The sequence below is a fragment of the Ictidomys tridecemlineatus genome, unplaced genomic scaffold (assembly GCF_052094955.1).
Source record: "Ictidomys tridecemlineatus isolate mIctTri1 unplaced genomic scaffold, mIctTri1.hap1 Scaffold_307, whole genome shotgun sequence".
NCBI classification, from domain to species: domain Eukaryota; kingdom Metazoa; phylum Chordata; class Mammalia; order Rodentia; family Sciuridae; genus Ictidomys; species Ictidomys tridecemlineatus.
In genome coordinates, this window is record NW_027522381.1 from 152,079 (window position 1) to 296,257 (window position 144,179).

Sequence of the window (144,179 nt, forward strand, 5' to 3'; positions counted from 1 at the left end):
GAATAGAATGTAGGATCAATAAAGATAAATCCATACATAAGCACATCTTAGTGAAAATGGAGATCATCAAAGAGAAAGAATAATCTTAAAAATTACCACATGGTAGAAACAGATTATGTGCAAAGGAAAGACAGAGGTGAACAGCTTCTTATCAACAACAACACAGGTTAGAAAACAATGGAATCATATTTTCAAAGTATAAGAGATAGAAGTATTGATCTAAATTTTATATTTAACCAAACTGTCACTCCAATGTGAGACAAAGCAAATACTATGATGGTTTTCCAACCATCATCACTCATGGAAAGTATTATTAGAGAATTATTTCATCAAGATTAAAAGTTAACTCAAATGGGAGATGTGAGATACAGAATACTCGATACAGATTTGAGATACAATTACTGTTGAATACAGTAATTGATTACATATATCAGAAAGTAAGTACAAGTAACTACTGACTACCTAATTAATCACGAATTTTTGTTAACTTAAAATTAAAATTCTTAAAATAATAACAAAATCAGGGAGGTGGAGAGCAATTTTTAGCGAGTCATTAAACTGTATTAAAATTTTTGTTGTGGTAAGAAAGAGGAGATAAATACTCATTGATTATAAAATTTGTTAAAAAATATCACACTAAAGATTGAGTTGGCTATCATCTGTATGCACTTTAGATACATATTTCACTTTGGGCTTCAAGATGATACCCGTGGAGCCCACATTAGAAGGCAAGAGCCCTCATTAGAAGATCAGTGGTAGACACAGCTCCTCTATCTCAGACCTGTCCCAGTTCTGGGACTCATATTCCAATCTCCCTGCAGATCTTGAGGGAGTGACACCTCTGCTGTTGCTTCTGCTGGGGTTAACATTGTCCTAATAGCTTATCTACAAGCTGCTGCCTACATCTTTGTAAATAATATTTTTAATGAATACAATACCTTTATTTCATTTATTTTTTTGTATGTGGTGCTGTGGATCTAACCCAGTGCTTTGCATGTGTGAGGCAAGCCCTCTACTGCTGAGCCAAAGCTCCAGCCCCTGTATATATTTGTATTACTAAAATATCTTCAAATTCAGATGTCTAATTTGAGTGTGCTATCTGGTATCTGACATATATAAATTTAAATTTCAAACTATAAAAATAACAAAAGAAATGCAACCTATGGCGATGAAGCCGAGAGAGAGAGAGAGAGAGAGAGAGAGAGAGAGAGAGAGATTCAGCATAGTGCTGGAAAGTTCTAGCCAGAACCACTGGGCAAAAGAAGGAGATACAAGTCACCTAGTCTGGAAAAAGAAGGAGATGAACATTCTCTATTTACAGAGAACATAATTTTATTTTTATAAAATTCTAAAGAATCCACAAAAATATATTAAAAATCAATCAGTAAAGTTGCTGAATATAAAGTCAACACAAAGAAGTCTGGAGAATTTCTATATACTAATAGGAAACTGAAAGAGTTAACAACAAAGAAATCACATTTATAGTGGCCACAAAAGAAAATAGTTAGAAATAAATTTAAGAAGGCAAATGTCATCACACTGAAAATCATAAAACATCGGTGAAAGAAGCTGAGGAATATAAATAAATTGAAACATATTCTATATTTATGGATTAGAAAAATTACTAGTGTTAAAATATTTATACTGACCAAAGTAATTTGCAGATTTAAAGAAAACCCTATCAAAATCCTGATGACATTTTCACGGAAATATTTTTTAAAATTCTAAAATTAGTGCAGATTCATAAAAGACCAAGCATAGTGAAAATAATCTTGAAAAAAAAATGAACAAAGCTGGAGGCATTAAACTACCTGACTTCAAAACATACTATAAAGCTTTAGTCACCCAAATAGCATGGTACTGGCACAAAAATAGATGATGAATGAACCAATAGAACAGAACAGAGAGCTCAGAAATAAACCCAGGGACTTAGAGCCAACTTTTTTTGACAAAGGTGGTAAGAACACTTAATGGAACCAGGACAATTTCTGTACTAAGAGGTGTTGGTACACCAGATATCACATGAAGAAGAATGTAATTGTATTTGCATTCTTATCTCACAAAAAGATCCATTCAAAATAGGTTAAGACTTTAAACATAATACCTAAAACTATAAAACCAATAGCAGAAAATGCAGTGGAAAATCTCCATGAAAATAGTTCAAGCAATGTTTTTTTAATACTTTTTTATTTTTATATAATCCCCAAGGCAAAGGTAATAAAATTTAAAAAGTGGAAAAATAGAATTACAACAAACTAAAACTCTCTACAGGTGAGGAAACAATCAACAAAATGAACAGACAACCTATGGAATGAGGGAAGTTTGTCATTCTCACATCTGTTAATATAAAAATATAACCACATAACTTAATAGCAAGGATCTGAATTGATATTTCTCAAAAGAAGAGACATAAGTGGCCAAGAGGCATATGAAAAAATGCTCAACATGAGTCATTAGAGAAAAATGCATTTTTAAACCACAATGAGATATCACTTTTATTCTTGATAGTATACCCCTTATGGAGCAGATAACAAATGTTATAGAAGATGTGGGGAAAAATATTTTGCACACCTTTGGTGTATAATGTAAATTAATATAGCCATTATGCAATCTGATCAAAATCCCAATGGCAATCCTCATAGAAATAGACAAAGCAATCATGAAATTTATCTGGAAGGATAAGAGATCCAAAATTTAGCTAAAGCAATCCTTAGCATGAAGACTGAAGCAGGTGGCATCACTATACCAGACATTAAACTATATTACAGAGCAATAGTAACAAAAACAGTATGGTATTGGCACCATAAAAGACCAGTAGAATAATGGTACAGAATAGAGGGCACAGAGACTAACCCACAAAATTACAATTATTTTATATTAGATAAAGGTGCCAAAAACATTCACTGGAGAAAAGATAGTATCTTCAATAAATGGTGCTGAGAAAACTGGAAATCCATATGCAACAAAACAAAATTAAATACCTATCTCTCACTATGCACAAAACTTAAAATGGATCAAGGACATAGGAATTATACCAGAGACTCTGTGTCTAACAAAGAAAAAGTAGGCCCTAATCTTCATCATGTGGGATTAGGCCCCAACTTCCTTAATAAGACTTCTATAGCACAAGAATTAAAACCAAGAATCAAAAAATGGGATGGAATCAAACTAAGAAGTATTTTCTCAGCAAAAGAAACAATCTGTGAAGTTAATAGAGAGCCCACATTCTGGGAGCAAATTTTTAATCCTCACACATCGGATAGAGCACTAATCTCTAAGGTATATAAAGAACTCAAAATGCTAACCACTGAAAAAACAAATAACACAATCACCAAATGGGCCAAGGACCTGAACAGACACTTCTTGGAAGAGGATATACAATCAACCAACAAATATATGTAAAAATTATCATCATATCTAGCAATCAGAGAAATGCAAATCAAAACTCCAGTCAGAATGGCATCTACTATTAAGACAAACAAGACAAATAACAATAAGTGTTGGTGAGGATATGGGGGAAAAGGTACATTCATACATTGCTGTTGGGACTGCAAATTGGTACATCCAATATGAAAAGCAGTATGGAGATTTCTTGGAAATCTGGGAATGGAGCCACCATTTAACCCAGGTATCCCTTTCCCTGGACTATACCCAAAGGACTTTAAAACAGTATACTATAGGGACACAGCCACATCAATATTCATAGAAGCACAATTCACAATAGCTAAACTGTGGAGCAAAACTAGATGCTCTTTAGTGGATGAATGGATAACAAAAATGTGGCATATATACACAATGGAATTTTACTCAGCATTAAAATAGAATAAAATCATGTCACTTGCATGTAAATGGATGCAGTTGGAGAAGAAAATTCTAACCAAAGTTAGCCAATCCCCCCAAAACAAATGCTGAAAGTTTTATCTAATATAAGGAGGCTGACTCAGAGCAGGGTAGGGATGAGGAGCATGGGAGGATTAGATGAATTCTAGGTAGGGAATTGGGTGGGAGGGAAAGGGAGGGGGCAGAAGATTAGCAAGGGTAGTGAAATGTGATGGACATCATTATCCAAAGTATATGTATGAAGACTCAAATTGGGTGTCAACATACTTTATATATAGATATAAAAAATTGTGGTATATATGTGTAAAAAGAATTGTAATGCCAAAAAATACAACCAACGAAGTACATGCATAAAGGCATGAATAGGTGTGAACATATTCTATATACAAAGATATGAAAAATTGTACTCTATATGTGCAATAAGAATTGTAATGCATTCCACTGTCATTTATTTAAAAAGATAAAATCAACAAAACTAAAAAAATATAGAATGAAAAATTTTCCACCAATTACAAAATAAGACTATCAAACGACCCAACAATCTGTTTCTTGGTTATATATCCAGAGAAAATCAAATCAGGATGTCTAAGCATCTGCATTCTTATGTCACAAAGCCAAGATATGTAATCAATTTATTCTTTATCAAAGGATAAATGAATAAAGAAGATGTGGTATATGTAGACTATAGAAAACTATTAAGCTTTTAAAAAGAAGGCAATCAGGGGTCTGGTTGTGCCTTTGTGATAGAATGCTTACCTAATATGTGAGGCACTGGGTTTGATCCTCAGCACCATATAAAAAATAAGTAAATAAAATAAAGGTATTGTGTCCATCTGCACTATTTTTTAAAAAAGAAATAAATTTATCCCTTATGCCAACATATATGAGGCTGGAAGGCACTATACTAAGTTTAATAAGCTAGGCACAAAACAGTTATTTCCTGATGTCTCTTATACATGGGATGTAAAAAATCTGGACTCAGAAGCAGAAAATACAATGACTGTTACCAGGAACTGGAAGGTAAGTGTTGGGGGATATTAGTCATGGGGTAGACAGTTTTCATAAGAGATAGGGAGAAGGAATAGGTTCAAGAACTCTATTGTACAACATGGTGACTATAGTTAATAACAATATATTGCATTATTGACAATTGGCAACAGTACATTTTAAATGATCTCAACACAAAAAATAAGAATGTGAATTATATACAATGATTATTTTGATTTAGTCATTCCATGATGTATACATTCCTGATAAATATGTATGTCTTTTGTCACTTAAAAATAAATAGTTGCAATAAAAGAGAACACAAACATTTTATGAATCCAAAGGTAGGCAGGAAAAACATCATACATAATAGGATAATAAAGACAAACAACCTGATAGAAATATTTCTAAATACATTAGTATTTCAATATATGTGCATATAAGAAATTACATAATCAAAACACCAAATCTGATAAACTAAGTTAATCATAATAAAGAGCTAATTATATGCAATAAAATACCATCCTATTACATACAGGATCGATGGACCTGAAATAAAACCATGGAGGGAGGCTAAAAATAAGAGAAATACAGTAAAAAATATGAAGTATAAAAGTATCAACAAATACACCACTGTAGCCATTTTAATATGGAGAAAAAAAAACTTCAGGCAAAAGCCTTCATAAGGTAAACTGAGAAGCTCAACAGTTATAAAAGAACAAGTTTCCAGGAAACTGTAAGTCATAAATAAACCTGTGTGTATCTAATTATAGATTGTTCTAGTACATGTTGCAGATTCATCTAAAGTATGTATACTAAGAGGGTAACATAAAATTTTCTCAAATACACATAGACATTTACAAAACAGAAACTTAGTGCTGTTTCTGATGCATAGTAGGAATTAGTTATCATCATCACCATTCCTGTTAAACACAAAAACCCTGGCCTACTTGTATATTCTCCCCTTTGAGCAAGATGTTTAAATATGCTCATGTTTAAATACAAATAAAAATCCGAGACCAAAATACTTCTTAAAAAAGATCCATTCACATGAAGGTGTCTTTTCCACTAGAATTACTTTGCTTTATTGGTTTGATGAAATTTATCTTGCTATGTCAAGCATGATCATCTCCATTCTCCCTCCAATGTGAACTCTCTGAGCAGGTATCAGATATTTACCAGGTAATTGTATTCAGCAAAAATTTCTTGGAACTCTCTGAGCAGGTATCAGATATTTACCAGGTAATTGTATTCAGCAAAAATTTCTTGGAAGGATAATCTATCCTGGACCATGGCTCTTCCTCAGGCTCTGTTTGCTCCTGTTTGTACATCCAAAGCTGATTCCCATGGCCAGCTGTGTTTCAAGAACCAACTATGCCAAGAATGGTTCTTTCTGTCTGAAGGCTCAGTTTATTGCATTGGCTTCAGAATACAGATTCCAATATAGGTGCAAGATGCAGGAAAAAGGGGCATTTATTGCTGAATGGACATTAAGACACCCAAGGCTTGGGAGGGCTTTTCTTATTGTTTGTTTTTATTGTAGTTTTTTTTTAAATTGAAATGTAACAAAATGTAGAGAATGCTTACATCACAATTCTTCAATATATTCAAAACATGCATATACCTGTGTAAGCAACATGCAAAGTTAGGAAACTGAACATTCCAGCACCCTCAGATTCCTTCTCATTGCTTCCCCCAAATAAAATACAATTATGGTTTGGATGTGAGTTATCCCCCAAAAGCACATGTGTGAGACAATGCAAGAAGTTCAGAGGAGAAATGATTGGGTCATGAAAGTTTTAACCCAATCAGTGAATTAATCTGCTGATATGGATTAACTGAGTGGTGACTGAAGGCAGGTAGGTAGGGTGTGTCTGTAGGAGGTGGGCATTTGGGGTATATATTTGTATCTGGAAAGTGGAGACCTCTTCTGATTTATGATCATCACATTAGCTTTTTCCCTCTGCTAGCATGATATCCTGTCTTATTCTGAGCCCTAAGGAAGGGAGCCTGGTGTCTATGGGCTGAGACTTCCCAAACTGGGAACCCTCAAATAAACTTTTTCTCCCCTAAAATTGTTCTGGTCAGATTTTTTAGTTGCAGCAGTAAAAGAGCTGACTAAAACAAATTACCTTCTCTTCTAACAGAGTGGATTAGTTCTGCTAGTTTTTGATGTTAGTATAAATGGAATCATATGGTGTGTGCTATTTGTGATTATTTAGTATTCCTTTGAACATTAGTACATTTGTGAATTTCAACTAAATGTTTACATGAACATACTTGTAGTTTTCCATTATCATTGCTACATACTATTCCAGTGTGTGAACATAGTAAAAATGTGTTCATTTTTATCTTAATGGCCATCTGGAGAGCTTCTTGTTTTATGCTATCACAAACAGTACTATTATAAATGTTCTTTCACATCTCTTTTGGAGAACACATAAATACATTTCTTTTCAGACTGTGTGTCTATATGGAACATTTGGGTCACAGGTGTACCTTGTGGCACTCTAGCTGATACCAACAGACAGTCTCTAAAGCTGCTACAATCACACTCCCACTTAGCGTACGGATGCTCCAGTTGCTATTTTTCTTGATTTTTTGTAGTTTTATTTTGACATTAATACACAATCATTTAAATGTTTTGGGGATGTGTATATCTCAAAGTCTTTAAGTGCTAATAATGATTGTGAGCACTTTTTCAGTAGTTATTTGTATATCCTCTGTGTGGGATGCCCCTATCCACCTTTAATTCAGAGACCTTACTAAAGTCATATTTGAATATTTTTAGATATTCTACTAAATATTTCGGGGCCTTGCTCATCCTCCCGCCAGCACAGCCAGAACGTGAGCGCCAGGGGTTTGGGAACGGGGGTGGGGCCGCCGGGGGAAGCCCGGGGTGGGGGGCGGAGGCACAGGGTGGGGGGAGGAGGCGGCGACAGGGCAGCGCCTCAGGCCCCAGGCCCTGTGCTCCCTGCACTTTCAGTTTGCTCTGCCTGGCGAGCCGCTGGCGCAAGGCGGCTGTGCCAGCGGGCCCTGCTGAAGCAGTGTGCGTAGCAACCCGGGCTGGGACGCGGATTCTTTAGAGCCTCAGCAGTACTGGGGGCGTTGCACCCTTGCAGGCCGCCCGCAGCCCTGCCCGCTCCTGGCCAGGTGGGGGTGGATTTGTGATTTGGAAGACAAGTCTGAAGAAAATTTCCATACTGACACACAGAAAGAAGAAAGGATGCAACATACACACACACACACACACACACACACACACACGCACACGCACACGCGCACACACACGCACACGCACACACACACAATTAAAATGAATGTGGGAGGTTGCAAAAAAAATTCTAATCAGAATTTCAGATTAAAAGGAGAAGAAAATTGATGAACCAGAAGAATTATTAAAAAGAACTTGTGGAGAATTTTCTAAATATGTTGATACATCAACATGGGCTCATGATAGCCAAAGCAAAATAAACAAATACAAACTCACTTTTAGTCACATTCTATTAAAACTGCAGAAAACAAAACAATATGGAAAAAAATATATAAAATCCGTCCCAGTAAATAAGACACAAGACCATTAGGGGAACAGCAATAAGAATAATGCTGACTTGACTAAGAGACTATGGAAGATAAGACAATAGTAGTGATATATTTAAAGTAATGAAAGAAAGAAAAACTCAACCTAGAATTCTATATCTTATCAAAATATCCTTAAAAAATGAATGTAAACATTTTAGACCAACAAAATAAAAGCAAAACAAAAAAGCCAAATCTTAGAGAATGCTGCAGAAAAGAAAAAAGAGCAGTCCAAAAGACCAATCTAAATAAATATTAATTATAGTACAGTGCATAGGTTAAAATGTATGTAAAGATAAACTGTGTTAAGATTATTGCAAAGAACAACTAAAATAGATTTGAACTATTATAAATTTCTTGCATTATAAGGGAAGTGTCTAATCACTTAAAATCAAAATTAAATATCTAAAACATTTAAAAATGTGTTTTAACAGGATCTGTGATTATAACATTGATCAGCTATAAAGAAGTTTAAACTTTTGCAAACACACAGAGACAGAATTATGTTTCATGAAGTGGCAAAAGAAATTATTTTTTTCATTTTATACATTTTGTCAAAAGAATTATGAGGCAGACACTCAAGGAGATATTTCACAAAACAAATTAGTATCTCAAATTAAGCCACCAAAGGATTGCTGGGAATGTACAAGATGCCCTTAACAATGGCAAAGATCAATTGATTCACAATTGAACAATTTCAAGTTTTTGAAGTTTCAGATAAATGTGCATGATATAAAACATTGTACAATTAACATTTTGTAAGACAAAACCACCTTAATACTTTAAAAAACGAATTGACATAATGTGATTTAAAATGTTCTTTTAAAATAAATAAAATATCCTTTTATGGTATGTCTCACAAGTTTTATCTTTTTAAAAAGTCATTTTTTCCAGTGGTTTATAAATTATATTTATCTCTATTTTTAAAAATTAACTTTGGTTTTGTTGACTGTATCTGTTATTGGTGTTTTTTTTTTAATTTCCATTGATTATTCTCTTATCTCCATTAATCTTTCTTTGACTTTGATCTATGTTGTTCTTTTGATTTCCTGAGAAAGAATAAATTACTGATTTTCAACCTTTTGATTTTCCCAGTATATGTGTTATGGAACAAATCTCCCTTTAAAGACTACTTTGGCTATATCTCACAAGTTTTGATGTAATGTTTTTTATTTGGTTAAAACTATGTTCTAATTTATTTTGTGCTTCACTCTTTGACCCATTGGTCTTTGATGTGTATAACAGTTAACAGTCAAACATGTGGGGATTCCCCATTTATCTTCCAGTGTTGATTTCTAGCTTAATTCCAGTGTTGTCAGTGTGAAAGTAACCCTTATATCATTGAGTATGTGGATATACATTGAGAGTGAATTTTTGGCCCAGAATATATTTTATTTTGGTACACATTACATGAACACTGGAGGAAATAGTATATTATTCAATGGCTGGGTGAAGATATCTCTGCAAATCAATTAGTTTCAGTCCTTTAATACTGTCACAAAACATATTATATCAACACTGTGCAACAGAATTATAATATAAGCTACATGTGGAATTTTAAAGTATCAGTGGCAATATTTAAAAAGATAAGAATGAAAAATGAATTGATTTAATAATATATTTTATTTGAAACAATTTACATAAAATGTTATTATTACTGCACTTATTCAACTTTATATATGAACTATTCTGAATTATTTTCATACAGTCTTCAAAGTCCAGAATGAATTTTATACTTTTAGTATACTTCAATACAATGCTAAATTTTCATCTGAGTTATTTGATCTAAATTGATTTCATAAAATGTCACTTGAAAAAAATATATTTGCATACCTAAGATGCTCAAAATATACCCACTCTATCATAGATGGACTGGAGGTTAGTTTCCATATCAAGATTATAAATATCATTGTTAATGTCTAGGTGGATGTAATGACCTTTTTCTATGGGCAGACATTTGGTTTTGGGTTAGTCATATGTTGAGCTTTAGTATATGACCAGCTTTTTCAAAGATGATTGAAAATTTAGGCTCCCCAAAACAGTATGCAACAGTTATACTTTCTCTACATTCTTACCAATACTAGCATTTTCTCTTTTGTTTGAGTGGTACTTTGTATTTTTAATTTGAATTTTCCTGATAAGTAATCACATTTGTCACTTTTTCATATGCTTTTTTTCCCATTTTCATATATTTTGTGAGGTGTCTTTTCAAGTTCTCTCATTTTTTTAAAATTAGGTTTTCTTTCTTTTTAATGGATATATTAGAGGACTTAATGTTTTGGATGTGCATGTTTTGTTGTTTGTATTGCAAATACTTCTTTCCAGTCTGTGACTTGCCTTTTCAATTTCAAAGAGTATATTTTGATTATCAAAGGCTTTCAAATTTTAATAATTATCATCTTTCAATCATTAATTCTGTTGAATTAGGTTAAATGATTTAAAGCTATCTGAACTGGTACTATTCTTTGTGTAAAAGCTTATTTTTAAATTTAATTATTTATCAAATGTGTTTAATACATTAAAAATGTACATATTTATGGAGTACCATGTGGTGAATAGTTAAATGTATATGTTGTGTAAATACAGATTAAATTTATTTAACATTTATAAGTGCTTCAGATTTCTTTTTCTTCTTTTGTAAGTTTTGTTGTGCTTTTCAAGGGGTGTTTCCATGTTTCCAAAGTTGTAGGCTGGTTCATAATCTTCATCTGTTTCCTATACTCAGAGAACTAGTGGCTTAAAGACTCAGAGCATGAGTGAAACCATTTGTGTCAGAACAACTTCCTAGCTGGACTTTTGTGGCTTCATCATTCAATCTCCTTAAAACTCAATTTCTTAAATATAAAATTGCCTTTCATTTCATAGATTTATTGAGAAGTAGCATAACTTATACTCTGCACAGTGCCCAACATGTGCCCAATGCCCAGTGAATATTAACTATTGCCACCTAACATGACAGTATGTACTTGGAGGATAGGGGGATGAAGGTGAGGATATTCACTAAGTGAAGCCAAGATTTCAGTTCAGGGGCCTCACATGTTGGCTTAGGGGTACCTTTCATGGATTTTCACACATGGCACAGACCATGACCCTCTGTTAAAAATAAGGTCACAATCAGAGCTTAACTCTAATAAAGACTAGAATTTCTCAGTTGAAAATGCTTGTTAGCAAAGCCTTTTTGGGGCTAACTTTGTAATTTCTTTTGAAACCATTTTATTGGAGAAGGGGTATACTATTAGGGATCAAACCCTAAAACTTCTGCATGCTAGGCAAGCAGTCTACCACTGAGCTACATCTCCAGCCTTTTTAATTTCATTTTGAGACAAGGTCCCACTAGTTTTATGTTATACTATGTAACATGTGTCTCAGAGCAGTACTTACTAGCTGTGTACCACAAAAAGTGTACTTACTGGCTGTGTACCATGGAAGACAAGTAACTTAGTTTCTTTTTGCCTTAATTTCCCCATTTGTATAACAGGGATTATAAGAGAACTGACTTCATAAAGTTGAGGTGAAATCCTTAGCATAGATTAAGGCTCACTAAATCTACCTGTCCCCAACATCATGGTTGTCCTCGTTGTCATTTGCATCTTGTGGTAGTAATGTCTCACCTTGCAATTGCTCTCCTCTGTGCCCCAGTAGTCTGATACTCAAGATTGTGTTTCCTGAGCTCCCCTGTCCTGTCTTCTTTTGGGGTTTGGCAAGGAAACAGAGGAACAGAGGGCAAAAGGAGAAAAATCAGGGCATTTTTTTCTCCTTGTCCTCTATGGCACTTCACTTTGGGTATGATTCATTCAGTTCATGATGTCAGCCTCTTCCTACTGCTCTGACTCTTTCTGGTCCTCTTCAACAGAATAGTGGTAATGTTTTCACTGGTGCTAGTGTCTGGGGAATCTTATCATTTGTTACTTTCTTGAATGTTGCCCATGTTACAATAAGTGATTTCTTAAATCAATTCTCATTGATTAAACATTTCTAAATGGAACTTACCTCTTACAGAGAGTTTTATGAAAATAAAGGTACCTCTGCAGATTCAGCTGAATCCGTGGAAAATGGGCACAATTCATCAGTTTCCATCTTCATACCGTATTCAATTACATGCCTTCTAACCTGAGTCTGTCGGCTTTGATCCAGTTTGTGTGTGTATCACTTACCTGAAGATGGGTCTCCTTGGTCTCACAGTGCTCCTAGTCCAATGGGTAGAGAGGCAGGATGGCCAAGCATCCAATGCTCTGTGCAAAATAGAAAAAGCATACACTCTGGACTGTCCAATTAGGAAAATGCATTATCTCTGGAGGATAGATGAGAAAAAGGCACCTGCTGGGGTGAACAAATTAGAAAAAAACATACCCTTCATAGTCTAGCCTAGCCAGAGGCCTGGCTTGGAAAACGGGAAGTGGGCATTTCAGTCCTCAATAGGGCCCCTTGGGTCAGCTGCTGCCTTTGAAATTTCATGTTCAGGAATCAAAAGGCAATTTTTTGCTGCAAATAGTGGTCTTATTTTCCATATTGAAGAAAATAAAATGGAAACCTTATGGATTTTTAAATTTCAATTTTACATTTTTCTCCCCAATTCTACTTGACATTTTGGCTCATGCTGCTGCTAATTTGATAAAAAATATATAAATTCAGTCACAAAAGTATGTTAAGTAACTTTAAATCCAACACAATATCTTGCTCTGCATTGAGCACCATGACTTCCCATCATCCACAACCTGGATGTATTTTAAAATACTGGCTTAATTGAATAATGTCAGACTCAATTTACTAATGGAGTTTTAAAAGATACATCCAAACACTTGAGAATACCTATATACATCATTGCTTATTTTAAATGGTAAAGAACAGCACAAATATGCCAATTTGTTTCACAGTTTTACAAATATTATGTATTGATTAAAGAAAATGGTTATATTAAGGTTAAAGTATATATTTTTAGTGAATTTTTCTTCCAGGTTTTTACACACAATACATTTGTTAAATATTATCAAAAATATTATGATGGGTATGCCCAAATAGTTATTTAAGCACTTCTATTTTCACATTTATTTAGAATTTTAAAACTAAGCTAATACTCAGTAGCTGTTATGCTGAGACATTATACATATGTGTATATTCTTTTATTTATTTAATTCAGACAAGTAATAAAGTAAAAGCATATTATTTTCTGGATACCAATAATGTATTAACCCAAATCAATGTTTTAATTACAACATTTTAAATATTTTTGCATCTTCATAGGCAGCAATTTAATTATGTACACTTAAATCTAAAGTATTATATATGTTCATGAGGATATCTATTGACATGAAGTAGGACTTCTTTTCTCATAATCTTCAAAGTGTAAATTTAGATGGAAATTAAAGAATCAGGACATGAGTAATCCCATATGTTTATATTAAGGTGTTATATTGAGCAAATTAAATCACCATAATTTGTGAACTCTGGAAACATATAATACAAAAACTTGTGCTATTTATTCTTTGTTATAAACTCTTTTTGAGTTGTTTTTTTTTGCATTTTTTTGTAACCTGTTAGAATACATGACACAGTTTTTAGACTGAAACTTGCACATTAATTTTGATAAATTTCTTTAAAATTCCATTTTAGGACAGAAAATTTCAATTTACAAGTCAAGAAATTATATAAGAGTTGAATTTAGTTTTACAAACCTCTTTTCTTGAGGAAATATAATAAATAAAACTAAATCATTTTTAGTCAATTCAAAATGCATTGTGCCACAGATTCATCTTAATTTTCTCCAAAAAGTAGCTTTCTGGAAGCCCAGGCTAGGGTACTATAGGAATGGTTAAATGTGAGGTAAAATGTGTCTACTGGGTGGATGTTCTCATTAGCATTTCAGATTTTTAGGTATCAAGGAAACCATCACCAACTCAAAGCAAATTCTTTATCAGCAATGTGTCAGGCACCTGTAATTGCATAGAACTGCAGCAGAGAAAACACTGCATGTATTAGTTTAGTTTTCCCAACTAATTCCACATTACTTTTTCCAACTAATGTGGAATTAGTTGGGAAAACTGAATCCACTTTATGTTTTCTGGTGTGAGTATTTTAACATTGGAATTAGGTATTTATATCTGTTATAAAAGTTTGGAAGTCAAAGTCAAGGGAACTATCACCTGTTATCTCAGAATGAAGCCCTAAAAAAGTGATGCTGTCAAAAAGTTGGTTGGGGAGCAGCTAGGATTCTTAGGAATTTCAGGCTACATCAACAAAATGAAGGCTATCAAGGAATACAGTGTAAATCCGATGAATGACCTGCAGCCATCCTCAGAGAATGGTAGCCTCTTCTCTTCTGCCATCCAAGTCCTATTTGAGGGCATTTTAGAGCTAATCTTCAACCACACAGATAAATATTGTGGGGATTTTTTTTTTTTTGCTTTTTCAGGTGAGTATAGAACAGGGTGTTGGTGGTGTTGAGCTGAGAAATTTCATCATACAGAGGAATGTTTCTCTTCTATTTAAGTGCACATTCAATAATCTTGTGCTTACAACACAGATATACAAATTTTACAAAACAGTATCCAGAGAAAATAATACTTTGTATTCTGGAATATATGAATCTTTCCTTAAATTGAAGAATTCAGTGGACAAATTTCTCCAATAACATAAAATGATAGATTTAAAGTTGTCCTATTTCAATAGTCACAGAAATGAAGGAACCAGACTCTATGCACAGAAAAGAGTCTCATCTTAGAACATTTCAAATCACAGACAGTAATGACTTCCAACTGGGGGCAATTTTCTCTAGGATAAACTATTACAAAAATTTGGACTAGTGGAGAAAAAGAGTGTATTTTGAGGTACTCCGTGCCAAGATGTTTGTTTCACATTGAAATTTCAATCATTTTAAAGAAGTTGTTACACATTTATTAATAAGCGACACAGGATATAAAGGTGAGGAAATATTGATACAATGAGTTATGCTGCTTAACACCTCAAATTGCTTAGGACCAGACCTACTTGTGAATGGTTAACTCCCATCTGCCCTAGAAGATGCTAAGAAGGCTCCCCTGGATTCTTGCTTGTCAGGCAGGGAATTGGGGGCTTTACTGTCAGTTGCTACAGAATGAGTACAATAACATTCATTTCAGTGAGAAATGAAGCCTTGTGGTGTGGTGCCAAGAGAAGCATTTTGGAGGACTCAAGGGACTTCATCTGCTTTTGCCTGTGTCTCTTGGCAGGTTCACTTTTCTAGCCTCATACTCTCTGAACATAGTATGGACAAAGAGTGGGATTTTTCTTACATTATTTTGAGTATTGAGGGGGTCAAAAAAGGTGCTAATTAATGTATAGGTATCAAGCAAACCATCACCAACTCAGAGCAAATTCTTATCAGCAATGTGTTAGGTACCTATAATGGCTTAGAGCTGCAGCAGAGAAAACACTGCATGTATATCTGGAATTATTTGGAAAACCTGAATTCTTCAACAATAGAGAAGGAATAATTGTGCAAACAAAGCTTTCTTCTTTTAAAAAGAGGTTTGCAGAATGAATAGGTCTGGGGTCTTTGTGTATATATTGGTCTTTTTCTTTGTTGGGTCCTTTCAGGACCAACTCTCTCAATCACTTTCCTCTGTTATCTCCTTCTAGTAATCAAAGCTTTATCACCAAGGTCATAAAGTCTAAACAGTCATGGGTTACATTCTGATGGGCAGGGAACAGGTCAGAGGAGGAAACAGGGGAAGAAGGATCTTGTATCAGATGTTTGCCTGGTGGTAAGCATAAGCATGTACTTGCTAAAGGCAGCAAAAATATAAGTAGATGTCCCAGTGGATGGAAAGGAGAATGGTAGACAGGATAAAGCCATGGGTAATAGGTTATGGACTTGTGCTCTTTACCATTTAAACATAAATAACTCCAGTATGTGTGATTTTATTAATTAAAGTCTGGTCTATAAATGAGCAAAGAAGATAAACTGCTGTGACAAAGTCACACAAAAACACAAGGATCTGCTCTGGTTTGAATCCTTGTGTTCCCCCAAAATTCTTATATTGAAACAGAATGCTCAATTTGATAGTAGTGAGAGGCAGCTCCTTTAGGAGGGTGGTTGAATCATAAGAGTAGAACCCTCATGGATGGCATTAGTGCCTTTATAAGGAGGCTTCTTGTTCTTTTTATCATGTTAGGGCTCAGCAAGAAGGCAGTGCTATGAGGAAACAGGCCCTCACTAGACAACAGGCCTTATGACACATGGACCTTGGACTACTTGGCCTCTACAACTGTGAGAAATAAATTTCTGTAGTTTTTGAGTTGCCCTGTTTACAGTATTTTGTTACAGCAGTAAAGAGGAACCAAGATAGGTTCATACAAGATTAAAGTTTATTACTTTTCATCTAACACTGTAGAGGCAGGTAGGGAGTTCAGGATGGTGGAGGTGGCTCTATCCAGGGTTCCAGGTTTCTTCTATCTTGCACTTCACTGTTCTTGGTGTGTGATCCTGTCCTTGCTGTCAAAGCTGCTCACACCATTATTTTGCTGTTTACAGGAGAAGAGAAGAAAGAAATAGAAGGCTAACAACTTCCTTTGAAGAATGTGATAAGAAAGTTGAACATATCACTTCTTCTCACATATCTCTGGTCAGAATCTAGTCATATAACCAGATTTAATTATAATGGGGACTGGAAACTATGTTCTCCATCTAGATACGCACATGTACTTTCAAAACTGTGGTGGGCTAAGGTTTTATTATTAAAATAAGAGAAACAGTGAAATGGAAGGGTAAAAATTGGAAACAAATTTTAAAAACATGGTAAAATAGTTTTATAGATTTTGTTGAACTAATCTTATGAATGTTCCATATTCTATATTAAAATATAATGTATGTGATATGATGGGGGCAGTGGCATGCCTGGTAATGCCAGATATTTGTGAAGCTGAAGCAGGAGGATTTCAATTTCAAAGCCAATCTCTGCAACTTAGTGAGATCCTGTCTCAAAATAAAAATGGCTGGGAGTGTGGCTCAGTGGTAAAGTGTACCTGGGTGCAATCCCTTATATAAAAGATTACCATATTATGAACTTCTGTGCATTTTACTTACTTTTAGGTTTGTATATAATGTTATACTAAATACAGGATAAACTAAAGGGAAGCTAAAGTTTTAAATGAATTTGATTATTAGCATTGGGTTTATTTTACTTTAGCCTTATAAAAATAGTCAATGTTTTTAACCAATGCTCTACAGATTCTACTGTAAATTCTTAAAAGCTTTCCTTATTTTTATTAACATGTGTTTTAAAAGTTGCCTTTGTCTTTTATTAGTTTTTATTTTGTTATCTAGTATTGATTTCAATGTAGCACAGCTAAGGACAAGCAAACCTTTTAATATCTTGCAAAATGAAACTTAAATAATGGTCTGAAACTCCTGTAAACATAATATTTTTGGATCATATTCTCCCACTAATAAGTAGTGAAAGGATTCATGGCTTTCTGGAAGTCATTCTTCATTTTTATAGGGAACAAATTCACTCTTATAGTATAAAGAAGAGTGGGGGATTTGGAGTTCAACAAGAGATGGCTAGAGAAGTACTCTTTATATAGACTTAGTATATAAAAATATTAAATAATCATGGAACATCTCCCCAAATATTACTGCACTTTTAAAATATTATGGGGAACACAGCAAGCTTATAGAGTCTAGTGAGTTTTAAAAACATTGATAGAGAGTTTTGTTTATGAAAATGATGATGAAGAGTATTTTTTATTCAACAGTTTCTTTTGCATTTATCCAGTGATGATATATTTGGAAATTCTGGAAACCCCTAAAGAACACCAGAGTGTTGCAGAAGCAATACATGGAATCTGTCCATGATTTACATAAATAAAATAATTTCCTATTATTTGGCAATGCTATCTCACTTATTTTCTTTCAAAAAAGAAATCTACTCTTCATGTTAATTTCAAGTATGCTTCTTCCTATTAAAACATTTGACATTAAATTAATTTAATTTTAATTAAATTCCCTCCTTTTATTCCCAAGCTTTTTAGACTGCAATTAATCTTAGTAATTTATTCAATAAATTTAATATGATTCTTTTAACATCTAGAGGCCATCACTATTTAGCTTTCTCACTTTTAACTTTAATAAAACTTGTTTTAAATTATTGTATTTTAACCAAAAATTAACTGGTTTTCCCCCAAAGTTCAGGGTATTTGATGCAAATTATAATGTCTGGAAATATCTTTTATTTATTGGAAAACTCAGAGAGTTGGAAAATTGTTTATTACATTTTTATTTTCTGGCGACTTGTAATTGAAAAGTTTATTTTAAAAGCCAGTCTCTTCCATCATTGCATAAGTTGATTATACATATATAATCTGCATAAATTTAAATATTCTTTTCTAGCTTATAAATAGTTTGATTATACCATGCAGTTAAGACAGTAGATTTAATTTTTTAAACATTAACCTGGAGCTTCTAATCTATGTTTTATAATTAGAGTTTAAATTATTGTGTCAATTTTCCTATTAAAATAGAATTAAGCTAGTGCAACTTTAACTCATTCACCTAAATGAGTGAGAGTGATCAATTTTACTTCTCCAAAATCCTCTGCTGATTTTTACTAACTTTAAGCAGTAGAAACACTGAAGTTTGTTATTGTATATTGATTTTTCCCCTAAATAAAATAAACCAACAGCTCTGTTCCAAATACTTTGGTTTTCTGAGTAAGTGGAAGCTGGGTAATATAGTGATGAAAGTAGCAAATGTGTCCATTTTGTTGGACTGGACTGTGGTGTGGGTGATATGTGCAGATGAGGAGTAAACAAAGGTGAGCTTAATGTTCAATCAAAGGGTGCAGAAATAAACAGCTTAATAGGATGTGATTGAATCAGGTTTTTTTTTTTTTTTTTACAAAACATATTTCAAGAATTTGGGTTGTCTTTACAAAAGGTGTAAACTTTCTTATGTGCATATACATGACCCTCCCTACAAAAAAGTAGTTTGTATCTAGATTTTAGTGACTGTACTTTTGATTGGCTGTTTCTAGAAATGCATATTTGTCATATTTTTCAAACAGCACCTTAAGTAGGATTCACATAACAAAAGAGTTCAAGGAACTTGGGTTTTCCTTAATGTTTGAGTTGTTTTACACACTCCTTTTGAAAATGAAAAAGTGGAGGTAATTTTGGCAATGTGGAAAGTTATAAAACTGTCTTCCCCACCCCATGCATTTTCTAAGGTTTACTCATTATAATTGTTGATCTTCTTTTTCTGAATCCACCTTTAACAGAAAGCTGTTAGACTGGCTTGAATAATGAAGCTCTGTAATAGTATTGCCGCCCTGAGAATTGCCCAGAGGAAAAGCACTGTTCACCTCTCCATGTGCATTGCTATTTCAGCTAGGAGGTGTCCCCCAACCTCCAGCACTCTAGGGACACTTGCTGATGCTTGGTTCCAGCAAAACCAACCCACATCTGCAACACTGTTTCACAGGACTTCCCAAAGTGGGGCAGGCCCAGGGCTGCAGTTGGGAGGGGAGGGGCTCCTGCTTCACACCTTAAGGATCCAGGTTTCTGAAGCTTTCTCATATTTTTCTGTGAAAAGATTTAGCTGCCTTCCCAGAAAGTACTTCCTTTGTAAAAGCATTATTGTATAGATTTGGTCACTTGTCTAAGGACCTTGAAGTTAGTCCTTCCATAGTACCTGAGAGTGGGAAATAATTCCCTAAGAGCAGTGTTTCTTTGTAGGCCTTTCTGTTTCTTTTGTACATGATTTTATGAAAACACTAATTTCCCCCTACATACTTTTTTATTACACTCCCCCCACCACACCCACTTCCATCTCTCTGCAATAAACCCCCTCCCCTTCCTTCTCAGGCATTTTGGGAAGTGTTAAACAAATGATAGCTTTTTTTTAGAGCAATTTAATTTGCAGCTTATGAATACTAATGCACTTTTATATGAAGTGATGGGTTAACTCAGCTGTGCCTTACAACATCACCAATCTGGTAGTTTAGTATTAGATTGCCAGTGATTTGAGGTCCAACATGGGGGTTGGTAGGATTTTGTGCATGAGTCAGTGGCAAGGAGGATAGGCATGAAAATGATGTCCTAGACCTAGTTCTGCTAAGTACTTGAAAACATACCACAAACTTGTGGCTCTGAGTTTTTCTTTTTTGAGCTCAGTCTTTTTTTCTGCCATGTAACTGCAATGGAACCGGCAGTTCTTGGTAGTACCAATCTGCATTTTCTCTTTCATGTTTGTTTTTGTACACTTCAGCTCTGCTTTTGTCTTTCACTAAGCTGTTTCAGGCACCAAAGTTACTCAAGGCATCTGGTATACCACTGTTAGTCACTTAGACATGCATTGTTTTTTTTTAATGCTACTTACTTTATACTATTGCTGCCATGGAATTTTAAAGTAAAAAAAATGTGGAGATAGGGAAATAGAATGAGTAATCACATTTTACTCAGCTTGCTTTCTCATTCTGGGTTCTGTAGAATAGGGTGAACCACAAATGGACTAAAGCTTCAGCATTTCTATACACTAAATATGTGGCAAATGAAGACAAAAAATTCAGACTGGATGCTATAAGACCAAACAGGTGTAAGGTTCTTCTTCTAACATGTTTGGCTTTGGGAGTGGGGATCACTTAAATAGCAATTGGGAAGGAAAGGGAGAGCTCCTTTGTGAGTGGTTTGCACTATTTGGTTTAGGAGTAGGGTTGACTGAAACAAAAATTGTTTTTATCTACAAAACATACAGCAGATCAGAACTGAATATAGGACAAATTTTCTACATTTTTAGGTGATCTTTCAAAATCAGTTCTCTTTTCTAATTTATTCATTAATTACTGGGGATTCAAGCTAACCCCTTTGTCATTAAAATATTTATTCATAAAACATTTTACAGTTGTGCTGTTCTAGTTACAAATAGCTTCTACTTTTCTAGGACATAATTTCATCTTGGTTAAGCAAGAATTCACTAAAGAAGCTATAACTAACCCTTAAATATTTAGCCATGAATAGAAGGTGAACTGGCATTGATGGCTTGTTTTATTACTAATGCAAAATGCTTTTTAAAAGCTACATTTTAGCATACATCAAGCTAATTATTAACACTTGCAGTGTAATTTTCAATGTTAGACTAAATTTTTCTTTAAGAAATTTTACTAGAAAATAACAAAGTAACTATATTATCTGGGTATTTAGTAGTCATAAAGAAGTCCTAAAGAATGAAAATGTTGGAAAGATTAAAACCTAAGAAAAATTTTATTTGAAAAACTAATTCATTCATTTTTTAAAAACATCTAGACAAACTTTTCTTATCTCCCAAAGGTAATCCCAGTGAAAATTATACAGAAGAGGGAGAAATAGTTCCTATGGAATTGTAAGAATTCAAGAATCTGTTGTGTGGTATATACACATATGAATCAAAGACATTTCCATATTCAGTTCTAAATTATAAAGTTTGCAACATTTTACAGACAAAGTTTCATAAAAATTTTAATTGAAAAGAAATGCTTTACAAAATACCATTCTTCCAGTCAAAGAAACTTTCCCAACAGGTAAGTGTAGCTTTCTGTCTGAAAGATTACAGTATGACATTCAAAGGAAAGGGGTTTTTGTGTATTTGTTTGTTTGTTTTTCTTTCTTTCTTTTAAAATGCCACGTAGCTTAGGAAACCTATGAGGAAAGAAGATTTTTTTAAAAGTGCCTTTAAAATGCAAAAGCAAGTAATATAATTGTTGAATCATTTGATATCTTAAAAGATTCTTTTAAATGGTCCATATGGTACACACAATATCACAGCTGGTGCAAAACTGCTTGTATTTAGTTTAAAACACAAAAGCAATGTGTACAAACTGTGTTCTTTGAAAAATAATTCAAAATTGTAAGGGCAACTTAGTAGTAAGAGAATTAACAAAACAAGTTGAATATTACTGTATTCCAACATTTACTTTGATTTTTGTAATATCACTGATAAGAATAAGAGAGCTTGTACCAAACTAATTCAAAACACCTTATTTCAAAGTACACGTAACGTATTTTGCTTATACATTCTAAAAATTTACAACTAGGCTTTAGGATGTAAACTCCCATTTCCTAGTTTTTCTGTTGAAATATGGCAGCTTTGAACTTTGAAACCCTTTTGGCAGTTTCTTCTGATACTTCTGATGGAAATTCTTTTTGTTCCAGAATGGTGAGTAGTACAGGATGAGCAATGACTGGGTGTGGTGTTAAAGGGGATAAAAATTCTTTTTCTATTACAGTTCCAGAAAAAGCCTCAGGTGCTCCTGATAATGGCAAAAGTTTATTGCCACAGCCTGGCTGGGCACAAATCACGAGCCACTCAAGCAGGAAAAAACTTTATTTTCAAACTCTCCAGAACACCACGCATGCGGCCTTCCCCAGGGACACACCACCCACCAACTGGAAATCCCTCCTCCATCACTTCCCCAACCAACACCAACTCACCAGGAATCCCCAGGAGAACTCAAAAGCGCCTTAGGCTGACAGCAGGGTTCTAATATACAATTGAATACACAGATTAACATAACCATCATCATCTCAATGGCTTGCTGGCATCACCTCTCAACCACTCCATTCTGGCAAAAATGCCATGCATCATTCCGACTAGGCTATGGCTCTCAGCAGTTTATTTTTATGATTTTCTTGTTGTGGTTCTTCTTCTAAAATGCTTTCACTGGTGTCACTGCAATTGACTTCTTCACAGCTAATACTCCTCAAAACTCCCTCCTATCATCAAATTCAGCATCACTACTTTCACTGATATCACTACAAACACTAATTTCTCTGCTTTGAGACTTCAGAATAGATTTACAAGGAACATATTCTCCATTCACAACATCAATAAAGACTCTGTAAATGTCAGCAGGAGTCCTGATTGTAGCAGCTTTAAGGTGCTAATCTTGTTCCAGTAGTGTCACATATTTTACCGGCCCTTGATGATCACTGTTTAGTGTAGTCATACCTTAAAAAACTGTTTGCTAACAGCACAAATTTTGGAAATGAACTTTGTTTTTTTCTTACTCTCTTCTAATTTGATGTGTGTTTTAGGGGGTTAGTAACTGTGCTCTGGATATTTTAATGCCATAAAATTTATAAAACAATATTTTAAGGAAGATATCTTTTATTAAAACAAGAAAAATTGACTTATTAAAGACCAGTAGAGGAAGGGAATCAGGGGGAGGCAGGAAAGGAGGAAGTACTAATGATTGAAATGAAGAAAACTGTTGTGTGCATTTGTGAATATGTCAAAATGAAGCTCATTATTATGTGTCAATAATTTATACAAAACATTAAAAAATTATTAATGGCTATTCAAAGTTTACAATAATGTAACTAGCAATATCTTATAATCATTATTTGAAAATTCTTTGATTTAGAGCTGGATTTCTTATTAGAGATATAGTTTCTAGAATCAATATTTATAGGACCCCAAGTACAATTCACACAAAAGGGGGAAGGGGTCCATTTAGGTGGTGGTTGCAGTAGGTAGAAGCACATTGACAGCTTAAACCTGAATTCTGTCATTTCAGTGGGTGAGTAGTGACTTAGTCAAACTTTTTGCAACTTAAGGTAAACAGTAGACAGTTGCACTATACTGAAAGACTGAATGCTGTAGTATTAAAGGATCTGAAAGTTGTGTATTAACATGTTTTTGAATAAAAACGTGAAATGTATACTACTTGCACAGAAAGATTCCACTTTGTAATCCTGTGCGCTCTGTCATTTGGATACATACTTACTTTCTCACTGTCTCTGATGCTTACTAACTTGGATTTCTGAGAGCCTCAGGAAAGGAAGTCAGGGTCATTTAGTTCTAGCCTATGTACAACCTTATTCTTTTCCTTTTTTCTAGCTTTATTTATTTATATGTGGTGCTGAGGATTGAACCCAGGGCATCATACATGCTAGGTTAGCGCTCTACCAGTGAGCCACAACCTCAGCCCATTATTCTTTTACTTTTATTACTCAAAGTAGAAGGACACATTATCTATCTCTGTGCAACTTAATAACAGCTTTTGCATAAAAATTCTTTCATTTATCTATTACAGTTTTAATGTAAGACAAATGTTTGACTATTAATTTCTTGCACTATTTAAAATTTAAAATTGGTAGAAATACTTTTGAAGGGGTTGGGGATATAGTTCAGTTGGTAGAGTCCTTGCATTACATGCACAAGGCCCTGGGTTCAAACCCCAGCCCCCCCCCCCCCCACACACACACAAATACTTTTGGATATTTTGTTAGGAACTATTCTTACCTCTTTCCATTGTATAATTTTAATAAAATTAAGGAAAATGATAGAATTGGGTACTGTTTATAGATACATCAGTACAGGCTCAGAAAAATTCAAAAAATTGCAGAAAAGTGGAAACATATATTTTAATTATTTCTTGATTATTGCAAATTATTCATATTTTGAGCTGCTAAATAGTGAAATACTACTTTAACATAATATCTCAGAGGTTAAAATATAGTTTGAGCTTTTGAAATCTTAAGGACAAATACTAAGCAAGTTGAGCAAATTAATGGGCATGGATATATGCTAGATATTTATCTCATGGCTAAATCTTGGACATTTGTATCCTTTTCCTATCTGTTACCTGTTATAATCTTTTATCCAAGAGAGTTATTGAGTAAGGGTTCGTATTTGTTTGTGTGTGTGTGTGTGTGTGTGTGTGTGTGAGAGAGAGAGAGATTTTCTGTATTTTTATTTTATGGAAAATAAAATTTAAAAATAAATGATCATGCCAAATATTTGTTTTAAACCCCCACAGTATTTTTTTTATTTCAATTTTTAAAAATTTATTGAGACTTTTTTGTAGCCTATCATGTGATCATCCTGGAAAATGTTCCTCACACTATTGAGACAATTGTGTATCCGGCAGTTGTTGGATGGAATGTTCTATAGATGTCTGTTAGGTCCATTTGTTCTAGAGTGCTGGACTTCAGGCCAGTAACAGCTGGGGACTTCAACACCCTGCTTTTGTTCATGTACAGATCATTCACACAGAAAATCAATAGGTACAGAAGAGTTAACCTGCACCCACACAGTATTTTTAAGGAAAAATCCAAAGAAACTTTTTGAAGATATATGCATCTTTGTCTTTAAAATCTATAACTGAGCCGGAGCAATGCACACCTGTAACCTTAGCAATTGGGGAGGATGAGGCAGGAGAATCCCTAGTTCAAAGCCAGCCTCAGCAGATTATCAAGGCACTTAGAAACTCAGTGAGACTCTGTGCCTAAATGAAATATAAAAATAGGCTGGGGATGTGGCTCAGTGATTAAGTGTCCTGGATTCAATCCCTGGTACCAAAAAAAAAAAAGCTGTAACTGAGCCAAGAGTGGTGATACACACCTATAATCCCAGCACTTAGCAGGCTGAGAGAAGAACATCACAAGTTTAAGGTCAATTTTAGCCACTCACCAATACCTCTCAAAATGAAAAAATAAAAAGGTCTGGGGGGGGAATATCTCAGTGGTAGAGCATGCCTGGGTTAAATCCCAAGTGCCCACCACACATACACATGCACAAAATTGCCATTGCGGAGCATGTGTGGGGTCCTGGGTTCTATCCCCAGCCCTGCACACACACACACATATTTGAAAGAGTTGAGGCCATTCTTCCATAGCCATGGTCTCCTGTATACACAGCACCAGGCACCTGAAGTTCTTCCTGTGAGCCACATGCTCAGAGTGGCTACAAGGGCAGGTGACTCCACCTTGAAAATCAGAAGGTCAAACGAACTCTTCCACAATTCTTCTTGAGTGTAGAAAATTCCTAGCCCATAGAAGCCCAGCCACGCAGTGCGACCAGAGCTACTAGGCCTGCCAGAGGAAGCAGGCCTTGCATTGCTCAGGTCCATGCCCACAGTCACATCGCTCTCCAGGCTCCGCCACACCCCACAATCTCAGGAAGGGTTCATATTAATGATTATGTGAAAGCAGAAATGAAAAGCTCAGAAGTATGTCTGCACAAAAATAATTAATATTTTGTGTCTTAAGTTTATGATTTTGAAATAAAAACAATATTTAATATTTATACCAGTCAATATCTTGTTTTTTCATGCAACTTTTGTTGAAATTATTATTATTTAAAATTCAGAAGTAGAGCTCTGCAACATGGGATGTAATAACTGAACAAGACACTTTTAAGTATTTCTATTCCTATACTGTTCACTAGTTAGCATTTTGTAAGGGTATTTAGAGGTTAATACAATAAAAGCAACACTTTAAACTTCTTATAAATAAACAGGTTACAGAAATAACTCAGAAGTAAGAGTTAGACTCTCTAGGCCTGTGGCATATTTACATCACACTGTAGTTTCTACTATATTTTTAGTATTGTCTGTTGCTGTGATTTTTCTTAGATACTAGCAGGTAGTATTAATGAAAATCTGAAAATAAGACATGAAATAAAAATAAGTGGTCAATAGTGCTTAAGTAATTTAAAACTGACTGGAAGAAATGAAAAGCATTATGAAAAACTTCTGTTGGCTCTTGTCTCTGGACAGTCATTGCAGGGCTTTTAAGATATCTTGTGTCATTGATTCTCAATTCCTGATTATTTGACAATAGTTGCTATTTTCTTGTACATTATTATCTCTTAAGGATTGCTATGGCTATTTCAAATTTCTTTATTAACCAGTTTTATGGAACAAAGGATGAAAAACCCTGCTTTTATGTTGTGCTCATTTTTTTGTATATTTTGTTTGTTTTTAGTTTTTTTGTTTTGTTTTGTTTGGGACCTCATTTATCAGGAAGGAGAAGATAAGAGACACTCCTAAAATTCATCACCTTGTGATCACTTTGGAGGCTGATCTCCAATTTGATTAGAAGTGATGCTTTAATAACACAAAAGGGATGATGTGTTTCTGTGATGGTATCATTTAACTATTTTTCCTGTAATTTTGTAGGATGTAAAGATATCATAGAGTGATCTTTCATTTTTGTTATTCTAGTAATGAAGGGCCCATAGTTGTGTAACCATCACCATCATTTAATTTTAGAACATTTTTATTTGTTAACTTAATAAGAAACCCTACACATATCAGCTGTCACTTCCCATTTTCCCCTTCCCCTTACCCTAGCAACAATTAATTTAGTTTCTGTCTATATGGATTTGTTTCTTCTGAATACATCATATAAATTAAATCATACAATATGTGGGTTCTTTTACTTAGCATAATGTTTTCAAGGTTCATACATGTTGAAGTATGATTGAAGTTTTACTTTGTTTTAATATAAAACAGTATTACACTATATAGGTATATCATATTGTATTTATCCATTTTTCGGTTGATAGACACTTGAATTGTTTCCATTAGTTCCATTATAGATGATGCTACCATAAACATTTGTATATAAACTTTTGTGTGTTGATATATATTTTAGTTTTTTGGGTATACAACTGGAATTGCTGGATCATATTTTATTTCAATTTTTAACAATTTGAGGTATCACCAAGCTGTTTCCCAAAGAATTGAACCATATTACATATCTTCTAGAAATGCATGAAGGTTCTAATTTCTCCATATTCTTTCCCAGCACTTGCTATTGCCTATCTTTTTGAATAATCACTATAGTGGATATGAACTAGTGTGGTACCATTGTGGTTTTGATTTGTATTTCTCTCATGACTGATGATATGGAGTACCTTTTCAAGTTTGAATTGATCTTTTTTGGTATGTTCTTTGGAAAAATATCTATTCAAATTCTTTGCACATTTTTAATTGAGATATTTGTCCTTTTATTTTTCAATTAGAAGATTCTTTATATATTTTGTATACAAGTCTCACCAAATTTATGACTTTTAAACTATTTGCTTCTATTCTGTTTATTAACTTTTCATTTTATTAGTGGTATAATTTAAAGCACAAAGTTTTAAATTTATTGAAGTCCAATTTATACTTTTTTCTTAACTTATTTAAGTTAAGTATTTATACTTATTATATCTAAGAAACCATTTTTTAAGTTCAAAAAGATTTCATACTAAGTTTTCTTCTGAGTGTTTTGGCCCTTACACTTAGTCTATGATCCATGATGTGTTAATTTTTTGTATATGGTGTGAAGCATGGATTGAATCAATTTATCTTTTGCAAGTAGACACTCTTTCAAGGAACATTATAAAATTTTAAGACACATAGAAATCTTCTGAATGAATATTAATCAAAAGACCTTTTTGCCATTTTAATGTGTTTTATGGAACAATGATTTAACAATATTTTTGTATTTCAAACAAATTAATTTATATTACGTAAAACTAAACTAGGTATACTATGAAATTTTTTGGTACTAATGCATGCCTACTTTTACTGTAGCTTAGTTTATAAGACCATATTAAAATTTAACATTCTTGTGCAGTGCATAATAACTTTCAAGAAATTAAGATAGAACATGGGTAAGTTCATTCAGGGTGATATAAAAAGCACCTTAGGCTAGGTATTTATAAACAATAGAAATTTATTTCTCATGATTCTTGAGGCTGAAAAGTTCCAGATCAAAATGCCCCAGGATTCATTGTTCTCTGATTGAGAGATGGTGCCTTCTTGTTGTTTCTCACATGGTGGAAGGGAAGAAAACAAGCCTCCTTTAGGAAGGCACTAATCCCATTCTTGTGGGCAGAGTCCTTATGGCCTGATTATTTCTTAAACTTCTTAGTATATTTCAGTGGGCATGAGGTGTAAAATGAATTTTGAGAGAACATAAACTCTGAGACCACAGTGATCACTTAGACTATTTGTAGATCATTAACTCAGAATGAATAATTTTTATATCTATAGCTTTGGTTCAAAATTATTTTGACTCTTCTATGTTTATTTTCCATACTTGGCCATTTCATTAGAATAATGACAATATAACACTATATTTATATTTAATTTGTCTGCTTAGTTTTAAAAATAATGGGATGAAGGTCAGGATTCATTGTGTAGATTATACTTCTTTTATTTAAATTTATTCTAATTCACTTATTAAATATCTCATGTAAAATTCAGACATTCCTTGATATGAATGTCATCTTAAGTTTTAGTAAAACAAATACTTCTGCTGCAGTTTGCTGTGTTTTGTTAAAAGAAAAAATGACTCTGTTTTCCAGGAGATTCTAGTTCTGAGTTTAAAATAGGTAGAACCTCTCCTAACGTAGGAGGACATACTTAGGGCTTTTCATCTGAGAAATGATGCAGACCTTGACTTGAGCCCTGAAAGTAGGAGTTAACTTCATACCTCTCTAATACTTCCCTTGGGTTTGGATATTCAACTTGCTAAATATAATTGGGCATTTTATGCAAGTTAGGAGCTGAATGGAGAGACATCTATGTGCTGAACTTTAAGTTGAAAGCAAAGAAACTATATGCTAGATTATACAGTTTCATTCCATTCTATGTTGATTTCCTTTGTTTATATGCAAATATTTTGTTGCCTTTTATTTAAATATTGTGGCCTTGCCTTGGCTGTGCTCTGGTGAATTAAAAAAAGAGAAATTTACCTGTGCTTGAGCCAAAGTATTAAATTCAGATAGTTCTACTGTTTTCCTTCTGAAATCATCAATATGGAGGTACTAAAACAGAGGATGAATCTCAGGTGTGAATAAGGCTGATCGAGGCCTACCTGATTTTCTAGTGAAAACTTGGGAAGATCTTTGTTTTATTTTTTTATGGAATACAATAGTTTTTCGATCTGAGATTGAATTTTTTCTTTTATGACATTAAAATGTTTTTCAATTAATTGTCACAGCTGTGTATCATTATGCTAGATGACTTTTGTTTTGATGTTCTGTCTTGTTTACTTTTTAGACAAGTACACAAACTAGCTTCCAAACCTTATACCTGGATAGCATTGTGAACAAGTGGGAGCTTAATAAGGAGACATCTATGTGCTGAACATGTTGTTTTTCTTTTTGCCTTAATCCATACACACACTTAACATCTGGAAGCACTGCAGATGCTTGATCATATAATTCTGTGTGTATGTATATAAAGGTGTGTGTGTGTGTATGTGTGTTTGTGTGTGTGTATGAATCCATATTAGGTAGGTATATAGGTCAATCAAATCAAGCAGAGATATCTCTATGCTATTTATTCAGGCTTACTTCTTGACATTTAATTGACTGTTGAATGTTAAAATTTGATTCTATGAAAATAATGATGACATTTTTATTAATTCAGATGTCTCTAATCTAAACTTAAGGGTTTAGCTCTTAGTACAACTCACTATTTTGATAGAGATTTTGATAATATTGAAAAAATATTGATTTAAAAATATGAGTTTAAATTTGCTTAAATATTTCTCTTTCACAGAAAATGTCCTCCAGAACAAGTAAAAAATCTCAATATTTTATGTCCTCTTCTATATTACAGAGGGTCTTTTGGTTCAAATTTTTTCCAGATGCTTGCATCTATTTTTTATCTTTGACTGACCCAAACAACTCCACTCTTGTTGATCTAGATGGGTCAGTCTTGAGTAATTCTGCCTGAAGGTTACTAAATGCCTCTGTCTTTTTTGTCTTCCTTTGGTATTTACTGTTAAATACTTCTATATTTTTAAATCAATTTTTATTCTTTTTTCTTAAACTGATTAAGACAGCAGTATATGTACAAAATTTAGAGTTAAAGATTAACATCCTAGTTGTAATTTGTCTATACTTCCAGGTTGTTTTCATTTGTTTTGTTTTTGGTGCCAAGAGAGGATATACCTTTTGATTTGTTTGTATTAAAGATGTTGACATATACATAGCATACCTAAGGTCATACCTTGCAGACAGTTATTAATTAGTTCTTTCTACCCTGTTTCCTTGTCAGAAACAATGTTAGTTTCTTCTCTTATGAGTGACACATGCTAAAATTCATAGCTTTTATAATATTAAAATAATATTTTTAATTAATTTTTATTCCTTTAAAAAAACTGATAAAGACAGCAGAAAAAGACACCTGAAGCCAAATTGAGAGGATAGTGAAGATATTTCCCCAACACATGCACAGTCTCCCCATTATCAAGAACCCCACCAGAGTGGTCCATTTGTCACAACTGGTGAACCTCCATCAACACTTCATTATCATCCAAGGTCCATAATTTACACTGGGGTTCATTCTTGGTGCTATGTGTACTATGGGTCTATACTATGGGTCTTTAATGATAATATAAGCACTATGAAAATATCAGCAGAGTGCTTTCATAGCCCTAAAAATTCTTGTGTTTTTAAAGGAATTGTCCAAGTAAAGGTTGCAGGCAGACATATGTAGAGACCTAGAAAAGGCCTTGTTCTCTCGCTGAACTTCATTTTGTACTTTATAGGTCTAAACATTTTTCTTTTTTAACTTTTGATAACCGTTAGAACCTAATATTTGTTTTAGAAGATTTTTTAAAATTTTACTTGGTCCCAGTGGGACAGATTGTAAGCAGTTTTCCTTATATTGCTCTTGACTTTCTAAAGAACATTGTCAAATACCTGGGCAAGAACATTAGTATGTGTGCTTTTTGTACACATATTGTAGAGCTGAGTATTACTCATGAATACATTCCTAAATGTATATTTAAAAGCATTTTCTAGGTTTTTATACTATGTGTATTTTACTTTATTTTTATTATTTTCATTAATTGCTTACACTTAGCAATGATTACCTGAGGAGCTTTGAGGTAAACTCCATCGATCTTTCTCTGATGTTTTTACCCTAGTTATAAATGAAGGAAGCACACTTTAAAGCACCCTTTTTATATCATTGTTCTGCTAAGAGATTTCCCACTCCTTTACTTTTTCAGATTTAAAAGGATCTCATTTACTGCTTTGAACTCTTCAGTTTGCAGTTGGAGTTTTTATTTCCTTTCACAACTCTCTCCCTGCCTACTTCTGTCTTTGTGGTGCTATTGGTGATTCTCTCATATCTGAATACTTTCTGCCAATTTTTTAGTACTCATGCAAATTGTAACCCTTTTTTTTCTATGAGTGCTTTAGGCTCTATCATTCATTTTTTTATTTAGGGAAAAAATAGTAACCTAGGTATTTTAAGCCTACCTTGAACTTGCCTCTTTCAAAGTCTTCATGGGAAGTAGGCTGTTTCATAAATGAGCATTCTGAAATGAGGGGAGATTATACCCAATGAGCACACTTCCCTCTCCAGGCCTCAGGTATCTGGGGCTGTTTCTCACAGCTGGCACCACTTGGCTTGTAATGGGTACTTATTGCTCAGGAGTGACAATGGATGATGATGATTATATAATAATAATAATAACATAATATAATTTAATAATAATAATAATAATTTTCCTTTTTTCTTGGAAATACCATCAGAAAACTTGCAATCCCAAAGTATTCAGAAAATACAGTTCAGAGAAGCTTGAAAGTAAATATGGTTGGATTCAAATTGTCAGTCATCTAATTAAATAATTGATTTCTTATTGAATATTTAACAATAAGTGTTTTAACTAGAGATATAAGACTTTAGATTACATTAAATTTCATCTGAAGTTACGTTGTACTTTTTGAATATCAGTTACTCATTTAGAATTTTATAGTATTTTTGCCCCCCTCCCAGAGTGGCTGTGGGTGGGAGAAATAGCTCCTAAAAGAGAGTTATAGACTAGGCAGTAGTACACACTGCTGGGCAGAGGGCCTTGGGCTGCCCAGTGGCATAGTGGTACATCCAGCATATGGCTGGAAACTGAATCCTTAGGAAAAAACAGGAGAATAGATGGGGATGAGCTAGAGGGAAAAAAAATTCCAAACAGTTATGGAACTATTTAATGTATTAATATGACCAGGCAGGCATTTTTACTGATAGTAGAATCAGCTGATTTATGTCTTAATATAGGGATAGCAGTGTAAGAAATAGACTTCAGATACTGAAGATTCTGAATTAATACATTCTCTTCTTTTTTTTTCCTATTTTGACCAGCTTGAATTTAAAAATAAATAAATAAATAAAAGATATATAAGCACATCCTTTTCTTTTGGTTATGATTTTTTGCTTTATCTGTATAGATTTTAATCTGCTGTTGATCTTTTTAAGTAGGATTTTGAACAAAGGCAGAATGACATTGTATTGCTATATGAGGGTGGCTTCCCTTAAAGTTTGAGAATTGTATAGCTTGTATGGAAGGAACTCAGGTGAATTTTTCTCATTACTGAAATTATTAGAAGAGAAGATAGCCAATCCCTCCAAACCAAATTTCGAATGTTTTCTTTAACATATGGAGGCCGATTCATACTGGGATATGGAGAGGGAACATGGTATGAATAAACTCTAGATATAAACTCTAGATAAACTCTAGATAGGGCAGAGGGTTGGGAGAGAAGGGGAGGGACCATGGGGTTATAAGTGACGGTGGAATGTGATGATCATTATTATCCAAAGTACGTGTATGAAGATTCAAATTGGTGTGAATATACTTTGTATACAACTAGAGATATGAAAATTGTGCTCTATATGTGTAAAAAGAATTGTAATTTATTCTGCTGTCATATATAAATAAAAAAAGAAACTAAGGTTAATATTTAAACATTAATCCTCCCATATATGTAGTCTTATTGTCTGAACATAAAGTATTTGCTTTACTTCAATTAGAAGGTAGGTATTATATATATAATTAATTTGATTTTCCTTTAAAAAGTCTTGCCTACTCTTTTGCATAATTATCACTAAAATAATTATAAATTGAGTCAAACAGTTAACTTTCTAGATATTAACATGTCTGAAGTCTCATACCTTCAGCTAACATATTTTATTATTTGTGTTACACTCTAGGCTGGCTCTATTTGATCACAGCTCTGATTTGTACACTGTGCTAGAACTAGGGAACAAGGAACACAAATTTAATACTGGCTCTGATTTATCACTTGACCCTAGATCAATCCCGCTTCTAGTAGTGATGATTAACCAAGTCACCACAAACATAGATTTCATTTGTGGGGCATAGCTGTAGCAGCAGGCACATTACTCTTTTACCAGCATGAATGACCTTTTCTGTCACTCAGCATTTCCAGCTCCATTTTGGGTATCAGCAGCAGAAATAACTGGTCAGATGTTTTGGCTCATTTAGCCAACATCTTCTTTTAACTCGGGTTCTGCTACATTACTCAGCCTCTCTAAGTGTTGCTTAAATTAACCAAAAAAATTTTAGTTGTCTGAAATAGAATTTAGCAAATGTATGTTAATTAGTCAACATTCTTTAATATTTTAAATATTATTGAACTATGGAATTAGTGTAATTCATTATCAGCATGTATTTTGGGGGATGCTTCAAGTTATTGTAATATTCAAAAATTGCATAAATTTCCAGTATATCTTGACTGAATTAAGAACCTTTCAGTTTAGTCCTTGATGGAAAAATATCTAGAAGGGATTGATTTGGTTTTACGTAGCAAAATTTATTTCAATAAGTATTGAATGAAGCTAGATAACCTGAAACACCTGCTATTGTCACACACACACACACACACACACACACACACACACACACACAGATGATCTTTTACAACTTACAATCTTAGTCTATACATACTGTATGTACTTTTATACTGATAAAAAGACTACTTCCTCCTGCATTCTTCTTCACTACCACTGGACAAATATTTTGAATGAAACATCTTTCACTTGGACTTCAAACATAATTCCTCTACTTTAGTTTTACACCCCATGTGTCTATTACACTGAAAGGTCCAAAAAAATCTGAGGCTCTGGCTAAATCCTCAGAAAGGGAGGAGTATTTTGAGAGTACTACATGGCTCAGTAGACATTTACTAATTTCATTGATTGAATTATTCTATTTTAATTTCTTCAGTATGTAATCAGATCCAGGAGAAGAACAAGTTTAAATAATAGCAGTATTCTCTTTGTTCTTTTAAACTACATGTAGTAAAATAATGTTTCATTCTCATCTCTTCTCATTGTGCAACCTTCTCCTGAATTTTAATTTATATAAATCTCAGTCTCTGTATTTGTAAAGTGAGGATAATGACATTTATCTTTTAAGGGTGTTATGAGGATTGGTAGCAATAATGCTTATACAATCTCGCAATAGCTCCTGGATTTCAGGAAGTGCTCAGAAACTTAAATTCTTCATTAGCATAGGACTAACATTACTGGACATATTTATGATAATTGTACATGAAGACACTTTTAAAGAGTAGCAAGACAAATTTCTGAGGTTACTGCTGTTGAGAACATCATCTTTTATCTCCTTTACAAAAAAAATTTCTCAGATATGACCTCAGATTGTACTTTTCCCAATTGAGAATTTGAACTCACATGAGCAGGAAAGGGTCTTTTAAGGCTATGGAGCATCTAGGATAGTTAGGCCCCTGGATTTCCTCTGGGGTACCAGGAAAACTAGCCCTAAAAAGTAACTTAGGTCAGCTAAGTCCTTCCTGTCTTTATTGCTATTCATCTTGTATGCTACATGTGAAGTAGCCAGATAAAATAGAAAACCATTTAAAATGGAATTTCAGATAAATAGCTATTTGGGGGCATGAGTATGGCCCCAATATTGCATGTGATGTAGTTATACCAAAAGTTATTCATAATTTACCTAAAATTTGAATTTAACTGAAAATTCTACTGATTTCTTATTTTATCTTTTCTAAGTCTGACAATCTTACCTCCATTCTAACATTTGGGTTACATTTTAGGCAGATTTTATCCTAAACTAATACTGCTTTTGAATAAAATACTGCTTAAATATGATAAAATCTTAGATTATACCACTAAAATGGCTTTATTTGTTGAAATATTTAACTGCTGCAAATTAATACTAATAAACACAATTAGACAGTAAATCTCCTGATAAAACATGTCTTCCTTTTTCTCTGCTCTCGATAATTTCAGTGAATCCTGAACATAATGGTCTTCTCTACATTCTTAGAGTATGTTAAAGAGAATATAGGAAAACATAAGTGTATTCTATTTTAAGAAAGTCTGCAGTTAAAAAAGAGTTGAAGTGTGATTATTCCTGACTTCATTATTACAATTAAACATGCTATGTGCAAACATTTGATTTACATATATTTTACACATATATTAATGTAGCAGTTTCTGAACATTGCATAACACATTGAATTCTTCTAACTCTGAATACACTTCTTTGTTATTCATTTATTAACACTAACTAAGTATCCTCCATGTGCCAAAAATTGTTCTTGATGCTTTTAATATAAAAATAATGATCCAGAATTTCTTTCCATGTGGAGCTTATATTCTACACTGGAGGAAGAATATAATATAATGCACTATAATGCAATGTGACAAAAATTATAACAATAAAATTAATTGTTTCTAAATAGAGAAAAAGTAGCCTGAAGAAAGATCCACTGAAGAGGTAGAATTCAAACTGTGTTTTGTAGGATGAATAGAAATGATGCCATTCAATAGATGAATGGATTAAAAAACTGTGGCATTTATACACAATGGAGTATTACGCAGCACTAAAAAATGACAAAATCATGGATTTTGCAGGGAAATTGATGGCATTAGAGAAGATAATGCTAAGTGAAGCTAGCCAATCCTTAAAAAACAAATGCCAAATATCTTCTTTGATATAAAGAGAGCAACTAAGATCAGAACAGGGAAGAAGAGCATGAGGAAAAGACTAACATTAAACAGAGACTAGTGGGGTGGGAGAAAGGGAGAGAGAAGGGAAACTGATGGAAATGGAAGGAGACCCTCATTGTTACACAAAATTACATATAAGAGTTTGTGATGGGAAAGGAAAAAAAAGGGAGAGAATTAAACAACAGCAGATGGGGTAGAGAGGGAAAATGAGAGGGAAGGGGAGGGGGGATAGTAGGGGATAGGAAAGGTAGCAGAATACAACAGTCACTAATATGGTATTATGTAAAAATGTGCATGTGTAACCGATGTGATTCTGCAACTTGTATTTGGGGTAAAAAATGGGAGTTCATAACCCACTTGAATCAAATGTAAGGAAGATGATATGTCATGAGCTTTGTAATGTTTTGAACAACCAATAAAAAAACAAAGAAAAAAAAAGAAATTTGCTGGACAAGAAGAGAGTTCAGGCCTTTTCAGGAGGAGAGAGAGAATGAAAACCAAATGAAAGCAAATCCCAAACACTTTCACCCCAGCAGTGCATCCTGTGAAGGAAACTGGTTTGACTTGGAAATAGTTAAGCAGATGACAGATGGATGGGCACTCTGGAAATAATATAGTGTTTGAAGTCAGTGATTATATTAAAATACAGATAAGAGGAACCCCTAAAGAAGATTTTGTATCAGGTTATAAGTTCTAATTTTATTGTATCATCAACTCAATTGGGTTTTATGTAAGACTGAAGTTTTAAGTCAGTAAGCCCTAGGAATATACCTAGTTTTAGGAATATACTTAAAATATGGACAGGCAGTTGACTGGACATTGTTGGAGACCTTTATAGAGTACATGATGATAAGAGGATTAGACTAGCTGACTAGCAGAAGAGTGATCTTGTGTGGGAGATATTTGCAAGTTAGAAGTAATAGAATTTAAATGCATTTCCTTTTCTTTTTCCTTCTCATATGAAGCAGAAAGTTTGAATATAAAAAATAGAGATTGTTTTTTTTCTCTCTCTCTCTCTGTGTGTGTGTGTGTGTGTGTGTGTGTGTGTGTGTTCATGTGTATTATTTCCCCAAGACTTTACATTCACTAGAGGTAGGGACCCTCTCTTGACAAACAATGGTCATGAGTTAGCTTGCATTGCTGTGACAAAATACCTCAGATAAACAACATAAAATAAGGAAAGGTTGAATTTGGTTCACAGTTTCAGAGGTTTTAGGCCATGGTGAGTTGACCCCATTGCTTTTGGGCTAGTAAGGAGGCAGAACATCATGGCAGGGAACACCTGATGGAGCAAAGTTATAAACCTCATAGCCATTGGGAGGAGAGATAGGAAGCAGCTAGATTCCCAATATACCCTTCAAGGGCATAGCCCCAAGACTTAAATTTATTCCAATAGGTCTCATCTGCTAATATTTCCACCACCTCACAATAACACTAGCAGTCAGGGACCATGACTTCAACCCATGAGTGTTTGGGGACATTTATGATTCAAGTCATCACAATTTGTATATCTGTACTTTATTGTTTTGATAAATCTAATAGCTATTGTAGGAATAGTACAGGACACAGAGTGACAAATCTATTTTTCATCCTAATGAGTTAAGTAAAATCACCCAGGGTTTTGATGTATAATGGTATTAACAAATCAAACTTTGTTTTAAATAAATTCTGCCTTGTGATTGTTATCATTTACTTTAAAATATAATTACCTAAAGTTTTTTTTATTATTATTGTTATGTCAACAGAACTGTTCTTTTAGTTTACAGTTAAAGAATTCAATATTTGGGAAGTCTAAGACAGATATAATTGTGGACCTTGAATCCATGATTGTAGTTTTGTAGCTCAATGCTTGAATCATAAAAACAGGCAAAGAATTAACAATAAGGGATGTTAACAGAAGGATTTTTATGTACCAAGGAGGGTGTTACTTTATATATACGACAATTAATGTACTATTTGTTACTACATGAATTATGTATTTACACTTCATTTTTTTCTGCATGGCTTCTCTTTCTTTTATGACATTTAATGCTGACTAAAATACTGTTCGGTTGTGAGCACAGTTTTGTATGGGTGTGTTAATGTAGGCACACCAGTTGATGAGTTCCTGAGTGAGGTCTTCAAACACATCAAGACTTTAAGGCAGAAATGCTTAACCTTGAACAAGTAAAGAGCCACATGGCCACAGAGTAGGGAGAGAGTGTGATATTGCAATATGTCATTGGATAAGGTCTGCAGCAGGAGACTTTGTCACCATGACTTAGTACCATTCACACATTGATTCCACTGCACAGCCAACATATTGAGAGCAGAGCCGGTCTGTCAGATGGTGATTAGTTGGAGATGCTGCATCTATACTGTTGGCAGTGCATGCCTCTCATTCCTCTTTATCTGGGGATACAGTGAGGGGAAAGCAGAATGGATCTGGGCTATTTATTTTCTCACTAATCTTGAAGATAGAGTGCAGGAAAATGCATGCTGTTCTACTTTTTCTATGCTGCAATGGCCTTGTTGGCCATTGCTGGGAGCCTTCTAATGAAAGACATCAACAGAAGAACTCCTTATCAGGAGCCTTCTGTGGCTGAAAGGCTGTATCCCCTTGACACCAGCATGCTAGAATAGGCTGTGTGACCTGGGCAATGGCTGGCTTTAAAAGACACACATGACTAGTTCTTCAGTGAGTGAACAGACATGTTGTCTGTTCATTGAAAGCTCATAATGCATTGGTGATGAAGTCTCTCTGGAGCGTGTCCCATGAAACTGTGATGACTGCTGGTGCTCAAACAGCTGGATTCCCTTAATGAATAAAATTCTCCTTATTGTCTCTTTCATATTCTTTTAGAGGATCCAATTATTGTTGAGATTTTCATATTATTGTATTTAGAGAGGAGGTGGGCCTTCACACCTTTCATAGCTCTGTTTGTGGGATGAAATACCTGGTGAGATAAGGTGGCATTTAAGGGCCTTCATTAGAAAGATGTGCTGCCTTTTCTTTACATGTAAGAAAATAATGACTAATTTAGAGTAATCCTGAAATGAAGTCATTGAATTATTGTCAGAACTGGTAATATTTTAATGAAACTATTATCATACTTGACATGCACTTGTGTGTTAAGTCTTAAGTAGAAAAAGTGTTTGTTTTTTTTTTCCTGAATGATACTTAGTTCACAGAATTGCTTTCAAGAATAAAGGAAATAAGGAAATAAAATACAGGAAAAACTTTTAGCACATAGTAAAGATAAATATATTTTTTCTTTCTCTCTCCCATATTGTTAGTATGAGTGGTTCAGAGGGTTTTTTCCCATTTTTGAATTCTGCTTCCTTTCCACTCAAAGCTCAGTGTCTATCACAAAGCCCTGTTAGCTTTCCAGTGACACTGAGCTTTGAGTGGAAAGGAAGCAGAGTTCAAAAGGAGGAAAAAAAAACCGTCTGAACCACTCATTCTAACAATATGGGAGAGAGAAAGAAAAAAATATATTTATCTTTACTATGTGCTAAAAGTTTTCCTGTATTTTATTTCCTTTATTCTTGAAAGCCATTCTGTGAACTAAGTATCATTCTAATTTTTCTTGCTAATTAGGAAATGAGCTTAGAGTGGACATCATCAGAAACTTATAACTGCCCGTCATGATTTATCAAGTGTTAGGACCTGTGTTAGTAATGTTACATAGACTTTTCATTTTAATTCTCAAAACAAATATATATTTTTTTTCATATGAGAGTTAGACTAAGTGAGGGCATACTGTATTAACAAACAGACCCTCAAGTTTCCATGGCCTAATAACATAAAAGTTTATTTCTTGCTCATACCAAGTTTATTCAGTGCCCACTAATTTTCCAAGGCAATTCCTCCCTGTGGTTACTTGGTGGTGGAGGTCAAGGGAAGTCCTATAACACTCTGGTAACAATGCTGAAAATGCAAACTCCTTGTTTGTGGTTCAGGGAAATGTGATAGGAGAATGTTGCATGGGTTTGTATGGTCTCAGCCTGGAAATCACACATATCACACTCCCTCAGCCTATGGGCCAGACCTCTAGCCATGTGGACACACCTTATTGTAAGTAAAACAAGAACTGTGGGACAAGTTGATAGTGGTAAACACAGCTGGCACAGTAATATTGTCATCCTTGTTTTAAAATTGAGAGTACTGAAGTTAAGAGAGTTTAATTGTGTTGCCTATTAATTAATAGACCATTATCTTGAATGTAGGTCTCTCTGAGTCTAAGAAAATTCTTCTATCCTCCATACCCCAACAAACACACACACACACTGAGCATCTTTGTGGTTTCAAGTTGTGTTGTATTTCTGCTAGCCAGCTTCCAAGATGGCTTACATTATCATGACCTCCAGGTAGTCAAATCCTGTGCAGTTGTCCCCTCCCTCAGGCAAGTGAGGGGACTCTGTAATTGATACCTTATTGCAGAAATGTCAGGGTAGCTTCTGAGCCTAGGTCATGAAAGATCATGGTTTCTGCCTTTCTCTCTTGGTTCATTAGTTCTGGCAAAACTGGAGCTGACATTGTGAGGATACTGAAGCAGTCCTGTGGAGCTCTCCCACAGCAAGGATCTAAGACCTCCTGCTAACAGCCCAGACAATATGGCATTTGTGAGAGTGAGTCATCTTGCAAATAGAAATATCAACGAAATCGGCCTACAGGTGAATGAGCCCAGACCCATACCTAACAGCTAACTTTGAAAGAGCTTGCCACAGCCACACACCTAAGCTGCTCCTAAATAATTCTTGTGAGATAAGAAATTTTCTGACACTCTAAGTTGATGAATTTGGGGGTAATTTATTATGTGGTGCTCTAGGTTGGATATTAAGAGGCCCCAAAGCCCATGAGTTAAATGTGTGGTTGCCAGGGAAGTGCTATTAAGGGGCAGTGAAATCTTCAAGAAGTGGAGTCTAGTAGGAGGAAGAATTCCACTGAAGGGGATAATAGGACCCTAGCACCTTCTTTTTCCTTCCTTCCTTCCTTCCTTCCTTTCTTCCTTTCTTCTCTTATGAGAAAATATTGTTTACATTGTATACACTCCTAATGTTCTGTCTTGGCTAAATATTTACAGGGGGCCAATGATATAACATCCTTTAAATCAACAATACCTTATTGTTAGGAACATCATTTTGTCATAGAAACAAATTCAGGGACAATAATTAACATATCATAGTCACATATGCAAATTTTGTGCATTTACATATACAAAAATATAGACATAGGTGTATTTCTATTTGTGAAAATATATATTTATGACAGTTTGGAGGTAGGGGTTTCTAAGGAAGACTGAAATTCAGACTGAAGGAGCCTAGCCAGATGGGAAGAACTTTAGAACAGATGAATGCATTAAAGGAATATTTAACAGGTTTTAGATAAAAAAAGAAATAAAATCACAAAGTTTCTAATGAAAACACATACTTTAACATACCTAAGAAAAATATATTTACAAAATTTTGATATACATAACATTATTTATTGATAGAATTCAGAAAGGTGTCTACCATAGAAATTATGATTGCCATATTATAAGTGAGAACACTGGTTCAAAGAATTTTAATTGATTTGCAGAAAGTTTCACAGTAAAGGACAAAACTGTAATTTGAAACTGAGAGGTCTGATTTCAGATATACTTAGGGATTTTCCCACTTCCAGGGATTTCTCTGCTGGGCTATCCATACATGGCCTTCTGGGATCCATGAAGGGTTAAAATATCATAGACAATTGTGCATATATGTGAGTTTTCCTGAATATGGGACCCAGACTGGGATTTCCTAAGAAGTCATGACTAACGAAGCTTAGGAACTGACCTTCCTGACTAAGGATGATAAGATGGAAGAGATGGCCCTGCTTAATAATTAGATCACACAAAAGTACCTTTCTTTCCCTAGTGGAGGGCCTGGTGGAATGAAGAATTCTGATTGTAGAACAAAGAGAAGATGGGTCAGAGGTTGAAATTTAGGTGATTTTTTTGCTTAAGATTGGCCTGGCTCAGTGTTTCAGTCAGTAACATAGGCAGACTTAAAAGAGCTTAGGCAACACAAATATTACACCTAAGCAGAGGACATACAACTCACCATGGGCATAGATTATGGGTATTCTAGATTATTCAGATATTTATGCCATAGATAGTTAATTTTCTTTCCTACTGCATGCTGATGGCCAACTGTGGAGAAACTGAACGGAGAAGTTTGGAGGATGGTTCCCCTGGGATAGTTGCAGTGAAGGGCTGGCACCTTACATTGAAAATGAAACTTTTAGACTTTGTTAGAGTAACTGAATAGGTTGTGACTTTCTTATGTTGAATTGAGTCCACCATGAAGTTCTTTGTGGCCTGTTAGGACAATTTTGAAACCAGAAATACAATTCCCCATGAGAGTAGTGTGGTAAAGAATCCAGAATTACTCTTTAACTTCCAGCATCCTGCCGCTCATTTTTTTTAAATGAGAGAGTGAGAGAGAGAGAGAGAGAGAGAGAGAGAGAGAGAGAGAGAGAGAGAGAGAGAGAAAATTTTTTTAATATTTATTTTTTAAGTTTTTGGCGGGCACAACATCTTTGTTGGTATGTGGTGCTGAGGATCAAACCCGGTCCGCATGCATGCCAGGCGAGTGCACTACCGCTTGAGCCACATCCCCAGCCCCCCAATTTTTTTTTATAGCACAACTGTGTTTGAGTAGTTACTAAGGGACTCGGAGCCATCAGATCATTACAGATATGCACACGGATGTTGTTGCCAAATAATTTAAAAAGTTGAGAGCAAAATCCATGGCACTCGTGTGTTCCTCCTATTATGGATTCATATCCCTCCCTGGGCCACCTTCCCTATTACAACAACGTAGCAATAAAACAATTTCCTTTAGATCTTCTGCCATAAACTTGGGTACCTAAATAATCTGAAATTATTTACTCAGCTGTGCCTCCATCTCAGTGGCAAAGAATATGAATGAGATATGCACACAGACTCAACTGCAGTCAAGACCTTTCTTGAAGAAAGACACACCGAGAGGCTCTTGTCAGGTTCCTGTAGGGCACTGAGTTCCATTGCCCTGAAAATGGAAATATCTTTCTTTTAATGCTAAGTACCAAGGTAAGGAATTTTGCCTATAAATTTGGGGGGTGAATAGAGGGGAAATCAACCAAACTGTTCAAAATGGCAGCAGGAAAATAAAGAAATCCCTAAAGCGGTTATAAGCAGATGGTAGAGACATCATATTTGTAAAAAGTATAATATATTTTCCTCAATTCAACTCTTGTTTGTCTTTTTGTAATAATAATAAACATCAGTCTTAATGGCAGTGCCATGCTATGGTAAAAGAAGTCATTTGTAGTAGGATTTAGTGGAGACGTATTTGAGTGCTCAGTGTTCTAATTAGGCATGTACAGAACCTACCCTTTTATAGCTTCATGAGTTCACAAATATCTTTTAACATTTGTTATCTCCTCCAAACAGGCTGAAGTCCTATTTTTGATTCCCCCATTGACCACATGAAATGTAGAAAATAGCTAAGCCTTCCAAGAATCACTTTCTTTTTTTTGTGAAATGAGAAAATTATCACTAAATGAGTGTTGTTTCCAAATGAGTAAATAAGATCACATTTTTATGAAGAAACTAGATACTAACAGTTGACAACTAAAGTCACAATCAGCTGATATAAATATTAAGCCAGTTAACCTTTTGGCTTGAATTTGAGTGTATCAATTTTACCTATGATTAAAAGAACTCTGACTTCTAAATATTTTTCTTTCATCTATCTATCTATCTCTTAAGACAATCATATTTATTGTATTTCATGTTATCACAATGAGCATTAATAAAGTCAAATCAGTTTGTGGATTTTAAAACATTATACCCTAATACCTTAATTTTCTTAACATACCCATTATTTCTAATTACTTTTTTTTTTCTGGTGGAAAGTAAATAATTTTCTTTCCTTTATCACTTCCAAAAGGTAATCTTTCTGCATACATTTTACTAACATGTAAGTTTTTCTTTATTTTGTACTGTAATTAAATAAACATTTGAGTATTAATAATTTTTTGCACTGAAATATATTCAATTAATATTTGATGTTTTTCTCCCTATACTCATGTCAGCTTTAGAAGTGAGTGTCAAAATTACATTTATTTTCTTTCCTCTTTTGTCATTGAATGAAATAGTGGTGTCAGGTTTACCTTCTGAACAAACTCATAATTTGATGCAGAATAGTGACATAAATGTGTTTATTGAACTTCTAAGTGTTGTGGTCACAAAACACTATTATGCACAGAGACAGAGCAGTTGATTTTTCTTGCAAGCAAGGCTAAGTGAACCCAGATCTTTCCATTCATGTTGTAATCTTCCCCTTACATGGCTGTAATCTAATGAGCAGAGCCTCCACCTCATCTGTTAGATATTTATCACTTTAGGGCAGCATAACTCTACTTTATCTCAATATTAATGTTATCCAGCTTTCCATCACTGTAACAAAATACCTAATAAAACCAACTTAAGGGAGGAAAGGTTCAATATGACTCAGAGTTTCAGACCATGGTAGGTGTGATTCATTGCCAGCTGTAATTAAAGAGAAAATAATTCTATATTGTTTATGCTGATGCTGATTTCTTTGTTATATGATAAAATGATACCTTAACTAATAACAAGGAAGAAACTCATAGGATCAGTTTAGGAAATATGAACTCTACAGTTGTTTTAAGAATCTGGTATTCAAAACTGTGATCAAAGACAATATTTTAGAATTAAATTCTATTTTAATTGTGGTGGAAGCCATTAGAGTAAGAAGAAGGAAAAAAAGCTTCAAGCTAGAAGGGCAGAAAACTAAATTATACAGGCATATCAGCATTTAAAGGAGAGGCAAAAAAAGAAGGAGCAAAAAGGGGAGAGGTAAGGAATAGTCAGGGAAAGGCGACTGTGTTTCAAGAAAGGGTGGCTTGTAGTGTCAGTTGATGAAGAATATTCAAAAGGAATGTTGGTGAAGAGGCCATTGGATTTGGGTTCTTACAGAACACAATCTCAGAGGCAGTAGTTTTGATGGCCTGTGATGGGGAGAAGTTGGTTCATCATGAGTGGCTGCAGAGTAAATATGAAGTAAGGGGTCTGGTTGCAAAGAGAAAGTGTGTTGTCATTTATGGTTTTTAGACTACAGGAAAATTCTAGGCCATAGTAACCACATGAAGTGTGAGGTCTTAGATTGGTTTCTGGTATGAACAAGACAGTAATGAGACATTTTAGGGAAAATTTACAGAAATTAAAATAGGAATTGGCCATTTGAGGATAATAAGAAAATTAGTTATTTCTACTTATGATAATGCAAATTTGAATATGTAGGAAAACCTTAATAAACATGAATATCAAAAAGTTTAGAGGTAGAATGTCCTGAAGTCTATCATTTATTTTTAAAATGCTTCATCACACAAAAAGTAAAGTGATTTTAGAGAAGATGAAACATGCCATGATTCCCACTCAGAGCTCTAAATAAGCAACGGAAACCTGAGCTAAACTGTTTAATATTTACAAGTCTGGTCTAACAAGCTGAATACCATTGTTCCCTGAATGCCTCAAGTTACTCTCTCTACAACTAAGTAATAGTCAGTGAAAGATGCCCAGTCCCATCAGTTGATTGTCTTAAAGTTTCCTTTAATTTCTAGGATTCATCTGACTCATTGGAGATGTGTACAAAGGGTTTACAGAGCATAGAAACAAATCATGACCTCAATGAACTGAATATCTCTATTTACTTAACTAGTTTATTTTTCTTTATCTCTGGAGATGAGGGCACTGAAGCTCAAATAAGTGATGTCACTTCAAGTCTTGGAGCAGAGTTCAAAATCAAATTGAAGTCAATCTGATTCCAGAATCTTTTCCGCTATCTGCAATGGAGCTTTAGCATTTAGTTGAGAAATGAGTTGGATTAATAAAAAGCATGGACAACACTCAAAGGTTTTCCCCTTTTCACTTATTCTTGCCTCAGTTTCTCTACCTGTATCTTCCATGGCTGCTCCAGCCAAACATGATGATGTATCTTACTTGTTGAGCTCAGGTCCTTCAGCCTCCCCTCCTAGTTGTTTTTGCTTATTGGAGGCAGTTAATTTATGAAATGTACTATTGTTATGATCCTTGCTTCTGTCATCTTTTGTCTATTTGGGATGATCAGATTACCTATAGAGATTCTGATTCTTGCCCTTGGACATTTAAATTACATATTTTAGTTCATAACTTAACATCTATCACTGATCTGGTGAATTTTGTTAGCACCTTCAAAAAAGTTGATTCTCTGTATTTTCCATCCTAATTGCATCTTCGACATTCTTTGGTGTGAATAGTCTTAATGGGACATCACAGAAATAGCCAATTTGTGTTATTGTCTTTAGGTCAGCCTCTTCTGCTCATCTAGGAAAAGAAAGTTGACCTTTATCTTCCTCATCCCTAGGATCTCTAGCAAGTTCTATTTAAATTTGCCAGTTACTTTTAAGAAGTCTAAATGTTGCTCCATATTAGAGAGGAATTGTCCACAGTTTTTCTTATTTTGTACCAGTTGAATCATATTTTGCAGTAGTCTTTTTAGTTTTTTTTGTGAGGTCATTAGCACTTCCTAATATTTCAATTTTATCTTGTTTTTACAATTTTATCTTATGTTCAATTATTTCACTAATTTTTATAAGTGACAATGTACAAAACAAACAAATATTTTTTTTCTTATATTTTTTCTATAAATCTCCATTGGTATGTTTAAAAACAGAGTATTTGTCTTGGTGTGAAAATATTTGTATTGGTCGATAAATACTTTTCACTTTTTTCAGTGTTTTTAATTCTTAGGGACAAGTATATTTATGTTGAATATATTCTGGATTCCAATTTGGAATTCTTCACTTAGTAGCTGTGTTTTTTTCTATGAAATCATTTAATTTTTTTCAGTGTTAAAGAAATAGCAATTTCTACTTACTTCACAGGGGTATTTTGTGAAAATTAAACAGAAAGAAATCTGAGAAAGCTTAGAATGCTACCAGTCCCAAAGCACGTGTCAGGTACAGTCAATATTTACATTTCATATATGAAAAAGCAATCCTACTCTGGTTTATAGAAGACCATTTGCTTTTTGCTTGAGCTATTTTCAGATTTTTTTCTATTTTCTTACTAAGTATGAGAGAAATAAACAAGAGTATAAGTCAACGGTTTTCGTAGAAAACACCTTTCTGATATTTGCTCAGATAATGAAACTACCAGTTGTTTCTGAGCACTTGCAGGACAGCAGAAGTGCAGTGGGCAAGAACTGTAGTGGAACTGGCTGAGATGGGGGGGTCCAGAATTAGCTACTGTGTACTTATAAGGAAAAATAATGGCCAACTTAAGGGTGGTGAGAACTTCATTTCAGAGGGTGTTTTCGAGGAAGGAATGAGAAAGACAGAGATGCTCAGGTCAAATAAATACAATTTAAAATGTATGTTTTTTTGTTATTAATTGGATTTCCTTAATGCTTTTAAAAGATATAAGTAAGCATTAGAACTATTTTAATGGCTTCAGGTGAAGAACCATGCTCTTTGTGATACTCTGGAACACTAGGCTTAGGGAGAATGTGTTCACGTCTCCTCCTGTCTACTCTCAGTTCTCAGCTATGGCTGTTCTGTTCCCTGGGAAGCTGACCCTCACATCGGAGCAATGGGGAGCTTCATCAATCAAGGATCAGGAAAGAGGAGAGTGAGGGTGGGGACTTACTGTTCTTTCTTCCTAAAGGTCACTGTGGACAAGTTGTGTCACAGTTCTTGTGAAGGGGCCTCCTGAGTCTCCAGGTTTGAGTTGCCTGTTCCTTTTCTGCCCTTCTTGCCACAGACAGCCTGTGTCCTGCCTTACCTGCATATTGGCCTCCAGGATACTGTTGCTATCTCCATAGACTCCTGATAATCATTTCTTTATGAACTACTTTTCAACTTACCCACATTAAATATGTTGTCTTACCTGGAACCCTTGTTTCAGGACCACAGAAGTTCTTTGGACTTATTTGGTTTACAGAATCATTTTTAATGGCATTTGGAAAGTCCCTGCAAGACATGCAGGTGGCCTAGTGGCTAGAAAGATCCATCAGCTGAAATGGGCAGAACATTTATTTTGGCATTTCTTTATGCTGGAGGTGGGAGCCTAGCAAGTCAGAGAGCTGAAGCTGCACTTTGGTGTTAGTGTGAGGGCCAGTCTTTGGGAGTAAGAAAAAAAGGAGGCAGACTTTCCTGAATACCAACTTCATATTGGTATCAGCGTTCAACACTTCATATCCTACATCATCCTAAAAAGAAAAGTACCTTCTCCTTCAACTTATGCATGTGTGTCATGAAGGTGACACTTGTTTTTCCAGTATCTCTGAACCATAAATGGCAGTTATGATCAAACATTTTTGGTCTCCAGCCATGAAAAGTTGATTTCCCAATTTGTAGTACCTCAAAGTATGTAGAAGCTCTTAAAAATACAGATTGCCAGGATCATCTCTGGTCTACAGAAGAAACCTCTGGTTGCAGCATTTGGGTAGATTTTATAAACTGCCCAGAGGGAATTTTGATGTATAGTCAGTTGGGAAGGACTCAGTTAAAATTATTTCACTAAGAGTATTTATTCTGATTTTTCTCTCCAGGTTGCTTTTTAAAAAGATCATATATTTTAGTAATTGGTCATGAATTAAAGACAACATGGATTATTTCCTGAAATACCTTACTAGAAATAGTTTTATCTCTGTTTTTGTCATTTATTATTATATTATTATCTGTTATTAACTAAAATCAGAATATGATTTCAGATTCCATGAAAATACATTCAGACTAAATTAACAATAATGATAAACAGAGAAATAAACTCAGGCATTATTTTTTAAATGATATGGGAAATGAGAATATTGTGCAATTGACATTTACAATATGATTTTAATATATTCATAATCCCTTTGTCATTTGTGAACCATAGATAATATCTCTATTGTGAGTGCTTTCCATATTTTATGGGTGAAGAAGAAAATATTACACAAACCCTTAGTGCCTATACTGAAATTTATCTATGTCACTCAATAATAAACCACATAAATTTTCACTAGTTATTTTTGATTTACCCATTTTAAAGTAAGATAAATCCATCTTGCTTGATTTCAAAGTAATATCTATCAAATATTATATTTGAAATGTCTATAAGTCACTGAAATGTAAGATGATACAAAATTAAAGCATCAATAAAATACAGATAAAAGTGAACCACTTTTATAGGGGATCATAAAATGTGTAGATACCAATGAAAATGTGTAATTTCATCAACTATTGGGAATCCAGTGTCTGATCATGCTTACCTATGAGTAGGTACTAAATTCTGACTTTAGGTGGCTTGTTGCATCATTATTACATGATATAACAAATGACTGCATGGAGATGTCTTAGAAGTATATTTAAATTTAAAAATCTATCAAAAATTGTTATCCCAGGAGGAATTTGTGAAGACTTCCCAAAGTCAGCAACTATCACAGAAATTGCAAGCTGGAAGGGTATGGGTAATAGAAATTACAGATCTTTTTCCTGTCCTTGGAGAAGATGGAATAAGAAGTGAGCTAGTTATAAGAAGTAAAACTTTTCCTGAGTTTCATGGCTTGGAAGGGAGATCCAAACAAAAGGAGGTACAAAATAATGACTGATTTTTTTCCATCAACCACAATCAATGATTGCTTTTGTAAAGCTTTAGAATATTTATCCTAAATATTTTATCTTAAACATTTATGTTTACTTTAAGTGTACAAACATGAAAATATCTGACCTTTGGCCTTTATAGTACAAAAAACCCAGTATAAATATTTCTAGCATGACCATCAAGGAAAGTTTTTCCCACAACATGAAATTGAAGGTTAGCATTGACTTTGGCTTGTCCACATCTGTTTGTCTTATGGAACGTGTCCAGGCCTCTGGCATGGCTGATATTAAATGAACGCCTGAGGTCATTGCTCCTTGGAGAATCTCCTAGCTACAAACCAGGGAGATAAAATGGACATCATCTCTCTGACTCCTGATTTAGTATCTAATGAAGCCATTCATCTCCTCTGTGAATCATTCTGGATCTCCACATCAGAGAGGCTGTTGGCAAGACTCCTACATTTCACCAGCTCAATAAAACCTGCTAGTTATCAGCTATTTATAATGATAATCTCTCTTTATTTGAAATTCAAAAGGAAAAAAAAAACATTTTGCATCTAAATCATTAGGAAATTGAAAGTAGACCAAAGCTAATTTCAGTTCTAAGAATATGCAAAGCTGATAGCTACCCTTGTTAAGAAGAAACCATTTACTTATTATTTTTGAGTCCAGCTGTCATCTTTCTTTCCCCAATTTGGGAAAAAGAGGGTAGTATAAGAGGTTATTTTGGAATATGCAAGACGTGCTGATGAGCTAGAAATACATAGTGACAACTTGGAAACTTCTAATTGGATATTGCTTCTAGCTAATTTATAATTCCTTAAAGATGCTACATTTGCATTGTTTTTCTTTGCTTTCATTCCCCAAGGCCCCCCATTTCTTTAAAACTGCTTTAAGTACATCAAAGTTTTTTTCTCTACAAAATTCAACCAGTTGAATTAAACATTGCAACAGCCAAGAAGCTAAAGGTAAATCTCCTTAAATATATTCCAAAATTCTCTAATTACCTCTTGCAAAACATTTGCTTTGTTTTTGGTGCTTAGATGTGTTCTATTGTAACACAGAATGAATCTTAGAAGCCTTTGACTTTTTGCCCTTTGCTAAGGGCAGATGTCATTTTCCCCAGGATTTGATGTAAAATAAAATAACATGAATTTGTTCAGATAAAACAAGTTGAATTATTTATTGTCCACTATCTGAGTATCTCTAAGTAGCCCCTAAGTAGCAATCAGTTTGGGGGCAGAGACAAGAAAAGAGCAATCAAAAAGTGGGCATGATTTTAGGTGCTAAGGGGCTGATCACTCTCTTGAGGAGTTAGGAGATGCTCCCTGGCGAAGTCACTTCTTTGCTGAGACACCTGGAATAATAGGTGTTACCCAGAGAAGGGATGGAGCCAGGAAATGCACTGTAAGCAGAGGGAACAGGGTTCCAAAAATAAGAAAGTGGGAGGACAGGATATATTGGTGCTTCTCCAAAGTGGTGAGTAGGGTGAAGTTTCTGGAGGTGAATTAACCCTTTTCCAGAATGTCTTAATATGTGGCCAAGTGTGTTCCTCTCAGTTTCAGTGTCTAATTTGCTTTCTGCCATCTTATAGCCCAGTAAACACAACTCAATCAGTTGGAGGGAGAAGCACTATCTTTATCATCCCATTAGTGTGTTGCAGTGAATTGGAGAAGAGAGGCAGCTGAAGATTTGCAGAGGAAATCAAAACACAGTGGTCACTGATACTCCCTTGGGAACAGTCCTGAAAGCTAGGTGCAGAGAAGCTCTGAGAGACAAACAGATGGGTCACAGGTATGCAAGCATCTTTAAATGTCACTTGCTGGATCCTCACCTGATACAGAATCAAGCTTTCTGTTTTCGAGAAACGTAGTGGCATTTCCAAATTCAATGGTGAATTGAACTATTTTTTTTTATGTGAGATAAGTTGAGATTCGGTTTTTACTTGAGATATAAATAACATGGTTCTCAGTGTCAGTTATTCATTCCAAAGACTGATTTCAGCGATCTTAAAGAAAACATATAAAATTATTCTCTTCTCCTATCTACTCCTTTAATTGTCCCCTTCCTCCTCCTCTTGGTATTTTCTTCTTTTTTCATCTCCCATTCTCCCTACTCCCTCTCCTGAGTATTAAGTGATTCTCCTGTAATGTGCTCACTCTTAGCCAATATGCAATTCATGGACCTTCAGAAACTTATGTCCTCCAACCATGCCTCAACTGCCTACCATTTTCACCTCCTCCCAATAGTCCATTCAAATTATTAATCCATCACATGGATTAATCTACTGGTGAGGTCAGAGCTTTCAGGATTTAATCATTTCTCCAAACATCTACTTCTGAACATTGCTGCATGGAGGATAAAGTCTACAACAGATGAGCTTTTGGGGGACATTCTATATTCATATCATAACATTTTCTGACATTACAGCACAAAATAGGTGGAATAAGTAATTTAGTTAGACAGCTATCACTATAGAGAACTCAGGCTTAGGGCACATGTGGGGCCATCAATTTGCTGCCACCTGCTCTTATGCCACTAGGAACATATTCTTCCTGGCTTCTACAGAAGGGGTTTGGAGACCAGTACTCAAGCTGGCAGGCAAGTGCCCAGAGATATCTTACAAGGGAGCTAGGGCAGGATAGCTGAGCTGAAAGGGACATGGGTAAAGGAAGAGAAGAAGCCAAGCAGCATCCACTGCACATGTGCTCACCTCACCTTGGGGGTACAGGAGAAAGGGGTAAGCCCCCTTGTCTCGGCTGGGTCTTCAGCTGTATCCCCAGATAGAAGTGTAACTAACTGAAAAGCTGTGGCAGGGAAGGACATAAGTTAACTCAGTTTGAAGATGAAAAAATGAAATAAGAAATTGTTTCTTTGAAATGATAGTGAACCTTCTGAGAAACACTGCAATTGCAGCCTTATAAAAATTTTCAAGTTCTTACATGAAACTCTACCTCTTCCAGTGGCTCAATGGAATCAAATGGGATAAAATGCACATTTTCAGAAAGCAGATGGTTGGGGACTGTATTGGCTGGAAATGCACAAAAAAAGGGAAAAAATAAAGAAAACATGGAACATAAAAATTATATGTAAGACAGAGAATTCATTTCCAGAAAATGTTGCTATTATGAAAAATTATTCTTGGATGAAATGATGGCAATTTTTTAAAAGATAGATATCTGCCATCATTTACTCTAGTTTCCTATGTTGTTTCTAAACAACAGCTTCATTGCTCAGATGTGAGGGGGGAAAGAAATGCAAAAATCAAGTAAAAGCCCTGGAAAAAGCACTAGTAATCTGTTTCTTCTTAAGTCTTAGGGTCACTCAATTGCCCCATGCCGGCATTCATATGATAAAACAAGACATATTTACATTTTTCCTGTTGCTTACTGGGCAGTTGAATAAAAATATTTCTGTTCACCCAATTACAATTAACTCTTAGTAGCAATAGGACAAAACACATGCCATCTTAAACAGTTAGTACTAAGTATAAAGAAAATACATTTAATTTTAAATTAATGGGATGTTCACAGTTTTCTTCAAAACACTGAGAAAAGAAATGAAGTTCCTGATGCCTGAACTCCTAGTGACACGTGCAGAATCTTATGGGGTAAAGAAACTCCTAGTGGACAATAATAGCCAGTTTAACATTTTTATCTTTGATGCAATTCTTTGCTTAGATATGGATTGATTTGGAAGACTTTAATTGTATTTTGTTTTGTATTTTGTTTTTCTATAACATCCTTTTGTTTTTCTTTTTATGGCTGGATTAGTTACCTAAAAATATTTTCCTTACTCTGTAAGCACAAGGTACCATGTGAATTGCCTCAGTACTGATCAGAATTTTTATTTTCCTTTCACAGATGAACAGGATTTTTACATGCTTTGAAAAAAGAATTAATATATTTAAAGTCTTAATAGGGAAATTGATCATTACAAACATAATTGGATCCCTTGCCTTCCTCATTTTTTTACTCTACATGCATCTGCAGTAGTCTATTCACCTGCTGACCCACAGAGGAAAACAAAAATCTTTCTGATTATAACTGGAAACATTTTTTAAAATTCTATATTTGCAAATATATAATATTTTTTTATTTATATATATTATATTTATAATATAATAAATCAAAATAACCAAAAGTGATAGCACTGGGAATGTCAAATTAATTTCTCTGTATGCTATAACCAGAAGATATCAGTGCAGACACAGTAAATTGAGCTGAACTTACAAAAAATCTTTTATACACCTGAATTAGCCTCATGGGAAAGAAGAGAAGCAGAAAATATATGGATGCTAAATAGATCATTAGGAAATTAAAGATGAGCAGAATAGACAATAAAGAAGAAAAAACAAAAAGCAGAAGTACAGCTATTCAATTAACACTGATGTATAACTGCAGATATAATATAGATAGAAATTCATATTCTAAGAATCTTCTAAAAAGAAATACTGCTGTGATAAGAGAAAAGGGAACATTAACACTGACCAGCTTTTGAACAGTTATATTTTTCCCTTTGAATTTCTGTAAAAATTTCACTGTACCAGTAATATTTAATTGTAGCATAAAAAATAAATACCATTTACTTGATATAAAATAGGGATAGAATGTAAATTAGGTAAGTTTCAATTCATGTCTTTTTACTCATATCTGTTGGCAGTTTAAATATTTTTAGTGTCATTAATTGTTATAAAAGTGTAAGAGTTGCTGTATGCTTGCCACTTAGGAACAAAGGCACAAAAGTCTAATTGAACTAAGTAATTAGTAATTTGTAATTTCTTATTGTCAGCAATTACTTTGCATTAGAAATCCTCACTGAAAATTCTAATTTGAAGTGAGGTTTGCATTTTATTGCTGTCCATCCAAATCAGTTTAAAATTGACCGCTACATTTTCATTTAAAAATGTAAAGATATTAAATATGCATGAAGAAAGTGGAGCATATTCAGCTCCACAGAAAGGCACATGCACATGTATGAGCATGTGCGCATGCACACACACACACACACACACACACATGCACACACACACTGAGCCAACACCAAAAAAGGTGCTTTTATGTCCCCAAAAGGTAGCTGAAGTGGAAATATCACATCATTGTTCATTGTTGCTTCTGTAACACTCCAGGCTTTTGGTTTTTAAATTTACACACTGACCCCTGCTGTGGCACTCTCACCTGCACACAGATGGACAAGGAAACAGCACACTATTAGACTTCTTTCTGGAGTTTCAGCTCCCCTGGAATATATGGATGTTGGACGGTTTTCCATTTGTTCTTTTTTCTTGCTTCACTAGCCATTCAACACTCCCTTTCCTAAATTCTAAGCACCATATAAAGCAAAGGGGAAACTTTTATCAGCCCTCAAAAATAATACTAAGGAGGCAACTTATAATTAGCATGTGTCCACTGATGTACTTTAAATTAAGGGCAATTCAGTGATTCAATGTTATGCTTAGTTTCTTTCCTAAATGTTGCAGACATGTATATTTTCACTAGATATTCTTCCTCTATTAAAGCATAACACGTGTTTCCTTTAGAGTGCAGCCAGATTTCTTAAACAAAGACTAGCTTTTCAATAGTCAAAATTTGAAATTTAGAAATGAATTTCGCATATTTCTCTCTGCCCCATAGTTAAAATCCCAAAGTGTACAGCATATCTTTAACTAAAAGCCTTGAGTTAATATGTACATACACAAAGGCCCAGTATCTTAGGTGAGACAAACAAAAATTATTTGGGTAAAAGTATTTTAATATACTTATTATGTTAAAGCTGTCAATGTTCATAAAGAACAGATTTGATTTATTAACCTAGAGTTACAATTGCATTAGAGGGCAAAAGACAATGAAATTTTACAATTATGTCTCTAATAATTTGATAACTAATAAGACTGGTATTGAATGCATCTCGGTATTAATTTAAATGATAAGGTTACTAATTTCTTTTTCCCTAAAATATGTACATGTTAAAATTGACTTGCAACACTGGAAATGATAATGAATTTCTCTTATTTTTAAAAATGACACTTTAATCATTAATCTTAATTCATATAATTTCACAGAACAAATTTTCTACAGTTACTCATTTGGTAACTAACTTGATATATCACACATCTGTAACACTTAAGTGAATATTAATTAGTGCTAATTTACAATCAAATTCCAATGGAGAAGCAAATTATTAAGCTTTCTGGAACATCAAAAGTCTTCATGACTATTATTATGAAGAATGCCAGAACAAATTAATTATTTATGCTTATAAATAATGTTTTCCACAAATCTTCAAAATGCATAGAATACTCTAGAATGAAAAGGATGCTAGTCTCATTGTAATTTGGTTTTATGTAGTAATAATCCAGTTTACTTCATTAACTGTCTTTTTTTTTCTTTCTTTCATTGCAGTAGAGAAAAAATTACCTGAAAATCCAACGTAGAATTTTTACATTGGGCTTATTATTAGAGATGTTTTGAAATAGATTTAAGAAATTTTACTATACTTCTGTAAGATTTCACTACATGAATCTGATATTGTGCATAATATTCCACTATATATGAACCAAATATTAAATTATACATTTTCTTCCTCCCATGATTCATATTTCACATATTTCTAAAACAGTATGCTTATATAAGCCACAGACACAAACTCCTATTCAGTTCATTCTAAAATTGTCTATAATTGCCAATATGGCACTGAAGAGGAGAGAGAATTAACTTAAAATTTCAATAAACACTGATCAATATGCTTGTAAATACCAAGTCCATAAAATGATTTTCCCTTTAAGTGTAGTTATGCCACAGGTACATGTTCTGTATTTTGGAAGTTGACTGATCATTTTTAAATTTAGTTAAATCTGTCTCTAATAGAAACACACAAGAAATCTAGGAAGTCTGCCAGAGAGGATTTATTAAAAAAAGAAGAAGAAAAAAAGCAACATCAGTCTGGATTTTCAAACTGTCACTGTCTCCTGGTTTAGCATTAGCTCACAATCAGCTGAATAAAGAGGTCATCTCTGTCTAAGATGTAAAAAAAATCACAAGCCTCAGTTACTTTACCACTAGCTGTTTGTAATTCAGGAAAATAATGGTTAATCAATGTCTAACAATGAAGATGTGTAACATATTAGTTTGCAGTCCTTTATCATCCTATTTTCTTGAATTGACTGGGGGTTTGTGTTCAGTACTTACATAATCTATTACAATTGAGAGTGATCATTCTGCTCATATTGAGAGCTGTCAGCTGTGCTTTTCATGAGGCCACATTACTCTTGTTTCATATAAGATGCTAATATTTAGCTTCATCTGACAAACTAGGTTCTACAGTGGGACATTTTATGAGAAGTGCTTAAGTAAATAATCGTATCACTACATGTCACTTGATGAAACTAAAATTTTCCTGACTTCACAATAATCATAAGCATTACTGGCTTGCTGTGGAAAATTAAAGGAAAATAGCTACCTGCTTGAATCTGATCATGCCTGCAGGGAAGATCTAAGAAAGGCAACTACCACTGATGCCTTTATAAATAACCACAGGAGGTCAGGGGAAGGGAGAGGATTCTTCAATTTTCATATAAAACAATATTTTTCAACGTAATCATGGTGTATACTCATGTGCAAGCATACAAGCATGCTCACAGTGTCTCACAAACACTAGGGAAAAGGTGAACCACAGTCTCTAGACACATTTGTTTTAAGAAACAACATTTTGTGGCTGTTTGCCTTTAAATTGCATTGAAAACGTTAATTGCCTGACAAGCTCCTTTTCCTTACCATTAACAACAATGTATCACCAATCTATATCTCCAGAAGAAAGAGAGGGAAAGTACTGAAAAGGGTAGAGGAGGAGGAGAATCTTGATTTCAATAACAAATAATAGTTCAGTGTGGAGCTCTCAGCTTGAATTACTGTTTTTGTGATTTATTTTGGAAGTTATACAAAAGACAATCATGGAGTCCAATGTCAAAAACTAATAACAATATAGTATTTCATTCTAAACACATTTGGATCTTGATAGTATTGATTTAAAGAACAAGTTTAGTTTTCTCCTAGTTAGTATCAGTTCCAAGAGCACCCTCTAGTGCCCATAGATTTGAAGTATCCTGTAGAAAGTGGGAAAAAGTCATTTGCACGCAGTTCAAGCTCATTGACACTTGCTTTATGGCCAATATTAAGAAACTTTAAAAAGCTTATCTATCATCACAAGTGACCTAAAAGGTGCTCTTAAACTTTAAAATGTTTTAATATAATTCTGTGATCAAGCATACTGGAGAAATTTAAAATGATTCAAGGTTTTTTTTTAGTTCTAATAGTGCATTAACACTATTAGGGTATTGCTTTAGTTTTACATTGTCAAATTTTATGGATATTTTGGGATATATTTTAATTGTCTAAATTTCTTGAATAACTGAGCAAAGTTTAACTAATGACAACACCTTAAAGATAAAGGTTATTTCACACTTGATGCCAAAATGTACAATAAAATATTGAATTTACATTGTTTCCAGTAACAGGGGAAAAGAACTTTATCTTTGAATCACAACTTTTAATGAATCTGATTTGTTATAATAAGAAAAGTTATAAAGATGAGTAAAAAAGGAGACCATCAAATTATTAAATCAATAAGTTTTTCTTGTTTTAACCACCTCCATTTCACAAATAAATTCCATTACAGTCTTGAGTATATCAGACTAAAATGGTCCCCCTAGAGAAAAATTAAAGGAAATGTGCAAAACACTGGGTATGGAGGCATTTTAAAATAGGATTTCATTGTCCAAAAGAACAGATGCAAGGAATATATATATTCAATATTAAAGGATGTTTATGTATTTTTGAATTGATGGGCTAATTGTATAAAAAATGAAGGAATAAGAGAGCATGAATTTATAATAATATTTTGATGCACGAGCATACTGTATTCAGATAAAAAAGTGATTTAACTAACCTGATCTAAAAAAAAAATAGAAATCTCAGCTTTTAACTGAGTCAAAAGTGTCAAACCAAAATAGTTTTGTGCTTGGAGAGAAAATAAGGAAAGACTGAGGATAAAATTGCTGGAGGTACCCAATTCCACAGAGATTTCCAATCCACAAAAATGCTAGAAATTCATCAAAATATACTTGATGGTGTTTTTCTCCTTTATACCCCAATTTCTTAAAGAGAAATAGTTCATACATTTATATCCTGAGGAGTTTCAGCAAATTTCACTAGATTATTTCTAATACATATTTCTAGTAACATTTAGAGTATTTCAAATGATAAGAAAACATTATGCATTTATAAAGGATCAGTCTCCAGGAGAGGCATAAATGCAAGTGCTAGCTCATGTAGAATAAGATCATGATCAAGAAAATACTTGGTCAACATTTTCTAGAAGTTTCTTTTTTGCTTTTTAATTTCCATCACTCACTTTACTCAGACTGTGGAAAAGGCTGTTAGCTGGATGTCTTATAAGTTGGGCTCACCTATCTGTGCGCAAATATTTATAGTCTTCATAAATGACACTTTTACCATCTGTGGTATCAAAATCAAGCACATACTATAAAAAAGACAAACAAACAAAGAGGTATGTAAAAGATCTTCATCTACCTCTGCACAGGACCAGGGCAGGTGAGCTCGCCCCACAAACATTTTTACTTTGATATGACAGCTGTGATAATGATGAAAATTTAATGGATTTTTATCAACATCAACTTGATGATCATAGACGTTGTTATTTTTATTACTTTTAAGGAGATTGGTGCTGCATAAACATGAAGGCATATATTCACAGAATTTCTTAGATTTATAGGTTACGGGTGCTACAAAGACTTCTCTCCTTTCTGAGGTAGATAAATTGAGTTCCAGGCTGGGGATGTGGCTCAAGCGGTAGCGCACTCGCCTGGCATGCGTGCGGCCTGGGTTCGATCCTCAGCACCACATACCAACAAAGATGTTGTGTCCGCTGAGAACTAAAAAATAAATATTAAAAATTCTCTCTCTCTCTCTCTCTCTCTCTCTCTCTCTCTCTCTTTAAAAAAATTTAAATTGAGTTCTATGCAGTTTACTATGTAGGGGTCTTTCAAATGAGACCACAAAATTGCACATCCTTCCTCTCCTGTGTGGACATTACAGATCCCATAGCAGTTTTCATAAGAGTAGGGGCTTGTCACCATGCCACTGTGCAAATTCCTAGGAACTACCTTAAATTTCAACAGCTAGCTTTTCTCCACAGGATATTAGTGTATTAGATACCCTGAAATGTTCAGTATATTTACTCAATTTATTAAGAATGTTCTCCTAATGGTTCTGAAATATCTTTTTCCAAAGCAAAAAAAGAACCAAAGGTCTCCTTAGGTAAAGTGACAGTAATGTTTGTTACATGAAATCAAACTTCCTTCCAAAATATTTGATTAGTCTCCTTGAACACAAATGCCTATGGTATTAATTTAATTAAAAAATAAAAACTATCAGTATGTAATAAAAAAAATCTTATAATGCATAATCCATGCTTTCTGATAGAGGTAATGTAAAATAAATCATATAATCTACAAAACAATGACAAATGAAAGACTTGGAAAAGGTTATGGTTTGACAAGGTAACATTTTTGAAATCTGGACACCAATCAAATTGATGTAGGTATTGGTGATGCAACACTTTCTGACACTAAAGTCTTTACCACTGTCCAAAACATATAGAAGAGCCCATTGTGATTGCTTAATGTCAGCTTTTGTTCATAAGCTCTTTCATAAAACTGAAACCAGGAAAATGATTTAAAGCAGTTCAATTTGTCTATTTACCTTAATCTTTAACTATTCCCATACGTCTGGCTACATGATGTATGACTCTTCAAAAATCAATTTTTCAAAGATATACACAACAGAAAAAAGTCAGGCTCCTAACCTTTTATGTGTTGAACTTTTATAGAGCTCTGAAAAACAAAATGCTTTTAGGTTTCATAAAAGGGAAACAAAAACAAAGAAAGGGTATTTTCTTTTCCATTCTTTTTAGTAAATATTTGCATCAGTGAAGATAGAGCAAGCACTAATTTCTAGTCCTTTCACAGGTTCCTCCCAAATACTGTGCAAGAGGCAGAGCAAAGAAGTGGAAAGATCTTGGGCCTTGAACAATACTATTAACCTCAAGACTGGACCCTCCTTATGGCCCATCTGATCTGTGGACCTTTTATTGTACAAAAGGATATATTACCTTACGTAAATCAGACTGAGGCAAGTTAGGTTTTACATTCTTGAAGCTAATAGCATTATAAGAGAGTTAATTATAAAAACAATCAAGTACTTTCTCCTATTAATTAATACAACTAAATTAGGATGTATTATGAATAGCAATAGTAGAAAACCATGTGCAAAAATAATGAAACTTCCATTCCTTTAAAAACAATCAAAAATTTCAAATATGAGCTTATACTTAAATATAATTTTATATTTTATATAAAATTTTATATTTATAAAAATATTAACTGTAATTTGGTGTTATCAACTAGTGCTCATATACTGTGAAAAAAATAGGAATTAGGAATGCTTTAGGAATTAAAGGTCTGAATGCTTTAATGACAATGTGGAATTAAATTAAAACATAGATGGGTGATTTTAGAACACACTGCTGAACAAAATTCATTTACATTAAAGATATACAAATGTTAACTAATATAGGAAGTATTCAAATACATTTAACTAGAATTTTATAAGACTACTTGATGTAAGCATTGTTATATACAGTTTCTGATTTACTTGCCTTCCCCAGTTAGCTTTTTGAAACTGAAGACTGAGTCCTATTTGCCTTTTGTATGTACAATTTCTAACACAGTAACTAGTCAAAAGATATATCTGAAAAACTATTGATAGAATAAGAGGATACAAAGTAGGTTTTTACATGTATGTTTACCAGTATGTTGGTAAACACATATAAGATATTGAAGATCATCTAAGTATTAAAGCAGGAAAAGGAGGAATAAAAGTAGAAAAAGAAACATGATAAGAATCAAGAAAGGACATTCTAGGGAAGAACTCCGTGTAAAATGCTATCTAATCAGAGAAGAAAAATAACTGAAAAATCTGCTGGTTATGGCAACTGGTCAATCAGATATTAGAGATCCTTGAGGAAGTGGTCTCAGCAGAAAAGAAACTGGTGACAAGAAAGAAAATGTAGAATACCTTCTATACAAGTCTAATGTTTAAGAAAAGGAGAGAACAGTATTTTGAGAGACATCATGATTTAAAAATGAATTTTTGGTAAGCAAAAATGAGAGTCAATAGAGAGGGCAAAAATAAATGGCAAAGTTCTCATGGATTTGAAACCACTAAAATAGTGCCCAGTGATGCAATGTTAAGTTCCCTAGGCTCTCTGAGGAAAGATGTAGGGAGGTGTAGTAAAATCTGAGGTACAGACATTTTAGTTTAATATAGATATTTTCCACTTCTACCTGATCATTCCATGTGAAATCAGGGTAGATGCGGACAGTCTGTGTGATAGACTAAATGGATGCTTCCATCATAACAGAAGGAATCTGATGAACACATTGTTTGACCTTTTGTCCAATATTCATGATGCAAAATGTGACCTGAAAGAAAAATATCACATAGAAGTAATGTGTCCAGACAGAAAAAAAAAAGCAATATAATTTGACTTGTAAGTGGGATTTCAGAGTAGGTGATTTTATTGTTTTTTTTTATGATTTGCTATGTAGAATAGATGACATTCTTGACCTGGCATTGTTGAGAGCCACAGCCCAGTCAGAATGATGCCTGGCATTTGCCAGAGGGAATGTTTGAAAGGTGACGGCCATCGAACCATTGAGATGATGATTTGACTTAAGCTGTATATAATTGCTGTGGATTGATTGAGTTGTATATTTGACCTTTACTGTCGGGCAATAGGGTGGCTCTTGCTGCCTTGGGCAGCAATTCATAGCTCTGGAAATCAGTATCAAGTTTCCTTTAGATATTAATAGGGTTCTGAGCCTTGATATTGTGCTTAAACTACTATAAAGGGAACTACTTCTTTTTGAGTTAGTTTAGAACACATACAGAAATATTTAACATTTTATGTACATAGCCACTGGTTTATTCACGGTCTACTCTAGAACTCTAAAATCATGAGAAATGCTTCAGGAATTAAATACAACTTAATTGAATTAAATACAACTCATCCACCCAGGCCCACTTCTAGAAAACATAAAATAATCAGGTTCTGGAATGCAGACATGTATGGGAATACCAAGGGTAGAGGCTGTTAAAAAACAAATGTGACTAACTGATTTGAGCAATTAAGTAAGCTAAACTGCCTAACCAGGACATGCTAATCAAAGCTGGAATTTGAACCAAGAATGTCCAACTTCAATTCCAAAGCACATGGACTAAATGATGCTACTTTTCCTCGATCTAGGAGAATAAGAAAACAGCATTCTGACATTGTATTGCAAATTCTGGCTGTTATAAGCAGGTGCCTCTGGAATCGCTCTGTCGTAGCACCAAGTATTAGGCAAGTCAGGATCAAATTGAGCATATCTTAGAAGTCTATGGGGGTAAACTGCTGTTAAATGATAGCATTGATAGAAGAAAGCTTGGGTTCAAGGCTGAATCTTCAGAAACAATTTGAGCCCCATGGCAGAGTGTAGGTGTACTCAGGCATCAGAGACCCTGCATGCAGGTCTAAGCTTTGCTGCTGCTATGCTTAGACCACAGGTAAATTAATAAAACTCTAAGTGTCTCTGATTTTTCATCTGAAAAACAGTAGCAGGTACTTGCCTGCTTTGGAAATGTTGGGTATTGTATGCAACATAGCAATACAGTGATACCGAATTCTTAAAGATGATAAGAAGAAAAACTCTAATTGATATATTTATATATGGATATATAGCATGTTAAATTTTATACATTGATAAAACATTTTTATCTTCACATTAACCTTGAAAATAATAATATAATCATCCTAATTTTGTAGCTTTGATCAGAAAAACTTGTAGGTTTGCCTTAGGGTATAGCAGGACTGGACACAAAGCAAGATTTTCTAATAAAGTGTTCCTTATGCTGCACCCCTCTGTTAGACAGCTTTTGGTTGTAGTGACATGGTACTTGAGATAATCAACTTAAAAGGAGGAAAGATTTATTTGGGCTCATGGTTTTAGAGGTTTCCATCCATGGTCACTTGGCCCCATCACTTTGGGACTGTGGCAAGGTTGAAGGTCCCAATATTTCCTGCAAATGCCCACCCCCAGTGAACTACTTCCTCCAGCCAGGCTGCACTTCTAAGTTTCCATCACCTTCCAATAACAGCAGCAGCTCAGGGCCAAGCCTTAAATCCAGGATCCTGGAATGTTTGGACATTCCAGATGCAAACTATAACAATCATACTCCACCTTACAGCAAAATTAGGCTTTTTATTATTCCCAAAGAGTTCTTGATGAAAGGTGAAGACAGGGCTTATGCTTAATAATGGGAGTACACCACGAAATGCACAGAGAGGGTGCCAAGAGTTGGGAAGACAAGGATAACATTGTAAATTCAGTGTAATTACAAATCAAGTATCCCTTATCTGAAATGCCTGGGACCAAAGTATTTCAGATTTTAATTTTTTTTCAGACTTGGTATTGTTTTCAGATTCCTAAGATATATAATGGTGTATCTTTGAGACAGGATCCAGATCTAAATGCAAAAATTTATTTATTTTTATATATACTTTATACAGATGGCCTGAAGATATTTTGACACAATACGTTAGCGTGCCTGTCTTTTGACTGTGACCTGGCACCTGAAGTCAGCTGTGGCAATTTCTACCCGTGGTGTCATATCAACACTGAAAAAGTTTCAGGTTTTGGAGGACTTTGGGCTTTCAGATTAGGGATTCTCAGCTTGTACCACTGCAGTAGTGGATTTCACAGAAAGTAATGGGAAAATAGAATAGGGATTTTAATGCATTGTAAAAGTAGACTTAAAGAGGAGAAGGTGAAGGAAGAGTTCCTGGAGATGCCATCTGAGCTCAGTCTTAAAAGATGACAAGAAATTGGCCAGACAGAGAGGTATAAGGGCCCCAATGATTTCTGTCTCCCCAGGTGTATTTTCTATAGCTTTCCACAGGGCGACAGGTTTGGGTGTGCTTTAGGAGTCGCTAAATCCAGAGGTTTGCCTCTGCTTCAAATTCTTTCTAATGCCCAAACATCACGTTAAGTAGTTTCCTTCCAACTCCCTCCCAGGCCTTGCCACAAAGAGTTGGGTTTCATGCACAGTCACAGAGGGAACTCAGAGACATCACGGGAACAGGGAGTAGAGGCCACACAGAAAGGCAGTGGCAAGATATTGGAGGTGCCAGCAGTGTGTGCTGGTGAGAAGTCTTGGACTGGGTCAGTGTTAGATGTGTCCTCCTTTTTCTAAAGGCCTCTGTGCAGTGAGGAGTCCAGGAGGGATTCTTGAAAGAAATGGTCTCATTTCCCAAATTTTAATTTGAAAGATTTGGGGTAATTTCTGTTTTTTGTTTTTACTTTCCTCAGAAATCTTTGGAGGGAAAGAATTTCATCCTTTCTAATTTAACCAAGTACCAATCTTTTTTTTTTATTAAATGAAATTAAGGTATCCAAGAAAGGGTGTTTAAATATTAGCTATCTCAGTGCACAGACCCTCCACCCATATTACTGTGAGAAGAAGATATGGATATAGCATACTCTTCTTTTTTCCCCTCTCCAAGCTCTCTTCTATAGCCCGCCCCACCCGGAGGTTACAAAGTAGAGAACTAGACCAGAAAATTATTACAGGGAGTTTGCTTCTGAAAAGCAATAAAATGAAACCAAAGGCAAACATTCATTTCTTTTTCCAATTACACTGTCATGTGGATATTCCTGACCAAATGCTTACACTAGCATTGGAAATGTTGTAACTAATTTTACAACATGACATGCATTTTGGAATTGGGACTTAGTCCAGATGGGATATTTCAACCACTTTTGTCTTCTGTTTTTTTTTTTTTTCCCAATTGAATGGCATGTTCTGTTCAATGGGAACATTTTGCATTAAGGATTGGGAAGACAGAGATTTCAATAATATAAACATTATCTTTTCTAAGGGTGCTTAGATGGCACCAAAGTTTTAAAGGCAGTGCATAAAATAAAACTAAATACTAGACTTACAAGACAGAAAAAGTAGCTCTGGAAAAGGAAGAAGATAGAATTTCTTTGCCAACAATGAGCTCACAAACACTACTTCATGGAAGTAGTGAAGGCTACTTCTATGGAACAGCTTCATGTGGCATTTATTGCATAGTAAACTATTGGGGGGGGACTGCATTTCTAGAAGAGTAAAAAGAAATCATGTATAAATTCATCTTTTCACAATAAGATTTAAGGACTGGCCAGTTGGCCACTTTATTAATAGAAATGGAGTTTTTATTATATGAATCTGTTTGTAGTAAAGTATTTTTATGTCAAAATATTTAAAGTCAAAATAAAACTTTTCGTCATCCTGAATAAACTTTTCCTGGGACCTCTGATTCCTCAGAATAAGCCCCTGCCACCAGGCTACTACTGTAAGTATAGCAGTCCCTCATCAAACTTTGTCTCTTGAGCTCCCAATAACACCTGCCTTTGACGCTGCCCTGATACTAGGGGATTAGTCACAGCATTGTGGCAGGAAAGAAAGTCTGGTCACCCTTCCGGGTTGATTTGCATCTGTGTTTGCCTCCCAAACTTGGAGACAGGGTGTATGTCAAACCATCCCTCTACTCAGGCAAAAAACAAAACACAAAATCATACCTTCTCAGCTGGGCTTGATGGCTCATGCCTGTAATCCCAATGGCTTGAGAGCCTGAGGCAGAAGAATCAGAAGTTCACAGCCAGCCTTAGCAATTTAGCAAAGCCCTAAGCAATTTAGAGAGACCCTGTCTCAAAATAAAAAGGGCTGGGAATGTGGCTCAATGGTTAAGCACCCCTGGGTTCAGTTCTCGATTCCAAAAAGAAGAAAGAAAAATTGTACCTCTCAATGCAAAGAAAGTTTTAGACTTGTGAAATAGTTTCCACAATTGGTTTCTTGCACTCAATTCAGTCAATAACCACTTATTTGTATCCATTACTCTAAACCAAGCAGAATATAATACCATATAAAGAAGGTGGGAGAGAGAGTGGGATGGATAAATGGATGAAAAGATACTTATGGATATATATAGACATAGAACAGGGTGTGGTATTTGGAATCCAGTGTACTTCTTCTGGATTCCTGGAACTGACAAAGTTCAGAGGTGACTAGGGGAAAAAACCCAAATACCCCAACATTTAGATGTCAGGAATTTTCCAGCTGTAATGCTAAAATCAATTCCCCACCTCCTTGAAGAACCTACAAAGAAGTATTTTATCCTAATGCAACCATGCTCCCACCCACTCACTCTCATACCCTCTCACACTCTATTGATGTAAGAGTGGGACTCCAAGAGAAAGAGAAGTTACATTTTGGAGGAATGCAAGTACCAAAAATGGCTGTTCCCTGCCCTTTCCAAAGCCCAAAACCAAGAGCCCCAAGATAAACACTCATAAAATTGGGGTCACCTGCAGGAAGTGGACACTGATACCTGGTTTTCTCATTGTTATCATTGCATTGACTCTGCTTCCCTGTGTGACCAGGGAACAGAGGAAAACAAAACTGAGAGGGCAGGGCAGGGCGTGGTGGCAAAACCTAGGAGAGCAAGGGCAAAGAACACTTCCATAATTTCCGAGTCTCCACATTCTAAAGAGGTAGAGAAGATAAACCCTGGCCATGGGTTATGGGCCAGGGTGAAAATGAAAACCACAGACTTGTCAGGGCCACTTCAGTGTAAGTCAGAATGCTGCAAGTTACGGCTACTGCCAGCAGAGAGCCACTTGACAAGTGTAACTGAAGTGCACAAGGAGCTCCTTACTATTGGCAGTCTAGTCAACTGCACTCACCCAAAGGTCATTGAGACTTTTTCCAGTCACCACCCATCTGTACTGAGCCCATTAAAGATTGTCTTATTGTTAAAAAATCTTTGAAATCACCCAAGAAAAAGATGGCCACCTTGCCACAGGCATTTAAGTAAGGAGAAGATACGTTTTCTCTTTCCTTCCTTCCTACGCAGTGCCACAGACCAGCTCAAGGAAGGAATGCATGGGAAACCGGCAACCCCTCCCCCTTCTGCTGACCAAGCCTCCAGAGTTTCATGCGCACACGTGCCTGAATGTCCTGCAAACATGTCCGTGGGGATTAGGGAGGAGGGGTGGGATTCTAAATCAGATGAAAAAGTTTTAACACTAACAAAAATTTGGTCTTAAAAACCAAATAAACTATTATAATAATAGATGCAACTAAAAGGTTATAGAAGCAAAATGAAATGGCTTCAAGGGACCCTGCTTTAGCGGGTGGCTCTTCCACACCCAATTGTTAGAGAAAAGTAGGAAAACTAAACTCATCTACTACCATAATAGATTAAGCCAAATAGGCAAACCCATTTACTTAAATTAACAGCAGAATTGCAGAGTGATGTGTATGATGACAGATGCACAAATATTATAACCAGGAATGAAGGAATGAACCCTGTCTAAAGGCTCAGAGAATGTCAGTTGACCTATAAACTAAAAGAGCATAAAGGACATGCAGTTGAGGGGAGTAGGATGTGCAAAGAGCCAGAGGTATAAATAGTCTTGTGTATTTTGAAAACTAAGCAAAAGTAAAACAAAATATGCAAGGAAAAATTACAAAGAGGCTAACACATAAGGTCTATGTTAGGCAGCATCACTTGTTATCTAAGAGAGACCAACACTAATGGGTAAAGATTGACAGGTGAAGATTTGATGGGTAAAGATTGACGAGACTGGACATTTGGGAGACTTAGTCATATTCACCCTTTAGAGATTATCTTTGGCTTCATCGCTACTGCCTGAATTCAGTCCTTCAGGATACAAGCACCCTCCTTGAGAGCACAGCAAAAATATGTCTCGTTTTGTTTAGCACAATTATTAATGGTATTCCTTTCCTGCCTCAAAAGTGTGTCGATCTGGACAATAAATTATAGTCTCTCTACTTGTGAGAGTCCTTGTCTCTAGTCTTGAATGTCTTAAACCCCATCCTCTAATCCTCTCATTGCTATCACTGGGGATTTTGGAGAGAGACTTGGGGGAGAAAGTTGGCAGGATCTGTGTGTTAACGTGGGGTGAAGGAGATGAAGGAGTTGAACATAATGTGCAGAAATCTGACTTGGGAACTGATGATTAATTAGCAGAAAGAGATTTGCCAGCTGAAGGTCACTTGAGGGTTTGTGATGATAGTTACCCTGGGAGCAACTTTGGATTTCCTTTCAGGGATCAAATATAGCACTTTGACCTACAAGAAAAAGGATAGGGAACAAATGAAAAGTAAAATGGATTTTTTTTTAAAGAGTAAGTAAATAAAAGGGGAAAACAATAGTGATAATCAAGAATCAAAAAGACAACCGCTGAATCAAAATCCTGCATCCAGATTCTGGGCAGAGGTGTGACAGCTGCTCTACTTACCTGTCAAAGGGCATGATGTGGAGTATGCTTGCACACTCCACTCAAGGTGAAATCTCTGCCTTAGCAGAGAAGGATCTACCAACTGCATCTATGAACTGGTAACATATGTCACTTGTCAGCAACTCAATGCCAACGTAAGCATTGGCTTTGCAAGGAGAAATTTGAAAACTATGGGAAATACAATGACAGGGTAGAATGAGAAGAGCACAGGAATCCAGAAGGCTTGGGCTCTGGTGGCTCTACCAGCAGCCTGGATGACCTTGTGCAAATGTTCTTTTTCTCCAGTCCTCAGCTTTTAGCATCTATAAATTTTATATATTATTAACTGTTTCTGGATTTGAGTCAGGTCAATATAATAACTTCATATCTGAGAAGTCCAGTGCAAACTGTTAAGTGCATGTATTTATTGATTTATTTTATTTATTTTTATTTTTGCAGTTCTGGGGATGGAACCCAGGGCATTATGCACACTAGGCAAGCACTTTGCCATTGAGTTACACCCCCAGTCCCTAAAGTGCTACTTAAATGTTACATTTTGGTATTTTATTCATTCTTCATTTTTTTATCTTTTAAATTTTATTTATTTATTTATTTATTTTGGTACCAGGGATTGAACCCAGAGACATTTAACCACTGAGCCACATCCCCAGCCCTTTTTCATATTTTAGTTAGAGACAGGGTATCACTGAGTTGCTTAGGGCCTTGATAAGTTGCTGAGGCTGGCTTTGAACTTGTGATCCTCATGCCTCAGGCTCCTAAGCTGCTAGAATTATGCACCACCACACTTGGCATATTTTTGTTTGTTTGTTTTTTAATTCCATAGGTAATGGAAATTTACTTTAGTTCTGTTCCAATGACACAGGATTCTTCCCTTTTTAGTGTTACCACATTCCAGATTCAGGAAAGATGCATTCAATTACAGCAAACATGTTTGCAGTTCATTATAAATCAGGACCTCTGTAAAGATACAGAGAACTCCCTCTAATACCATTAACTCTGCCTCTGATTTTCATAGTACACTGGCCTATGACTTATACTTCAAAGGTCTACTGTGTGAGTCCCACAGTGGACTCTGAGTAGGCGGGTCCTTTCATCAGTAGATGAGTAACCACCTGAGCTGGGCAGGTGACTTATGCCTTCTGGAACAGCTTTGTCCTGTCCCCTTTGCCTGGATTTCCTTGCAAGTTAGGTCGTAACAGATGGAAATGAATGGATTGTCCTTGTCACCATTTCTGCTCAGTAGTCATTCCTGGGTCCAAATCCTATTTGTTGTTCAAATGAGTTTTGGAAAGTTTTATTGGACACACAAAATTGATGGTATAGACCTACCCTTTCCAAGATATTGGCACTAATTACCTCTATAACAGGTATGAGAGCTAATGAAGAAAGGTACTTCCTATGTAACAAAGCAAAAAAGAATCATTCTGCTAGTGCCAGGGAGTAAATTGCTGCCATTTGAGACTTACATTAATTCTTTCAGGCTACTGCTATGCAGTGTAATAAAAGGGGCAATTTATCAAATGGTATCTTAATGACCTAGAAGAATTAATGCACCTTTAGTGGAAGATTATACTCTTTTTCCACAGTAAAATCATGGTGATTTCTTCACAGTCATTTAGGTTAGAATATAATGCCATTGTCCCCAAAAAGTAAGAGAAAAAGATTAGTGGAAAAAACAAGGAAAGGGAAAAAACAGAAATAGAATTCTTATATTGTCATTTTAATATCTGCTTCATGGGGGGAAAAATTTCCCCCAAATCATACTCTTTGCTTTCCCTTCTACCTCCTACCCCCTCAGTCCAAAAACCCACCTAAATAAAAATTGCCAGAATTTTAAATCAAAGCACATTTGGGACCCAGGTGAGCTTACAATGGGAAGTGATTGGAGTGGTCAGGAAGAGTCTTTAATTAAAGATTACATTGACAAGATCACAATGGCTCTGAGTGTTGCTAATAGATCAGAACGGAAGGTCCACCTTAATTCAATAAGAGAAAGTCACTGGTCCATGGGTTTGATTACACATTGTAAACGGACACCACATACTGTAATTATTTTTATTTGTATGCACCCTCTCTTTTATTGCCCATGCTGGAACTAGAAATAACCTGTCCTATTAAGATATTTAATATACATCATCCTTTCCACTTCACATAGTTATAGCCTAATAAAAATGTCAGGAGAAGAAGATACCAGCCCACATTGAGGCTGCTGCCATACTTTCTATAACAATCCTACACCGCCCTTTGCAAAATTGCACCATGAACTTCCTGTTTATCCTGTGTTATAATCTTTAAATGAAACCATAACAACTTCCCAGGACTCCATAAACTTACATTCAGATCTGGAGCCCTGCTATCAGTGATAGAGGAATTGCCTAGCTGTGTGAGTCCTGCGATTCATCCCTAGCACCATTAAAAAAAAAAATCAGAATGGAGAATACAGAATAGGGGCTCAAGATGCTGAAACACTGAAGATAATCCAACGCCAAACAGATACCTTGACCAGGTTGCTAAGTGTCTGGGAGACTACGGTGGACGGAGGCTGGGGGAATGCAGCAGAGGGTCTCAAGACAAGAGAAGCTTGGTGATAAGCAAAGAATGGCTCCCAAAGTATGTCCACATCCCTCTCCCTGGAACCTGTTGATATTTTATCACTTTACCTGTTTTAGAAAAAAAAGAACTTGATAAATTTAAAGACCTTGAGAAACAGAGATTATTGTTGATCATCAAGGGGGAACCCCATGCAAGGTTCCTTCTTAGAGGAACAGAGGAGTATCAGAGTCAGAGATCTGAAGATGTTATGTTGCTAGCTTGAAGAGGGAAGAAGCACCTTGAGCCAAGAACCTCCAGGAGGGGCGAAGACCTGCCAACCCCTCTATTTTTGCTTTTAGCTCAGGGAGACCTCTGAGCTACAGAACCATGAGATAAATTCGTCCTGATCCAATAAATCTCTGGTGCAGCCATAATATAAAACAGAAGCAAGTCTCTATCTTTTCCATGTTATCTACCACAAGGCCCCCAAGGCATTGTCTGCTCTCTATGACTGTAGTCACAACAAATCTCATGCCAGTATTTTCCCTTAAGGTTCCAGGTTCAGGGCTGTGGGTCTAACTCAGTGATAGAGGAAATGCTTCGCTTGTGTGAGTCCTGGGATTCATCCCTAGCACCATCAAAAAAAAAAAAAATCCAGTGTTGAGAATATGCCCCAGGGAACATATTCCTTTTCATTCCATTTTCCACCCGCATCCCTTCCCAGATTTACCTCAGAGTTGCCGTGTGACCTTAGGTAGGGCATTCCACCCCATGCAGTTCTCCTAAACAATGAAGGTGTTGGTCCTGATTACTCCTAGGTCCTTCCCCAGCCTAAAATGAAATGATTCTATGAAATTGGATTCAGAGTTTTTCCAGAGTAGTTTGTTTTCCCCACTCAGAATATAAATGAATAAACAACATAGCAGACATTAAAACACGTCACGGTGGCAGGATGCATAAATCCAGTCTTCTCCTTCCCCCATCTCTCTCACAGGGAGCCATCATTTCACTTTTAAAACAAGCTCAACACAAGCCCAACACTGCATGAAAGATGAGGCTCAAATTGTATCTAGGAGCTGGTGATTTGCACATGATTTGTGATTCCCTTAGTATATTAATTGGTAAACACCCGATGAATGTGTGTGTAAACGAAAGCCATTTAACATATGCAAACAGTTTAATCTCTCAGTACGTTGTTGCTCAGATTTCACAAATTCAGATACTTATTCCACTGTGTATGTCGTTTCCCTCCCACCTCACCCCGCCACGTGCCGTTCCCTTCCTGTGATCCTATTTTAGATAATACCATGCGGGTGACCCACATCTTTAAACCCTTTAATAGTAGAGGCATATGCTTCTGTCCTCAGAGAATTCCACACGTTGCTGGTTGTAATCCCTGTTCTAACTGCTCCCTTCCCTGCCCCAACTAATGGAACATAATGGCTTGATGAGCTATGTCATTATTCCCAGTTACTGCTAATCAACCTGACATCCTTGCTTATGAATATACACAGAACTTAGAAAAGAGGGAGACAGAGAATTGTCCTGGGCAGTCAAATTTTCTGTCACATTAACATCAGACCAGGCTTCAATAATGAGCCTTTCTACTTGACCAGCATCCAGATTCCATTTTGAAAACCTACCTTTGCTTGTCAAAACACCAGGCCCTCACTGCATGAGCTGTTGCCTTCCACATTTCCTCAAGAGTCCCACAATGCTTAAATGTTAGTGATAGGACCTCTTTGCATGTAGGGAATGCAAGTAAAGAAGTATGGGTTCCATGCCCCTGTTGTAAAACTACTGAATCCAGATCTTTTTGGGTAGAGTCCAGAAATAGAATATTAGGTAAGCCCCCAAGGAATTCTGAATCATATTTCAGTTTTAGAACCACTTAAAGATGAAAAGCAAGCAGTCTGTTATGATAAAGGGAAGATTTTACTCCACTCCTTATCCTCTATTCGGCTCCTGACCTCCTATTCTCCCTTTCCAGATGTCTGTTTTCTTGAATAATGCATAGAAGTTACCAGAATTAAAGTCCTCGGGATATGTAGTCATGGTGTTAAGCTGGGCCGATGAGAAAAGGCTGAATTTCAAGGGCTCAGCTATTCCTGAGGTCCTATGATATCATTTTCCTGAAGCTGGTCAGAAATCCCTGGTCAGAACAGATGAGTAGAAAAGGAATCTGACTTCAAGAAAACCAAAGAAACCCTAAAACCTTGATTTTTATACACAGCAGTCTTCGCACCCTAAGTCAAAATCTTGAGATTTTAATGGAGAGAAAAAGAAAAGAATTGTTTAAAACTATGTCTTCTTAGTAGAAAACTGTAAGAGGCTGGAGCTACCTTGCTTTTTGAACTCTAAGACTACAGCTTCTATCTCTCTGCCTTTTATGTCTTTCCATTAAAATATGATTTAATTATGTATCGACCCAGGGCCTGAGAGAGTAAAACTATCATTACTCTCCTGCCTGGATTCCTGAATGATACTCTGGCTAAAGGTGATCAAACCTACATTAATCTATAATATAGACCATAGGAGGAAGGCAGGGAATGGTAATTGCCAAGTGCAGCATGGCAGACAATAGCAACAATGAATTCCTCATCTCAAAATTCGGAAGTAGGAACTGTTTTTTTGTGGGTTTTTTTTCTCCTTGAAGAAAATGACATTTTACTAGTTTAACATCAGGTTAAGAAATATTAAGTGCTGAAGCAAAATGTAGGAAGATATACCTCCGACCTGCCATAGGTAACAGTTGTAATACCCATACCTTCTTCAACATCAGCACCCCTTTCATTGATATTGGTGCACAGATGAGTACAGGAGTGTTAGTTACTACATGGTGTGGTTTGGACCATCACCAGGACCAGCTGCGTTACCTCCATCTCCCTCCAGTACATATTTTAATACAGTAGTCAGTGGCCTTGCCAATTTCATTATCAGAATTCTGGAAAAATAATCTTCATTCATTCAAAAAATTATTTTATTGTGAGATAATTTTAAACTTATTTCATTGTTGCAAGAACTGTCTAAAGAATTCCTTCCTCTTACATTTATGTTCATGAATGTTTACATTTTATCATATTTTCTGTATTTTTCTCTCTTTACACATGGTGCGTGCACATGTGTGCGTGTGTGCGTGCACACACACACACAGAGTTTCTTTTTTAACCATCATGAACAAGATGCCCTTATATAATCTCCAAAACAAGAAATTATATAACTACAGCATTATTATAGAAATCAGAAAATTAACATTGAACATTAAATAGTATTGAATAGTATTGATAAAGTCTCCACACACCAGGTGTCCAAGTCACACACCAGGTGTCCAAGAAAATGAAAATCCAAGTCCATTAATTAGATTCAGTCGTCATGTGTCTTTAGTCCCCTGTAATCTACAATGGTTCCTGAGTCTGCCTTTGTACTTTATGACATTGATGGTTTTTCAGCAGCGTCCACATCAATTATAGTATAGAACTGGCTCCATCTGAGCTTGTGTATTTCCTTATGATGAGAAGCTGGTTGTGCTCTTTGGGCGGGAATGTCACAGGAGGGATGCTGCATCCCACTGGGAGCTGTATTCCGCCCATTCATCCTGTTCTTGGCAGCATAAATTTTGATAATTTGCATTAAGTATTGTCTACAAAAATTCTCCATTGTGAAATAATATTTTACTTTTTGTAATTAGCAAGCACTCTATGATGGGTTGCTTTGAGACCAAGCACATACTTCTTTCTACTCTTCAAATTTGCTCCCAATAGGTTAATGTACATTTATGATTTATGATTGAATTGGGTATTAATGTGATTGATTGCTAAATGATGGTTCTCTACATTCATTAGTTGGTTTTATATTGAATTAAGAGTTTTCACATTCATTTATTTTCTTCAGTGTATTTTGTGGATTCTTATATTACTCAATGGGTTGTAATACTTCTTTATTATTATTTACCTTTTTACTCAAGGTGTTTCAGATTTGATCACTGGAAACTACTTCAAACTGGCTCCTATGTTCTGTCAAAAATATTTTGAGTGTTTACAACCACTGTCTATCAGGCACTAAGGATACACTGATAAACATTTTTTTTAAAAAAAATTAACCAGGCATATTAGTCCACACCTGTAATCCCAGCTACTCTAGAGTCTAAAGCAAGAGCATCATAAGTTCAAATATAGACTGGGAAATTTAGTGAGTCCCTGTTTCAAAATAAATTTGAAAAAAAAAATTTAAATGAGGGGTTGTTGGAGGTGCAGTTCAGTAATAAAGCATACCTGGGTTTAATCCCCAGTACTGCATAACTTAAATTGAATTAAGCTAAAAATCCCAGCCTCATGGAGTTTAAATTCTAGTTTGTGGAAGTCAAAAAATAATAAGCAGGGGCTGAGGTTGTGGCTCAGTGGTAGAGCACTCGCCGAGCACGTGCGAGGCCCTGGGTTCGATCCTCAGCACCACCTAAAAATAAATAAACAAAATAAAGGTATTATGTCCAACTACAACTAAAAAAATAAATATTTAAAGAATAGTAAGCAAATGGTATAGATTCAAGAAGTAAATGTTGTGGATAAAAGAAAAGCAAAAAGCAAGTTGGCTGAAATTACTAGGGCACAGGCAGGAAAACTCATTAGTAAGTGTCATTTGCACAAAGACCTAAAGGACACAGGGGACCCTCATCATGTGGATGTCAAAATGTCCCAGGCAGCACCTGCACTCTGGAGCAGGGGGAACAGAGGCCATTTCTTGAGGCAAGAACACACTGGCATTTCTAGCAGGGTGGCTTAGTTGAGGACAGACTCTGGGAGGCAAGGAAAAAGCAGGCAGAACAGTATCATTGCCATTTACCTTAACTGCCTATAATTCACATTACAAAGGTCTTGAGTTTTTGTTCAAATATATATTGATATAATGAGAATTTATTGAATTAATTAGCCACTGCAGGGAACAGATTTCCTATAGAAGTGACCTGGCTCTGAAATTATCTTTTTCTATGCACAAGTAGGATTCAAACTATGGGTATATGCATATATTCCTGTCATAAGAATTGATACAAATAACAAAGAAAAAGTTAACAAAGTCACATGCAGCAAGGCTTTTCAACCTGTAGACCAGTTTAGGGTATATGATCTATATAGGTGTTCATGTTATGGCCTTAAAATCACTGTTGTTATTAATTCATAGTATCTACCAGCTCACAACTATTTTAGGAAAACATGTCACCTTTTTTTTTTTTTCTCCCATCAGGAACAAGGACACTGCTTTGTCCCATATTATATAACATGAGAAAATTTAGCCAGTTGTGGTGGTGCACATGTGTAATCCCAGCAACTTGAGAGGCTGAGGCAGGAGTAACACAAGTTTGAGACCAGCCTCACCAATTTAGTGAGGCCCTAAGCAATTTATCAAGACCTTTTCTCAAAAATTTGAAAAAGGACTGGGAATGTGGCTCAGTACTTAAGCACCTCTGAGTTCAATCTCTAGTATCAAAAAAGAAAGAAAACGTAAAATGCCATCTATGGTTTCCTTGCAAAACGTCATTTTTGTCCGCACCCGATTAAAGCCTTGTCACTTCCAGCCCTCTGTTCTCAAATGTCCTCCATCTGTGACCACACTTCATCTAATCCCCTCCCCACTTCTTTCCTTGGGATAGCACAGGGGCCAACAATTTGACCAGAACATCTCCTAATAGTAAAAGAGAAGAAAAGTACAATCTGGTCACACAGGGGAGCCTGTGAGTCAGAAATGTAGGGCTCTAGTCCTACCCTCCCTTTGATTGATTTCTCTGTGACCTTATGCTGCTAACACTTGCCTCCACAGGTGTGTGAAGGGCTTTAATTAATATTTGTAAATCTCCCTGATTGCCACAGATAGAGGGTGGCAGAAAAGGGCAAATTATTATTAATCATGGGAAAAAAGGGGGAGAGAGGCCTTTTTTTTTTGTTCCTTCACCAGAGAGAGGCCTACAGCACAGATACTATTTTGGGGATAGAAGGATTAAATATAAATCCTGATTTACTTACTTTGCACTTATGGAAATGTCCAGTGCCTGCTTAATGCAAAACTCCTACTTCACGCTCTTCCCAATCCTCAACACACAGGGCCTCCTACTCCTAATGCTGCCTATGACTGCAAGGAGTCTTGCTATTCATTGAGTGTGAGGGTTCATCTAATTAGCTGATTTCAGTTCATTTGGCATTAAATAATTCCCCAAATTCCCATATGTTTGAACAATATGCTCAACAAGGGGGATGATTCTCTAAAAGCAATTAAATAGTTCTTTTAGGAGAGCTTGTCATCGGTCATTCGTAAGTATCTCTGCTATTCCTGTCCATGCTGAATGCAAGCAGCAATTACACGGAAAGCGCTTAACCCTCTCTAATGACCACTGGCAAGTGTCCACACACAGGCTGCCACTTTGTGCTGGTTACGGAGCACATCTGAATTTTACAATTTTTTTTTCAAACTTTGAGTATATTGTTTTAAGCTTTTCAGAGAGGATTGGCTATGCTAATACCCTGCTTTCCAATCCCCTCCCTGCTTAAAGGCAAATTCAAACATGTTTCTAGCTTAGCTTATGGTTCACTTATAGAGGAAGAAAGGTCATCTTTGGACTTTATGGAAGATTAGACTTTTTGATGGCATCTCCACTGGTTCTTGGGGGTGGGAGAGGGACCATGCAATAATGCTCAGGTCTGTCTTGGATACAGCAGATATAAGATGCTCCTGCTCTGTTATATGCCCTGGCTTTATTGCAGCATCAAATTATACATAATGAGCTCAAGTGTGACCATGACTGACTTGAGAGAGAACAAAAGATGTCAACAAAAGCAATTCAGAAATTAATAACATGTTAGATGCACTCATAGAAAACTGTTTGTTTATACAAGATCTCAAAACAGGTATTATCATTTAGGGCTAAATTTCATCTTTATGTTACCCAAGAGACTGTTCTTTTTTTTTTTTATCAGAGATGACATATTTAAATGCCCTTTCTAGATGGCAAGGGTGAAAGCTTTGATAATAATAGCAATCCTAGGTCTCCGATAGTATTGCTCATCTGTGAACCCTAAATTATTTTTATTGACTATATTCAATATAATTATATTTCCTACAAGAGAAAATCCTGCAAACAAAAACAAAAAAAGATCAAACAGCTTGTTTAAGAACACATGTGCGCTTAGATGAAAATTAAGTAGACATCTGAGGTTTCACTCTTGCTGTCCTATAAACTACCTCTTTTTAGTGTTTATAGGCAGAGACTGAAAATAAAAGCCAAGGGCTGGGGTAGCTCAGTGGTAGAGCAGTTTCCTGGCCTGAATGAGACCCTGGGTTCTATCCCCCGCTCTGCAAAAAATGGACAAAAAAGGAAAAAAAAAAAACAAACAAGAAAATAAAAAGGGAGGCATTCAATGAGGTACTATTATTCCTTTAGTTAAATTTCACTTTCTTTTATCTCTTTCAGGACTGCATTTCATTGTAAATAATTCACAATACTGAAAAATCAGAGTACCAGGTTAGGGTGGAATTATTTAAAATTTAAATCTGAAATAGAAAAGTGTTGAAAACATAAAATTATGTATTTGATTATTCACATTTATTACTGTCTCCTGTGCTATCACTGTATAACCTATGAATGTGTGCATTGGCAGAAAATAAATGTTTTCAAAACCAGAATAAACATACTCAATCTGTGTATGTTTGAAATATTGTTTGGTTCCATAATAATTTGTTTTCTTATTTACTTGCATTAAAAAGCATTGCTGAGTGTGTTGTTGGGAAAAGGGAATCCAAGATCACCAATCAGTCACATCTATAAAGTTTGTCATTGATAATGTTATCAACAAGAATAAGGATTCAGCAGCTAATATTTGACTCACCAGCCAAATCATTGAGTCCACCAGCTCCACCCTATATTCTCAAAGAAGCATTGGTCATTTTCTCAATTAGTTGATCAAAACCTAGATTTGGAACCTAGGCTTAAAGTCAGCCTGTGTGCCCTAATGGTACAACTCACACTTATTCTTGGGTGAGCCCTTAGTAAATGAGGTGCTATCCAGAAGGGAGTTCTGGAGAGGGATTTGCTTGGCATGTATAGTACCCCACTCTGGAACTAAATTCTCTTTGAAAATTCCTGCTTCTGGCCAGGTTTGGTAGCTACTCAGCTACTCAGGAGGCTGAGGCAAAAAGAGTGCAAATTCAAGGCCAGTCTAAGTGATTTAGCAAGATGTTCTCTCAAAAAGGAAGGAAGGCCTCATTCTTAACATGCTTCTCTCTTTTGTCCTTTCCCCAACTATGAAGCCTGCAGTCAGATGGGTCTGAGGTGCTCCTGAGTCCTGAAGTCACCTGTGGTCCTCCAGATATAATCGTCACCACCCCCTTTGCGCTGACCATTCCACACTGTGCGGATGTCAGTTCGGAGCACTGGAACATCCATTTGAAGAAGAGAACACAGCAGGGCAAATGGGAGGTGAGATGCTATCCTTCCTTTTGCAAAAAATGGGATTTTAGCTCTGTAGATGGGATAGATTTCACCCTAAAGTCTCTTACCACAGTGAGTCAGTTGTACAATTTTCAAGCATTTTCTTGTTGCCAAGGAGTTGTGACATGAGTTTCATAGAAGCCTCAGGTAATGGCTAATTTTGGGGGGTTTTATTAAAATTTTTTCTGCAAAAAAAAAACAAGGAAGAAAGATAATCCAGAACATTTTGTTTTGTTTTAGAATAGTAATTACCTACACAGACAGGTACACTTACGTACCTACACATTGACCCCCATTCCTTCTTCCCAGGGCATGTACTACCTGTCTAAATTGACATTATTCTGTACAGTTAAGGAGGAACCTCAAGGCAGGCAATCTGTACTCACAAAAGAAACTATTGTATCAGTTGCTTTTTTTTTTTTTTATCCCGGGGATTTTAACATAACTAGATTTAAGTATCCAGGAACAAAGTAGATGCTTAATATGTGTTTGATGAATTAATGAATGCATAGAGGATTATTATTAGTGTCTCTTTCCCTGTGTATGTGAGTACATGTAAAGGGATAAAGTACACATAGAGAACAAAGAGAGAGACAAGAAGAGAGAATGAGGATCCAAAATAGGAGGCTAACAACTAGGGAGACAGTCACAGCAAAGAAAGATTACTGTTGAATTACTATTTTAAGTGAAAGCTCTGATTTATCTGTCTGATAGGGACTCCTTTATGTCCATCTGAAGTCAGTTTGCATGAAAGCAAGTGAATTATCTTGTTGGAGCACAATGACCTGCACCAGCTAGCCCTGGGATCTTGCCTCCCTGGAGCTGCTGCAGGCAAAGAAAATAAAAGGAAAATGATGTTTCTTTAGGAGAAGAAAATTCCCAGTTGTTGCAATAGATTACATTTACTCTGCCCAACTATGTCTTGAAACTAGTCTATTTTCTTTGTTTCAGAATGCATTCTGCTGTTTATTCAGCCCTAGTACTACAAGGCGAATTTCCTGGGGTCTGCAGTTCTTAGAGGGGAAATGTTTGGGTCTCCTTTTTCCCTTTAAGTTTTGCTTTGCCTGGATTTTCACCATTTAGTTTTTCCTCTCAGTACTTCTTTACAATCTCTTACATCCAGATGGTGTTATATTTATGCTCTACTACACTAGTCACACATACCTTAGTTCTTATCAGCGAGGATGAAGTATTCTAGTACATCTTATCTAAATCATTAATTTAATGGTCCCTCGTGAATGATTTCGGTGGAATGAAAGAGGATAAAATGTTTGAGAGAAAATAAACATTGCCTTAAGGGTATTTAAAGAGGTTTTCAGAAATAGATCTTTGTAAAAATATAAATAAGTTTGCTTATCGAGGTTAATGTTCAACATTCTTCTCAACCAGATATTGAACAATTAACCAGAAATGGGACTTTCAGAATGATTTTTTTATTATAACCTATTAAAGTAGAATTACAACATGATAAACGTAACTATTTCTTGAGTTCTTGATGTAAACAGTTATTTTAATAGAAGAGAAATGCTTAACATCAAGATAATTAAGACAGTAAAAATATTATGAAAAAATATTTTTTTGTAATTTATTTATTTATGGACTTGTGACATTTAAAATCCTGTCTTATTTCCAAGCTGAAAGTACACATCACATCTTTCCCCAACAGGAAGTGATGTCCGTGGAGGATGAATCCACATCCTGTTACTGCCTTTTAGACCCGTTTGCATGCCATGTGCTCCTTGATAGCTTTGGGACTTACGCCCTCACGGGAGAGCCAATCACAGATTGTGCTGTGAAGCAGCTCAAGGTGGCGGTCTTTGGCTGCATGTCCTGTAACTCCCTGGATTACAACCTAAGAGTTTATTGTGTGGACAATACCCCTTGTGCATTTCAGGTCAGTAGTTTTTCTATAATTGATCTGTTGATGTCATAAACATATAAGCTTTCCTGAAGGTCAGTATTGACAGAGGATTTTGTTGTTGATGGTTTGGAAAATGAACCTGCGTCACTGGTATTTACTGGCACACCCATCTTGATGGAAGAGCCAAGTTACTATGTGTCTAAGAATGCAAGAGGGGATGATTTCCCTGGCACTCAAAAAGAGAGCAGGGTTGAATTAACACAGGTAGGCAACATGGCGTGCCAAACGATAAAATGCATTAGAAGTGTAGTTATAATTCAGAAAACAGAGATGCAAATGTGAAGAAGAGTTGGAGAAGAGTTTTTGAGAACCTTTTGCAAACCTTCATGGATGAATGATATTTAGGATCGAAAGACAAAGGGACAGCATATGAGAAAGGGAGGTGGCATGAGACATAGTACATTCATTGAGCAGAGGGCAGTGAGAAAATGGCTGGGATCAACTAAAGGTTGTATGGTTAAGGAACAATAATTATAAATCATACCTCTCACCAGACAGTCATATTATATCCTGGACACATAGTCTTATTAATTATCAGGGCTACTAGGGCAGAGATGGTTCAAGGTTCCTTTCCATTTTGGGTACTTTTAATCATGTAAGATTCATCTTAAATTAGTCACTTATGAAGAGGGCAAGCTTATTAATAGCAGCAAGGATAAAGCAGAATTGCCTGTAAGTTCTGCTGATACGTAAATAGCCTAGCTCTCCTGTCACACCTCATTCCATATCCCTGCTGTTCCAGTGCTGCATCATTAAGTCCGTTATGCAGAGTACTTTCTCAGGAACTAGATTTTAAGACACTGAGGTGGAAAACTCATGTTTACCAATAGAATAGACACAGCAACCTGAACCCTGAACACACACCATGAAAGGTGACAGTGTCAGCCTACATTTCCAAGCCTTCCCTGACCATCTTGTAGGCAGCACAGGTCATTAAGAAAGGAGTACTTCATCTTTGGCTGCTCACAAAAGGGGCTTCTTTCAAAGATGGGACATCTCAGTGTATCATACCTCATTTTGTCATTGTGTCACTTTGTATATACTCTTTGTCTGCTTTCCCCATTCAACAAAAAGAGAGTTTCTCTTTTCAAGAGGAAGTATACAATAGGCCTTGAGGAAGCAAAAATAAAGAATAAACATCTAAATAAAAAGGTTCACCTCAGCGTCACTACTTCCACAGAATTTTTGGGTACAGTGTACCAATGGCTCTAGTTGGATATGGGTAACTCAAACAGATCTCAAATGCTGAGTAAACTGGAGAAGCCATGGAAGACCATGGAGGACTTCCAATCTCCTGACCTACATTGATAACCCACTGCTGACTGCTGTGACCATGAGGAGCTGTTCACACAACTGCCTTGGCTGTCCTCCTGTCACCAGCTTGGACTGTCTGTTGAGCAAACATCTCACTGACAAGGTATATACCAGCAAGATAGACATTTGCTTAAAGGGGATATCCACAGTGACTTTCTGATGATCTTGATCTGTTTTCATTCCTACTGACACTAGCAGATTCTACAACAATGCAACTGTTCACAGACCAATATGTACCACAGAAGAAGTCATGAAAAAAAACTCAGAAACAAATCTTTCCAAACCACCATTGCCATTCCTGTTGGTAATTTATCTTTTTTACTAGTGCCAAGGAAAATGTTATCCTACTTCTGGTTGAAGCCAAATATCTTCATTCCGTTATTTAGACTTATCTCTTAAATCAGTGAAACTTTAATTCTATGCTAGAGAAATATCTTTTGGTAGAAATACCTTTGGACCCAATTCATTATAATCTGTTCACCCCTAGTAATTCTCTCTCTCTCCTGTTAGGTCTGATAAAGTTGATTTTAAAGTTGCATTTGATTGTACTTGTAAGTGACAGGATGTAGGTGACAGCTGTCATGAGCAGTAAGGCCCTTTAGGGTGCTAAGATACCATCAATCTTGGTTAAATAACTTTTCTGACCCAAAGATAGATTAAAACATAACTTTTCTTAATGAAGACTTCTTAGTCCAGGAAACAACCATTTATTGCCTAGCCTTGGTCTCTGTTTTTTGTTTCTGAAAGTAGGTTGCCTTTTGGACTTTTATCTATGTGAATTAGTTCAGAGCCTTCAGCATAGATTCCTTAATATTCCTTAATATCTTAATATTCCATAATATCTAAAATCATCCAAGTCATATGTTTATGGCTTTGTATGTGGTGTTTATTAGGGGGTGAAATTATATGGTTACTAACCTATTAAAACATTTCCACTTTATGTAGACCTCAGCAACTATTCACTTTTTAACCTCCAAAAGACTTTACAGTTAATATTGTCTCCCCCAACTTGGGTGGTAAGAGCTGAAAATATGGTATACAGTGTTGGCACATTTTCTATAACCCCATAGAACGCTTCTTTATCAAAATTAGTATGCAGCTTTTCATGGAGAATGTCTGCAGAAATTGTCCATCTTGGAACTTGCTTCAACTATCACTACAATGGAATTTTTACCATAATTAGGAAAAAACACAAGCATGATTGTGACATCTGTGGTATGTGTACCCAACTAGAGCTTTTCTCTTAACCAAGGAAGGAAGGGCATGAGTATATCTTTTATTTCACTTATATCTCACTGGGAAATTATGTTTTATACAAAACTTAAATGCTTACCCTTTCCCTGGAAGACCTTAAAGAGGAAAAACTCCCAGACCTCTCTGTCCTCTCAGAAGTGGCCAGGGGACAGGCAATACAACAGATCCAGGAAATATTTCATTAGAAAACTTGGTGGCTAAATAGAAACCTTCTCTGTTTTCAGTTTGTGCTCCTTCCCCTGTACCACCTGCAGAGAAACGCTGCTTGCTGCTCATTTGTTCTGGAATAGCCTGTCTGAATTATAGTAGCAGGGTCTTTGAATGACAAAAACAAAATACCTCATCTACCTGGCTGGGACATAATTAATGTCGGTTCAAGTTTTTGGAGATGTGTTCTGATAAAGACATCTAAAACTGTCTCTGTGGAAAATTAAATCAACTCAGATAATGCTACTAAAAAAATAAAAAAGGCCACCTGCCAAAGGCAGAGAACCGTAAGAAGAGGAAGGCCCAAGGACCTCTTGTCCTCCTGTTTTTAATTTTGTGATAGAGCAGCCATGTTGTGTTTGTGGGTCTGACATTGACTCCTTTGACAAATTCAAATCAGAGGTTGCGGATGCGTGATATATTTCTGAAGCAGTAGCATTCTAAGACCTGTTTTGTTGTTGTTGTTGTTGTTATGTTTTATTACACCCTGATGTACACATGCAGCTCAAACAAACCTTGACATAGTGAAAGCAAGGAATTAAGCACTTGCCCTATCTAATCTTAGAAAAAGAAAGGGAAAAACAACTAGCATTTTTTTTTCCCTCCATCGCTCCCAACACTCCTATTCAGTACCTCTCGGTACTCATTACTTACTTGGCATTAATGTGGATTTAGAATCTAATTTCAAAGGATTTCCTCCAGATGTAGTTCTGTGTTTATCAATAATGCAACCTTGGGAAATATTGTTCACGTAAAGCATTTAAAGGAAAACACCACAGCAACACAATTTATGTGTGCATGTATGTATGTGTGTGTGCTTGAGTGTGTGTGCTGTGTGTGTTTAAGTTCAAACAGTTTTGTCTCATAAATATGTAAATTCAGCCTGCCTGTTTTAGTATCCCTGAAGCAAACCTGAATATTGCTGCCTGTCTCATTAAATCAATGCACAAAGCTCAGTGAGGCACAAAGCACAGGTTTCTCCTGGCCACAGCTTCAAGAACTGGATGGCTTGCAACCCCCAATGCAAAATGAAGAAGCAGACGGCCTAGAAGAACCACTATCCAGAACCTTTTGTACAAGACACCAGCCTGACCCTGTTTTCTAGTCTCATTAACTCCAATATCAATTAAACAATAGATCCAGAGATTTAACAGGAAGGCTGTTGGTACATGTGAGGCAGATAGAAAAAATCAACTGACTATCAGGCCTCAGTCTTGATGTGAGAGGTACATCCACATGAGTAATTCAGAGCTAACTCAGTAGAGTTATTTGTATCACTGATTCCCAAGCCAGGCATCGGGAGTCATCAAGGAACCATTTAGAAATACAGAAGCCTGAGTCCAACCTTCCAGTAGTAGCACATAAACTAAAGGCATGACAGAAAAATTGCTGTTAAGGAAAATATATTTTTTATTTTGTTTTGGGTTTTTTTTTTTAATTTATTGAAACTTAAGATTGAACCCAGAAGTGCATTACCACTGAGCTACATCCCCAGCCCTTTTTATTCTTTATTTTGAGACTGGTTCTTGATAAATTGCTGAGGGTCTTGCTAAGTTGATTGAATTTGTGATCTTCCTGTTTCAGTTGAGTCACTGGGATTATAGGCATGCACCACTGAGCCCGACACAATATATTCTTTTAAAGTTTATACTAAGAAGGTTATTGCTTTAACTCTGAAGCCAATTGTGCTTTTACAAATATATACATAGTGATTAGTTTATTATTGTGCTTTTTTATTTTAACTATTATTTTGTTACAGAATTACTGTAATTGCTTAATATTTTATGCAAGATTACAAAATGCTGTTAATTATATATAGTTGGTTAAATATGTGCAAATTAAACTACTGCAATCTAAAATAACAAAATAAATTATGTTATGTTTAAACTAGGGACCCTAATGCAGAACTTTTTAAAAAGGTTCTCTTTTCCTCTGTGATATTTATTAAGTGGATCTTCTATTTTTCAAATTCCTAATAGTATTTATTCTGCATTTCAAGGACTGTTTAGATAGTATATATAACTGTATGGCAAATATGACTGACTTATGTCATTTTACACGTTATATCTTGTACCAATGAAAAATTATTTATGGGATAGAAGTAATAGCAATCTGACTTTTCCATGACTCTCTAAGAAAATAGCAAGCATAGTAGAAGCAAAAGCAAGGAAATCTAGTAGAAAAGACTAGACTGTGATCAAGTCACTCAGTTACAGTTCTTGCTCTGTCATTAACCATGTTACTTTAGGAAAGTAGCTTTCTTAGGGAGGCTCCCACATTTTCATCTATAAATAAGTACTTAGTGATCTAAGCCTTCATTAAGTTCCTTTCTAATATGGCAATTCTGTGTAGTTTCTAAATGTTAAAATAACCCAGCACTACACTAAGTAAGACATGATCCTGAACCACTTCCTAAATCTCCTGATGATTTCGTTTAGGTGAGTTAGAAGGAAAGAAAATGGATGTACTTCACAGAGCATGGTTCAAATGCACTTCAGAAAGGGCAACCCTGTTCTCATACTGTGGCTTTAATAATGGTTTTAAAAAGCATGCAGCTTATTTATATCTATTTCTAACCTTGCACTAGAATCTCAAAAAAAAGAAGGTTAATATATTATTATTCTAATTATTTTGCTTGGTGAGTAATAAACTCAGGTAAGCAAAGGAGGCCTAAAGAAAACTTCCACCTCTCACTTGTAAGATTAGTCTTTTGAGTATTCTAATGTACCTTGAAATCCCAGCAACAGGACTCTAAAATAGAGCACAGAGTCCAAAGGCTGACAACAAAAAATCACGATTTGATCCCTGCCCTACATTTTCATCATCTCCAGCCACACACTTTGTCACCCTAACCTTCTGTCTCAGTTCAGTCTACCTACAGAGCCTTTGTTCACACTGTGCTTACTGTCTGCAAGGCCTGCTCCCCCCATTCCAAGCTGCCAATTCCTATTCCGGCTCCGATATCCCTTGCTCTGTTATTGTCACCACCTCTCTCCCCTTTTTGTCTTCTCCTCCCATCTGGGTGAGGCACCCTCTGTCTGCCTTAACCTTCAGGGTGTACATGTGTTTTCATGCTTAGATACTGTGCTATAATCATAGGCCGACTGCTCCAGCCTCACCAGACTATGACTCCTTGGTGGTAGAGATTATTTCTTTTCTGTACAGCCAGTGCCCAACCCAAGCATAACTCTGTTGGACACTTATTAAATCTCAAGAGAAGGAATCAGTGACCCATATCTGTAAAAGACCTAATATCTCATCCAAGTAGACGTTTAGAATTAATTCCATCTCTGCCTTTTCCTGCCTCTTTCCCTCCACTCTTTACAGCCCCTGTTAGTCTTTGGCCACCATGTTTCTGGGCCCAAATCTGGAATCCACAATGTTACAAATTATCTGTCCAGTATTGTAATTGCTAACCACATGTCCATATTTAAAGAAATTAAAATTAAAAATTTAGTGCCATAGCCACCCTAGCCACATTTCAAGTGCTTTAATAGCCACAGTGACTGGTGGTTTCCATATTAGACAGTGCAGATAGAGAAGAGTTTCATCATCAGAGAGAATTCACTGGGAGCCTGAGGGTCCAAAGATACAATCTTTCCTCTAGCAAGACCAAGGAGCTAGAGAAAATGACATTGGAACTCAATCATTTTATCCTGAAAAAATATACTAGCAACCTATTAACCATTTGTGTACCTATGAAAAATAAAAATTGAAAGTGATTTTACTAATGCCATAATATATATAGACAAGAGATAGATACCCTCTAAATCTGATTTTATTCATTAATTATTGAAATGTACATTTCACTATATATATAAATTTATTTGCCTTGCTTTTATAACCTTCTTTAGAATCTGGGAAGATTATAGGGAATAAAGGATTTCCATTTTTATATTTTTCCTAGCTGTGTAAGGAAATTGTAAGTTAATTAATGGTGGTTTTAAAAAAAAAATCAGGCAAATTGCTTATCTCCAGGCACATTGAAAGCATTACCTCCATGGTGATTTTAATATTTTCCAAAATACATATTTGTCCTATGATTTCATTTGTCCTGTCACCTCTCCAATACAATTCTAACCAACACAAATTCAGAGCCAATTAAATGTTTGCTCAATAGAATATATGTGGGTTGTGTTTATATTAGGTATAATTATAAAGATTTCTCAGTGAAAGTATTTACCTCAGAAACTTAATTTCCTTTTTCTGAACTAACAGTAACTTGATAAATAACTTATTTTTTTCCTGGCCTTTCGGTATAATAACTTTTACGAATGTTACTACAAATAAACGTGCACCCTGGAACATTTATTTTGAGCCATAAATAAATAAATACCAGATAATGCCTGTGTGAATGGAGAATAATTGAACCAGAGCAGAGAGGGCTATGTCTACGTTTATTGAGACACATGATAATATAGCAGCGTAAGTGCAAATACATCTTGATTACGATCATATCAAAATGAAATTCATACAGTCCTGGAGACACAACAGGATTCCAATTTGCTTGGGGCCCAGGGGTTGTCTTTCTGTTTTATCCAAAAGGACAGGGTGTTTAAAAGCCTGTGCATCACAGGTGACAAAGAATAATTGTCTATCGCTGACCAAATCCTTTTTGCTCTAGAGCTTTTAGTCCTTTACCTTGAACTTGGTTGGGTGTGGAGATATAAAAGAAGTGTTGATGACACTGTGTGTTCAACCCTGGGAGACACATGATAGTGAGCAACCACTCCCATAGAAGAAAGTGCATAAAAAGTCAGATGCTTCATTGTCGTTTCTCTTTCCTTTTTCCTTTCCTATAGGAAGTGGTTTCAGATGAAAGGCATCAAGGTGGACAGCTACTGGAAGAACCAAAGTTGCCGCACTTCAAAGGGAATACCTTCAGTCTTCAGATCTCTGTCCTTGACATCCCTCCATTCCTCTGGAGAATTAAACCATTCACTGCATGCCAGGTACCCACCAAATGGGCTGCTCACAGAAACAGCTTTGCTGTAACTAGCGAGGGTGTCTCAAACAAGACCTGGTGATGGTCTTCTTGCTATTCCTCCTCCTTTAAAGTATAGATTTCATCTCATGACTGTCACAGAGATGTAGCAGTTTGCGCTACACACAAGGAATGAAACACATTGTCATAAATTCACAGGTTTCTAACAGGTGGGAAAAGAGGTGCCTACTTGTCAGGTAATGTGACATTTCTCCTCTCCTGTTTGAATTGTGCTCAGTATTAGGTCGGAGGTGGCAATTTAACAACTTAAAAGCGAGGTTTGTGTGTTGGCTTGTTTTTATGAAAATCAATCACTATGAGACCTGGCTTTAATCATATTTAGCAATGAATAAAGTACATGTCAGTGGCAGACATTTTCAGGATGATCATGATGAGTAACAGCTGTGGCACCTGAGAACAAGAGATGCTGTCATAGACAGGTGCTCACTGTCCAGTGAATTGGTCAAGATAATAAGAAATTCCAAGTGGAAAACCAAAGGCAGGATAATACCTCTATAGAGTCCTTTTAATTTATATATCAGTGTCCGTGTCTCTTAATAGTGGGTTGTTTTATTTTCTTTTAACATCATGGGATGACTCAGTCTCCCTGAATCATTTGTAGGGAGATTGAATCCCAGGCTTAGCATGAAAGCATCTCTTAACAACTTGTGATCCTGCCACAGTAATCTAAGAAAGTTCCCAGGGATAGTATTGCCATTGGAAACAGCTGCCTAGTTCGTCACAGTTTAAACCAGAGCCATCTGTGCTTCAGGGTACAGGACCTTTTCAGGACCTAGAAAAGCTTCTAGTGGCTTCACATGATGTGTAGACCTCTGTGGGGTTTTGTTTGAACTTTTCCACCCTTGCAATATTCATTGTTTAAAAAATGATACAGGCATACAGCTTGGGAGAATGAGTCAAGCCAACTCACCCAGAGAACTGCACTACACTGGTTAGAAAAAAGTTAAACCAACCTCCAACCCATCTGACTTCTGAAGTTTAGAAATTTCAGATACGACAAAGCTATGTTTTCCTATTAACTTTTTGAGCTTCCCATTCCTTGATAACTGCTCCCTCCCTGTACAGATTTATTGTATCCAAAGTAAAATCAACACCTCTCATGGCTGTAAACAGTTTAGGGGGATCACAGGGGAGTTGGCACATTCAGCAGATTTCCTACATAGACAGGTTTTCTATGCATAATTGTCTTCTTTATGACACGTCAGACTGGGGTGTCTTCGATTTCCAGTAAGCAGTGTTCAAGTTTCTAGTCTAAATTGAACTTCAGAGTATTGTTAAAACAAGTCCTCACAGTCATGCAGATTCCTCCATATTAATCTTTATAGGTTATGAGGGCCTCATTTCACTGGATCTAATACGAGTGACTCAGTCCAAAGTAACTATTAAGTTTAACGCTTGAAGATAAAAAATCAGATGAAAGAACCATTACCTTGCAGCAGCTCTTAAACAATAATTCCAGCACGAGGAACACCAAAAGAGAGCCCCAGGCAGAAGAGACTCAGGGAATGAGGTGGCTTCTGACCTCAGATGATGTAGCGGAGGCCAGACAAAGCCAAGGGGCATTGGTTCTCAAGGAAACCCAGCAGGCTTTGCTGCTGGGACGGGTTTGCTTGCACGGAGGCTGTGAACATGTACAAATATTTGCTTTTTGTAATTGAGCATAATTTGAAAGAATCTTGGAAGGCTGAGAAATAATTTGATTTTTTCTGCATCAGGAGAATTGCCTCTGAGGTTTCATTTTCACTTCATTTTTCTTACCCAAAATGGCTTTCTGCTCTGGCCCTCCTTTCTCATCAGCACCTAACCCACTGATTTCCTTGCATGTCATCACTGAAATCCCTCAGCTTATGGGCATGTGTATTGCACTTGGCTTAATGGTCAAACTATGTTTGCCCTGGGCATAGATGTCAGCACTTTGGGAGCAAGGCTTGTGTTCAGCTGCTGGAGCCTCTTGTAGAACATCATGCATGCTGACAAAACTGGCATGGAAACAGAGTGGATTTTCATTAGGACATAGTGGCCAGGAACTATCATTATATATCTGAACTCGCAATTTTGATTATATATTTGAACTTGCAAATTGCAAATTCAGAACTGTATTCTTGGGATCCCAGAGAGAGACTATGATGATAGAAAATCACACTTTTTCTGACATTTATGTTTAGGTCTGTCCCTCAACAGGTAAATATTCCTGCCATTCATCCAACTGAATGCATAGAAAACCTCTGGTACCATTCTGGTCTTCTTTCCATTTCTCTAACTTTGAATCATGAATCTAGGAATTGACATACAGTAATTGATATCCAAACCCCTCTCTTCCAAGATACTTTCCTGGTTTTTTTCTGGGAAAGCACAGACCTGGGAAACATCCAGTGCAGAGCAGGTTTATCTATTAGAAATCAACAAACTGGCTTACAAATGATTTTTAGAATAATGTAGGTTCAGACTGTGTCTCCAGCTATGTTATGAGGGTCTATCTGTCAAAAGGTAATGTAAATGAAAATCTCGTTGGCTTAGGTTCTGGAGGATACAAATTATGGAATTTCATGCCACAACCTCTTGCTTATGAAGCCAGAAATTGTGAGTAAAGGGAAAGGAAGGCCCCCGTGCGTTCTTCAGAGACCTGGGCAGTAGCACACACTGACCTTTAATCAGAGAAAAACAGGCTCACGGTGCTAGTCCCCCCAAATAATTTATTAGCCCCCATATTCCCCTCAGACTTTGGAACTCTGCCACAATGAGAGATATGCTGTTGCCCACCTATCCCTTTCCTTGCCCCCACAGAATCAGTACCCTCTGCTAGGAGGTGAACATCTATGCTCTCAATAGTTGACAGAGAGCTACTTAATCATGGCTTGCTTTATTCCTTGATGACTGTGTGGTGGGGAAGCTGTCATAAACAGTTTGCAATCAATTATTTATTTATTTGTTTTTTAAGTCCAACAAAACATCCAGTCGGGTTATCATATCCTAGGATAAAAGCAGCTGTCTTTTCAGCATGCTATGAATCTTGGAGAACTCAGTATCTGTCTCCTGCTAGGATATGATTTACATTCTCCCCATCTGCTGGGAACCTAATTATAATAGGAATCAAAATGAAAACATTTCCAGAATTATTTAAACACCCATAACTTTGCTATACTTTGTCCTCCATATTATATTACACATAATTCCTCTCAGCTCAGTGAACATGTTAGCGGTTTTGTTTTTGTATCTTGGGTGCCTTTTAAAAATAAATAAATAAATAAAGTGAAGATGATTGCCGTGAAAACACACTAATACAGTGCTTCTAACTCTATTATTTTTAAATGTTTTGTTGAGCACTATTGACAGCTGCTGCTCAAGTCAACAATAAAAAATATTACTTCAATACTGTCTTAAAATCAGATTTTAAAAATTTTTTGATTGTGTACAGTGGCATGGAAATAATAAAGAGGGGTGTATGTGTGTGTGTGTGTGTGTGTGTGTGTGTGTGTGTACAGATTTTCCTGTTTTTTCTGCAAGAAAATATTATTTCCACAGTAGACATTATATTCCTATCTTTCTTTTAGTGTTTTCAGGAGAAAATATAGGAAATTTAGCAAATAATACCAGAGAAGATACTTTAAGTAAGTGGCCAGTACCTTTTTTTTTTTTTTTTTTTTTTAAGAAAAGTAAGCATTACCAAGGATTCAAACCCACTATAGAAAATGCAACTTTGCTTAAGGGCTGGACTTTGAGCTTATCTCTCTCTAGCCCTCAAGTCCAAGGGCTTATGTTATACTGTAATTATTTAATTATTTAAATTTTCAATTTTAGAAAATAAAAATGTCCCCAGTTAGTTAAGAGCACTTGATCACCTCTGATCTCTGTGTTATAGTTACTTTCATTGAAAGGGATGATGCAAAGTCACTCTACAAGAATTTATTGGTGCCAGGTGCTGTGGTGCACACCTCTAACCCCAGTGACTTTGAGGCTGAGACAGGAAAATTGCAAATTCCGAGCCAGCCTCAGCAACTTAGTGAGGCCAGAAGCAATTTAGCAAGACCCTATGTCTAAATAAAATTTAAAAAGGGCTGGAAATGTGTCTCAGTGGCTAAGGGCCCCTGGGTTCAATGCCCATATCAAAAAATGAAAAAAACTAAAAGAATTTATTGGTTTGGAGAAGAGAGTCCATTTGAGAACTAGCCACAATGAGAATGGAGAAAGAAAACACAGGGCAAAAGATGAGGAGGCCCTAGGAGGTCAGGCAGGAGATGAGGGTTAACACATCAGGCATCCAGAAGCCACTGGAATCCCCCCAGACAAAGAAATGATGGCATGAAAGCAGAGTTCTTAGGTGATGTGATCATTGTCTCCTGCCCATGATTAAAGGAAAGAGAGCATCCACAGTGCTGCCCTGCAGAATGCCAACCAAGCCCTTCCTGAAGAATGGTGAGTAGGTTACTGCAGTTAGCTATTAATGAGGTGTAATGAAGAAAGGAAAAACTGAAGAGTGGCTGTGGGAGAGAGACGGCGATGATTAATTTTCAAAAGGTAAAGTTGGCAGAGAAGTCAAGGCCAAATAAAATTATTTTGAGTGCTTATCCTTTAATGCCAGGAATTGATGATAATGAGATAAATATCAGAGATGTAGTTATTAGAGCCCTCCTCAGAGGGATGGCACTTGGGCATCTCTGAGCAGATGGGATTTCGGTGGAGTGAGAAGACAGGAGGCTGAGATGTGAAGTAGGAATTGGCCATGATTAGCCATGGGTTACAAAGTGGAAAGAGACTCAGGAGGAGAAGCAGGGAAAGAGACAGGTTAGATGGCAAGGAGAAATGATATCACTTGTGCTTATAGAGTGGGTCCCGGTGAAATGTCATTTTTGAGTGTCTTAGGGAAAATGACTTTCTCTAAAGATTACCAGGAAGCCCCACTGGTCAGAAGTGCCCTCTGTTGCCCTGTCTACTGCCAGGAGGGAAAGAGAAGAGATCAGAAATAAAACTTTCTATATTAAGAGAATATGGGCAAGAGGTGCCAATGGACCTGGGCCATCTTGCCAGTGCTACAAGCAAGGTTTGGTGCACCTGAAAGCTTCCTCAGTGACCCTTAGCTCAGAGGCTCCCCAGCATTTCCCTCAAATAAACCCACAGTGGGGTGTTTTTCAGTATTGCCCACTTCTAGGAGAACTTCAGATCCACTGGAGCTTCATTAGAAAATCATTTTGGTCAAGAAGTCAGAAAGCATTCAAGATATTTCAACTAAGACATTTAATCAAGGGATTTAGATGCTTAAAACAAAACAAAACAAACATTGAAGAGCCCAAGGAGTTGAGGATAGAGAAAGCCACTAGTGATATTAGGAAGCCAACAAGTTGGAGAATTTGAGGAAGCAAGAGCACTAAACCAGATGGTTCTGGAGGGAATGTCCACATGCCCCTGCAAGCCTCAGCACGCTGCCTGCTGGTGCCCTGAGCCCTGCCTGCTGAGGTCAGGGGAGCAGTGAAGGCTTTTGTGCCCCCTCTCCCTTCTACGTCAAACATGAGGGCCTCTCCTTAGCAGAATGTGAAGTCTTTGAGAGCAAGGGGATGTATAAAATGTAGTTTTTAGACTTCCAGCCCCTGCTGGGTAGAGAATTGAAAAATGTTAAGAATAGGGTTGCATAGCTCCAGCCCATGTCTCACATGGGAATAAAGTCAAGGACATGCTATAAGATGTCACACCTGCCAGGCACAGTGGGGCATGTCTATAGTTCTGGTGGTTTGGGAGCCTGAGGCCAGAGGACAGCAAGTTCAAAGCCAGCCTTAGCAATTTTTAGTGAGGCCCTAAGCAACTTAGTGAGACCATGTCTCAAAATGAAAAAGGACTCGGAATGTGGCTCAGTGAACACAAATGCCCCTGTTCTCAATCCCTGGTACCAAAATGAAATAAAATATCATACCTGTAGTCCTTCTCTGAGTTCTCGACTTCACTTTTTAAGACAAACTTCACTACCTTCCCTTTGGTTAAGTGTTAGGAGCAAATGAAACAAAACCCACAAAATTCTTATGTTCATTGCTGAGATGTGTGGCAACAGTGAAGGTTAGATTTTTTGTTATCTCCTGGTTCCTGCAGATGGCTCTTAGTGCATTATTAAATATTGTATCATTAAATACAGTAATCAGAAATCCATCTCTCCTTGCCTGTTCCCTCTGGATATATCCAAAACCAGGACTTGTGAGACATTTTGTGGAGAAAATTAGGAAGCAAGTTGACATAAAACAAGTGTACACATTAGAACTCAGAAGTAAGGAGGTAACTCATAGTTCCTGAAAGTGAATAGACTAAATTTTAATCATGGCCTTTGGTCTTATAACACATGCCAGCTTCATCACCAGTCACACTTCATACTTGATACATCTTTTGCCACCTTTCAGTTTTAGTTGTACAGAAAATATTTTTAGCAACAAATGAGCAAATTAATGAGATGAGAAACAGAAAAAAAAAAGTGAGAATGAAGATTACCAAAGACTAGGCATACATGGTCATTGCCATGGGCATTCATGGTTCTCCATCATATTTGGTGCAGGAAGGAGAGAGTTTTCAGTACAGGAAAAAAACATGGCAGACATTATAAAGTAACATGCCTTAGTATGTGGTGGCATGTACTGGCTACTATTAGGAAAAAGAAATAATCTCCCTCCTGATTTAGTAAAAATTACTCTTACCTCTCAAATGTCTACAAGTCCCTTGAGAGTGGGGACCAAACCTAATTTGTTGTTATTGCTTATTGCTTAACTAGCACAGTATCTGCCCACTAGCAGCAACCTTATACATAATTGTAGAATACATGAATTAACAAACAAGGAGCTGGAAAACCAGACCATTCTGGGGTGACCCAGTGTGTTTGTGTCTCTCTGGGATGTGTTTAAGTGTATACAATTTTGCAGTAGGTATTCATTTTTATGCTGAATATATTGGCAGTATTGTGCATTCTGCATGAGTTTCTGGTATGGAGGACAAGTTCTGGTCAGTCAGTTCCTCAGCATAATTTTCATTTAAATGAGGCAACAGCATTCTACCCCATACTTAGGTAGAAGGATGGTCTAATGGAGCTTCTAATGGGAAATAGTTTTTAGTGTAAAAAAATGATGATTAATTTTAGATGGTATTCTTTCTAATTGTCTATGTCACCAAGTGAAATCTAATCTCTTGCAGTGTGGTTTTGGAATTCAAATGTTATTAGTTGGAATTGACATTAATTACTTTTGTGCTGCTTGGCATATGCTGGAACATTATTTCTACAACAATTCTACCGAAGTCGCTTAGGCAATTATCTCTGCTGTGATCATTGTCATCGTCATCATAATTATTGCTATTAAATCTCTCCTGTTCTCTGTGCATCTTAGCTGTTCTCCACACACCATACCCCTTTTCTCTCCTCCATCTCCCCTATAGGAAGTCCCATTCTCCCGCGTGTGGTGCAGTAACCGACAGCCCCTGCACTGTGCCTTCTCCCTGGAGCTCTACACGCCCACCACCACCCAGCTGTCCTGCAAAATCTGCATCCGGCAGCTCAAAGGCCATGAACAGATACTCCAAGTGCAGATATCCATCCTAGAGGTGAGTCCACAGGTCCTTTGCCTCCCTTGCTAAGACACAGAAAGAATCATACACTATACCTATCACAGCCATGCTACTCAGTTTCTGAAAGAGCTTCAAAAAAGCACAGACTCTTTTACAACCTCATTAGCAATAAGGAAAAATAAACTTTCTCAGGATGAGGATTGAGCAGAGCTTCCCACTAGGCAACTCATCAGAGGGCAGAGGTTCTGTGGAGGGACCTTTGGGGAAGAAGCTAGATCAGGGCTTTTTAATGCACAAAACCACAAGCAGTGTCATAGGTCATAGCAGGCTTGGGATACCAGCTGAGATGCATTACAGGCTGAATGCAGATCGTCCAGTTGAGACACATATGATAAGGAAGGACACCATCACCTGGGCTATTTTTCAGCTGACTCTGGCTTATTTTCCAGATGTTACTTGCCTCGTATGTATTTCATCTTTGGGGCCTGGGATCTTTGTTTCCTTTAACAGTGTCTTACGTCCTCCAGGCTCAGGGTTCCCTATATCCACATTTCCATTAAACCTACATTCATCAGTAGCATAACACAGTTTTGTATGCCCCATATCCATGAGGTCTGCGTTCCCAGATCCAACCAACCACAGACTGAATATTTTGAGGAAAATACTGCATCTGTATTGAACATGTACAGACTCTTTTTCCCTGTCAGTATTCCCTAAGCAATACAGTGTAACAGCTATTGACATAGCATTTACATTGTTTTAGGTTTTGCAAGTAATCTAGAGATGATTTAAAGTATACAGGAGGATATATGAAGAGTATATGCAAACACAACATAATTTTAGGAAGGCCTTGAGTACCCTTACACTTTGGTGTCTCTGAGAGTCCTGGGACCTTATTCCTATGGATACCTAAGTCAAGAGACAGCAGTATAAGATGGACCAAGCAGGTATTAGTCTCATTCTACAAGGTAAGAAAATGGGAGTACAAAGAGATAGAAGACCTTGTCTGGGTAATTTCACTGTTGAAGGGTAGAGTTAAAATTTGAGTCAAAGGAGAATTCCTTTGGAATGTTTGTAGAAGGCTTCTGATCTCTGCCATGGTTCTGGATTTGATCTAAATCACCGAATAACTTCCCAGCTTTGGACTTGAGCTTTTATAAAGTAGATAAGAGCAATCCTGAATGCTTATTTAGGGATGGAGGGAGAAGTAAAATAGAAGTATAGTTCTCTGTTTATCAGTTATCTGGCTTGTGTAAGAAAACATATTTCATTGTTCACTTATAGACTGACTATACATCTACATATATATTTAGCATATATATAATTAATGTATTTTATTAATTAACTTAGGCCTGATAGAAGGTTTAAAACACTCATATACAAACAACTCAATTTTAAGATTTTTTTGTTACAAAAAATAGTAGCTCCACAACATTATCACTTATTTTCATTCTCATTTCAGTTCATTGTTTATGCAAAAGGCATATTGCTAATTCCTCAAATAGTTTTTGTGAGGAGTGGATGGCATTCCAAAGGCTTATGCCTTAAAATTGATAGCTGTCTTGTCTGACATGTTTGTGCAATATTTGCATTTATTATTACCAATTAGCATTTTGTGCTAAAGGAATTTGGACAGGGCAGGTAGATTCAGAAACCTGTATAAGATATTTTTAGAGCCTCTTTCTTGAACAGTCTCGTCATACTTAACACAATACATTTCTAAGTCAAATAAAAATTGTAGGAATTTTTAAAAATAAAAACAAAAAGAAAATACAAGCAATCATGGAAAACCCAAGCATCAAATTCAGAAGCAGTCATGAAAATGTGGAACATGAAGATGCCTCTCATCCAAATTACCTTAAATGTCTGTTAACAGATCAACAAAAGAATTCCAGGTTTATAGGATTTTGTTTTTAAAGCAACCAGTTATTGGGGATCAACATCTGCTATTATGAGATATTCATCTGAGAGAAAAATGATAAAATGGCTACATTCTGATACTGTTGCTCCTTGATTAAGTAAATTCTTGTAATGCATGGAATGAAAAGTTTCTCATGAACACAATCCTATGCTTTACTCTCCAATTCCTTTTCTAATGCTTCTCAAATTCACATTCAACTTTGAAATGACTTGAAGAAGATAACATCGGTATATCTCTTGATAATGGGAAGCAAGTGGCAGAATAATATTTAGTTAGTCATTGTTGAGCTATAGTCCTCTGGTTTGTAGGCTACTGTATTTTAGAAGCTTTATTAGCCCTTTTGATCCTACTGAGGATAACTTCATTAATTGCTTGAAGTGCTACTGCGAGAATTTCACCTCATGCATGAATATCCATCTCTTTGTAATGAACTGCATTTCTTAGACAAGTCTAATTTGTTAACATTTTCTATGTCAGGAGAAAACTAATAACTTTTGAAAGATACTATATTTTAGGTACTGTTTCATTTGCTTTCACATTTATCATGTAACCATCACTACTCTGTGCATTATTACCACTATCACAATTCGAAATGATATAAAAATTCTCGAGGAGATCAACCTTCTGGTCCAAGGTCATTAAGATTAATAAGATGGGGAGCCAGGGTACCGAGCTAAGCATTGTGTCTTCAGGATCAAAGTCTGAACTACGTACCACATCACTTCAGAACTTCAAACCAGGTGTTCTGATTTACCTGCCTTCACTCTGAACCTTCCCCATAACATAAGCCTTCATTTTAGAAGCAAAGGCACTCATGATAAACAGGCCAGCACCAGCCATTTAGTCTTTGAGTCAGTCACCAAAGGAGTAAAATGAAAACAGAGAAGTGATTTCTTCAAAAGAAGAAATATGGGAGGTAACCACTTGAGTGATGAACTAGGACAACCGTTCATTCTATAAATCTTTAAGAATAGAATAGATATCCTACATGTAGATCTGTTCTGTAAATGGATGTCTTCATTGATCAAAGTTCTTCAACTCTGGGACTGTCTGACTCCCAGGAAAATCATACAGTTAATGAATCTAACAAATAAAATACTGCCCTCTTCCCTTAGAAGGACTTGACTTTTGGCTTCCTTTTCTTTCTTTCTTTAAGTTATGGATGGACACAATACCTCTATTTCTTTTATGTATTTTTATGTGGTGCTGAGACTCAAACCCAGTGCCTCACACATGCTGGGCAAGTACTCTAGCACTGAACTACAACCCCAGCCTCAGGATGTGAACTTTGTAGTAAATGTTGCAAGCATATTACTATGGTATCATGAACACACTATTATGTATAATTGCAATGCACCAATAACAACTAAATTTAAAAATGACGATAGAGGAAGTGTTGAAAAATGGTGATCGCCTGCAAAGAGGATATAGACACATCAATCAGTGAGTTAGGAATCACATTAGTTTTTAGGTACATAGTTCTTGGCCATTAGGCCAAAAAAGAAAAAAGACTGTATTTAATGTGGTTTTTGTAAGCTAGCAATTAGAATTTTATTAATTAAAATCAGTATCAATAATATGGAAATAACACTTGTAAAAATTTCAGTGGATGTTTTTGAAATTTTTTTCCTCTTAAGGAAAAGAAAAAAATTCTCTAATCCTCTCCTAAATTTCTGTATCTCTAGGCTCCAGAGGTTCCATTTCTTTCTTACTTGAACGGGTTGTTTTAATGACACTATTTCCTATAAGTAACAATGAAACCAGAAGAGGTTGTATAAATGATTTTCCAAATAAATGCAATTCTTATCACCATCAGAATTAAAAATTACTTTAGTGAGCCTATATATATATATATATATATATATATACACACACACACGCGTGCACATATATATCTATATCTATATCTATATCTATATCTATATCTATATCTATATCTATATCTATATCTATATCTATATCTATATCTATATCTATATCTATATCTATATCTTATCTATCTATCTATCTATATATATATATACACATACATACATATATACATATTGCTTTTTAAGGTAGCGAATGTCATATCAGTCTTTAGAAGTAGTTAGTTCCCCTTAAATTTGACCATGATGAATTACCTAATGATTATTGCCAGTTGATTCACTATAAAGGAGCAGTACCACTCATCTATAAACTGTGGATTGGAACAAAAGAGTTACTACAACTGAAGACAAGGGAAAAATCCCCAGATACTTTTTTTTCATTATTACTTATTAGTATTATTGAAGATTTTTTTCTTTGTTGGTAGAAATGACTTAAATGGGAATCTTACATGTTACAATTTTGCCTTCAATCAGTTCTCTTATCTTTCTTCCAAAAGTGGTGGAAGTTGGGGGATAATTTGTCTGTTAGAAAATAGAATACTTGGAATCTCTCATTGATTTACAACTCCCTAAGCGAACCAGGTAGCAGCCGCTTATCTCAGAAGTGCAGAACATGGAAATCTCCTGTTCCTCTGCATATTTAATTTAAACAATCAGGAAATGTGATGTATCTACAGGATTCTTATTGCTTGGCCCAGATGTCTTTTAGAATGCATCATAAATGTTACATAAAATGTCATCTTTATGTGTGGAAAATATTTAAATATGGAAATTTAAGAGGAACATTGGACCCACTTATTAAAATGGAGTAAATAGTAGAAGTGCTTAGTTTTAGATTCAGTTTCATATGGTATTATATTTACCTTCTTATATAGACCACTTCCTCTAGCCCTTTTTGAAGGTAGTATGCATCACGGTCCCAACAGTAAAGACAAAGATTTGGGCTTCACAGGTGCAGTAAGGGCTCCCGGAAGCTTGTTTTAATGTCTTGCCATCCTTTGGCCTGGACCTGCGTATTTTCAGTTTTAAGCCGTCTTTTCTCAGGTTAGCACACTTTGGTGCCATTTATAGATGATGACCACCATGGAAACTTGCATAGAACTCCCCCATACACACACACTAAGCCCTTTCATGCTTTTTCAGTCAGAAAATATGTAAGGGAGCCTTTCCAATTTGATTTGCATTCTTAGAGGCTGAAAGAAATTTTACAAACCATGATAAAAAATGAAGTATCTTGTAACCTATTTTATGCAAGGAGAAGCTGAGTTGGCTTATTTTATAACCATCCAATATATCAGAACAGATTTGTCCACTCTGCTTGGAATAAGTACCTATCCACCAAGTTTCTATTCAACCAATGCCTAGGAATCCTTCAAGGCCAACTCAAATGCTTTCTCCAGGAAGCCTTTCCCACTATAAATTCCTAAAACAAAATGATAATGTGATTCATAGTCCTTGTCTTAACCATCCTTCTCTATGCATTCCATACATGTCTTGAAGCTGTGAAAGGAGTACTGGTACTGGCGTAGTTAGTAGGATATCAAAATCCCAGTTTCAGCTATGTCACAAACTACCTGGGTGGTTTTTTCCAAGTTTTTACCAGGTTTCATGATCTCTGAGGAGTCTATTCAAATTGCAAAAAGACTGATTAGGAAAATGAGGCTAAGAGAGGCCATATAGCATTCAAATTACAAGCTAGGAAATGCAGAGTCTTACTCCTAAGTGAGATCTTTCTGATGGTTAAAAAGATTCTTTTGCTATCACATCTTGCTAATTGCAAACACTGGAAGGTTTTTTTAATTAAGTTTTTATTTGTTTTAGTTAATTATACATGACAGTAGAATGCACTTACATACTTTGATATATCATGCATAGATGGGATATAATTTCTCATTTTTCTGAGTATACATATTGTAGAATCATATTGCTCAGACAGTCACATATATACGTAAAGAAATAATGTCATTTTATTTTACTATCTTTCTTATCCCAACATCCCCTGCCTTCCCCTCCTTTCACTTCCTTCTACCTAATCTAAGGTAATGCTATTCTTTTTTTTTTCTTTTTGCCTTTGGAAGATTGTTCTTATGTGCATCATTCTATAATATACTGAGAAATAGAATTAAAACTAGTAAGTAGAATCCATTTAATATGAGAGGTGCTTTGAGTTTTCAGAGGAGGGCATAATGTGCAGCACTTTCCAAATGCATTTGCCTAGAAAGCTGCTGCTCTTTTTGAAACACTGTGTTAGCTTTTTGGAAATGCTGTGTTAAGACACTGTGTTTCTTGATCACTCTGTTCAATAGTTACAGAAAAATAGAAATCATCATGAGTCATTAATAAAATCTCTGCATCAGCCAGTTTCCTCAATTAACAGAAACTTTAAGGAGACTGGCCATGTGTGGCGGTTTAGTTGTGTGAGTCTGGGCACTAGCTGAGAAAGGCCATGTATTGTGGTACCCACAGGAGGAAGACATGTAAGATTGGAAGCCACAGAAAGACCAGGGAAGGACGTGAGGTCAGTTCAGGAATGGTGTGAGCTGACTTGAAGGAGAACAGAACAGATGAATTCCTAACAAAAAGGGCAGTTTCTTGGGGTTTAGACCATCCTTACTGGCCCCTGAACCCTATCTCAAATCTAATGCTTTAATTTTCTCTTATATAAGTTTTTTCTTTTGCTGCATTAAAAAATACCCCAAATGTAACAGAATAAATCAATACTCATTTAATATCTCAGTGAGTCAGAAGTCCAGGCAGAACCCCATACCGGGGTTCTCTGATCAAGACCTTACAGGATGAAATCAAGGTGTGGACTAGAGTCAGTTCTCCTCTGGAGCTCACAGTTCAAGCTTATTCACATTTTGATGCTATTCAATTTCTTGTACCCATAGGATTCAAGTCTCCATTTTTCTGTTTGACTGTTGACTATGGCTTACCCACTTCTCCAAGCCAAACATCTCCCCCTATAGGCAGTTCACAGCATGGCTCTTTGCTTTCTTCCTGCAAAGAGAAGCCTCCCGACCAGAACTAGCTCTTCCTCCTTTGAAGTCCACCTGATTAGATCAGGCCCACCCAGGAGAATCTCTTAATTAGTTCAAAGTCAATTAATTAGAGATTTTAATTACTTCAGCGGAATCCACTTTGCTTTATGATACGTAATAATATGGAAGTGAGTCAATCAGATATTTTCTGGTCCTTAAAATTCTGTTAGAATTCTAAACTTATCAGCAAATATAGCAGTCTGAAAGTTTTCCACTGTGATCTTTTAGGATATTATGACCGAATTCTGTGATGCAGTGAAACCACAAGTCCCTCACTGGACAGCTCTAAATTAGAAGCAGGGTGGGCAGATATCAGTCTGAAGCCGCCCAGCCTGTATCACTGCACAGAGCTAGTCTAGATGTCATGTAGCTCCACATCAGCAAAGGGATTTTATTCAGAAATGAGAGCAAAATATTCATCAGAAAATCACACAGCTTTAGGACTGAGGAAAAGACAGACTTTTTACATGATTAACACAAAATCAGTTTCTCGTAGATTTCTTGTCCAGAAGCTTCCCAGCCAGCTTCTTTGGTCAGCCCATTCATCTTTGGTCATGATGACCATCAGAGGATCATTCCTTAAACTGAACCCAAATCCGTCATATAGAAGGTGCTTCCTGCTAATTCTAGATCTACTCCTGAAAGTCTTAAAAAAATAAAGAAAAAGAAAAAAGGTCTAATTCTGTTGTCACCTGACATCTCTTTGGATGTTGGAGGCGATTGTGACTCTCCTGAGTGGAATGGTCTAGGCCACTAGAGAAATTCTTTACTGTTTTAGAAGAGAACGCAACTTGCCACTGTGTTTTACAGAGTCCCTCACAACAGGCAAGCATTTGGGCATGTGTATTAACACAGATTTTCAGAAATAAATACGTTGTCAGTAATGCTTTCCTTTGACTGATCATGCTTCCCTTCTATTGTTTCTAGAGTGAAAGAGAAACCATCACTTTCTTTGCACAAGAGGACACCAGTTTCCCTGCACAGACTGGCCCCAAAGCCTTTAAAATCCCCTACTCTATCAGACAGCGGATTTGTGCTACATTTAATACCCCAAATGCCAAAGGCAAGGACTGGCAGATGCTATCGCAGAAAAACAGCATCAACAGGTATGGTGGCAGCTTCTGAACGATGATTTTCTTAAGAGAACTTTAAAAAGACAGAACTGGTGGAGGTAACCATGATATCTTTATAGACTTTTCAGGCCTTATTTCGTATGTGGTCCCTCTAAGGTGACACTGTGCACAGCATTTCCTACCACCCCACTCTGCCTTTGAGGACACTGTGGGAAAGTCCTGCCTTGGTTCTGATCCCATCCAGGCTTGCTAACTGGGTCACTGAAGTAGTGCTCCAGACTCTGTCATCTGGATGCCTATCAGTGGTCAGGACAGAGCTGAAACTGGGGATACCTTACCAAGTAGCAGATTTCTTACACCTCCTCCCCACCATCATGTAACCTTAAGTATCAGCTAACCCCAAATAGGGACATGCTCAGCCTACAAAAATGGGTGTCTCAAGACAAAACCAAACAAAAACAACAACAACAACAACAACAAAAACTTAGAAGTTATCCGAGAAGAACTCTTAAGTCTGAAGGCAGAGGGCATTAAACATGCCAGAGGGGGCTGGGGTTATGGCTCAGCGGTAGAGCACTCACCTAGCATGTGCAAGGCACTGGGTTTGATCCTCAGCACCACATAAAAATAAGTAAATAAAATAAAGGTATTGTGTCCAACTACAACTAAAACCAAACAAACAAAAAAATACACACCAGAGGTTATCTACACACCATGAAACAGTCCGTTGCTAACACTGACACTGTTCATTGCTACATTAACATCACAGGTGAGTTGATGGAAGGATAGAGAGATTCATAATGGGCTCTATTACTTTAGATGAGAAAAGGCAGGGGCAATGCCATCCGGAGCAGCCCTGATGGACAGGCAGATTTTGGCTCAGCTTGAGGGATGGCTCATAGGGAGAAAGCCTCAACACATGAAATCTCTACAACCCACTTCTGCAGACCTCCAAATGAATAGAAAAGACAACCAGATTTGCCAGAATCATTTCATTTCCCTTTCTTTTTACTTTTCCCCCCTTTTGAGAAAAAGCCTTCTTTTCTTACAGTTTGGCTGGCTCAGTTATTTCTTCTTCTTTTTCTTTGTCCCTTTGTCCCGTGTTTTCGCAGACAGCCTACCTGACTCTTTTCTGAAAGGGAGGGTAGATGTCTGCCAAGAAAGGATAGAGTGCTACCCCCTGACTCAGGAGGGATTCAAAATCCAAACATGAAGGGCCTCACTAGAAAATAGTAGGAGGCACTGCTGCTGGAGAAAACTGAATTTACAGACAGGCAAGCCGGAAAAAAAGAGGCACATTCTTGAAAAGGCATTTATTAAAAATGAATGAGTACAAAATTTATGAATGTATAAGAAAAAAACATGAGGCTGACTATTTCCCAGAAGCTTTGACTAAGGAAGAGATGTCTCATTTATAACCTAAAAACACTGGGCAATGTCAAGTTTCACTTTCTGATCGACATGGACACAGAATGAAGAACTAATCCAAATAACATAATTTAGTTCAAGAGAGCCAAGAAAGAGAGCACATGCACATGGGGCAGAATTATCTGCCCAGGAGGCCTGGTTCTACCACCAATCCCAGTCTTCCTGAATATGTCACTTACTGTTCCTATGTTTGTCTTTCTAGAAATGCAATTTATAGAAGTGGTAGTATTTCAAGTCTCTAATCCAATCTGACTATTAAAGTTTATGGTTTTTAAGTTACCACTTAGAAAAAATAATTGCAACAGAATATCTGTGGGTTCATTAATTTACAGATGCTATCATTAATTTACAGAATGAGCATGTGCATGTTCCTGTTTTGTCCCATCATGTTCTGCATTTACAGCATATATAAGACCTGCAGCAAGGGGCTGGGGTTGTGGCTCAAGTGGTACAGTGCTTGCCTAACAGTGTGAGGCACTGGGTTTGATCTTCAGCACCACATAAAAATAAAATAAAGATATTGTATCCACCTAAAACTCAAAAATATTTAAAGAAAAGACCTGCAGCATGTGCATCTAAAGTCATCCATCTCTGACTTTGAGCAAGGACCTTGAGTAGGGAAAGTATATTTCAAACTAGAAGATTAAGTTCAATAGCCTTTGTGTCTGGGCACTAATGAACATCAGGTGGCTGTGTTGGAACCCACTCCCCCTTCCAATGTCTAAGGTCATAAAACTTGAGCACATGGTGTGAACTGTTGGTTTGCTTGTTTCCCCTAAAACCCCATCTCAATTTGGGAAAGACTCAATTCCCTTGACAAGTAATTCAAACACCTGTTTTATGGAAAATTTTCAGCAGAATGCCCAGAATATGTAGATCCTTAGCAAATATTAGTTATTCCTCTTGACACTGTCGAAATGAATACCAGATAATCACAGGAATGTATGTAATCTACTTCTGTTTCCAAACATTACATAGTTAAGGTCTTGAATTCCAGTGACCACAATTTCCTGTGTCCTTTATTCTCTAGCTTTAGTCTTCAAAAGTAGCCTAATTGTACATTGAAAAAGACTTAAATGAGGGATCAGCAAACATTCTTTTTCTCTTTTATTTATTTTTATTAGAGCTTTAAGGTAGCAATTTTTTTTTCTCTCTAAAGGACCAGTATAATACTACCTAGTAAATAGGTAGTAAATAATTGGGGACATATGGGATGTCACGAGCACTCAAAAACTATTCAGCTCTGCCTCTGTAGCATGAAAAGATCCTGAAATAAGACACATAAACAAATAGGCCTGGCTGTTTCCCAGTGAATGTTCTTTGCAAAAATAGGAAATGGCCTCTATTTTGCTGAATAGTCCATAGTAACTGACTCCTGATTTAAAGGAGTCTACCTTCACTTAGCAAAAGTCCATAGGGCTTTGTTGCTTCTATCAGGATAGTACTGGAGCTAAGTACTGCTGTTCAGCTCTGCACCAAGACTCTCCAGGGTTGAAGAGCTAGGGGGGTCATGGCAGAGGTAGCCACTAAGGCATTTGGAGAAGCAGAAGAGGAGGACTACTCCAAATCCCTGTGCCATGTTAGCTAATTCCCATTCTCATCTTACAGAAATTCTTAAATTTCTCTTCCTTTTTTGTTTGCTAGAGCAAAGACATATATTCTCCTTCCTGGAAAGGAATGTATGTGAAGGAGGGGATTTTCAGATACAACCCGTCACAGTTTCCTATTGTATAATTCTCCATTACTGTTTTTACTTTTTTATAAAAAGATATTTTTAGTTGTAAATGGACATAATACCTTTATTTATTTATTTTTATGTGGTGCTGAGGATCAAACCCAGTGCCTCATATGTGCTAGGCAAGGACTCTACCATTAAGCTATAACTCCAGCCCCATGTTTTTACTTTCTTATGTTTGGATATAACTGAGTATGAAACAAATAAATTCAAATCATGAAAATCTAAAAATGTCCATACACCGATATTAATGGGTAGGAAAGAAGTTTTGTTAATTTTGGATTTCATCTACTCTGTGGTCAAACAGAAGCACATAGTCAACATTTGTATTCAAAGAATAAACCCTTGATCTTATGATGCCACTTTTTCCTGGCTCTTCCCCACTCTCAACCTCCCAAAGGGTTAAACAGCTAACAGAGTGACAGATTCCAAATCATGAAGGAGGAAGAGTTTTCAAAGAGGATGGAGGAAAGCATTTGTTTTTATTTTATTGCCAGTGAAAATGTTTTCTTACCCTCCTTTTGGTAATGCAGTTGTCACTGGTGATAATGTGTCTTTTTGTCAAACAAATTTTAACTGAGATCTAAATAGGAAAGAAGACACAGGGAGTAGAAAGTGGAAGACTTAGCAATGCATGAGAAGATGAAGCCTAACTCTGGCAACACAGGTAGCCTTACAACTTGCCGAGCATACCTGACAAGCTAAATATGCTGCACAGCCTAGCAAAGAATGTCATAGATAATAGTTGTAATTATGGATTCTGTGAGGGAAATTTGACTATGACTCAGTGAGCCTATTTGCTACACTTCAAAGCTGAGATTGCACATGCATTTAGTCTGCAAATTCAACTGCAATAACTCTCCACTTCAGAGCTCTTGGCCACATGTGATTGGTGGGGATATTACTGAGGACTTAACCAATTAAACAATACCTGAAACTCCCTGCTTCAGTTAGAAGTATTCTCCCCATTTAAACCCTCACAGCACTTTATATATTTTTATGATACTTTTAAATTTTTTAAATTACTGTGAAACCTAGATAGATCCAACTACTTTGGGAAAATTCAGTAAATCTTTCTTGAATGAATGATATGAACTCTTTCATAGAATAGTATATTTGACCTTTAAGCCTTGCCTCCTAATGAAGAAAACTGATAGGAATAAGCATCAAGGGATTTCTACATTTATTCTTAATTAAATGTTGTTGGCTGATGTAATGGAAGTGTCCTGTCTTTCTACAATTAGATGATTCTTTTGTAAGTCCTCCTGATTTCCATATTCCAGAAACCCTTCTGAAAACACATCCATCTTGACCACATTGCCATGGGGACAGATGCATGAAATATGGGTGGGTGAGTGGAAGGGATGTAGGCAAAATAGAAGAAAGGGTTCTAAAATGGAAGAGTAGTAAATAAATTACATCTTATTAATAGTTTTTTCCCAAGGCCCTCCCTAGTAATATATATATATTTGGAAATCCATAAGCCATGCCAGGGAAACATATTTTTTACTGGTATTCTGGCTAAAATGGATAAAATGTATTTCAATTGTCAGGGTTAATGGATGATGGAGTAAAAATTGTGAGCAAATGAAAGTGCTTGAACCTTGTGGTTGAGGAGCAGTGGTGTAACAACTTGTTTTCCACCAAATCTTTTAACGGGGCCTTTAATGAGAAGCAGAATCTTCTCGCATTGAGGTCATGTCTTCTCATTCCCTCTGTCTACCCTCTTAATTGGATTCAGAGGAACAGTGAAATGACCAGAGGGCAGTGGGAAAGGACAGTGGAGGTCACAAAGCAGCTTATTAATCTGGCTCTGAATAAGTGGTTGAGAATTCACTGAAGTTGGGCCTGTCCCAGAGCCAGAGTTGAGGGTGAAGAAGGGAAGAAGAGAGAGACAGAGGGAAAGATGAGTGCAAAATGCATGTGGAACATCTGCTTCCTTTTCACTCCCGTGTTTTAGGTGTTCACTATCATTGCCCCAAACTAAGCTTTCTTGGTTCTGCAGGCTAGAGGCTGGAAAACACATCCTAAACTTTAAAAGTAATAACAATGGGTGAGAGGCTGCCATTTCCAAAAACAATCTCCATGACTTTTCTAAAGGAGAATTAATACATCAGGGAGGTAGCATTACATAGGTCCTTGGAGGCAAAATACAAAGAAGCTCACATCACATTCTCTGGTTCTGGACCAGTGGACGTACGCAGGGCCTGGAACTTGAAAGGCCCTTGCAGTGAAGCCAGAGGGACCCAGCATAGCAAAGTGTGGGTGTTTGGGCTTTATTCCACTAAAGTCAACGACTCATGAAGATGCCCACTAATATGAAGCTGAAAAGAGACAGCCTTGGGACAAGTTTAGTCGTGAACAAGCTGTATATGGTTTGTAAGTGGCAGGTGTCCGTCCTGAAGGCCATATGGAAAAGAAGCTTTTTATATTCCTCCAAGAGAGCTCAAGTTGTGCTCCCACTGCAACCTCCAAGGGGTGCTATCATTTCTTTTGTAAGCAGTTGTGGGTTTGCACTAGTCTTTGAAAGAATAGGTTTTTCTCTGTTAAACGGAATGCAGTTTTCAGAAAAGATGGACATAGACATGCTGAAGCCCCTTGGTATCCTAAATGAACCCCTCACACATACCATTTCAAACAGTGTTGAAAAATCTGACCATCTCAGTATGTCTGAAGGTGATGTCTTCAGAATTTAAGAAAAAGTGAAATCATGAGAATGATTTTACACCTTATCTATTTGAGTGCCCTTAAGGGGGACTATTTCTTTTCTACTATTTGTGAGGTTTAAGTGAAACACATAATGATTAATTTTCCAAAGTGAGGGGTATAAATATTTCAGCCTTCCCTTGCCCTGGGTTAGAATCATGGTCCTTTCTCTTGGAACCAATGGTAGTCATTCCACTTTCCTCTGAGGATTCTCAAAAATGTTTCCAGGTAATTTTAATGGACAATTGAGTTTAGCGTATTCCTTCCACGATGTATACCAGTTCAAAGAAAAGTAGAGATGATGATTTGGTGGGTTTTACTTCCTTTTCATTTCCCAAATTGAGAAACTGTTATAGGATTATATAAGAACTAAAAGCAGATCACATCTGGCTTTTGTTCTCTTTTGGCAACTCAGAGATGTCTTCCATGCCTGGGGGCTTTAATGTGTTTTCCAAAGAAAAAGAATACTTGTTATCCCCTTTCAACAACAAGTGAAAGGCAAAAGCATAACTATAAAGGAAATGTTACTGCCAAAGTGACTGGCCTGAAAGAATTAATGCAGCCCTCTGGGCTGGGCTGGGCTGGGCTGGGCTGGGCTGAGTGGAACTCGCTGTGTCCAGAGTTGCTCATGTCCTTTCCTTGGGGCTTCTCCCTGCCATCTTCTTTTCACGTACAAGCAGCAGGCAGTTTTATTATACTGCTCATCCCTAGGCGACCCTTCAGTCTGTAAACACTGGCTGGCTTCATCCTGAGGCTGCTTGGTGTTTGCAGAGTACCCAGGCAGGTTGAAGTTTGGGAATGGAAATTTAGATGAGGTCACATGTTTATGGTGTGACCAATTACTGCTATTCAGTAAAAAAAAAAGGCTTTTCTTCTATTTGTATTAAAAAAAAAACTTATGGAGGGTTGCTTTGGGTCACATAAGAGACTTTCATTAGATGAGACCATTTAGGATGATAGCAGAGATTAATTTTTTTTCATTACGACAGTGTTTCAATTCCCTCTTTGATACTAGACAGTGGAATGATGCACTGTTCTTATAATGATGTTTCCTAATCTATTACAGGCAGTTTAACTTATATTCCACTTTTTATACTGACAAACTACTCAGAAGATATTTCTAAAATATGCTTTATAATGATTTTTTAAAAGGTTGCATTATATCTGGATAATAGTGCTGTATAGAATATAAACAGATAATCTTGCTGCCTTCAGGTTACAGGTGCAAATAGTCCCTTCTATTTGACATTGAGTTAAAGCCCAAATTCTGAATAAAATTATGGCCTGTAACTGGTATAAAGTGTTTTCTATGCGAAGGTTGGGCTTTGTTCTCACAATTAGCCACAAGAAGGGTTTACAACTAGTGGATTGGTATATTGGCCCCCTGGTACCTTGGTTCTGAGTAACTGAAAGAAAAGCTTTGTTATCTGGAATTTAGAATGAAAAGGAGTCCCTTATAGGCCACTTGTAAGTGCAGGGTGCCCTTGGTAGCTCTTCAGTACAGTTCCCCAGGGCTAAGATAAAGTCTCCAACACAGCCTTCCTCTCCATTACTGTTATCTTCTTCCTTTGTTAACTGATTGAGGATTTAGATGTACTAGTCCCTAAGGCATTTGCATTTGAATACTGCAGGGATGCTGGAAGACCTGAAAGCTTTCACAGTGGGGGAGAAAAAGTCAGTTAGGAAAACTAAAAAGGAATTTTATGGTATCAGCCCTGTGTTGTAATAATCTATAAATACCTTATATGGCAGAATTTTACCATGGACCCTCAATTCTCCTCTCTGCCTCTCATGCTCCCAAAAGAAAACAAAAGACCCAATGACTATTCCCCCCCCAAAAAAAAACAATCCTTAAATCTAAAATGAGTTTCATTTTTAGTTTAACACAGTTATTAGTTTGAAGATATATTTTGATAACTAAGGTTATATTAAAAAAATTGGCTTTATAAGTTGGCCCATGCCTCACTAGTGAAATTGATAAAAATTCATGTTTCCAATTCTGCCCCAGTTTCTACAGAAAAAAAAAAGGAATTTTAATTGGAGCCAGGGGATGGGGATAGGAAAGTCTAAAAGATGAAATTAATCATGGTAATAAAACAAACCCCTGCGGACTCAGGTGTATAGAAAGCATTTAAGCTCAACAAAACAAAATTAAATTTAATAAACTATTAGTACTCAGTGAACTTACATGGATGAATTTATTCAACTACCTTAACATAAGCTTGATCTGCTTGTTTACACGTATTATATAGTTAATCTGTTCTCATTGAATGGGAGTTCCAAAGGAGATGATAAAGACATGGAGTCTACAGGCTTTGGGCAAATGAATAGAACTGAAGGCATAGAATGTTCTAAAGTCAACTAACATTCAGAGATTCGACCATCTTAACTGCATAATATATACATCTTTATTGAACCAAAAAATGTAAATCTGAGTTTTCTAACTTCTAAATTCTGATCAGAATTTGGAATGGTTTTGACACAAGATTCCCTGAAGTTCAGGGCATAACAAAGTAACAAAGCATCTAAGGTGAATGGAATAAACATTTGTTTCTTTAAACCTTTCTATAAAGAAAGTTGAATATTCAGGCATCCACTTGAATATTCAGGATTGCCATTTGTTTGTTAATGTTTAGGTTTCATTTCAAAAGAAAAAAGAAAGACAGACAGACATTCAGGACTTAAGATCAGCTCTTGCTGTGAATTCTGTTTTGCAGTAGTAACAATGTTCCCTGACTTGGTATGTCCATTACCTGCTGGTAGCCAAATGTGCCATATTATTAAGAAGAGAAATGGGCCACAGAGATGAGAATCAGAATAATTTCAAAAGGGTGGTATACAGAGATGACTGAATTTTCAAAAAATCATAATGCACATGGACCCAATAAAATAATAGCTCTTTGAGAAATAGCCTATTGCATTAGGATTCCAGGTGTTTTTATATATTACTTTTTATGTTGTGTACAAGTGAATATAGTGTAATGGGATGCCTTTTAATTGCAAAGCTGATTGATTGTATTATTTTTAATAAAACGGATGTGCTCCTTTATGTATCCACTAACATTAAAAGGAAGTTGAAATTTGTATGTGTTATGCTGAGTGTGCTTGTGCATATTTAGAGAATAAATCTAAATCTAGCTTTGGGAAGCATATTTCACTTTCTACAATATGTTCAGAGACCTGTGCCAAGTAAGAATTTTATTCCTGCCTCTTTTGATCACTTAGCCTTCTTTAGCTGTGGGTACCTATTGCCCAAAACAGAACATTTGCAGGACTTTTCAGAGCCACATGGCTGGTGGGAGTCCTTCTCTGCTCTGCTGTGCTCCCTGCAGACAGAAGAACCTTGAACACCTCTGACCGCACCCTCCTCCATGGGGTCATGAATATTTTTAAAATTGTCTCAGGACAAAGATTAATCTTCATCTCCAAAACATATTCTTTATGCTATTCTTTATGACCCAGTCTTCCTGTCACATCTTGAAGTATCAAAGATCCTCAAACATTTCAAAGGAAAAAGTTCTCCCAGTGCTGAAGGCAGATGCATTGCCTGGGAGTGACCAACTCTGGCCTTGTAGGTGCTTATTTTCAAATGCAGCATAATGCAGGAAATCCAGTCTAATTTTCTTCCAAGTAACAGCTTTGGACTTCCAGTTTAGGTTATAAGCTAAAATAGCACAATGGCCAATAGGCCAAATCTGTCCCATCACCTGTTTTTTGTAGCCACAACTAAGGATGTTTGTGTGTATGTGTGTGTGTTTGTGTGTTTTGTTTACTTTTGCATTTTTAAATGACTATAAAAAAATCAAAAGACTAAAACTGGATGACATGTAGAAACTGTATGACCATCAAATTCCAGTGTCACCAAATAAAATTTTACTGGAAGATGGCTACCCTCCCCCCCCCAACACACACACACTCCTATCATCAGTGGCTGCCTTTGCACTACCATGGTGGAGCATAGATGCTGCAGTGAGGCCATAGGAGGTCTCTATCACCCAAATATATACTCTCTGGCCCTTTACGGAAGACGTTTATCAACCCTTGATATCACAGATTATAGTTTAACTTTAGGGTTAACAGGATCACAAGAATTCCAGTCACTGCCATAAAACACAAGACCACTGCTGTTCACGAGTAAAGGCCAGGTGTGAACCCTCAGTAAAATGATGAGAAAGCTAGTGCTGCTCCGACTATTGCCTTTGTTGTCCTTGAAAAGACATTTGGGATCCTAAAGACAAAAGTGTGTCCGTGATCATTACGTTGATAATGGATTTGAAAAGCAGTGGCCACCCAGGCCAGCCGGAGCCCACTGATGCCTCCTTGGGCCTCTTCCCCAGCTATTCCTTCAGTTGGGTCCTGCCTGAATGTCAGTGAGGGTGCAGGCAGGGAGACAGAGCAATTTCCCCACAGGGCCAGAAGGAAGGGCCAACATTCAAAAGTTGGCAAAATAAGAGGAACCAGGATCCCTTCAACCCTCCAGCAGGGTTTGCTGTGGGAATGGAGGGGACCAGGGTATTTTTAAGCTGGCCTTCTCACCTTCTCAGTTAAAGGTTCATATTAGTGGAATGTGTGTGTAGTAACCCCAGTATTTATGCTATTTAGCAACAAACTGACTATTAACTGTCTCTTAAGACTTTGGCTAAATCAACATTTTATTCATTCAGAACTGATCTGTGCGTGTGTTGCTGCCAAGTGGTAATGTGCCGCTAAAAACTTGCCTTCTCTTGCCAGTGCCATCTCTAAAAGACTGCTTTGTGATTGTGTGTTGGGTGTGGTTGTGAGAACTAGCACCAACCCCCAAACAGAAGCTTTTCTGCAAAATCTTGTAATTTATCAGACGTTGACAAGAGAGAGAGCATTTCTGTCCTTACTATAAGAGTCCCCTTGAAAAGCAGTGACCTTTAATCCTTTGCCTTGTCTTAGTCTTCATCATAGTAAAGTTTTTGTCTAAAAGGTTACCATTTTTTTTCACTGAAGATACTGTAGCATCTGAAAAAGGCTTGCAGGAATCAATTATTCACCCAGTGGATACTGAATTATCACCTGTCATTGTTCTGATAAGTGCTGGTGCAGATTCAGAGAATTATTACATACGACCTTTAGCTTTCAGGTGTTACTAGTCAAATGGGAAAGGCAAAGTTCACCCATATGATATGTGTAAGCACTGCAGTCACATGAAATTTTAAGCACCAGCATGAAAAGAGTTCAGAGAAGACATAAATCATCTTGAAGAAAGAGGAAATGAGATCTGAGCCACACATTGTAGGAGGGTATGATCCTGCAAAACAGTGCAGAGAATGAAAGTGGGCATTACTAGTGGACAGAAAACTGAGTGAAAGCCAGAAGCAAAGTATTACCTAAGTCAAGCCCAGGGCCCAAGGAGCAAAATACTGAGGCATATGTAAATTTATATACATATATAAATTTATATAAATTCATATATAGGTATGAATATAAATCAGTGAGATTTCCTAATAGACGTGCATGTATAGATAGATTGATTCATACACACACACACACACACACACACACACACACACGATCATAATTGTGTTGAGGACTGATCAAGGAAGGCATTGAAAAATGACTAAATCTCTTAGGATTGAAGAAATAGAATGCAGCATATTTTAGAGGGTTTGGAGACAGAATGTGGAGGCTTTTGCTATGATTCAGGCCACAAAGTAATAGAATATAAATTAGGGTTAAGTCTTTGTGAATGGAGGAGAAGAGTGAAGCTGATGAGTAGGTCAGAAAGGGAGAAATAACATTAAGGGCACGGTCAAAACCAAAGTCCGATAGCCAGGTGTGGTGGCGCACACCTGTAATCCCAGTGGCTTGGGAGGCTGAGGCAGGAGGATTGTGAGTTCAAAGCCAGCCTCAGCAAAAGCAAAGCACTTAGCAACTTAGTGAAGCCCTGTATCTAAATAAAATACAAAACAGGGCTGGGGATGTGGCTCAGTGGTAGAGGGCCTCTGAGTTCAAAGCCCAGTACCTAAATAAATAAATAAATTTCCCAGTACAAAAGATAAGAAAGAAAGACTTGTAAATATTTGGGCCACTTGTTATACTTAGAAAGGAGACTAATATGGAGGTCTAGAGATTGAGTTCAAGGAGGTAGGGACATGTCATTTTGGCAACTCCAAGGTCATTTACGATCTGTAGCTAGCTTACATGAACCTGGAAGCCTCCAGGTACAGATTTAGCACTGAGAAAGGAAAGAAAATGAAATTGAAGATCAAGCCTTGACAACCCTTTTGTTTGCCAAGGAAGAAAGCCCTGAAAGATTCTGCAGCAATAGGAATGAGTTTCATCACCACCTAAAGTAATGCAGAGCAAAGAGGCCACCCGGGGAGGAGTGGGGGGAACCAGGCCCACGCACACGGCCCATGGAAGTGAGGACCAAAACCAGGCCTGGAAGACAGGAGGGACGTTGGTGACATTCTGAAGGCTGGTTTTAGTTGCATGTTGGGATACAAACTCACCTGCCCACACCCACCTTAGTGCATCTCTCTTCCTCTATTATACCTATTAAAACTGGCTTTTAATTTCCTCGTGGTGATTTCTGTTCATTCATGTTTTTGGTCTGTCTAGGAATCTGTCTTATTTTGCTACACAAAGCAGCCCTTATGCTGTCATTCTGAACCTGTGGGAAGCTCGTCATCAGCATGATGGTGACCTTGACTCCCTGGCCTGTGCCCTTGAAGAGATTGGGAGGACACACACGAAACTCTCAAACATCACGGAATCCCAGCTGGACGAAGCCGACTTCAACTACAGCAGGCAGAACAGACTCTAGTCCCCTTCCTCTCGGGAGCAGAGGGATGGCCAACTTGGGGACTTTGACTTTAAATGGGAAAAAAAAGAGGCAGCTTTCTGCTCAGCGTCATTTGGGGAATTCAGCTTGGTTGGTAATCAGTGAGATCCCCTGGTTGAAGGAACTGAATTTTCTAGAGGTAAAACATGCCAGTAGAGCAAAGGACCAGCTCTCTTAGATGTCAGAGGGTTTTATTGTCTCCTCTGAATCACACGCAGGTCAACACTGGATGCCCTCCTCGGATCTGGAGTGTCTAGGATAGACAGGAAGGCATATTGAGACAAAAGTAGCTATGGAGAGAGAGGAGCTACAATAAAGCTGAAGGCAGAGATTGATTAAGTGCATGTTTTGAAACAGGTTTTAAATGATGTGCCCCACAGGGCCAGCAGATTCTGGTACCAGTTTGTCAGTTTTCTACCAACTGGCATTTGTAATGTCAGGAATCATTGTAAAACTGACTTTTAGAAGTAAAACAGGGTTGCCAACCCATTTGTATGACTTTTTCAACATCAAAGAGGGCGTTTAGATTCTAGAATCTGAATACACCACACCAGCACCAATTTCCTGTCTATACTAGCCACTGAACGGAGACAAGACCCAAAAGTCAGACAGACCACGAACTAGTTCTCATAGGGTACCTCACCTTCATTTTTTCCCAGAGACAAATCTACCCACTTCTCTCCTTCCTGAACTTCCAGAGTAGAGAGGTTTCAAGGAACATAATGAGATTTTTGAACATGGAAATTTATCTCTTCAAACTCAGCCAAGTAGTAGTATCTCTATTCCCAGTTAAGCCAGTCAAATTGCAGAGTGCTGTTGGAACACAGCTTATTACATGGATTCAGAGACAGGACTGGTCAGGCCAGGTCCAAGGAAACATGAACTGCAGATGTCATGGACCTCAAATAAGCTGTAATTCTAAGAGGCAGGTGTTGATCCAGTTCTCCAATATTTTTGTAACAAGGGAATGATGAGATTTACTGCACTTTTCGATCCAAGTTCTGGAAAGTTTCTTAACATTTTGGTACCATGCCATCATAGAATCTCTCAGTAGGGCCACCTAGGTCACCCTCCTTTTGCCTCTTGAGAAATTAGCAGACAGGCTTTGTCTTAGATGATAGCTGAATAAATAGACCTGAGGAATACATGTCCCAGAAACCACATCCATCATTGAAGGAGCTTCAAGCTCTGACTGTTCAGCCTCACCAAGTACCCTTTCTCCACTGAACCTTTAACATGTGGCCACTGCTTTATTTTTCTGTTTTAAAATAGGAGGCAGTGGTGTTGTACAGAACTCAGATTCATCAACCATTCATCATCCTCATCTTAATACTTTATTCCATCTTTTTTATCCTCTTCAGTGGTTTTTTGACAAGATGCCTGGTAGACTACAGATGAGCAGAGATGCTCCAGCTCATCTTCTGGTGTTTGTTTTCCTTAGCTGTCCACAATCAGGACAACCAAAGTCAAGGACCTAGGTTAACCCCAAGGCAGCTAGTCAGCTACTTAGAGATCGGCTACTTTATTAAAAGTAGTCATGGAATGGGGGAGGTGGGAACTACTTGGCACTGGAGATGCAATCAATTTTTTAAACACTTTTATAGATCCCTTGTTTTAAAAAAAAATGTTGTGAATCTCCCCATAAGTGGAAAAGACCTAAAGGAAGGTGAAGTTTAGGATACCATGGATAAAACATTGAAGAACTCTGGAATGTGTTGGCCATTTTCTCTAATGTGTGGTGTATCTGGTCCCCTGTATTAGATAGAAGGCTTTGCCATATGTAACTCAAAAAGCATCTTGCTTTTCTCAGGAACCAAAGGCTTATTATATAGAACAAACAAATCATCTTAGAACTGTCAAGCATATTTTCAAACTACCATATATAGATCAGGAAAACACCCCTTTGCTAGTATGCTCCACTTGTTCATTCCTTCTAGGGAATAATAGACAGCATGGAAATGTAAATCACTTCACATCACTGGTATAATTTTTGAGAGAAAGAGGTGTAAGTAGATGTTCAATTGCTCACAATAAGATTGAGTTCACTAGCATGATTGGCTGCAGAAGGAATCTGCATTAACTGTTGAGTAATAAATTATCTAAAACATTGTAGAGCTTATTCGAATCTCCATTTTGGAGGATTTTATTTTAAGTCATTATAATTAGCCTTATAATGGTTTCATCTGTTCTGTGAATCCACACCAGATCCTTTCTAGACTTTTTTTTTTTTTGCATTTTAAAGCAGAAGCTTAAATGGTTTTCCATAGAACCTACTAGATTATTTTAAGATAAGATTATTAATCCCTGAATCCGAATTCTGTAATGTCCTCGCATGGATTTGGTTTGTTCCCTTGTTTCTTTGGGTTTTCAGGATTCTTTTTTTTTTGTATTTTTTGGGGGGGGAGGGGATGAAGGGATGGTTCTTCTGGGTTAATAAATGCATTTGAACATCAAATCACATAAAATAATAGAGGAAGAAATCAAGAGATTCACTTTCAGTTTCAGCCCAAGTTTCAAGCAACGCATCTTTTAGTTCCTTTGGTTTCCTTTTTACATTCTTCTCTTAGTTCTGCTAGGTTGCTACAGAAGATTTCTGTATATGAAAGTCTGTGGTCATTGCATGTCAGCGTTGTGCCATGTTTTACAATGGAATTTCAAAGAGAACCCATGTTTGTGAGATTTACAGACCAGGGTATGAGTGTGGTGAGAGTGGGTCACCAAAGTCCCAGTGCCCACTTGAACTTGTGGTTATTCACTTGTCCTAAACCCTGCTCTATTTTACTGTTTGTCAGTCATGACACAAATACCCCTCTTGAAAGAGATTTACTCATTAGTCCCAGCACTTAATTTGGAAGTCTTACTCTCCTAGTACAAAATGAAGCAAAAACTAAAAGTGGCCTTAAATACTTCATAGGTTACTTAAACTTTTTACAAAATATTCCACTTAATTCCAAATCTCCCAGTGTTCAAAGACAGTGAAGTCTTAATTGTCATGCTTTAAACATGCCTTAAAATTATGCCACCAAAATACTACAATTCACAGCTTCATCAGACTGCAGTGCCATAAAGTTAATTTATAGTCTTTACAACATTGCTTGTGCAGTCTTACTGGTTTACATTAAATCCTTTAAGCCAAAGGAAGCTCGCTCAATGGATTTAAATGCAAACTTCATTTACCGATGCAAGAAGTCTCATAAAACTCAGATGCACTCTCACAAAAATTTTATTGGCCTTTTTGTAAGAGATGAAAAGGAATTGACAACAGTTCTCTTTAAAGAGGGGAACTTTTTTCTTTTTTATTATTTTTATCTCCAACTGCAGAGGTGTTATCCTTTGCCGTGGTCCCTGTATTTTTCTTCCAGTTGGCTTGGAGAAGGAATATTAAATCACTGAAACAGGGTTCTCTTTGGATTAAAAAAACTCTGGATTTATTGCAATGATTTTCCTTGAGAAAAAAAATATTTCTCAACATCAGGATTGATAAGCAGAATGTTAAAATGTTGTGATTGGTTTTCGATAGTATTCTCTGTTTGCCAAACTTCTGGCAAACTTATCTGTGAAGTTCAGATCATCAAATCTTTTGATATGCTTTTGTTGTTTCCTCTTAGCTGTTTTATCTTTGATTTCTTAGTCTCTCTGCCCTCAAATGTGTTGAATGATATAGCTTATCAGATGTATCTAAGGTAATGTTTTCTACGGTCTCTGTTCCAACTCTGAAGGTCACAGGAATCAGGAAGGAGCTGAGAAACTTGCCTCTCTGGCCCATTCTGTGGCCCATTTTCATTATGTTTCCTCATGAAACATTGCAAAGTTTGAATCCTTAGTAATTCCCATTGACTGGACTAGAGGTGACATCTGTGACAAATGGGAGAACAAATTGTTGGCCTACAGATGGTGACAAAATTTTATTAGCCCTTTGGTGTTTCTTGCCCTAGCACTGTATTTGAAAATTGATGCTTTAGCCAAAAGCTGAATGGCCACCGTTTCTGTAGTTTCCACTGTTTTGTCTGCATAGAATTTTCCTGAACAAGCAAAAACGTATTTTGTCAAATGTCACAAAAGTGAAAATGTTACTAATCTTAGACGTGTTACATATTTTGTGTTTTTCCTTTCCAAACTCTTTTCAAAAGCTGCAGTTTCAAAGCTGTTTGGCTGTATTGACAGCATGTGGTGTTTTTTGCAAAAGCAATTCTAGGAGAGCCAGTGTCTACCATGGACTCCTCACATCCCCACTGCAGGGTCATCCACAAAATCAAAATGGCAATTTGTATGCTGTAATTTTTCAAAAGATAAAAGGGGATGGAAACCAGACCTGGCTGTTAGTCACTAGTGTGTAGTACTGTGATCTAAAGTAGGAAATTTAACTCACATAGAATAATTGTGGTTTTTGAAGCAGCTACTCATTGCTTTTTCCTTTTGCTGTGAAGATCATGGACTTGGAATGTCCTCATGAGGTGGGCCTAAGACAGTAACATTTAAACTTCATGTCTTCAAACCCACCCTACATCTGAATCCAAAGACAAAAAAAAAGACAGTAAGCTTCATGGTTAGGCCTAAGCTTAAAATTTTCCTTCCCACCTCTAATACTGATTTGATCAATGGTTATATCTTTTTCTTTTCTCCCTAAAAGTTTTAGCTTTGAATTGCAGAATATATCACTGAATTTAGTAATGTAGTTCTTTGTGTGAATAAAAACAGGTGTCAAAATTCTTTTACAAAAGGCATAATTACAATGAAAACACCCTTTGGTCTCAAACTTTGCCGAACACTCAAAAAAGTGTTCGGCAAAGTTTTCTCAAGCATTATTTACACCCAAATTCCAAAATTGGGACAAAGGATGCAGTTTCCTTAAAATGTAAACTCTAGAGTAGAGATTTAATTGTGGTTCTGGTGAATCATAAAAGGAGAGAGAATATTTGAAGAAGTTCATAAGCAGAATATCATTCCTCCTGACCCCTTTACTGAGACATGGGCATTATAATCAGAATTGGACTTAATAGCCCCAATGTTCCTCCTGAGCAATCTCTGATGGTGCTGAGGAGGGACCACCAGGATGCAGCCATCTAAGCCTTATTAGAGAGTCCCTGAGCGTGATCAATCAGAAATACTCCTTGAGGCTTATGCTGGATGTAGCCTGCTCTCATTTGAAACTTCTCCATAAGAAATTGGGGAAAACACTCATACTGTCAGAATTTTCTGGTCAAAAAAGCAATTTTCTCCTTTTCTTAACTGGAATAAAGACTTAGAATTCCCATTCTTCCTAATTGTATCTGATTGATACACGCGATCCATTAAGCCTTGACCTAGAAATATTGCAAACATGAGCAGGTACAGGGAAACTGGCCTCTCCTAAACCCAACTCAAAAACACATCAGTAGGTGTTTACCTCCATTTTTGTAGGAGAGAATTTAAAACAGATTTCATTTTGTTCTGTTTATTTTGGGGAAGGTACATGGGGGTGTTCTTCCGAGTGATTCATATCTCAAACCCATACCACTCTCAACTTTTATTTGATATGTTCAAAGCCAAAAAATAAAAAGCAGGGCTGAAAACTTAATTTGACATGAAGCTGAAGGAGTGGGCAAGGCAGAGGAGAAAGTCTGAAGAAAGCATGGCCTTGGCTTCGTACCACACTTTTTGTGCCTTGTATTATCAATGTAAATTCTGAATGTTGTACAGTAAATACGGATGGACTTCTTAGAGAAGGCGCACTGGCTTCTTTTTCAGCACATGTACATATCTATAAATATATATACATATATATTTGGTAACGCCAAACAGCTGTGTTATATTGTACTGAACAAAATGGACAGTTTGGATGTTTTATGTAGAGTTTGCAAAAAAAAAAAAACTGGATGGTTACAGACTTTTCGAGATCAATGTACAGACGTAAATTACTGCATATCAGTTATTTATGAATAAAGAGTCTTTTATTGACATTTTAGGATACTCCATGAGTGGAACTTTGAAATCTCAACAAGGACCCTCTTATAGATCTCCCTTCACATGCTGCCAGGAATTGGAATGCTAGCTACAGGGACAATTTCTACATACTTGTTGACATAGTGACCCTAATTTCTCACTCTGGCCTCAAGAGGGAGGCTACTGAAAGCAAAGATGATCTTCTAACATTCTCATACCACCTAAGGACACACACACATACTTTTCCTTATGATATAATTCTATATACTTCAAGGTTATTATAGGCCACACCAAAACGGGGATAACTTTCACCTTACTCCTCAAATGGGTTATTTTTACAGACTGTATCACTTTGCCTCTCTATGGGAAAATATTAGGAAAGTCAGTAAGTGCAATGTTGTATGTTTCCAATACATTCTGACTGCCTGAATCTGTTTTAAATGTTTTTTTTATTTACTTAGGGACCAATTTTGAATTAATTAAGTTTGTTAGGCTTATTTATGCTTATTGATTATTCTATGTTACCAACATGATAGAATTGATTTTATTGTAATAGTCTACTCATTACTCAAAAATATTTATTCAGCATTTACTATGGGATATCAGAGTATGGATTCAAATCCTGACTTTGTCATATAGCCTTTGATATTATGCAAGACACTTAACGTTTATGCTTTATGCATTATATAGGGATGATAATGATGGGATTTTAAATTCTCCCCAAAGTCCGAAGATTAAATAGAAAAGAACATATAATCCCTTGGCATACTATGTGGTACCTAGTAAGCAGTCATCAAGTGCTAACTTTATTTTATTTTAGAGAGACAGTACGCATAGTAGTCAGTAGAGTCTGATAACAAAAGGTTTAGGCAATAATCCTGACTCTGCTATTCTCTGAATATACAGCTTTGGCCAAGAAATTCTTTGTATTTAAAAGAGCATAATCATATCAAGTTCAGTGACATGAAATGAATGTTCAAGAACTATTATGATGAGCAACCACACCTCCAGCTGTCTCTGGCTAGTTCTTGTTCTGAAGAGAGATGTGCCAGAGCGTTCTTCACCTAACCACAGTAAACTTACAAGGGGATCCAAGATACACTCTATTTTAGCATCTTTCTGATGCCTGAAAGTTATTTTTGAAGGAAAAAAAATGTGTGTACTACTAACCATGAGGCAAGTGAAAGGAAATTTATTTTTCAAATATAAAGGTTAAAACTATATACAGTAAGGTTTTTTTAAACACTCAAAATCACATAAATTCATAAGACAGAATAATATTAAGGGAGAACTTGAGGCAGCTGATAGACAAATATGTATTTAAAGTCTATTACATATTTAAATTATAGTGTATTGGCACACAACACATACTCCATCAGTGATCTGACCATTTGCTGGTTTTCAGATGAAATGAGGGCCTTAAAATTATCAGTAGATGCGCAAATTAACCATTAAAGAGTTACCTAAGCACTATTACCTGCTAAGTGCCAGGCTTCTCATGTACTGGTTGAGTATTCATAAATAATGCCCTTGGTAACTATTGAATTATTGACTTGGTCTTCAGGAAGATTGTGGTCTCTAAGTCCAGGGCTTCAACACGATCAAACGTCCAGAACAAGAGGACAGACTGTGCTCTACTCCATGTGCCTCATGATCCAATCCATTAGGTGGAGTGTGGTACAGACTGAGAAAGAGAAGTTTGCAGAGTTTTTTGAAGTCTGATCTTGGAACACTATCATTTCTGCAATATTCTAACACTCAACATAGCTCATAAGATCAGCCCATTCAGAAAAGAGAACATGCCTCGTGATCAGAATTGCTGCAAAAATCTCATTGCAAAGGATGTAAATACAGAAAGGGGTGAGGAATTGGGGTCATGGTTTTAATTTCTCCATCATAGATGAGTAGAATTTGCAAATAAAAATAAAGGAGGAAGAAGATTCAAACAGAAAGATTAGCACTGATAAAAATATTAAGCATTCTATTCAAGAGAGGCTGCCATACTGTTTTTTATGCCCATACTCCTTATGACCCCTTGGGTCTTCTATAACAGCATTTCCCAAACTTTCATGCTGTTGTTATTAGGTGCTGATCCCATGGTCAGCCATGTTTGGGAAAAGCTAAGTTAATCCCATTTACAGAGGTTTCTTCATGGTGATACCTCTTAAAGGCTTCCACATAATAATTGTAGTTACTTGAATACATTTTAGATTCTAGGCATTTTATAGGGATTAATTCCTTTCATATCCAAGCAATTAGATGCAGTCAGTACTATTATTATTCATATTTCATAAGTAGGGGAACTGAGAAAAAGTGGTTATGCTAACATGCATTTAAAATCATTCAATCAAGGCTATCATTTGCAGCATTTAAATAATATTTGTCAACTAACTCTTATTTAATGAGTATGTAGCAACATACCAAAGTTCATACTTGAGGATTTATTTTTCTAAAGATTTACAAGAGATAAATTGTGTTCTCCACCTTGAATTAATTTAGTTTGGATTGTCTTCAGTTGTTTTTGTTTTTTTTATCTATTCAAACATTTCTTTGCACTTTGAAAAATTTTATCTCTCTCTATAAGCCTATAGCAATATTTTAAACATTTTAATTCTTGTCTGTGAATGCATGTCTTAACAATTTGTCTATAACTCATTAGAAATATATTCTTAAAACAGGTAGGAAAGAGTCATAAATATTCTTGATACACCTTATAAAGACTACTTTAAGAAAAAAAAGCTGTAGGCATTTTTAACAAGCAATCAAATGACTTGTGTCAAATCGTCTTCCTGTATTTAAGCTCAGAGCAAAATTCAATGTGTCTTTTCTTTATATGGAAGGTTGAGTGTCTAGTCATCAATAATGCTGTGCAGATAAATGAAAGAGCTCAGACTAGGATAAAACAGCACACAAGCTAATCTTTGCTCTTATGCCTCATGGAATCTCAGACAATTCATTTTATTCTTTGAATCTGTTTCTATATCTATAAAATCAGCATCATTAATATTTATACCACTTCCCATATTTGTCTAGGGCAGAGATGGAATGAAATATTTTACATGAAAAGAAAAAAACTTTAGCAAACTGCTATGCAGGTATTTTTAAATATAATGAGAACTGCACATAAACAAAAAATCAGAATTTGATTTTCTGGACCAATTTGTTAGTAATTCACATAAGAATTTTTAAGCATAAATGACTTGTTCCTTTACCTACTTCTATCTCAAGGTTAAATAATTTGGTTAGAATACCCAGAGAAATAGAAATGGTCTTTTATATCTCTAAAAGCTAAACTCTTTGAGAAAGATCATAAATACATGTATGTTTCTGTCAATGTCATAAGATATACAAAAAATCCTAAAGTCAACTATATATTTGTTATTATCACTGAAAATTATGAAAGTTGATATTTCTATTCTAAGCCCAAAGTTTCATTTCTGTTTTAGCATCCTTTAAAAATCTAGGCAAACAAAGAAACTCAATTCACCCTGTACTTGTGCCTTCTGTAATCTCAATGCTTTACACAGGTATTGAGTTTATGTATTAAAATATATAATATTTTATAAGTGAGCCCATGTTAAGTGTTCCACTCCTATGGAGATCTTATTATCTGGGAAGAGACAGAGTAAAAATTAAGTAAGTGAAACAGAGTATGTTACATATAGGAAATAAAATAGTTTCTTGAGTAGGTGTGATTCAAGTGGTATTTTTGAATAGGGTTGTCAGGCAAGGCCTACTGAGATGCTGATTTTTAATGAAATACATTGAGAAAAACTGTAAAGATCCCTGGAAGAAGAGGATGGGACAGAGGAAGAGGCAGAGGAAGTGTTATGACCCTATTCAAGGAATAACAAGATGAGTGTGGTCAAAGTAGTGTACATGAGAGATTGTGGGAGGTGAGCTCAGAGAAGTAAATGGGATAGATCAGATCACTGAAGACCTTACTCTGTGGAATGGGGATAATAACAAATATATAGTTGGCTTTAGGATTTTTGCATTTCTTACTCATGACACTGTTAGAATCTGCATGGTGTTGGCAGGAACTCCTTGGTGGATGGAGGACACATGGTGGTGAAGGAAGGGTAGAAGCAGAGAGATTAGTACTGCAGTACTTTATAGGTGGACATGACGACGGACTGGTTCAGAGTGACTGAGGTAGTAGTGATCAGAAGTGCTTGAATCATGGATATATTCTGAACATGGAGGTTGCTGATTTTACAATGGAGAGATGTGAAAGAGAAGAAATCAGTGAAAAATCCAAGAGTTTACGTTGAGCAACCAAAAATAAGGAGATAATCATGGCCTGGGGTAGAGTTTTATGGATACAGGTTTGAAGAAAGATGGGAAATAGGAGCTCTACATTCTATTAGGTTCAAAACACCTATTAGATAAACAAGTGGGAGTTTGGAATATTTGTCAGCCTTGATTTCAAGGGAGAGGTATATATACATATATATTTGGTAGTTGTCAAAATACAGATGGTATTGGAAATCATGACATGGCACCAAGCCCTGGGATGTTTGAAAATTAAGACCTTCAAGGATAGCAGAAGAAATAAGGAGACTGGGAAAAAGTGTCCACTGAGGTAGGTGGTCAGTTGGGAGAGTAGTGTTTAAGCAAGAGAAGAAAATGTGGAAAGAAGCAGGTACAGTTGCTTCAAATGAAGCCAAGATGTCCATTGAGATGAGGAATAATAACTGACCTTCGGACTTGGCGAGGCAGACATTTTTTATGATCACAACAAGATCAGTTCAGATGGAGTATTGTGGGAGAAAGCCTATTTAAAGTAGTTTCAAGGGGAAAACATCAGAAGAGAAAAATAAGAAAGCAAGTACAATCCATTCTGTTGAGGAGCTTTGGTGTAAAGGGAAGAGAGGTTTTTTTTCTTCCTTTTCTTTTAATTTTATAAAGAAGGTCAGAAAGTGAGATGTTTGAAATAGATTGTGAAGGGGCATATTTGTAGCAAATAACAAGGAGAAGGTTTTCAATCCTAGCCCTATTAACGTTCTTTGCTTCGAGGGGTTGGCCTGTGCTTTGCAGACTGTTTAACAGCATTGCCAGCCCGTGCCCACTGAACATCAGTAGCACCCACTGTGACAACCCAAAACATCCCAGGCATTTCTAAATGTCCTCTCAGGAGTGAAATGGCGTGCAGTTGAAAGCCACTGGCCTATAATATGAGTTAGTATATGAAGTAGAACAAAAGACAAAACCATTGGAGAACCAGATTCAAGGAAGAGGGAGAACGGGGAGATAAAAGAATCACCTACATGTTTACTGATACCTCCGGAAAGTAAAACAGAAGTTGTTCCAAAGGATGCCAGGGAGCCAGAAGATACCTCTTCCCAGTTCAGGGGAGGAATCTGGTTTCAGTGAATGACTGAAACTAGGAGAGGTAGTGGGAGGCATCCTCTCAAAATAGAAGCATCAGAAATGTCAAATATTAAAGAGAAAGAGGGAGAGCCGTCTGGAAGTAGCAATGAGAAGGAAAAACTCCTACCCCACCCCCAGTGGTAGAAAAAATATAGCAACCGCCTAAAAGGGCCATACAGGAAGTACGGCAAGAGCCAGGTTTCAGTAACAGCAAGAAGAAGAAAACAATCAGAGAAGTGATTGAGGATTGTAAGCAATTTGCTGATTACTGAAGGCACTAGAGAATGGTTCCACAAATTGGGAAGAATGGAAGACAGATATGGTCTACACACTTTTAGGAAGATCACAGTCCACAACATGACAATGGCAATAGCAACACCCTTTGGTGATTGACCTCAATAGGAATAAAGGACACAAGGAACAGTCACATACACAAAAAATGGAATAAGTTAATCAAGGAACTGATTAAATAAAAGCTCATTAAGTTTATCCACTTACTCACACATTTAAACATTTATCTGTTTTATGTCTAGAGACATTCTTCAAAGCCCTATGAGGTAGATAATAATATACTTATTTAACAAAACCAAAATAGGTCCACTAATGGGGTGATAATACTCTTTTAAAAAAACTGTCTTCATGTGTTGTTGAATTTTTGTTTGTTTTTATTCATGATATATGTAGAACAGAGAGGCTTAATTAAATTAGTTAAAGAGCAGAATTTAGGGGATCTCTAACAAGAAGGACTTCCAAAGCATACAGTTGAAGATTTGACCAGCTGCATCTTCTGAGAGCTATGGTAGTCTGGGGTGAACAATCAGAAGACAAACATTGATCAAAATATGTTAGTATCTTCTCCAGATTTCTCTCCTTGTGTAATCATCAGAAGAAATACATATATGTATTTTTAAAGAAAACTTTTGAAAAAGAAATCTATTATTACATCTCAAAGAATTTTGTAGTGAATATATTGATACATTCTTGTTATTATTCAAAGACTCACTTTTCAAAGAGAACATGACATATAGGCAAAAATAATGGACAGATGTCAAATATTTTATTTAACTCCTATATAAATTAAGAAGTTGATGTTAAAATCAGTTCAAAGACTTTGTTGAACTGATTTTAACATCATTAACTGATCTGGAGAACAGAGCACATATGTACACATTTGTACATACATATGTAATGGGGAATTCTGAAGTGAATTTGCTAATAGAGGCAAAACTTGTTAATACTCTATAGTATAGTCATAGATTTAAAAATTGGTCATCTATACATTAATATTTCATAAGGCAATACAAATGTATTATGTAGGGCCATCTTTTCCTACCAAGACAAAAATCAATTGCATTTAGTCAAAATTCATTTGCAAAGAAATGGACAAGAATCATTTGCATTACTTCCAGTTTCTGTAGTTTTAACTTCCACTCCTACAGAGCTACAATGATACTAAGTCAATAGGAGTGGCTGAAAGAGCACACACCCAGGGAATCAGATAACTCCCAACAAAACCCCACATAGACAGACACACACACAACATTTCACAAAAAGACTCTCAGCCCTTTCTTTTGCATAAGGTCAAATCTTCTACAACTTCTTCTCAGTGCATCTTGGAAAAATATTTTGGGAGACCTTTGTTTGTGCATCATCTCTCGACAACTTTCCAGGGGACTTCTGTGGCCTTTCCCATTATATCTCTCCAAGAATTGGCAGATCTATTTCCCTTCTTTGCTACCAACATCAAGGACTTCGTATCTAAAGCCACTAAGTAAAGATAGAAGTTGTGTGGCTTCTCCCTTCTTTCCATCCCTATCTCTAAATCTAAGCAATTGCCAATTCTGAACTTAATTGTGGATTGTTTTTTGTAGGGTTTTTGAAGAGGTTGGCCTGCAGAAAAAAGTTAGGGGGATGGGGGAATCTGTTACAATGTGAGGCTGCTTCCATCACGGACATGTACCAATTCTCCTATTTTTCTTTCCTGTTTTTCCCCATGTTCAGTATAATTAGACTCAGAGGGACTTGATATTTGTCTCCAAATATTTGAAAGTATGTCACATGGAAGATAAATGAGGTCTGTTCTGTCTGGTCCCCCATGATAGAGTGAATTCTGTAGAAACTACAAGGAGATATCTGCTCCCTTCTCCTGATAGGGAGCATAATTTTCAAAGAGCTCTCCAAAATCAGGGTGAGCTTTTAAGGAATCTTCAAAGTTTCTGGAAGTTGTGATTCATGGCTTTCTGTGAAATGCAAATCATGCCAAATTGTCTTTTTGACATTTTTTTGTTTTTAGTTTTTAATAAATCCTTCCCTCCCAAAACCCCATGAATTTTTTTTTCCTTTTCCTTCATATTAAGATTCTTAGTTTCTACCCACTTGATAGTAGTCTTCATTCTCTACCCCAGGGCTGAACAAACTGTTTTTAGTAAAGGCCAGGTAGTAAACACATTAGGCTTTGTGGGCCACAAGGTCTCTGCCGAAACTATTTGACTCTGCTGTGGTAACAAGAAAGCAAACAAACAAGCATGGTTGTGTGCGATAAAACTTTATTGATGGACACTAGAGTTCAGTGTTCATATAATGTTGTCATAGTGAGCTGTTTTGCTGCTGTGTCTAAAACACCTGACCAGAAAAAACTGTAGAGGAGGAAGAATTTATTTAAGGGCTTATGGTTTTGGAGGTCTCAGTCCATAGACAGCCAGTTTTCTTCCCCAGGAGCTCTAGGTGAGGCTGAACACCATGGTGGAAGAGTGTGGCAGAGGGAAGCAGCTCCCATGATGATCAGAAGCAGAGAGAGACTCCACTCACCAGATACAAGTATATTACCCCAAAGCCACAACCCCAATGTCCCACCTCCTTCAGTTACCACTCATTTAATGCCATCAGGGGATTAATTCACTGATTGGGTTAAGGCTCTCACAACCCAAACATTTCTTCTCTGAACTTTCTTGCATTGTCTTACATGTAAGCTTCTGGGGACACCTCATATCCAAACCACAACAAATGTTCTTAATCTATTATACTCTTCAAGGTTTTTTCAATCATTCAGAAATGGAAAAACTATTCTTTAGCTCATAAGCCATGCATAAATATGTTTCCTAGGTTGAATTTGGACTGAGGACCATAGTTTTCTAAGGCTGGACTTCTGCCATCATAACAGACCCTAGACAAGAACAACTTATTCAAATCAAACATAAGATTCATTGACATCTCATAGGGGACTCTGCAGGCTCAGAGTCCACTGTAATTTGGGAGGGAAATGGTTCAATCAGAAGTCTTTACATCTTCCTGTTTTTATTTAAATCGGCAGTTTTAACTACTGTTTTGTTTCTTGAAATGTAGTCTCATTTTGTTGTCCAGGCTGGCCTCAAACTCCTGGATTCAGTATGATCCTCCTGTCTCAGCCTCCCAAGTGGTCAGGACTACAGGTACATGCCTCTGTGATCAGAAAATAGGCAATTTTATAAAGCGATGTCAGGGGCTTCATGTGTAGCTCAGTGGTGGAGCCTGGGTTTAGCCCATGAGAAGCTCTGGCTTTAATCCCTAGCAGCAATATATAGACCAGTACAAATTTTAAAAGAGATTTCAGTTGAAGATGTGATGATAGGGATGTATGTTTTCAACACAATGCCTGGAGTGACAGAAACTCAAGAAAACAGAAAGCAAAACTACATTTGTGAGCGAATGTCTTCCGAGGCTGGTCCCACGGCCCGAGTGGTAGCTGTTCCACTGTTGTCAGAGAGGCTTCCTTGGCATAAACTACTCCACAGTCTGCCTCTCAATAAAGTTTCACTGCTCAGACTCCACATTATGGCCTTGTAAAACCAGAGCATCCCCTTCTATTATTATCCATTTCAGGCTTAAAGTATAATAGATTACAATAAAGGAGTCTCTTTATATGCTTAAAGATTATTTCCCAGTCCATTTGGTAGCACTTACGCTAATGCCATCTAGGCAGGTCCCCTAAAGGTAGTGACAAGAATTTGAACAGCACTTACAAGATCTCCTCCCAGGGAGGTTCTGGTGATGGCTTTTCATTTTGAAGAAACTAGCCAAAAGTGAAGTTCTAAGTTACTTTTCTCTGCTTTTACCTACTGGTGAGGCCTCATCCATCACTGACATGTACCAAATTCGCTTTCTTTTCTATTTTCCCCCCATTTTCAATATAATTAGACTCGCAGGGACTTGATATTTGTCTTCGAATGTTTGAAAGTCTGTCATATGGAAGAGGGATTAGATTTGTTCTATCTGGTCCCAAGTGGTAGACCTAGAAACAATTCTGCAAAAACTACAGAGAAAGGTTATAAAGTTGGGGTGCAGGGGGCAGTTTGAGCATGATTTTCACAGAGCTGTCCAAAACCAGCTGAATTTTCTTAGAATTCCAAGTCACTGAAGGTATTCAGGCTAAGGCCGGACTATTATTTGGAGAAGATTTTGTAAAGAGAATTCAAATACCCTAAAAACAGGTGAACTCCCAGTTCTAAGATTCTATGAGCCATTGAATTGTTGACTGTTGTGTACCATCATAGCTCTATTATTTGGCTGACTATGATTGTCAAATGTACTGTCCTCAAGTCTATATATTTGTCTCAATTAATTCCTAAAATATTAAGGTTGATACTACCAGAACATGTATTTCATAAGTGATAAAAGACTTTGAGAGGTTAAATAACTTGTCCTAAGTCACACAGCCAATAAATGAAAAATTTACCAGACACAGGGTCCAGCCTCTTAAAACTGCTGCTTCTCTGTGGTGGTGAAATAAATATAAAGAGGTGGACGGACATGATTTGTGTTTCATGAAAAATCTAAGACGAAAGTAAAAGACATAGAAATGGGCATGGAATGCCCTATGGCTGTTAAAATGAATTTATCCACATCAAGGAATCAGAAAATTGCAGAATCTGTATAATATGATACCATTTATATAGAATTTCAAAACATAGAACAAAAACAGTTATTTAGGGCTACATACATGTATAATAAGATATAAACATGGATAGGTGGTGAACCAAACAGAGCAGTAGAATTACCCCTGAGGAGCAAAGGAAAAGAATGAAATTTAAGTTAAAAGAGGCAAAAAGATGGCAGATTAGTAGGAAGTGGCAGTTCCCACAGCTTGATGAATCGGGACTCAAACAGCAAGGAAACTACTTCTCATGAGATGAGTGACAGAAAAGAAAACACTGCACTGATACTCAGTATTGGACAGAAAGCCTTGCACAATGGAAAAGTTGGGTTATGTCAGATAACAACACTAAGGAACTGCATCAGAGCTGAGTTCCAGGTAGGAGCTGGGGATGGCGGGGCGGGGGGAATGCAAGGTCTGGAAAGATCTATAAGAACTCCAGGATCTGAGGGGCAGCCCACCCTGAGCAAACCCAGAGGCTACTTGACCCAATAAACTGGTACACAAAAGTCATAGTCTGCCAGCCACACACAGGGAGCATAGACTTCAATACATCCATAAAAAATGGCATGAACTCGGATGGCGTGCTTAAGTTAAACAAGGCTTTATCTATACATCTTTGATATTTTTGGTTCTTTAAAAATCAGAGAAGCTGGGCATGGTGGCCACTCCTACAATTCTAACTATTAGGGAGACTGAGGCAAGAAAACATGAGCTCAATGCCAGCGTGGGCAACTTAGCAAGAACATGCCTCAAAATAAAAAGGGCTGGAGATGCATCTCAGTGGTACAGCACTTGCCTAGCATGCACTAGGACCTGAGTTTATTCCCCAATATTGCAAATAAAGAAGAAAAGTGATACAAAGAAGGAGAGATGAAGAAATGATAACTAAAATGTTGAGATTTTTCAAAGCAAAAGTGGACACATTTTTTATGTACCTGCTTGATGCCTGAATATTTCATGTGGTTATACATAGAATTATGACAAAGCAGAAAATATTATCTTTGACTATGTGTCAGATTAAATACACATTAACCTCTATCTCATGTATTCCCAGTACCCACAAAAATGATAGCAAAAGAATAAACAGATCCAAGGTCCCCAAAGACATGAGAATAGGAAAGGATCATAATGCAGGAAGGAGAAATTGATCTGAATAGAGGACTTGTAACTGAAGTAACATATGTGAGAAAGAGGACCTACAGAGTGCAAGTTAGGCAATAAAATATGCTTAGCAATCAGAGGCAAAAGTAATTTATTGGTTCAACTAATGCTTATTGAGAGCCTAATAGGCGCTAAGTGCTTTTTTAAGATTAGAGGCATTGGGTGAACAGTGAAGGTAGGGATGCAGGATTAGTCAGCAAGCAAGACCAGTTGTAAGGCTTTAAAAGTTGCAAATAGATTCACAGATACTTTTTGCATCTCCTTGGGCTGCCACCCTGTATACTCCATATGGAGGTTATTTACTTTGCAGAAGTTGAAACAAATAGACAGCAAAGAGGGAGCTTAAGTCCAGCTTCAGACATGTGTACTATGATCAGAACAGTGAGAGTGACAGTGAAACTATTGAACAGCAAGACTGCCATCCCCTAACCCTGCTTGTCTCCTGCAATACTATCAATCAGGTTTATGTCACTCAAGCAGGAAACTGCTGGATTCCTCTCTAGGGAAATGAATGAAACCAAGGAAAAGAACTTTGGAAACTGACATTTGGAGATCCTCAGATCAGGCAAGGTTGACATGATTACCCAACCACAATGTTCACTGGTTGACAAGCCCTGCCCAGTCAGAGAGCTTTGGAATAGGATGGTGGTTTATTGTTTGCATGTTGTTCTCTTGGTGTCACATGTTTAAATATGAAAGAAAATTCAACAATGACCTAACATTTGAGGAAAGCCTCTAATGTTAAAGAAGGATGCCAGAATTAAAAAAAAAAAAGATAATGAAAGGAACTGAGGGAACACAGACAATAAAAGGGGAAGAAATTAAGACTAAAACTAAAAAAAAATGATGCTTAAAAGCATCTAAGATTAATATTCTCAGAGGAATAAGAAATACATCTATAAAACATGAAAAAGAGGCTATTAACAAAAGTGTCAGAGAACAAAAAAAACTAAGATAACCTAAAAATATGACATCAAATATAAAATTCCATGGGCATATTTGTAGTATCAACTTAATGGTTGAGGAAAAACTCCCATAAAGTAGAACAAACAATATGAATATTGGTGAGAAGATAAAAGAAAATTAAGGAATCAAGCTTATAAACTAACATTCCCACAGGAAACAGAAAAGCCAAGAAAATAAATTACCAAAGAAATATTATTTTACAAAATCCTCAAATGGCAAGACATAACATAAACTGAAAAGAATGCTTTTTGAATATCGAATAAGTAAAAGTTGCACAATTAAACATAATATTTTGAAATTTCAGGGCTGTGATTGTGGCTCAGTGGTAGAGCGCTCACCTAGCACATGCAAGGTTGTGGGTTCAAACCTCAGAACCGCATAAAAATAAATAAAATTAAGTTAATTGTGTCCAACTACAGCTAAAAAATAAATTTTAAAAATTTTTTTGAAATTTCAGAATTTAAAATACCTAAAATAGAAGTTCCTAAATGTTTCTAGAGTGAGAGAGGAAAAGAAAAGATATCAGTAGACATTGGATTTCTCCATTCTAAGGGAAGTGATTTGTTACTAGAATTCTATAGGCAGCCAAACTATCACTAAATGAGGAGGATAGAAGACATTTTCAGACAAGAAAGTTTCCAAAATTTTCTTTTCATAGGGAACACTAGGAGGATACATTAATGAAAACAAGAGAGAAAAGTAAGAGAATATTTTAGAATACAAAAAAATATGAAGATTCAAAATTAAAGAGAAGCAAAAGGAATTCCCAAAATGATAAAAATAGTCCCCAAACTTTGCTGTGCTTCAAACTTTGAGAGCAACCAGAAAAAGTTGGAGTAGGAAGTCTGTGGGTTCTGCAGAATTATTTCCAATTAGAAAATAAAGTGAAAAACCCTGATGCATTTGAATATATCCAGGGGATATCTCCAAATCTGATAAAGAAGCTGGAAGTAAATAGGGATTGATATGAAGATAACCAAGCAAAATTAAAATGAGGCCATAAGGGACCTCAGGAGAGACTTGGTGTTACGTTTGAAAGAAAATTTATTTGTGACATACTCTATGGTTCAGCTGTGAATGATTCTCTCAAAGCCTTAGTAATACACACATAATACTGATCTAAAAATGTGATGTAAGTATATTGAGAGAACACAGTATTTAAAAGTGATTATTATTGTATTACGGTGAATGTCTTTATGTATGTGTGTGGGTGTGTTGTTAAGCATTTAAGGGAACAAAATTCTTATCCTTTCTGGTAGGCATTCAATGGAGAACATGCAAAACTAAAGAAATACCAAGAAAATATAGAGAAGTAATATTTACAATTACAGAAGTAAATATAAAAGAATAGCTAAAAAGCCGACAGGGGTTTGCTCAAGGGAGCAAGAATTAAGAATGAACAGGATAGAGAAGAAAACTGCTATTTTTCAGCATAAGCTGGGAATTATTATTTAACTTTAAGGTTTTTATATTTTACTGTGACAAAGGGAGAAAAAGAAGAGGAGCTAATATGCAAATAGATGGTGAGGCATTTTCATAAAAAGAAAAAGATTTCCATGGCAAAGGCAGTTCTTGGTATAGGAAAGAATAAGTTTCTAATTGAAGTGGGATGCCCTCAGCATCTGTTTGTTCACTGCAAACTGGAGAATAGGGAAAAGGGAAACATCACTAATCAAGAGCATAAACATCAATACAGTTAAAAATCCTGAAGAAGTTAATCAGAAACGGGCATGAGGCTAGAGGTTAACCCTGTGAACCTCCTCACTTTGAAGTTTTACATGGTTCCTCCACCATGGTCATTGCCAAGTGTGCTTTTACAAATGTAATTGACATAACCATCCTCAATCTACATGGTATACTAAGGAATGATAAAATGCATTTGGCTCAACTGAAAACATATTATGAGTAGATGGGTTTTTCTGACATATGGAAATTCAGTCCACTTCAGATCACTGATTTAACATTACTTCTGTTTGTGGGAGCTAAGACAGGTGAGAGCTTAAGTAGCATCAAGAAGGATAAGTTGCCTAAAATTATGTGTAGCTTTAAAATAGAAACAAAGCAATCAAGCACCCTATCATATAGTAAACATCTCTCTGTTGTGAAGTTAGAAAAAAATGTGTTTCAAGCCCCACAAGAATACTCAAGATGGTCTATTTGAGAAAAACACAAGGAACTGGATCATTCAACAAAATCACCTATGTTTTTTTCACATTGTGCCTGGTTGGTTCTTCTTGAAACACAGGGAATATAAGACATGGCTCCTGATTTCAAGAAGTGTACTAGTTGAGGAGATGTCACAGAAAGGGGTGGGAAAGACAGAGAGGGGACAGAATTGTCTGTCCTATTTCCTTTTCATCAATTTACTTTAGATTCTGGGTATATTTATCTTCCTTTGGATTTTTCTTTAGGAGGTTATGTCCACATCCATTTCCTAATATACACTAGCTGTCACATAATAAAAATGTTTGTCAGTGTTGTCTCACTTTTAGATTTATTTCATTGCAAGATTGATTTTTAATATCAAAGTCATCTGCCCAGTAAAATTGTTGTTCCCTATAATACAGTCTTAAATACTCCATTGAATAGTTCATCTAGGAGGACGTTCGGAAAGTGAAGAATACATCTGGAAATGATGGATCACGACTTTAAGCAAAATACCAACACCAAGTTGGGAATTTTACATCTTCAAGGCCAAGGTATTTCTACTAGCCCATGCCACTGGGACATTTGGGAACTATACTGTTGAGGCTTGCTCTTCAACACAATCCTAGGTGCAATGCCCCAAGAAAATATTTCCTAAATTTCCACTACTCACCTTTAGGGTTAGCTGGAAGAAATCACAGAGACCAACAGAAGTAAATCACAAGTAGCTTTATCCTCTGATTAGTCAACCAAGTGAAGTTAAGAAGAAAAAAAAGGTATATTTTGCTTTATCATTTCAGTGCACTTTTTCTTTGACCTATATGCTATTGTTAAAAATCTGCCTGTACATAGTTTACAGTGCTGGATTGCAGTGAAAAATAATGAACAATTTTTACTAATCTGATGCTAGTCCTTTATAAGTAATACAGATTCAGATTTCTGCCCTCTATCACATCCACTTTTACAAGATATTTGCAAAGATTAGTCAAGTGATAATTAGTCAAGGGATAAAGTAAAATGGATTTTTGTAGCTCTCCTGCTGGCTGGAAATAATTGTCACAGGAGAAAGGCATCTCATAGTCCTTTGTTCAACTGGGTAAACACATCTTAGATGTATGGAGCACTTGCCTAGAATTTGTTGTTGCTCTATGATTTATTTTCACTTTCAGGGTATGGACTTCCTCCTTATCTTTGCTCAGGCAAGGATAGTCATCAGATTTAGGCACACCACTGTAAGGACTATTTAGGTTTTCTAACTTGTTTCAGGTATGACCACGGCATTAAATAAGATTCAGGTTATTTCTATCTAAAGGGAAGGTTGTACATAAATAATTTCTTCAGTTGTAAAAATTTTATTCCTGAAATACTTATGATAAGATGGTGATCATTTCAATTACTTAAATTGGAGGTACCAAAAGGAATATGGGATAGCAGGGCAACTAAAAATTATGGTAGTCAAAATCCAGCGATATAACCTGGCTGAGCAAGAGTGATCATTAGAGGATGCCAACACTAAGCCAAGGAGGACAATTCACTGACCTAATGCCCAACCAGGTTGGACAAAGTAAATACAGATTCCCATCTATATCTTAGTGGCAGCTAAGAGGACTAGATCAGAGCAGGGGAAAGTCAATGCAAATGAAGTAGTACTAGAACAAATAAATTCACTAATGTTGCAGGACACAAAATTTAACACATAAAAATAATAGCATTTATTTATATAAGTAACTCAAACAACTCAGGAGCAAGAAAATAACCATGCATACTAATGATGAACTCTTTGAAAAATTCACAATTCCTTTTTACAATACCTACAAAAATAAAATACTTAGGAATAAATTAAACCAAGGAGGTGAATGATGAATACACTACAACTATAAAGTGTTGAGAGGAGAAATTTAAGAACACACAAATTATGTGTTCATGGATTGGAAGAAGTAATGTTGTTAAAATATCTATACTACCCAAAGCTATGGACAGATGCAATGTAATCCCTAACAAAATTCCAATGACATTTTCCATAGAAGTAGGAAAAATTTAATTCTAAAATTTGTGTGGAATCACAAAGGCCCTGAAGAATCAAAGCAGTCTTGGCGAAAAGAAAGCTGGAGGCATCATAGTAATCAAAACAGCATGGTATTGGCATAAAGACAGATATATAGACCAATGGAACAGAAGACATAACTCAGAAGAAAAAAATCCATGCATTTACATCTTTGATTTTTGACAGAGATGCCAAGAACACAAACTTGGGGGAGGACAGTCTCTTCAATTAGGAAAATGATATCCACCTCACACCACATACAAAAATCAATTTAAAATGGATTAAGCAGCTAAACATAAGATCTGACACATTAATACTTGTTCAAGGAAACACAGCAAAAAGTTCCATGGCATTGGCTTAGGCAATGACTTTTTGGATATGATCCTGAAGCACAGGCAACAAAATTAAAAATTGACCAAAGAAATTACAGCAGAATAAAAAGTTTTTATATAGCAAAGAAAATAACAGTATGAAAAGTCAACCCACAGATTTAGAGAGAATATTTGCAAACTATACATCAGATAAGGCATTAATATCCAAATAATATAAGGATCTCACTCAATATCAAGAAAAGAAATAATCCAATTTTTAAAATATTGGCAAAGATTTTCACCTGAATAGACATTTCTTAAAAGAAGACACGAATATGATCATTGGGTACATGAAGAAATACTAATCAAATACATCACTAATCATAAGGGAAATGTAGGTTAAAACGGCAATGAGATATCACCTCACACAAAAGATACCAAGAATTAGCAAAGATAGGAAACTAAAGGAATCCTTTAATACTGTTGTTGGAGATTTAAATCAGTACACCATTATGAAAGACAGTGCAGAGTGTTCTCAAAAATAAATAAAAAGGGATGTGGTTGTAACTCAGTCGTAGAGCGCCTGCCTAGCATGTGTGAGGCACTGGGTTTGATCTTTAGCACCACATAAAAATAAATAAAATAAATGCATTCCATCCAACTATAACTTCCAAATTTTTTTTTAAAAATTAAAAATAGAGCAATCATATGATCCAGCCATTCCACTTCTGAGTATATCACCAAATGAAATAAAGTCAGTATGTCAAAAAGATACCTGTACTCTCATATCTATTGCATCACTATTCACAATATCCAAGAAATGGAAACAACCTAAGTGTCTACAGACTAAAGAATGGATAAAGAGACTGTGGTGTATATGTGCACTAGAGAATAGTATTCTATCATTAAAAACAGATAGACCTGGGGGCTGGGGCTGTAGCTAAGTGGTAGATCACTTGCTTTGCATGTGTGAGACACTGGGTTCAATCCTCAGTACCACATAAAAATAAATGAAGATATTGTGTCCGTCTGCAACTTAAAAAATATTTAAAAAAATAGATAGGTCTTTCATTTGTGACAACATGGATCGAAATGGAGAATTCTATGTTAAATGAAATAGATCAGATACAGAAAGACGAATACTGGATGATCTCACTCGTGGTGAATCTAAAAAGTTAATCTCATAAAAATTGAGAATAGAATAGGAATTACTGAGTCTGGGGAGAGTCAGGGATTGGGAAGGTGTTGGTCTAAAGGTACAAAACTTCAGTCAGATAAAAAGAATATGTTCAATGATCTATTGTGAACATGGTGACTATATTTAATAAAAATGCATTTGCATACTTAAAATTGCTGAGGGAGTAGATTTTAAGTGTCTGTACCACAAAAAAATGTGCAAGATAATGCAAATGTTAATTAGTTTGACTTGTTTATTCCACATATTTCAAAACATCAAGTTGTACCTTATAAGTACATACAATTTTTATTTGTCAAATTGAAATAAACTAATTTTATAAAAGGAAGAGGAAACACTAAGAAGCCCTCAATTATAGCTTTCTTTGGAGAGGTAAAATGAGTATTTAAACTTGAAGGTAATTTCACATTTTAGTGCATTTCCTCTGTTATGATTTGCTATGGTTAACATGACACCCCATATAACTTTTTCAACTTAGATATATGTTAAAACAGTTTGGGAGGTGAATATATGTAACCAAAACATATTAATTGATAAATTAATAATTTTATTCCGAACATAGTTATAGAATCATGATCTTACATTCTTATACTTTAAGCAATCCCGAATGTTTCAGTTCATTCTCTAACAATAGGAAACCTGCAAAAAACATGTCTAACTTAGTAGTGAAATAGCATATCTTACAAGTTAGTCACACTTGAAGCCTGCTATAACTTGTAAAGGGTTATGCAAATATGAGGTATTGTCTTTATTCAAGAAGGTACAATGAAATCATCTAACCTCTATGGTACTCATAATCATGGTGCAAAGTAGATAAGAGAAGATGATTCTGTTTTCAGGGTAAATCAATTGAGCTACAGAATCCAAATTCAGTTCCTTAGAAGTGACACCCTACACAGTTCTTTAGAGTATAAATTGTCTGAACCTGTAATATTTTAAACATTAGTAAACCACAAAACCCTCCTTATATCATTATTGCTCTGTAAGAAATGAAAACTTCTCAGTAAATAAAAAAACTTCCATTACCAAAAAGTCAAGTACTTAAGAGATTAAAAAAAGGAATGTAGTATTTATAATACAAGATAATAGCAAGAGCAACTCCAGAGACCTGTTTAAACAGAGTCATTTACACAGCATATTGTTTTCAGAGGTTCTTTGGATTTCTCTACTTATAAAAATATCATTCTTCTGTAATAGATGTTGATGTTGCCTGAAATCTGATTTCCTAAGAGGAAGCTGTCCAGTGAGTGTCCACTGTAAGTGACGTATAA

General features: G+C 36.2%; 1 protein-coding gene across 1 annotated transcript; it reads left to right on the forward strand.

Moving 5' to 3' along the window:
• Positions 1 to 4,796: 4,796 nt before the first annotated feature.
• On the forward strand, positions 4,797 to 120,868 carry LOC110597350 (netrin receptor UNC5D-like). The gene is made up of 8 exons (XM_078036328.1): positions 4,797 to 4,860; positions 7,619 to 7,880; positions 80,885 to 81,053; positions 82,732 to 82,959; positions 90,564 to 90,713; positions 98,165 to 98,329; positions 106,051 to 106,229; positions 118,657 to 120,868. The coding sequence occupies exons 1-8, from the start codon at positions 4,797 to 4,799 to the stop codon at positions 118,859 to 118,861; spliced, it is 1,422 nt and encodes a 473-aa protein (XP_077892454.1). The 3' UTR covers positions 118,862 to 120,868.
• The last annotated feature ends 23,311 nt before the right edge of the window (positions 120,869 to 144,179 follow it).

Bases quoted from the DNA above. Each gene is read 5' to 3' on its own strand.
- LOC110597350 (XM_078036328.1), top strand. From the start codon at position 4,797: ATGGGATGTAAAAAATCTGGACTCAGAAGCAGAAAATACAATGACTGT. The intron at 4,861-7,618 runs GTAAGTGTTGGG...GAATATTTTTAG, and splicing joins CTGTTACCAGGAACTGGAAG to ATATTCTACTAAATATTTCG. The intron at 106,230-118,656 runs GTATGGTGGCAG...TGGTCTGTCTAG, and splicing joins CAGAAAAACAGCATCAACAG to GAATCTGTCTTATTTTGCTA.